General features: G+C 45.7%; 1 protein-coding gene across 4 annotated transcripts; it reads left to right on the top strand.

Annotated features, from left to right (window-relative positions):
* The first annotated feature begins 10,251 nt into the window (after window positions 1-10,251).
* Window positions 10,252-89,073, top strand: ZDHHC8 (zDHHC palmitoyltransferase 8). Of its 4 annotated transcripts, none has more exons than XM_074206532.1 (11): window positions 10,252-10,358; window positions 60,910-61,031; window positions 61,999-62,156; window positions 69,286-69,458; window positions 70,078-70,180; window positions 71,068-71,159; window positions 73,448-73,580; window positions 73,998-74,106; window positions 74,613-74,722; window positions 75,199-76,235; window positions 86,640-89,073. In XM_074206532.1, exons 1-11 carry the CDS (start codon window positions 10,252-10,254, stop codon window positions 86,878-86,880), a joined length of 2,385 nt encoding a protein of 794 aa, XP_074062633.1. In that variant the 3' UTR covers window positions 86,881-89,073. The 4 variants fall into 4 exon arrangements, with proteins under 4 accessions (XP_074062633.1, XP_074062630.1, XP_074062632.1 ...); XM_074206529.1 differs by having other exon boundaries at window positions 81,289-86,685; XM_074206531.1 differs by lacking the exon at window positions 10,252-10,358 and adding an exon at window positions 26,033-27,388 and having other exon boundaries at window positions 81,289-86,685.
* The last annotated feature ends 46,292 nt before the right edge of the window (window positions 89,074-135,365 follow it).

Genomic DNA, 135,365 nt, shown 5'->3' on the forward strand with positions numbered 1-135,365 from the left:
GACTTGCCCAAGGCCACACAGCTAGGTCATTATTAAGTGTCTGAGGCTGGATTTGAACTCAGGTCCTCCTGACTCCAGGGCCGGTGCTCTATCCACTGTGCTACCTAGCCACCCCACCTCATTTTTTATGAATTTTTTTTTTGGTTTTTGTAAGGCAATGGGTTTAAGTGACTTGCCCAAGGTCACACAGTTAAGTATCTGGGGTCAGATTTGAATTCATATCCTGACTCCAGGGCCAGTGCTCTCTCCACTGTGCCATGCGTAACTGCTCTCCCCACCCCCACCCCAATCTTTAGATGAAGAAACTGAAGCCCAAGAAGGTTGTGATTTGCCTAAGGTCACACAGGCTATAAGCATCAGAGGCAAAATTTGAACTCAGGTTCTCTGATGGTCATATTCTTCCTAATAAATGAGAAGGAGATTCCCAACATGTGGGGAAAAGTTAAAAGAAAAAAGACAGAACCCAGGTGGGAAAGAGTCCCCTCTGATGCCCACAAGCCTGTGAGAAATTCTCAGCTGAAGCTAAAAATAAAAAGTTTCAGTTGTTCTAAGGGTCTTGATCTGGGTTCCTGAGATGTGTTCCAAAGCCTTTGGAGCAACGGCATCAGAAGAAAATTGGGTCACGTCAAAAATAAGATGCCAAGGCCTCCGGCTGTAATTAGGTTGAATTCAAACCCACGAAAGGTGGCTTGCTGCTGACAGTCTCAGAAGGGAAGGTTTCAGGTTGTCGGGATCCTAGATTACTGGTGCCAGAGAGAGCCCGGCTCAGAGAGTCTGTGACTCAGCATCTGCCACCCACCCCCTCCCAAGATGAAAAGAATGCCAGGGCATCCCGGCAATGAGGCTAGGAGGACGACTCGGCCTTCCTCCCCATAGCCCTGTGAAGATGGAATGCCAGCCCCATTTTACAGAGGAGGAAACTGAGGTGAGGACAAGTGAAGTCAATTGGTCCAAGATCACCCAAGAATATCAATAAAGGTCTGGCACATGGAGAAGGGATTAGGTGACCCTGTAGGGCAGAACCAGGAGCACTAGGGGAAGCAGACAGCGTTTGGAGCCCACCCAAAGAGGGAATGCCTGTCATCTTCCGAGAGGAAACATGGAGCTAGAGGACTAGCAGGGTGACCTTCGCCTCCTCATTAGAAGCCTCAGTTTCCTTCTCCGTTAAATGGGGATAATCATAGAACCTCATTTGTCTCATGCAATTAAGACCAAGGGGCATCATGAATGTGAAGTAGGGTTTTCGGGAGCTAATTCTGTCTAAGATTGAAACCTGGAGTGGAAAAGGCTGGGGGCTGCAGGCAGTGGGGGGGGGGGACTGAGTTTGAGACCTGCCCCTATTGTTTACTACCAAGATGACCTTGAGAAAGCCCCTTTGCCCAGAACCTCAGTTTCCTCCTCTGTAAAATGAGCAAATTCCACTGGATTATCTCTGAGGCCTCCCCAAGGACCCCTCTCTATTCTAAGAGCCTCCCAGCTCTGAGACGGCCCCTGTTCTAAGCTCCCTCTCAGCTCTGCCATCGCCTGCTCCAAACTTCCTGCCAGATCTGACGCTATTGATCTCAAACCAGGCCCTTCCTTCCTGGGCCTCACTTCCCTGCTCTGTAAAACCAGGGAGGCTTCTGGGGTGCCTTCCTGCCCCAGGCCCTATTCATGGAAAGCAGGCAGGGAGGGAAAGCCATGGCCTCAGCAGTTCCACCTTAAGCCCTCTGCCAGCCTGCGCCGATGGGTGGGATTTCCTGCCTGACTGGTGGGCTCCAGGGCTGATTTCCTCCAGCCAAGTCCCTCACTGCACAGCTGCCTTATAAATGGCCCCAGCAGCCAATGGCAGGCTGCGCCGGGTGGGCCCAGTCCTTTGCTGCAAGTTATAGCTGAGTTGCGACCGGTGAGACCGGGAGTGTCCCCAAAGCCTTCCATCCCCAGGGGGAGGGGAGGCCAGCCCCCCAATTCTGCCTTCCCTGGACTTCGACGTGGGGCTCAGTCTCTCAGAGCTGTGAGAGCCATTTAATCCAACTCATTCACTGCACAGAGTAGGAAACTGAGGCTCGAAGGGAGGAAGGGATTTGCCCAAGGTCACTCAGCTAATTAGTGTTCCAGCCAAGACTCGGATCCGGGTGGCCTGACTTCCTCCCAGCCCTAGCTTTTCCCTTATCCCCAGCACTTGGAAAGAAGGAGGGGCCCAGTGAGGACTCTGGAAAATCACAGAAAAGGTTTCTCTTAGACAAAGCAAGTTGGGAGATGAGCAAATAATTAATGAATATTAACAAATCATTAATAAAATTAGAGGCAGATCTGGTTCTACTCTGACCTCAGTTTCTTCTTCTGTGAAACAAGGGCCATGGGCTGCATGGTCTGGGTCTCTTGTTATGGAAAGCGCCCTGGGCTCAGTCTGGAGCCTGAATCTACCTTCGGCATTTAGGAGCTGTGTGACCATAGCAAACCACTCTTTTTCTGAGCCTCAGTTTCTTCACTTGTAAAACAAAAGCAATGTCCTCTCCTCCTCACCCGGCTGTGAGGAAGAAATCCCCTTGCAAATATGGTGATCAAAGACAATTACCAAAGCCAGGATGGAAAACAGCATCTACGCCCAGAGAAAGGACTATGGAATCTGAATGCAGACCAAAGCCGCCTATTGTCACATTTTTATTTGGGTTTTTGCTTTTTTCTTCTTGTGGTTTTTCCCCTTTGCTCTGTCTTCTTTCACAACATGACTAAGATGGAAATCTGTATAACCTGGGGATACATTATAACTTATATCAGAGTCCTTGCTGTCTTGGGGAGGGAGGGAGAAAAATCCTACAAAAATAAATGTTCAAAACTATCTTTACACGTAATTGGAGAAAATACTATTAACTGGGGGGGGAAAAAGAAAGCCCTTTGCACACTGTAAAGTTCCAAAAATACTCCGGGGATACCTTCATTCAACACAATTCTACATAGGGCTTGCTTGGTCACTCCTCTCCTCAAGAACTCCAGGGGCTCCCTATTACTGCATCTAGGATGAATAGCAACATTCCCTTCTGACATTTTTGCTTTTTATTTTTTAATTCAATTTTTATTTTCAATTCTGAATCTTCTTCCTCAACCATTGTGCAAAAAAGCCCCCAACAAAACAAAAACAAGCAAACAAAACCCAAATTACACAAGAAATATGTATAGCCACATCAAATGAATTCTCCTAAAGGGTGCAATGCTCCAGAAGGTCACTCCAGTCTAACCAGCAGGGTGCAGAGGTGGGTGGCAGTTATAGGAGCAGAGATTTACTGTCTCTACAAAGTACATTAGAAACCATCCAACCCAGAGCAGCTAGGTGGCAGTGGATAAAGCACCAGCCCTGGAGTCAGGAGGACCCGAGTTCAAATCTAACCTCAGACACTTAATAATGACCTAGCCGTGTGGCCTTGGGGAAGTCACTTCACCCCATTGTCTTGCAGAAACAAAACAAAACAAAAGATCACTTGGATGTCCTCTAAACCACGGAGTTGTCCACTGAGGGATAGTACCTTGAGAAAACACTTGTTGGCTAAAATAATAATAATAATAATAGCAGCGACAACACTTGGAGAAAATGAGATCTACTGCCATTTTCAAGGGTCACCCAGATTGCAGCAGGGCTGAGCCCAGGTCTCTGATGATTTCATGTAGCTTTTCCCACGGTACCCATGGCTGCCTACTCAGGAGGATGTTCTTTCTTGGTGCATTGGGAGCTCTCCTCACTGATGGCAAACTTTCCTGTTCAGAGCGCCTTCAGTCACCTCATGGAATCATGGGATCTCAGAGTCTGAAGGTGCCAAGGGGTAGAGGTGGGGAATGGGCAGGTGAGAACTCTCTGCATTATTGAAGTTTGATCTGTCATTTTATTAATCTAGCTAATTAACAATACAAAAGATCAACTCTGATTTGTAGTATTTGTTGATATCTGAGGTGTAACTATTGGAATTATCCTTGGTCTATTAGAATCCAAGACTGATTCAATTTTAGTATTGATTTTCAAGATGGGTCTCCCAGGGCTCTCTCCTGCAGCCAGGGAGATCTCTGTGGCTCAGACAAAATTAGGTGACTTTATCCATTTTCAACACAAATCTGAGTAGCCATCTCTGGCACAATACCTCTCTGCAGAGTTATAAATCAAGACAGAATGTATCCCTAAAGGAACTAGGGAAGTGATTCAAAGACCTGTTTGTGGTGCTGAAACACAAGGGGTATCCCCTCACCTCCAGGAAAATTGAACAGTTGCAAAATCCCTGAACAAACAGCTTTAGATTTCTTGCTTATAGGCTCGGAACATACTTTAGGTTCATTTTGGTCAACATTTCCACTTTCTGCAATCAAGAACAATCATAAACATAAGGCAGGTGAGTCCATCCCCTCACCCTTGAAGATGTAATTCCCTCCTTTTAGGAATTTCGGTCTTTGGCGTGTGCTAGTGAATGTTTAACAACCAGATCTCCAGAAAGCAATGCACACAGGATACTCACTTTTAACTTTAAACCATATTATTATTAGTAGTAGTTTTTTTAATTTAGTTTTTTTTTTTTTTGTAAGGCAAATGGGGTTAAGTGGCTTGCCCAAGGCCACCCAGCTAGGTCATTATTAAGTGTCTGAGATCAGATTTGAACCCGGGTCCTCCTGACTCCAGGGCTGGTGCTTTATCCACTGCGCCGCCTAGCCGCCCCTAAACTATATTATTGATATTTGATCTATCACTTTATAAAATCTAGATAATCAGCAATACAAAAATCAAACTCTGATTTGTAGGTATAACTGTTGGAGTTAGCTCGGGTTCATCCCTGGCTCCAATCCTTTGATTGGTAACTGAGAGAATGAGTGAGAACTAGCCCATTTAGCCCCAAGTATTTGCTTGATATTCCCAGACACTGCTTAGCCAGCCTTCCATCTGGGCCATCTTGCCTTAGGCCTGGCCCCTCGATAAGAAATGCCCATTCCTTCTGGATTAGCTCTTTTGCCTTTAGCTCCATTCACCAGCCCTGTGACTTTCCAAACCAAAACATCCCTCTCAGGACACTACTCTTGGATGGATGATCTTTCCTTATTAGATGGTAAGTTCTTTGAGGATAGGGACTCTCCTGCTTTGGGTATTTGCACTCTCAGTGCTTAGCATTATGGAGTACACAGTAGGGACTTAATCAATGCTTCCTTTGATGAACAACCTCAAGTACATCACCTTGGGCCTTTCTTTCTGGACCCTCTTCAGATGATCAGTGTCTTCCCTAAGTTGTCAGTGAAGACAGAAAATCTTCTTTGGTCCAGGGAAGCAGGTCCAAGAAGGGACATTGGAATTCCTGGGGCTTTCTGGAGCCCAGGGGGCCCGGGGGGGGGGGCTGCTGAGTCCCAACTCTGTGCTCACCCCAGGAGAATGCACCAGATTATTTCCAGATGCTGCCAGAGCCTGGGGTTTTCTCCTCTGTAGCAGCTGGAGGGGAGTTCCTTGAGGGAACCACTTTCCTGGCAAGAGGCCAATGAGGCAGGCAGCTGTCCCTCAGACTCTGCTCCTCCCCTCTGCCTTCTCTGGTGATGGTGAGCGGGCAGGGGCCCCTCAGCCTCAGGAGGAATCACAACAACTGGTCTTTCCATACCACTGACAAGTTTGCGAGCCCTTTCCATGCTTCTTTTAGATCTGCTCCCCTCCCCAAGTTCTGGCCTTTCATGAATCACGGGTAATCTTAGGGTCTTCTCAAAAATCATTTTTTAAAGCTTGTTTTCCCTGAACACACAAGTTTCTCCTTTTCCCTAAAGGAAATAACTCGTTTACATCTTCCATGTGAGGTACCTGTCCCTTCTTTCTCCGCCAGGTCCCAGTTCGGTAAACAACCAAAGAAAGAAAGATATGTGTGAATAAAAAAGAGATTTATACATAAATATGACTATACTTATGAAATATGTATCATGGCTATATAAAAATACAGGACAGCCTTCCCTTTTCCCCAAAGGATGCACACCACAGAAAGAAGTCACAATAAAAGCTCATATTTTATTCCAGTGAGTCTCCCCTCCCCCACCTTGAGTCTATATGATTCTCCAAACTCATAATGCCACATTTGTAGTTGGGACTTCCCCCTGGAGAGAAGCAAACTCCAGTCCCTTTTAACTCTTGATCTTTGATCCCATGAAACCCCACTTTCTAGAGGAAGCCTTCCCCAATCCCTCTTAATTTCTGTCTTCCCTCTTTTTAATTATTTCCTCTTTATTATGAGTTTATGGCTCACTTTGTTGATTTTATTTTTCCCGTTATATGTCATGAAAAGTTTTCCACATTCATCCTCTTGAATATTTATGTGACACAGTGAACAGTCTTATGAACATTGTGTGTGACATTTGTATTTAACATATTTACATAGATAACTCACTTTGTCTAGACTTCTGTATATGTTTTCTCCTCCATTCAGCTGCAAGCTCCTTGAGGACAGGGACTATCTTTTCCATTTCTTTATTCTTAAGCATATGTGCCCGCTACATCATAGAAGACAATGTTCATTTATTTTTTTGTTTTTTGCAAGGCAGTGGGGTTAAGTGACTTACCCAAGGTCTCACAGCTAGGTAATTATTAAGTGTCTGAGTCTGGATTCAAACACAGCTCCTCCTGACTCCAGGGCTGTTGCTCTTTCCACTGCACCACCTAGCTGTCCCCAGGAACTATAGTGCTTATGATCCCCTTTTATTACTCAACTTAGACGTGAAACAATTAAGGTGCAGAATTAGTCCAAAAAGAAAAGATTAAGGTGGTTTTTGTTGTGTCCAACTCTTTATGACTCCATTGTGGTCTTCTTGGCAGAGACACTAGAGTGGCTTGCCATCCTTCCCCAGCTCATTTTACAGAGAAGGAAACTGAGGTCAACAGGATGAAGTGACCTGCCCAGGATCACACAATTAGAAAACATCTGAGGTCAGATTTGAACTCCCTTCCTGATTCCAGGCTAAGCACTCGGTATTTGAATCGTGGTTTCTGTTCTAGTTTCCAAAAACCTGAGGTTGAGGTTCAGCTAGAGGGCAATAGAGAGAGAGGGGGGCTTGGTGAACACAGATGGCAACATTTTCCAGATGAAGAATTACACGGGTAGGGCAGTTATGTGACACAGTGGATAGAGCACCAGCCCTGGAGTCAGGAGGACCTGAGTTCAAATGAAGCCTCAGACACTTGATACTTACTTAGCTGTGTGACCTTGGGCAAGTCACTTAACCCATTGCCTTACAAAATCCCCTTCCCCCCCAAACCCAAAAGAATTCCATAGGAGTATGTCTATAAAGGATATCAGCCCAAAAAAGCATGAATAAAAAGAAAATGACCCATTTTCCTAATGGTCTTGATGGTGATAGGAGTTTCCTCTCTAAAAGGAGACCCTTTACTTCTAGCAGTCAAACTGAACATCCCCAAAACCTGAAGTCACTCAGTTTATTTTTTAAGCTTGACTTCCTGCATATTAAGGCAAGACTGTATCTGACCGAGGTGGAAAGTCTTTGTGAAGTCCAAGTTCCAAACTGCAACTTTCCAGAAACATCTGTGGTGCTTCTTTTTCAACAAATCCCTAGGGGGTTCAGTCTCAAGATTCCTTTTGGACTCCTATATGAATGGATTGGGGGTGGGGTGAGTCAAAAGGAACAAATATCCCTAAATGGAGAATCTTTAAAGCATCAACCTGTGCCTCAATTCTTTGTTTCAAATTCCTGTCTTTATTATGTGTATGTGACCACCCACGGCCATAGAACCTATTTCTGTTTATTTACTTCTCTCTTCTGGTACAACAATAATCACTTACATTATATATGTACTATGTATCTATGTGTGATATGTATACACATACTAGTACAATGATAATCACATCATATATGTCATATGTATCTATGTGATATATACACAATGGTACAATGATAATCAATTGCATTATATGTGTAATATGTATATGTATATGATATATACACTCTGGTACAATAATTAATTACATTATATATGTAATTGATGTATATGAAATATACACAGGTACAAAAATTATCACTTATATATGTAATATGTATCTATGGGATATATACATACTGGTACAATGCTAACCACATCATGTAATATGTATCTATGTGATAAATATTCACACTGGTACAGTAATAAATTGCATTATATATGTAAATGTATATATGATATATATATATACACATTCTGGTACAGTAATAATTACATTTTATTTATATATATATGTAATTGATTATGTGCATATATTTTATATATGCACACCCACTCTGGGGTATTGTCAGTTCTTTAGTTTCACAGAAGTCCTGCTGTGAATACCATGGTATAATGGGAAGCTTGCCCAATGAGATCCTAGTCTTTGGGGCATGTGCAAATGTCCCCTTCTCAGTGGATTATAGAGACAATGCACAATATTGTCTGTCTGCTGCCTATAAAAGAGTGGAGGTGGCTTTGGACCATAATGACTCAGAGTTGGTTCTATCTGGGTGATGAAAAGTCTTCTGGTTGGTGGTTGAACCAAAGGGAAACCGATCCAGAAGTGAGCATACATGGACAAGGTCTTTCCTTTCTTGGCAGGTTTGCAAAAAGGAGGATTGCTATGAGCTTTGGGTTGGTGAGGGGCTCTTGGAAGCTGTATTGCCCCCTCCTTTCCTCCCCCTCCCCAAGAATGCCATCCCGGCTTCTTTTATCCCTCTGATGTCTATTTGTCCTTGGGTGGGTGCAGTTGAGGACTCCCCAAAGGGCAGCAGAGCGTGATGAGGGAGGTAGAAATGAGGAATCCCATGGGGAAGGGGTATACAGAAATGAAGAAGGGAAGAAAGATGACGTGTCTCTCTTCAGAGCTTTGTGTGTACGAGACCTTTTTCTTCTCTCAAGAGAGACTGCAGCTAAGGCCAAGCTTTTTGGAACATGGAACACTAGGGGGTTCAAGGAAGACCCAGATGGCCCAGGTGGCTGCTTTGGGAGCTTGGAAAGACCAGAAGGGTTGGAAGAGGTCTTCTTAGCTACTGAATCGGGAACAGAGCCCACAGGAGCAAGGGACCACTGTAGTCCTGGGAGGGGAGTTAAGGCCTCCTTGACTGAGGCCAACCTCTGGTATCCTCTGATGAAGTGACTGGCGCACCACCGATCCCTCACCCTGCACTAGAGGAAGCTGGTGGGACCTGGTGTAGGAAGAGAAGGCTGCCCCTAGGCAGGAGTGCTGAGGGGTCCCCACCTGCGCCTCCCACCTGGGGCCCCTCTCCCCAAGGACTGGGTGTATGTATGAGGAGGAGGAGGAGAGAACGCCTGTTTGGAAGGGAGCTTTTTTACATCAATATTGCTATGCGTTTGATAAAATGAAATTTTGTTGGGAGCGCACGGCTGAGGGGTCCCAGGGACAGCGGCCTCCCCCTCAGAGTTCCCGGAAGATTGGCCTCTGCCATCCTCTGGAGACCCAACAGGACCGCCGGGGTGGGGTGGGGGGGTTCTGTCCTGCTGATGACGGGACCCAGCTTGGTGTCTTTGCCCAACTCGGGCAGGTTCCCAAGTGGCGCCATCCGACCCAAGGGGATGCCCGCTGACGAACCGACTCCCAGCTCCGCTGCCAGTTAATCTGCCTGGCTGTGTGCAGACTCCATTCTCGATTGGTTCAGTCTTTTCTCCTCTTTGCCAATTGGTGCCAGCCTCCTGTTAAAGGTCCAGCGCAAGGGGCACGAGAGTGACTGCCTGGGCAGTAAGGAATCACGCCTTCTCCATGGTGGGAAGGTGAGCTCCGCCTCGTCCAGGCGGCACCCGCCTTCCCCCTGGGCACCTTGTTCCCAAGGAGTGGCACGCCGCAAGGGAGCCCGTCGCCCGGCCTGCCCTGGCCGGGGGGCGCTGGAAGGGCCCCGGCCCTGCGCCCACGTGGACCGAGGAAACGGAGCCCCCGGAGGCGCGGGGCAAGGACTTGTCCAAGGTCACACGAGGCATCGGAGGCAGAGTCCCGTGCGCCCCCCGCCTGAGGATCGGGGTCCCCCGATGGCTTAGAGCTGGGGGGGCCCGTCCGCTCCACGGCAGCGGCCACCGAGGCCTGGGGCCGGGCTGCGGAGGGCGGCCTGGGGCCGGGCCCGGGCGCAGGAGGACCCCGCCGGCCTCGGTCTACCTTAAGGGGCGCCGGCATCAGCCCGCCCCCGGGGGTGGGGTTTCCTGCGCCGCCGCCGCCGCCGCCGCCGCCGCGGGTCAGCTGGGCCCGGCCCCCGCCCCGCCCGCCCCGAGCCGCCGCGCCGGGCCCGGAGGGATGTGGCGGCCACAGGATGCCCGGCCTCGGCAGCGCCCGGAGCTTCAAGGCCGCCAAGTACGTGCCCGTGGCCACCGCCGCCGCCCTGCTGGTGGGCGCCTCCACGCTCTTCTTCGTCTTCACGTGAGTGGGGCCCGGCCCCCGCCCCCCGCTGCGCCCCGGGCTCCGGGGCCCCTGGGCCCTGGCCGCCCCCCGGACACCCCCGGGCCCCGGGGCCCCTCGGCCCTGCCCGCCCCCCGGACACCCCCGGGCCCCGGGGCCCTGCCCGCCCCCCGGACACCCCCGGGCCCCGTGGCCCTGCCCGCCCCCCGGACACCCCCGGGCTCCGGGGCCCCTCGGCCCTGCCCGTCCCCCGGACACCCCCGGGCTCCGGGGCCCTGCCCACCCCCCGCTGCACCCCCAGGCTCCGGGGCCCCTCGGCCCTGCCCGCCCCCCGGACACCCCCGACCCCCGGGGCCCCTCCCGCCCGGCCGGGCCGAGGAGCTGGCCGGGCCCGGGGCACCGGCGGAGGCTGGGGGCCCGTCTGTCTGTCTGCGGGAGGCCGCGGCCTGTGCGGGATGGGGGGAGGGTGTGGGGGGGCCTGGGGGGGCCCTGGCCCGGCTCGGCTGGGGAGGTGGAGGCTGCCCCCCCAGGCAGCCCCTGGGGTGCCCCGTGGGCGCCTTTGAGGGAAGCGGAGTGCAGCGTTCAGATTTCCTGGGCAATGCCTCCCCTCAGCCATTGGCTCCGGCGCCCCTACGGCCTGCCAGTCAGCAGAACTCAAGACTGTGATGGGGCTGGGGGGCTCACCGGTGCCACACGTGGCGGGAAGGGGCTTGGGGTCCACCCCTGGCGCGTGACCTTGGGGGAGGCCTTTCTCTTGCCAGGACACTCCGCTGACCTAACTGGAAAAGGAGAGGGCACCTAGCTAGCCTCCTGGCCTGCCCTGGCCCTGGCCTGCCCTGGCCCTGGCCTTCTCTGCCCTTCCCTCAGCCTCAGGCAAAGCCTGCTCTTCCCCTGGTAGGGAGGCCTGGGGGAGTCCTGGGTCTGCCCCCTTTGGGCCTGGGGTGGGGGGGTTAGAAGAGGAGGAAGGACAAAGAGACCCTTTCATACTAGAGAAGGACCCACCATCTTTGATGCCTCTGAACAAACTCCTTGGTCACCTCAGACTTACTTGTGTGGCAAAGTGGCATCTGCCCTGTCTGAGGTCATTGGCCAGAGGGCTCAGAGGATCAGGGGTCATATTCCAGCTCAACCACTCACTAAATGGATGACCTTGCGCAAGGCAGGGACTCAGTTTCCTCACCTGTAAACTGGGCAAGAGTTGGCCCTTTCACCTCAATATCTGTGATCCTGGGCATCCGCAATGGTGTCTCAGCTCTCCAACATTCTTCCCTACCCCCTGGCCCTCCAGAGAGTGAGGGAGCTGCCCAAAAGGCTTGGGGGTCAGAAGACCCAGGTTCCCCCATTGGCTCACAATGTGATCCCTGGGCAAGTCACTTCCTTCTCCCTCTGGGCCTCACTTTTCCTTTCTAGAAAATGGCATCAATAGTCCTCTCACTCTACCTCATCTTTGGATCACTGGAGAAATGGGCACAGTGGCATTACTGCACTCTTCCATGCTCTCTGAATGACCTTGGGCCAGGCCTCTCTGGGCCTCAGTTTCCTCCTCTGTAAAAAGAAGAGGATAGGCTTCAATGATCTCCAGAGCTTTTATTCTTCATTATCACCCAAAGCGAGGGCCGTCTCTAGCCTCCCTGATCCCTAGCTGGCCCCTGGGCCCACATGGCTCTGGAGGAGGACAGCCCCCCCCCCATCCAAATCACTTGCCGGCCATGGCATCACTCCCTGATGCCATGGCCCACTTCCAGCCTGAAAGACAGCCAACACCCCAGAGCAGGGGGCTTTCAGAGCGTTAATATGAATTTAGAGAGATGCTGCTGTGGAATACCTCAGTTTCCAAAGAGTAAAGATTGAGGGTCACCTGGAGGATGCCCCGGGTGGGAGCGGACAGACTCTGGACCCTTGCTGTCCAAGAATTATGCAAGAACAATGTTGCAAAGGCTTGTCAGTGAGACCTGTGGGTCTGGAGAAGGAGGTTGGACAGACTGACCAGGGTACCAGAATTAAGGATGCCCACCCACCTGCATCATCGGCCTCATGTCAACTCCTTGGGGGGATGGAAGGGGAGGGGAGGCTAGAGTCCCCTAGGACAGCATGGGCAGGCACTAGCTGAGGGAGAAGTTGCCCTCCTCTGGGAAATAATGGTGCAGGCCATTGCTTCCCAACCTTTGAGTCAGAGGACGCCTTGTAAAAATATCAACATTTCATGGCCTTCGGCCGCCTCTGAATGGAGTTTTACTATGAAGGCCTTTTTACTATTAAAGCCTGAAAAAACTCTACAACCACTAAAAAATGACCATAAATTCAAAAATGAACTCATATCTTCCCGATTGTGACGAAATCCCAGTCTCATCGGGTCCAAGCTCAGCTTGAGCCGGCCAGTGAGCGGACACCCCTAGCTACCTGCTGGCCATCTCTGTGTCTGTTGGAAAAGAAAAATAGTTGATGATGATGATGATGGTGGTGGTGGCTAACTGTTCTATGCTATCTTAAAATTCGCAACTATCTTATTTGATCCTCAGTGCCTAGGAGGTAGGGGCTATTATGATCCTTACGTTACAGCTGAAGAAACTGAGGCAGAGAGAGGTTAATAGACTTGCCCAGCTGGTATTTGTGTGAGGTCACATTTGAACTCAGGTCTTCCTGATTCCAGGCCCAGTGCTCTGCGCACTCCATCATTAACCTCCTTGGCAAGCGGGAGATCTCGAGTCTGATCATAGTCTTGTCACCGATTTGTTGTGTGACCTTAGAAAAGACCCTTGCTTCCTCTGAGCCTCCTCTTTAAAGTGGGAGTCCCAATACCTCCCATCTCCAGACCCAGTGGGTAGCAGAGGGTCCAGCCCATTGTTGGTGCTTACTCCATGCTGCTGATGGGTGTCTTTTGGGTTCCAGAGGGAACCACCTCTGAAACGTAGGTGGGTGTCCTTGGGGAACCTCTACTTCCCTATCTGTGAAAGAAGGGGTTTCAATAGATACCCCATGTAGGACTAGGCTTGATTGTTTTAAAAGCTCTAAATATTAAGTCTAAAACTCTATGCAGATGTGCGGGGGATTAAACCCCTTGGCAGAGGAGACTGAAGCTTCACTGCAGATGGGAGGCCCACTAAGCCTCATTACAATGGCAATTTTAAACCCTATTACCCAAAGATATGATCATCATTAAGTCTCTTTAGGGCAAAACATCTGAAGCTGGGAATCAGGAGACCTGGGTTCTCTGCTGCCCCATTAAATATTGGTATTACCCTGGACAAGGCCTTTGGACCTCAGTTTCTCTATCTGTAAAATGAAAGAGTAAGGAGAGGGCAGTTTCACCCAGAGGTGGGAATCTTTACTTTGGGGCATTTGAGATGAAGGAATCTATTTTGAGGGTGTGCTCTTTGCAGGTAATGTGGAGGGTGGGCAACCAATGTGGAGTTTGGCACCTGGAAGTTCTCAGGGCTCCTTAGACACATCATCTTCTCAGAACCTCGGGTCAGCTCTGTGCAGAAGGGACTCTTAGTATTCTTATCCACATTTGACAGATTGGGAAACTGAGGCTGGGGGCTAAACTGGTTCTGAGTTCAAATTTATCCTCTGACCCTTCCTTCTAGGTGACTTGGGTAAGGGTGATTGATTCCTTCTGAGTAAAATGAGGGTAATTGAACGGCCCTCCCAGGGTTAGGAAGCTATGATGTATCTGAGGTGAGATTAGAACACAGGGCTTCCTCATCCGACCAAGTTCATCCCTCCATTTGATGACACTACCCTCTTTCTGTTATTCGTCGGGTCTCCGCATGGCCCTTGTTTCCTAGATGGGCCCTTGGGTGCAGCCTGGGAGTTCCAAACCAAAGGGTAGACCCCAATGGCTCCCGGTAGGAAACTTAGAAAGGGAAAATTTGGCGATAAAATGAGGCGATAAATCAAAACTGCTCTAGGGGGTGAACCTTCCACAAGGTCTCGCAGCTAGTGAGTAATAATAGTAAGACCCAGCATTTCTATATTTGCAAAATGTTGCATTTATGATTGACTCTCCTCCTCAAACCTGGCAGGGCGGGCTATTCTTATTCTCCTTTCAAAACTGAGGAAACTGAGACAGAGGTTGTTTCTGCCCTAGATCACATGGCTACTGAGTGACTCAAGTTGGGTTTGGACTTCATCCTTTTGACTTCTCCCTTCCTGGGCTCTGGCCACTACACTGGGCCACCTACTGAGAACCTCAGGCCTTCCTGTGATTTCTTGGAGTCTGGGAGGATTTCAGCTCTTCAGCTTGGTTCCCTTCTCTGTGCCTCAGTCCCCCCCCCCAAAAAAAATTAGGGAGTTGGAGCAGAAGCCATATGCCTTACATCTCTTAGGGCTCTGATCATTTATTTATCTAATAAACATATGGCTGAGCTGTGGGGTCCCCTGGGCTTAGCACTGGGAGAACTACAACTTTCAGGTAAGATGGCCTGGCCAGCCCAGTATACTTCCAGGTCTGTGAGTGTGGCCCTGTGGGAATCCCAGCCCAGTTATAATGGAGCAGATGAGTCTGAGGGGGCTGCACCCCACATCTAAGAGCTGGATGTTTTATTTGTTGTCTGCCCCATTAGAATGGAAGCTGCCAGAGGGCAACCCTTGCCAGCGCTTAAGCTCTTAGACCTGGTCTGGTTCTTAGTAGGCTTGTTGATGAAGTCAATAATTGGCCATGCTGGGGAAGCTATAATGTACAGTAGTTCAGTACAGCCCTGGGCCTGGAGTCAGGAGGACCTGAGTTCAAATCCGGCCTCAGACACTTCATAATGACCTCGCTGTGTGGCCTTGGGCAAGCCACTTAACCCCGGTCCCCCACAAAAGCCCCCACTCAGTTCACCTCTGGTTGGTAGGAAGGAAACAATCTTTCATTACAGGCCTACTATGTGACAGACGCCCCTGGAAGTGTATTTGGGATAGGGGTAAGGCTGTTACTGCTTGGAGGGGTCGGGGGCCTTCTTGGAGGAGGCCACAGCCAACTTGGTCTTTAACTGGCGGTAAGGAATGCAGCAAGGAGAGGGATGGGGAAGGCAATCTGGGCTTTGTGCTTCGTTTGAAGATTGGCCCTAGAGTTGGAACCTGGCTTCGGATCCCAGCTGAGCCACTTGCTAGTTTGATTATGGGCAAGCCCCTTGCCTGCTCTGCCTCAGTTTACTCATCTGTAGAACTAAGGCTGTTGAGTGAGTTGACTGCCGAGGCTTTTCCCGTCTCTGAATCTCTAAATTGGGATCCCAAGTCAGCTCTTGTTTTCAAAGTGCTTCTGGCCTAAATGGGGAAAAAATATTGGTCACAAGGAAGCTTGATGAGGAAAGGAAAGAGGCCAAGCAGAAGCCCACATCCTTTCTGGGTAAAGCCCTTCCCCTCTCAGGCCTTAGTTTCTCCATCTGTTAAATGACGTTGGACTGAAGGCTCTCTGAGGTCCCTCCCACCTCTACGTTCTATGGCTCTCCAGGTAGGGAGAACCCCTGCATTTGGGGTTCCCTTGGGCCACATGGAGCAGGCATCCAGGCCTCTTCCAAACCATGTGTCTGTGTATGTGTATGCGTGTGAATCTATGTGTATGGATGCCTGTATTGGTGTGTATGCAGGCACAACTATGTATGTTTGTGGGGATGTCGGAGGGGGACTCCCCCCCCAGTTCAGCCAGTCACTGCCTCTGCTCCAGGGTGTCAAACCTGAGGTTGGTTTTTATTGTTAGCTTTTTCTTTTAAAATTTTATTTAAGGCAAATAGGGTTAAGTGGCTTGCCCAAGGCCACACTGCTAGGTAATCATTAAGTGTCTGAGGCTGGATTTGAACCCAGGTACTCCTGACTCCAGGGCCGGTGCTCTATCCACTACGCCACCTAGCCGCCCCTATTTTTAGCTTCTGATGGACAGTTGAGCTAATTTCAGGGGAGGAGCAGGCTGGGAGGCCCAGTAGGCAGCCTTGGCCTTGCCTCCTGATCAACATTCCTTGAATTAGTAGCAGCCAGCTGGCCCCCCCCCCCCCCAGCCTGGGCCCTGTGGATTCAGCATGAGGCCAATGGCAAGAGAGGAAGCAGAGGGAACTTGGGTTCAAATCTTTACCTTGTTACTTTTGTGACCTCTGGTGAGGCCTCAGTTTCTCCATCTGTAAAGTAAGGGAGCTGGATTGTTTGGTTGTTTCTGGCTCCTTATGACCCCATGGACACCAGTGCTGAAGTGGTTTGTCATTTTTTTCCAAGTGGATTTAGGCAGAGTTACACAGCTAGTAAGGCTCTGAGACTGGACTTGAACTCTGACCTTTCTGATTCCAGGCCCAGCACTCTATTCACTGAGCCACCCAGCTGCCAGGGGGTTTGGGTTAGACAAACCCCAGCTTTGAATCAGTGATAAAACATTTATAGGACACTATTATTAAAATAATAACAGCAACAATAACTTCTACGTGGACATCCTTCTCCAGCTCACATTTCAGTTGTGGAAACAAGGGCACACAAGGTTAAGTGACTTGCCCAGGGTCACACAGCTAGTGTCTGAGTCAAGATTTGAACTCAGATCTTCTGGAGTCCAAACTCAGGGCTCTATCCACTGTACCACCTAGCTGCTCAGGTATGAGATGGACTCAGTAGCCTCTGAAGGGCCTTCTCACCCTGAAATTTTGTGGTTTAAAGTTTTCCAGGAATGAAAGACTCCCTGCAAATGCAGCCTGCTCTGCTTTTGGGCAGACTCGCCCCCAATCCTGTCTCCTGCAGGACTCTTCCTGATCCTTTTCTTTGCTGGCTCCCTCCCTCAACTCCTCCCTTCCCATCCCTGGTAGCGCCTTCTCCTCCAACATCACCTTTCATCTACTCTAAGGATGGACTTGTGTGTGGCATGAGGAGTTATTGATGACAAGTTCCTTAACATGGAGAGCTGTCCCAGAGTGGAATGTTCCCTTTGTAAGGAGGTAGTGAGTTCCCTGTTCCTGAAAGGTAGTGAGTTCCCCATCCCTGAGAGGTAATGAGTCCCCTTTCCCAGGAAGGTAGGGAGTTCCTTATCTCCGCAAGGTAATAAACTCCCCATCCCTGGGAGGTAGTGAACTGCCCTTCCCTGGAAGGTAGTGAGTTCCCCATTCCTGGGAAGTAGTGAGTCCCCCAGGCTTGAGATCTCCACACAAAGGGCCGATGGATGTTTCTTGAGTTTGTCCAAGAAGGGAAGACCCTGCTCAGTGGGCTCTGGCTCTGAGCCAGCCTCTTCCAACTCCACCCTTTGGTAGTTTTGAAATTTGGTTCACACGCTATTCGAATCGGTGAGTGGGTGTCCGCTCAGCCCCCCTCCCCCATCCTCTGGTAAGAGTGGTTACGGTGGTGAGGGGACCCCAGTTTGGGGAACATTGAAAAGTTGGAAATAGTTGGGGATCACTTGGGAGCTGGGGAGGGGTCAGGCCTTCCCCTTAGGAGACGTTTCCAGTTTTATCTTTTTCTTTTGTGGTGCCAGACCTAGAGTTGGAATTTTTATCGGTCGTAGGCTCTCCAGACTTGGACAGTCCCTCCAGTGGAGCCGTCAGCAACTCCCTTGTAGCCAAGAAGCTTTGAGTGGTGCTTGGGACCCAGAGAAAACAAATGACCTGACTCTGGTCACCCACCAAAGCTAGAACCAAAGATTGAGAGTTACAAGGGGACCCTGGAAGCCAGGGAACCCCAGGTCCCTCACTTTACTCAAGAGGAAAATGATGGAAGTTGTAACACCTAAGCTCAGACAGTTAGTACAAGCCCGAGGCAGGATTTGAACCCAGGTCTTTGGGACTTCAAGACCAGCCCTCTCTCCACAGTGCCTTCCATTTTAGTCTTGGCCTACTCCAGAATGTTTCAAATCCTGACATTCTCAGCTGCAAACATTTGTTATGTAGGCTTCCTGGAGACCTGACTCCAAGCTAAGTTCTGGGGCCTCAGAGAGCTTACCGTCAGGGAAGGAGGGGAGATCTGTGACTGAAATACAGAGAACAGGCCAGGGGTTCTAGGAAGTCTGAAGGGAGTCACCTGGGGCATTTGGGAAGAGCTGATTCTCAAAGGAGGAAGATTCCAGTAGTCCACCATCTGGGGAGGTGAAGGATTGAACGCAGTCCAGTCCTTAGAGGAATGCTGGGGAACAGAGGAGGGCTCTGTGAGGATGGGGGAAGGGTACTTTCTGGAGTCCTGGGGTCACCCCATACCCACCACAACCTTCCTGGCTGGAGAAGAACAGTTCACATTTACCTATTGGTTTATGAATTGCAAATTGCTTTGCCTAGAGTGCCTCAGTTTCCCCCCTGTAATATCAAAGTTAGGGCTAGATCAGGGAATTATGTTTTTTTGCCATGCACCCCCCCCCCCCCTTGGCAGACAGGTGAAACCTGGGGACCCTTCCTTTTAAAAAAATTCATCTTCTAAAGAAAGGCTAAATTTCAGTTAGAGGGCAGTGAATACGAGACTGTAATTTTTTTCCCTCAGTCCATGGATCCTTTAATATCTATCCACAGAGCTCTTGAGGGTCCTTGGACTCCAGGTGAAGAAGCTTTGGACTAACTGTTCCCTCAGGCCCTGATTCTGGGGTCTGTTGTGACCCCCGGGGCTTTAGAATGGTTCAACATCTTTGTACCCACCATCTTGGACATTCTCAGCCATCCATTTCCCAGGTAGAAAGGGGACCAGAAAAAGTGAGGTCTGCAGGAAGCAGAAATGAGACTTTGGACCTGGGTCTCCTGACTCCAAACCCAGGATGCTCAGGGTGAGGCCACCCTCCTTCACCTCGATCCCAAGGACTCTCCTTGCTCAGGTAGCTTAGTTCTCCCCCATGTGGCCCCAGTGAGCTTCTTGTTGGGATCCTCAACCTGTGGCCTGGAATTGTTAGTTGTCTAATCTGTGGCCGTGTGGTCTGGGAAAGAGGAGGCCTAGGGAAGGCACCATGGCTATCTTCAGGGATCTGAAGGGCTTCCATGAAGAGGAGGGTTCAACTCTGGAGGGCAGGGTCAGGAATTCATGGACTGGAACTAAGTGGTGGGGACTTACTGAGAGGAAGGTTTAGATTGGATGTCAAGGAAATGTCCTCCCTAAAATGGAAGGGGGTTCCTACAAAGGTGGTGTGGGTGTCCTTTCATCAGATCATATATGACTCCCATTGTACAGATGAAGACACTGTGTCCCAGGGTTTAAATGACTTGCCCAAAGTCACCCAAGTAGTAAATGGAAGGGGCAAGACTCAGAGCTCTTTCTAGAGTACCACATGACCCCCCCCCAATTAGCCTAGAAGGACACCGGACTTAGAACAGATAGAGACCTTAGAAGTCATCCATTCTGATCCCCCAATTTTACAGTTGAGAAAACCAAGGCCCAGTTGGGAAGGAGGCTTACCCAAGTTTGCATCAGAAGTCAGGGTCAGAGCTGTGTCTAGATGAAGTGTTGACTCTTTCCAACCATGTGCACCTCCTCTTCCTCTTTGTTCCTCTTTGACCCCAGCCCTGATAGACTTGCCTAGCCAGGGCTTTTGGGATGGCAGCATCAATGAAACTCGCTCTGAGAGCTACATATCCATGTGTTTGGAGCCCCCAAATTAGGGAAGCAAATGCTTGTTAACTTCTCCAGCCCACACCTTAGTAAGGACTGGGGTGGGGGCAGTTGTGCATGGTTTAACTGGGGCACCCCTCTTAAAGAATAAGGGTGGGGGGTGAAAGCTGCCAAGAAATTTACTCTTTTCTCTCCCACCTCTCCCTGCATGTGTGTGTCCTTCTCCCCCAAAGCCCTGTGCTCCTGGGCAAGCTTCACCCTGCCCCAGTCTGCACTCATCCCGCATTCAAGTCTGCACGCAGCAGGTCTTTTCTTTAGCTCTTCTCTCTCTCCTTCTTTCTTCTTTTTTATTCTCTCTCTCTCTCTCTCTCTCTCTCTCTCTCTCTCTCTCTCTCTCTCTCTCTCTCTCTCTCTCTTTTTTGCAAGGCAATAGGGTTAAGTGGCTTGCCCAAGGCCACACAGCTGGGTGATTATTACGGGTCTGAGGCCAGAGTTGAGCTCAGGTCCTCCTGACTCCAAGGTTGGTGGTCTATCCACTGAGCCACCTAGCTGCCCCTTTTCTTCTCTTTTTTTATCCTTTCTTTGCTTCTTCTTCTTCCTCCTCCTCCTCCTTCTTCTTCTTTTCTTTCTTCTTTCTTATCCTGTCTCTCTTTCAGTCTCTCTCTGTCTCTCTGTCTCTATCTCTCTCTCTTCCTCTCGCCCTTTCTTTGTCTGTTTCTCTCTTTTTTGTCCTTCCCCTCAGCATAAGCCAGTGTAATGAAGACTGCCTCTGGAATCAGAGGTGCCGGGTTCAAATCCTGCCTTCCTGGATAATATGAGTCAAATCATTTTGACTTCCTAGCCTCAGTTTCCTCACCTGTAAAATGAGAGTTGTGAGATTAGATGACCTCTAAGCTCCTTTCCAGCTCTAGATCTCTAATCCTCTCCTCCTTTCTCCTCTCCCATGTCTCTTCTGTCCTCCTCTCCTTTTCCTTTCTCCTCTTAATCTCGTCTTCATTATTTCCTTTTCTTCTTATTCTCCCTCTCCACACCTCTCCCTCCTTTCTCTTCTCTCTCTCTCCCTTTTCCTCTTCTCTCTTTCACCTCCTCTTCTGTACCCTCCTTTCTCTTCTTCCTCCTCTCCCTTCAGTCTCTTCTCCTCTTTCTCTCTTCTTTGTCTTCTCTTTCTCCCTCTCCATCATTGCTTCTCCTGTCTCTTCTCCCTTCCTCCTTTCTCTCTTCTCTCCACTCTTTCCCCCACTTCCTCTTTGTCAAAGTGGGCCATTCCTGTTTCCCCTGCTCTCTGGAAGGTCTCTGCTCTCACATAACCCTCCAAAATCCCTATTTTCAGTTTCAGTGATTGAGTGTGTTCCCATTTTCTAGACTGTTGGTGGCCTCTCCCTTCCTCCAAGGATAAGGAGGGCCCATGGGTACTCAGGGTGAAACTCCTTGCCCAAAGGAATATATTTCTAAAGCAGAAGCCAGAAAGAAATTGAGCCACTCTCACCCCTGGGACAATACTCTAAGAGCCTGAAGCGCCAGTTCCCTCAACAGGTTGGAGAGTTAGCAGGGCAGAACCACAAGATAAGCTATCACTTACTGGCTGTGGGCTGGGCCACTTCAAACTGGGCATCCATCCCGCTGGGCTGTGGAAGGTGGTGGAGCGTGAGGACACGGAGGGAGGCCAGGAGGAGGAGAATGGAGGAATGTGGACAAGCTGGAAGCCCTGGGAGGGAGGAGGCTTAGGGGGGTAAGCCAGGGGGCCAGAACCTTGGGGGTGCCCACCCCTGCCTGATCCAGGAAGCCTCAAGCTAGGCATCCATCCTGTTGGGCTGTGGAAGGTGGTGGAGTATGAGGATGCAGAGGGAGGCCAGGAGGAGGAGAATGGAGAAATGTGGACAAGCTGGAAGCCCTGGGAGGGGGGAGAGTTGGAGGTTAGCAAGGGGGCCAGAACATTGGGGGTGCTCACCCTGCCTTAGCCAGGAAGCCTCTTTGATCCTGTGCTTGCTGCTAGGGTAGGACCTCCCAGAGCAGTGCCAGCCCGGGGCTGGGGGCTGACAGGTGGCCTTACTTAGTGAAGAGTAAGGTGCAGACCAGAATGAAGGGGGGCACTCCTGCCAGACACCAGCTGGGAGGGATGGACACCTGGTAGAGTAGAGACAGGCTTTCTTCACCTGCGCCCCCCATGGCTCCTGGCTCTGCCCCCTAAGACTAGTCAGATCAAAGTTAATTGACCGTGGCCCCCTCATTCTGAACCTTAGTTTCCTTCTTTGTCAGATGACAAAGGCCTCACAAGACCTGGCAGCTCAGGGGTCTGTATCCTGTACTCCAATGAGTAGGGGAATGTGGGACCTGGAGCAGAGGCAGAAATGGCTTCTTTAGGGAGTTGAAGGCAGAGATATTGGGAAAGAGAGACCAGACGCATTCTACAAGGCCCCTGTGGGCAGGACCTGAGGCGGGGGGGGGACAGCGTGGGGAGTCACTGGAAAGCAGATTTGACCTCCATTTTTGTTCCAGCTGGTTCACAAGTTTACAGACTGCTTTAGAAGGTGGTGACCTCTTTCCCTCACACTTGCTGGAGGTCGGCTCATTGATTTTGGGGCTAGAAGAAACTTTAAAGGTCATTGAGTCTGACCCTTTCCCTCCTAATTTTACAGAAGAGGCAACTGAGGCACATAGGTAAAGTGATTCCCAGGATCACCCAGCACAGAGCTAGCAAGTATCTGAGGTGGGATTAAAGCCCAGGTCTTCTAGCTCGGTGGTTAGCACACTGCACCTACAGTCAGAAAGAACTGGGTTCAGCCTCTAAGATCTCCCAGGAGTTGATCCTAAGCAAGTCTCTTTACCTCTGCCTGCCTCAATTTCCCCAACTGCAAAGTAGAGCTAATAATAGCACCTGCCTCCCAAGGTTGTCATGAGGATCACATGAGGTATTTGTAAAGCACTTAGCCCAGGTTATATCACCGTTTAGCTATTATTTTTGTTATTGTTGTTGGTGTTGTGGGGGTGGGAGGGTGATATTATTTCTGGTTCAAAGCTTTTTGCTCCATTAAATGCGCCAGGCTGCCTCAAGATGATCACTGGCTTGCAGGTCCTGATTGATTCTTGTTTGGTTTGGGTCAGATGCCCTGCTCTGAGATGCCAGTGGGCTTTACTTGTCCAGTGGGGGTCCTGCAGGGAGCAGAAGAATAGCTCACGGGGGGATGGAGGAAGCTGAGAGCCAACTTCCAGGATGGCACAGTACTTCGGTGTGTGTTTATAAAAAGGCCTGTGTGGATGGGCTTATTTTTGGCGTCGTAGAGACAGAATGTGTCCTTGGCAGCCACTCTGGTGGGGACTTTTGGAGGTACTGAGGCTGGTGTGGGTAGGGTGGGAGGAGGAGGAGCTTTGAGACTTGTGGGGACAGGCCTGGGCGGGGGGGAACATTGCCGCCATCTCCAGGGATCTAGTCATTAGGAGTCCCCTATGGTGGGAAAGTTGGAAAGCTGCCTCTAAGAGTCACCAAAATGTTGTCTGAATGGACCTTTGGTTTTTATAGAATCTTTTATTGATGCTCATCCAATGAAGAATGAATGTATGTCCTGCCACCCCCCTCATAAAAAATAAAAACCAATCCAACTTTTTTTGTTACAAAGCATTATAGTGAAACTAATCATTTGGCCTTGTATGCCCCATTATACACCTGTGGTCCACCACCTCTCTGCTGAGAGGAGAGCCCTTGTCTATCACCTGACCACACTTTGGAGAGGCTCAGATTTTCTCCTAATGGCCCACCTGGAGGTATTGTGCAAAGAGCATTGGTTTTGAAGTCAGAGGACCCGAATTTGCATCTCTCGCCTGCTGTGAACTTGTTCTGTGGCCTGGATAAAGCCGATCCCTCTTTCCATGCCTCTGTTAGGTTTTAAGGTTCCCCTGCCCCCCACTGAACTGTTCCGGTCCAAGGTCCTGTCCCTCTCTTCCCCCTCCCCCCAACTGTAACGTTCTGGGTTCTTAGACTCCTCCCCGCTCTGGCCTTCTGTGTCTCTGTGGGCTCGCACTGCGCAGTGATGAGGCCGCTCCCCTGCTCCACAGTCCACAGTGGCTCCCCATTGTCTGCCGGACGAGGTCCCGGGCATGGGTCAGCAGGGAGTTCCCCCTGATGGAGACTGTCCAGACTTATTCAGGACGGCTCGGCTTTTAGGGACAGACCAAATAACAGGAAAGCCCTTTGAGCCGCCCCTCCCCCCTTTTACAGAGTGCCACGGGCCAGGCCCCGCAGCAGGCCGCAGCAGGCCCGGGCCCTGTCCATTGTTCCTGGCCTCTCTCTGCCCTTCTCTTCAGGCCCAGCCGCGCAGCGCAGGCCCCAAGGAAGGTTTCTGGTGGTGGGTGGAGGGTGCGGCTGGGGGCGGTCGGTGGCTGAGTCATAGCCATGAGACTGGAGCCATGCCTGGCAGGCTTGGTGCGGAAAGCAGAGACAGCCAGGAGACAGAGGGGCCTGAGGTGAGGAGCGCCCCGTCCCTTCCCCTCCCCGAGCCTCAGTTTCCCCAGTAAGAACATTAGCTATGTTTATTTTACACCATGAAGGGGCTGGGGGCTGCTAGAGCCAGACTATGGACCAGTCCGGACTGGACTGGCTGAGAGAAGATATTGATCACTCAATACCCATTTATTAAGCACCTGCTGTTTACTAGGATAACTCTTTCGGTGTCAATAGCACCTGAACAGATGAGGTTCCTGGGCCCTTCTTTGTGGCTCTGAGCAGGATGGGGAGGGCGAAGGATGGGACTTAGGGTGCTTGTGCTGGGACAACTCCATGGAGCTTGGAGAAGGGGCTTTGTCTTCCTTCCAGCCACCCAGACACAGCCTGAAGTCCCAGAACTCACCATTTTAATAGAATCTGAAAACTCAAAGGCAGATGAGGCCAGGGACTGATTCAAAGAGGGAGGGCCCTCACCTAATCCATGCCAGAGTGCATGGGACATGCAAGGGCAGAGCCTAAGTAAAGGAAGCAGAGGAAGTAGACGGTGTCAGGCACCTGGATGGGGCCAATTCCTTCCAGAAGGTGCCAACTCTGGCTCCAGGTTTCCTGGCTCCAAGGACCCAAAGAAATAATATTGAGCTGTGCCTCTTTGCTTGTCTAACAAGAGAGAGCAGATAGACAGACCTGCAAAGACAAACATTTTTCCTGGAACGCAGCCCAGGGAGGGATTTCTCATGCGGGTCCTTATGTGTGAGACTTTGGAAGGCTAGGAGGACCCATGGATGGTCCATGGAGTCTGGGGAGAGACTCTGAACATCTCTCCTGTGGGGCCCGGGGTGGGAGGGCTGGCCCAGGGTCTGGCCAGCCCCCCAGGGTGTGTCTCATTATCTGAAGTGGGGAGGAGCAGAGGAGGTTGGGAAATTCTCACAGCATTTTGGCTTACAAAGGAGACAGGCCCCAGAATCTTGTTATTAAATGAATTGTTTAGAACTGGGAGAAACTGGGGTGTATTAACCCCTACTGTGCCAGAAATACTGGTGTTTATAATCTGGGCAGAGAAGCTGGGGGCCCCAGAGCTGGGTGGGGCCTCAGAGGCCATCCAGAGAAGTCACTCATTTCTCTGTAACTAGGTTTGCAAAGGCCTTTCCTTGTGACCCTCCTGGGAGGTGCAGGAACACATGCTCCTATCCCATCTGACAATTGGGGAAACTGAGACTCTGAGAGGAAATGTGGCTTGCCCTAAGGCACACATCTACTAAGTGGCAGAGTTAGGATCTGAACCCATGGCCAACTTTAGTATAACACATCTGAAGAGACTTTGTGAGAAAAAGTGTAAACAAAATGTTGGCTATTGGATAATTGATGTCGTGCAAGTACTGCTACTTCAGAGAAAGCGGAGAGCTGTCAGGTAGAAGGAAAAGGTGGAGGAGACCCAGATTTTAGGCACGACAAGATAAAAATGGAAATATGGAAGGAAGGATGTCTCTAGTGGAGTGCCACAGGGATCTATGTTTGATCACCTTTTTATCAACAACCTGGAGAAAGAAACAAACGGAATGCTTATTACTTTTGCCAATGATGCAAAGCAGGGGGTATTAGGTAATGTGTTAGCTCAAGCCATCAGAATCTAGAAACTTCTAGAACATTGGGCTAAATAGTATAAGATGGCCAGACCCTGGGCTAGCCTTCCCACTCTGGGCCCCACAGGAGAGATGTCCAGACTCCATGGACCAAGATGTCCAGACTCCATGGACCATCCATGGGTCCTCCCAGTCTCCCAAAGTCTCACACATAAGGACCCATACAAGAAATCCCTCTCTGGGCTGCCTTCCAGGAAAAATGTTTTGTCTTTTAACTGAAAAAGTTTGTCTGAAAAAGATCCGGAGGCCTTAGTACAGGAGGAATCCTTTTTCTGCCTAGGATCATTTGGACTTTCACTGGCTATATTTGGTCAAACGTTGAATTAATTCCCCCTACTAAATTTATTGAATTTTGAGTCCCACCTGCCAGACCAATATGGTTCAAGGGCTGGAGGCTCCCGCCCCTGGCTTAGTGTCTCCCAAGCTCAAAGTGTGGTTTGACAGTGAAGAAGGTCGGCAAGCTCTTGGGCTTCATAAAAAAAAGCTTGGTATCGAGGATAAGGGTGGCAAGAATCCTGCTCTGCAGAGACTTACCCTCGGGATGTGGGGTGCAGGTCTGGGAGAGGGAGATTGCCACTTAGAGGAAGGTGGCTTAGCTCATGAGGAACTGCCAAACCATGCCATCATTGAAGGAACTCCGGATGACGAGCTTGAAGATGGTGGGATGAGGGTGGTCCAGGGATGGCCAGTAGCTGAAGGCTGTCCCATGGGAGCAGCAGCAGAACATTTTTACTTGGTCCCAGAGGATCGGATATAGACCACTGAGGGGACCTTGGGGGGAGGAAAATTGTAGAATCTGATTTCCAAGGAATTCATTCTAGGACAGGCAGTTCTTCGAGAGGGAGATGTGGGTGTCCCCTCTTTGGCACCCTTCCCACAGAGGGTGGATGTCCACCCTTCAGATCTTAGGCATATTCTGAAGAGATCCTTGAGTATGGCACCATTGCTCCCTCTGCCTCTGAGAGTCAGTTATTCCTGGGACTGGAGATATTGGGCATTTTAGCAGGCAGGCAGGTCTACTTTGGGTTCTGGAAAACAATCTTTGTCCTCACGGAGCTTGTCTTCTGAAGGGCTGGGGATGATGGCTACTTGTTGGTTGTCCCGCCTCTGATGGGAGCCAGATCTTGTGCTGGGGCCATGCTGTGAGCTGGGGGAGGAGGGGATCCTCATCTCCTTCTCCACCAGTGTTTCCATAACAACCTACTGAGACCTGCAGGGGATGTGGGCCCAAGCAGCTAGGCCTCCTCCCCAGCCAGGCATTCTGACCTGGTGTTTGCCTGCTATCTGCCCTAGATCACTGAAGCCTTGCATTCTTATCTTGTCTGAGCTTTGGTCACATGGACTTGGGCAGGGAGACCCCAAAGCCAGTCACGTTTATTCCTGAGGAAGATTCTTACCCCACTGCCATCAGTCTCTCTACTTCTCAAAAATGACAGTTAGGCCCCAGGCCTTGAGTTGGGGTGGAGAAAAAGCATTTTCTTTGGTTTGAGTTGCCCTAAAATGAGGTGAGTTACTTTGTTACATAGCAAGCTCCCCATTCCTGCTGGTATCCAAGCAGAAGGGGGTTCACTGCCTACTTTATACTAACATGCTGCTTCCCCCTCAGACTGTGATCTCCCCAGGGCAGAATCTGTTTTTGCCTTTCTAGGTCTCCCCCTCACTTAGGACAGGCCCTGATGCTTAGTAGGTATTTAATGTTTATTAACTGACTATTAGGGAAGCTGTAAGATGGATTTATTTGATTGGCATCTAAGAGTCTGGCATGAGAAGACCAGGTTCCATCGAGGGTCCTTTTGACTCTGAGATTCTCTGGTTTGGGGGGTGTGTGTGTGTGTGTGTGTGTGTGTGTGTGTGTGTGTGTGTGTATGTGTGTGTGGTGAGGAAGGCAGCTCCTGGTTCATTTTTGTCTTCATATTCTTAGCACCTCACGTAATAGTGGCTCAATATATACTTGGTGATGGATGAATGGATGAAGGGATGAATGGATATCTGCAAGGACATTTGGATAAATGGATAGATGGATGGATGGAGGATGGATGGATGGTGGGAGGATGGATGGAGGATGGATGGATGGTGGATGGATGGAGGATGGATGGATGGCAAACGGATGGATGGAGGATGGATGGATGGCAAACGGATGGATGGAGGATGGATGGATGGCAAACGGATGGATGGAGGATGGATGGATGGCAAACGGATGGATGGAGGATGGATGGATAGAGGATGGATGGATGGATGGATAGATGATGGATGGATGGATGGAGGATGGATGGATGGATGGATGGATAGATGAGTAGATGGATGGATGGATGAGTGGATGGGTGGATGAGTGGGTGGATGGATGAGTGGGTGGATGGATGAATGGGTGATCATTCTTGCCTACCTGAGAGAGTATAACTCACACAGGAACAGCTACAGTTCTGAAGAGCAGGATTAAGTGGTAGATAAGTGTTAGGTTGAGTGGTACAGATTGGCCCCCTGGGAGATAATCCATCCAATCCTGGCAGGGCTGTTGCCTTAAATACCTCTTGACATGATGCCCATGAAGAGACCTTGTCTCTTGGACCATGGCATTATTATTACTCGCAGCTTTTTCTCTTCATTATGAATAGTGGACCATCATTTCAGGACCTCCACAGTTGGAAGGAGTGAGTTAGGCGCAGCAGGATAATTATCCCCAATTTACAAATGAGTACACTGAGGTTCAGAGAAATCATATGTCCACAGAATTTGGAGGCTTTTGTGTTAACTTCTTGGGAAACCTTGGGTTAACGTGTGGCATTAATTTTTTTTCCCCTCAACTTTCTTTGGACCTCACTTTCCTCATTTGGGAAAAAAAATCAGGGTTGGATGAAATGGTCCCTTCTAGCTCTAAACTTAGAAACCTATGATATCAATAAACATTTGATAAGCACCTCCTATCTGCTAGGTTCTGGACTAAGCCCTGAAGATACAGAGTAAAACCAGCCCCTGCCCTCCAGGAGCTCACCTTCTCATGGGGGAAGCAACATTCAAATAACATTTGTGCTTACAAGATATAGGCCAAGTAGAAAAAACCGGACCTGAATCTAGGACCTCCTGACTCCAAATCCAGCACCCTTCCCATCATTGTTAGGTTATGAGCAGAACAGATTGACCCTTGGATTCAGAGTCAGAACACTCAAGTTGACCCCCTGATGATGAATGATGGATGATGTTTGTCCTTCTTTCTCGGAGGAGACCAGGACATCAGGGAGGGGATGCCATGACATGCAAGTGAACTGGATGTAAGTGAGGGGGATTGTGCAAAGTCACTAGCTTCATTTTTTCTTCCAGAGTCATTTGGGTCCAGTGACACCCATGATCAGTGGGTGACCTGGATGAGGATCCAGGAAAGGGAAGCAGAAAAGGAGAGGTCAGACAAGAAGGATGAGAATTTACCAGCAGAGCCCTCCAAGAGAGAAAGGAAGCTGTCCAGTGTTGAGAATGAGTATTCCAACATCTGGGTCTTCAAGTGGAGTCTGAAAAACTCAATTTCCTCACCTGTCAAAAGAAGGGTTATGCTCTGTTTCTGAACCCTTCCATTTTACATTAAAAAGCAAAATATTTTACTTCAGAGATACTCTAAAAGATGGGATTGAAGGTAGCCAGGAAAAGCAGGAGGCAGAAGAGATGGAGGATAACATTTCAGTCATGAGAGACAGCCAAGAAAATGCCCAGAGCCCAGATGGAATATCTTATATATGAGACGGCAAGATCGGCATTGCTGGGGTGAAGAGGAGTTATGGGGGTGGACGGTGGAAGAAGACAGGAAAAGTAGCAGAGTTGAGTTTTAAGGGCCTCTTGTCTTCCCCATTAGAGTGTGGACTCCTTGAGGACAGGGCCTGTCTTTTTTCATATCCCAGGCCTGCCACCCATTATTGATCCAAGATTTCTTTTACAACCCCAACCCCTTGCTTGATCTTCCCAAGCCCTCCATCTATGGTTCTTTGCTTCTCTCCTCAGTCACATTCCTTCCAAAGACTTCTACTTGTTTCCTTCCCTCTCCTAAACTCACTGCAGTCATTCCTGATCTCACTCTTTCTTTTTTCTTTTTTTTGTAAGGCAGTGGAGATAAGTGACTTGCCCAAGGCCACACAGCTAGGCTATTATTAAGTGTCTGAGACCAGATTTGAACTCAGGTCCTCCTGACTCCAGGGCTGGTGCTCTATCCATGATCTCACTCTTTCCAAAGTAACCAATGGTCTCTACACTGCTCCTACCCAACGGCCTCTCAGGCCTCTGCCTCTGACTTCTTGACCCTGCTCATCAGCCTCTCCTCCTGGCTACTCCTGCATCATGGGGTCTGTGACTCTATTCTCTCATCCTTCGTGTCTGACCTCTCCTTTTCTGCTTCCCTTTCCTGGATCCTCATCCAGGTCACCCACTGATCATGGGTGTCCCTCACAGCTCTATCCTTGAGCCATCTTCTCCTTCCTTTCTGGGCTCCCTCAGTGATCTCACTAGCTCCCCTTGGATCAGTTATCGTCTTGAAGCCGACAACTCCCAGATGTCGATTTTGGGGCCCAGTTCTCTGCCGAGTCCTAGTCAGACATCTCGAACCACTTAATCCCATAGGCATCCCAGACTCATGAGCTAATAGTTGTAAATAAATGAGGCAATAAAAATGACTGATGCATAAATGTATGTTCCCTCCTCCAGCATGTCCAGAACAGAAGCCATTTTCTTTCCCCCCAGATCTCTCTGCCTTCCCTGCTATTGTCAAGGACCCCACTATCCTCTTTGAGATCATCTTTGACTCCCCACTATCACTCCTCTCCTAATCCATTCAGTTGCCAAATTCAGAGCATCTCTGTCTGCACCCCCTTCTCTCCACTGATGCAATGCCACCTTTGTCTGGACCATTGTGAGAAGCTCCTAATTGGCCTTTCACCTCACCAGTTCAACCCCAGAACCCAGACACAATGTGATTTCTCTAAAGTCTGATAGATAAATTACTAGATAATGATGATGGTGATGGTGATGTTTGGCCTTTGTTCCTGAAAATCATGATGACATCAAGGAGGTGATGCCATGGCATGCACAATAAATGTCGGTGGCTCCCTATTGCCTCCAGATCAAATTTAGATTTTTTTTGTTTGTCATCTACAGACACGGTCCCTCCTACATTTCTCTCTCTCTCTCTCTCTCTCTCTCTCTCTCTCTCTCTCTCTCTCTCTCTCTTTTCCTTATTTTTGGTTTTTGTGAGGCAATGGGGTTAAGTGCCTTGTCCAAAGTCACACAGCTAGGAAATTAACAAGTGTCTGAGGTCAGATTTGAACTTGGATCCTCCTGAATCCAGGACCGGTACTCTATTCACTGTGCTACTTAGCTGCACCTTCTTCCTACATTTCTTATCTTTTTATATATCACTCATAGGATCATAGATTTCAAACTGGTAGAGACTTAGAAAACCTTTGGGGTTTTTTGGTTTGATGAGGAAATGGGGCAGAGAGAACTGAAATGACTTGCCCAGGGTGGAACAACTAGTGAGAGCCACAGGATGAATTTGCACTTGGGTATCCTGATTCCAAGTCCAGCACTATCCATTGAATCACCTGACTTGTCCACTTTGGGCCAGCCATCTTGCCCTCCCTGCTGTTCCTCCAGCTCCACCTTCATCTCCTCTCTACTCTGTGCCTTTTCCTTCATGGTCACTCCTCACCTCTGTCTCTTGGAGTCCCCCTGTTTCCTTCCACATTCAGCTTCTCCTGATGCTGGAACCCAAGCCCTACCATCTTTTAGAGCCTGCCTGGCCACCATGCTGGTTGTGTTGGCTTTAAATGTATTTCATCTGGGTCTTGGTGTGTCTCCCTTATTTTTTTTTTTTCATTCAAATGTAAGGTCCTGGAAGGCAGAGCCTGCTTCTTTTTGTCTGTATCTTCAGCATCCAGCGGAACTCCATAGATATTATCTGATTACCTGCTCTGGGCCTCAGGGTTCTCCTCTGTAAAATGGACTCAACTGGACTATAAAAAACAGTAGTGTCCAACTAAAATAGAAATGGGTCCCTGTAGGCCACATATTGATTTAGGAGGCCTCAAATTAATATTACTTATGTTTTATTGTATTTTACAATATTGTTGGACATTTCCCAGTGGCATTTTAATCTGATTACATGTGTTTGACATGAGGGCTACAAGACCTTTCATGTCCTTTTCAATTCAAACATTCTATGATCCTACAAGTAGGGAAAGGTGCCTTCCATGGCAGTGGCAGCGGGCAAAGGGATTTTCATCAATTGAAGAGGAGGAAACTGGGAGGCACCCCCCCCCCCACCTGGTCCCTGCTTTGCAGTGTTGTTGACATCCCTACTACCCCCTGCAGAGCAGAGAGACAACACTAATAATTAACCCTTAGCAGAGGGAACTGCCAACATAGGCAGAAAATGCCAGAGCTGGGAGAGGCCTCAGAATATGGGATGTTAGAGCTGGGGGGGGGAGGACTTAGAATAGGGAATGTCAGCACTGGTCAGTTATGTCCAGTTGTGACCCTATATGGGGTTTTCTAGACAAAGACAGCGGAGTGGGTTGCCATTTCTTTCTCTAGCTCATTTTACAGATGAGGAAACTGAGGCAGACAGGACTAAGTGACTTGTCCAGCATCACCCAGTTAGTGTCTGCGGTCAGTTTGGAACTCAGAGCTTCCTGACTCCAGTCCCAATGTACCACCTAACTGGCCTAAGGGAAGTCTTGGAACATAGAAGGTCTGGGCTGGAGGGCTTGGAGAGCACAGTGTTTTTAGAAATGAGAAAGACTTTGAGGTGATCTAGACTCATCTCTTCAGTTTTTGGATGTCTTAAGCCTGAATCTCTTGGGGGCTAGTGGGAGAGCTGGGCCTTAAGCCCAGGTCCAAACCCGTCACTCCCTTAATTACATCATATGTCCCTTCTTCAATCAGTTTTTTTTTTAGGAGGGTTTAAAGAGAAAAAACAAAAAGGCAACCCTCCTGGGCTCTCCAAGGTGCCAAAGGGAACTGGTGCCTGGACAGGGTGGATTTCGGTAAAAGGGAAAGTTCTCCAGATGTTTCCTCTCCCTGCTCAGCCTTGGGCCTCAGACAGGGCTGGGTTCCTTTTTCCGTAAATCCTTGTCTGGGGTGGCTCCCAAACCTGGACCCCTCCCCAGGACCCCACCCCTGCTCCCAGGCCAATTGCTTCTCCTGGCTCTTTTCCCCTTTGCTTCTCTAAGCAATAAATGTCAACAAGTACCCTGGCTTGGGAGGCTGAGGACCCGCCTTCAAATCCTCCTTTAACTGCCTGCTGGGAGGCTAAGGTCCTTCCCACTTCCAGGGCCTTGGGTCCCTCCTTTGGGAGAGGCTGAAGTGGAATCCAATGACTCCAGGGTCCCCTTCAGCTGGGAAAATTTAAGCTCCCTGAAGGCAGGAATGATCCTATTTTTCATTTAGTCAGCAGTGGATGGTGCAGTGAATAGAGCACCAACCCTAGAATCAGGAAGACCTGGGTTCAAATTGGACCTCAGACACTTGACACTAGCTGAGTGACCTTGGTAAGCCCCTTAACCCTGACTGCTTCACATCCAGGTTATCTTCAGTTATCCTGATCCATATCTGGCCACTGGACCCAGATAGCTCTGGAGGGGAAAGTGAGGCTGGGGACTTAGCACAGTCCCCCCTCCCCCAAATCCAATTCATGTGCTTCTCAAGGCATCCCCTCCCTGTCTTTGAGAAGGAAGGACAAACCAGCAGGTTGTTGGTGATATGCAGAAAAACAAAAACCACGTGCCTGCCCTCAAGGATCTTGTCATCTGCTGGGAGACTACGTGTTTTATGTATAAGATATAAGATATACATATATGTATAAGATATAAACAACAGATAGATGTTTGACAGATTGATTGATAAAGCATCCCTATATGCCAGAGAACAAGATAGTTCCTGTCCTTATGGAGCTTATAGTCTATTGAGGGAAGACAACACTCCCATAATAGGGAGTGGGAAAGTTGGGGAAGCTGTCTACTCTACTGAGTGGTTTGCTTTGAAAATGCTTGGAAAGTCAGCTGGAGGCTACTGCTAGGTAACAGGAGGCAGATACAGGGCGGGGTGGGGGTGGGGTCCAAATCGCCTATGGGCTGAGATGGAGACCTTGGGGGGCAGATGGAAAGAGAGCTCAGTGGGGAGGGCTTCACTAGCAATTGGAGGAACTGGTGAAAAAGGTGGGGTTTTAATTGGGACAAAAAGGAAGGGGGGGGTCAGTAATGGGGAGTTGGGTGGAGTTGGGAAGTGTTCCAGGAAAGACAATGAGAAGTGGAGGGTCTTATTTGTACAGCTAGATGGTCCATGCCACTGAATTGAAGTGGTGAAGGGGAAATGTATGGAGAATAATATGAAAGTATGAAAAGTATTGTGGGGGTGGGGAGGTGAAAGGTGTGAAAAGACTGGAAAAGACTGGGTGAAGGTGGGTTATGTAGGACCTTTACCACCTTGATTTTGATCTTGGAAACAATAGGGAGTCACTGGTGGTCACTGAAGAGGATAGTGCCTGCACTTAGTAGATGCTTCATAAATGTTTATTGTGAAATCCTGTGACACTGAGGTCAAACCCCAAGTGAGCCCTAATCTTTTCTCCATATGTCTGCCATCTGTCTCTTTGCTCACATTCTTTCTACCTTCTTTGTCATTCCCATTTCTGCTCCTTTAAAGGTCATGACGTGGAACTGGCCAGCATCGATTCCTCATTGGTTCATATATGGCAACCTTGTCATGAAAGGGCCTGGCCTAGCTAAACTCAGAGAGACCCATCTTGGGAAAGGTCTCTCCCCTCTTGCCCACCTCCCCATGATTTGTTTGGGGGGGGGTCACAGCAGCTCACAAAGATCATTGAATAAGGATGAAAGGATGGGGCTAGAAGGGACCCAGGAGATCCAAGAGGCTCACTGAGGCCCACAAGTGTTAGAGGGCCTAACCAAGACTCCCCAGCAAATCCTGAGCTTCAGTGGGTATGAGAAAAGAGTCACAGAACCTTAGATCTGTAAGCAAAATATCAACTAGAACATTCTAGAATTGTAAGATAATGGAGCTGGGAGGGACCCTAGAAGGTGATTTAGTAAAGGCAAAAAAACCCTAGGGTCTAGGGCTAGAAGGAATTTTAGAGGCCATTGAGTCCCCTCTTCCCAGATGAGAAAACTGAGTCTGGGCAAGGGAAGTGACTTAGCCTAGGAAACTCAGGGAGTAAATGGCAGATCTGGGGGTGGGGATCCAGGTCCTCTAACTCCCAGTTGGGTGTTCTTTTCATTAAATACTCTGCCTGTCCCACCATGACATGGTTTGGCAGAGGCGACTAGGTATCACAGTGGATAGAATCCTGGACGCAAGTTCAAATCCAGCTCATATATACTAACTGTCTCCTGGGGAAATCATTTACCTTTTGTTTGCCTCAAGCACCACCTACTTCCCAGGGTTGTTGCAAGAATCAAATGAGACATTTTCAAAGCACTTAGCACAGTGTCTAGACATAGTAAATAAATTTGTCTTTCCTTCTCTCTCCCTCCCTTTCATCCATCTTTCATATTTCCTTCTTTTTTTTCCTCTCTAAAAATAGTCATAAAGTGGCTTCATAGTACTGGAAGAGATCTTAGCAGCATCTAGTCTAACCCATTTACTTCCCCAAAAGAATCTCTTTCACAAAAATCTCCAAGGGGTGGGTTGGAAGACTTTCAGAGATGGGGAACTCACTACCATTTGGGAACAGGCCTGATTGTTGCTTTCTGAATAGTCCTCCACCACTTGCCCTGCTTTTCCCCTTCAGACACTTACAGTTACAGATTCTATAGGCATCTTCAAAGTCCTAAACCTATTGGGTTGCTTTACTGTGTTGACAGAGAGAAGACCAGCTGGTCCTGAGACCCAGGGGACAGAGTGGGCTTTCCTTATGGTCTTTAGGGATGTCAGAGCTGGGAGGGGCCTTAGGACAGGGGATGTGGGAAAGGAAAGGAACCTTAGATTACCAGAGCTAGGAGGGGTTTGGAAAAGAGAATGTAGAACTGGGAGGTACCTTAGAGATTATATGGTCTGCCCTCCTCCCTCTTTTTACACTTGGGGAAACTGAAGCCACAATAATGTATAGCACCATGCTTAATGAGAAACAGAAAACCTTGATCAACCTCAGTGTGCCATTGGGACAAATCACTTGCTGTGCCTTAGTTTCCCTGATACAATAGTTTAGTGACTCCTTGAGGTCATCAGTGAGCTAGGAGTACAGATTTCATCTTGTGCCAAGTCTTTCTAGTTTGTGGGCCCCCTATCTAGGTCTTCCCAAGAAATGAACAGAGCTGAACAATAGGGGAAGCTAGCGTTGACTTTGTTCTTCTCCAGGGGTTGTTTGAGGCCCATTCTGGAAGGGGTGGGGGATGGCCAGGCAACTGATGGTGGAGGGAAAGGGAGGGTCCTGGGAAGGAGGGGATCAAGGCTTCCTTTTGGAAATAAAAGCTGGGAGCCACCTCCCACCATCTTCAGAGGCTCCCAAAGGCTGGCTGCCCATTAATCTTCTGCCTCTGTCAATGGTCACTATTCAGTTGCTAAGGGAAAGAGAGGAGAGTGACAGAGTGTTAATCATGGACCAGTTGGTTTTTGGGGACTGCCAGAGCCTGGGGACTGAGGGGCTGTTTGAGGCTCAGGATTTGCCAGGGAGTCTTGGGTAGGCCCTCTAACACTTGTGGTCCTCAGTGGTCCTCTTGGGTCTCCAAGATCCCTTCCAGCTGGAAGTCCTCTCATCTCATGAGGTATCTGCTCTCTAAGCTGCTCAGACTGGTCTGGAAGGAGAGACACTTCCTCCCACCGTGTCTGGGGGCTGGGAGGCAAGGGTCACCCTTCCCTGCTTGCTCTTCTTCACTGTGGGCATCATGAGGATGCAAGAAAATTATTTCTCTCCTTAACCCTTCAAGATGGCACCCCTCTGGGAGAACTCCATATGGCCAACAGATTGCACACTTAGAGCCAGAAAGGGGTCCTGAGACCTCCCCTGCCCCCATTTTATGAAGGTCTGGCCAAGTTAAGTGACTTGCTTGGGTAGATTAGTAGGAAGTGACAAAGGTGAGATTTGAACTCAAATCCTTTGAATCACAATTCTCATCATAGGGTGGTGGAACCAGACAAGGGAATGTGAATTCTTTGAGACTCCAGGGTAGACCATTCTATTTTTAGGTGACTCAGTTGTAGGAAAGTTCTTCCTCTAGTCTGCGCTTTTATGAGCCTGGCTGGTACCATGTCTAATCCTTCTTGATAACAGAGAGGAAGAGATGAATCTTGGGACTCTCTCCCCTTCTTTCTCAGTTTTCTGCTCCTTTCAGGCTGAACATCTCCAATCTTGCTTGAGGAGATTCTGAAAGTTTCTCAGGGTCTGTTTGCTTGGGAGGTTGTATGCAGAATCCATTTGCTTTGGGGCTTATATAAAAAATAGAGAGGGCAGGAACATCCTTGTTCTGGATATGTGGGCACAAGGCTCAGTGCAAGTGTGGGCTTGCTGTGTGGGGAAAGATCTGAGAGAGGCCAGCCCACAGGCAGCTGGCACCCTGTGCCCTCCGCCTCCCTGGTCTCTGCCACTCCTGTACCTGATGCCTGCCAGGAACTTTGGCAGAGAAATTCAGCCAGTATTCCCCATCTTCAGGAGGGGTGGATGGGCTCAGATCTCCCAAGTTCCAATTATTGATTATTAACTAGATCGTCAGATCTGGGGAGGCTTCTTAGAATGTCAATTTGAAAAGGACCAAAGAGAAGAGGAATGTTAGAGCTGGGAGGGGCCTCAGAAGAAGGGATATTGGAGCTGGGGAGGGTCCAGAACAGGGGATAGCAGAGCTGGGAAGTACCTTAGAAAAGAGGTTGTCAGCTTTGGGAGACAGCTTCGAATAGGGAATATTGAAGCTAGGAAGGATCTCAAAAAAGGGGATATCTGAGCTGGGAGGGACTGACCTTTTATCCCTATGGTCAACTGACTTGGAGAAGACCAACAGGACTGAACTTGAGTGCTAAGACAGGGAGGTGCTAAGATATCCCACAGTTTTATGTTCTAAGGTACCTTCCAGTGTCCCCAATTCTGCTACCTTCTCTTGGACATCACCTTCTGCTTACACTCGTGTGTGTGTGTGTGTGTGTGTGTGTGTGTGTGTGTGTGTGTGTCTGTGTGTGTTGTTTAAGAAATTAGAGGGGTGAGGGGTGGCTAGGTGGCTTAGTAGATAAAGCACTGGCCCTGGAGTCAGGAGTACCTGGGTTCAAATCCGGTCTCAGACACTTAATAATTACCTGGCTGTGTGGCCTTGGGCAAGCCACTTAACCCCATTGCCTAGCAAAAAAAAAGGAAAAAGAAATTAGAGGGGTGGCTAGGTGGCACAGTAGATAAAGCACCAGCCCTGGAGTCAGGAGTGCCTGGGTTCAAATCCGGTCTCAGACACTTAATAATTACCTAGCTGTGTGGCCTTGGGCAAGCCACTTAACCCTATTTGCCTTGCAAAAACCTAAAACAAAAGAAAAAGAAAAAGAAATTAGAACATTATCTCCTCCTTAGACTGGAAGCTCCTTGAGGGTAGGACTGGACTTCTGCCTTTCTTTGTATCTCCAGTACTGACCGTGTCTGCCATATAGTAGGTGCTTAATGAATAATTTGCCACTGACTAATTGATAAGAAGAGGACTGAAGTATTAGCCCGTCATCCATAGGCCCCTGCCTGCATCTTTGGGGATGACCAGAGCTTTAAGCCAGGACGGTGTGTTCCTACAATGTGCGAATTTCTTTGGCTAATTCTCTAATCTTGAAGCTTTTCTTCCAACCAGATTGGGAGTTTATGAGAATTTGGGATGGTGGCATCTATGAGGGCTGTCTTAAATCCACAGGGGTCAGTGTTATATGTGGGCCTTTGTGCTGTGAGAATTGATTGGTTTTGACCGATTCAGCCCATCAAATAGCTCCTCTCTCCCCAAGAGAAGTGCCAGGAGCCCTCTTCCATTTGTTGGGTGCAGCAGGAGGGGGACATTGTATCAGACAGAGTTACTGTGTTGCTAAACTGTTGCACAAGAGAAGGCTCAGTTCGGGGTGGGGGTGGGGAAGAGTGAGTCTATGTGGAAATCAGTTCAATGTGAAAAATAAAAGGCATTCATTAAATTTACTAAAATAAAATGGACTTAATAATGTGTGCCTCGCCTCTCAGGGCTGTAAAAGCCAAATGAGAAAATGGATTAGCAGAGTGCCTTGAATAGGAAATGCTAGAGGGATTATTTTTATTTCTCCAACCCACAGTCTTTTCCTTGGGGAGTCAAAAAGCACATCTGCAGTCCAGATCCTGCCAGGGTCCTGGGACCTCTGACAGACACACGCTGGAGGGAATAGGGGGAGGGCTCACAGTGGAGATGGAGAGTTATCTCCACCCTTGGGAGACCACTACAGCTGCCTTTAGCAACTTGAGGAGTGCCGTTCTCTAACACCTTCCTGTTTAGCTGGGCTCCTCCTGATTTGAGGGACCTAAGTTAATTAATAATAATGGTAATGATATTAATAACAATAGCAAGCACTTATATATCACTTAAGGTATGGCAAAGTGCTTTATAAATATTATTTTATCCTCACAATAATCCTGGGACATAGGTGCTTTGGTAGTGTCCATTTTATAGATGAGGAAACCGAGGCAGACAAAAGTAAAGTACCTTGTGCAGGGTTATTCAGCTAGTGAGGCTCTGAAATCATATTTGAACTCATCTTTCTGACTCCAGGTCTAACCCTCTGTCCTCTGTGTCCCGAGTTGCCTTGAAAGCAACAGATCCTAACTCTGCCACTTTATGGCTTTGTTTGCCTCTATTGGCCTCAGTTTCCTCTTCTGAAAAATTAAAGCAATGGACTGGATGACCTCTGATCTACTTTCCAACTCTGGACCTATGATCCTGATGATGGCCCAGTTAGATACTGGCAATTTCCCTAGGGAAACACCTACAGCACCAGGAAATAAGGGGAACAGAAAGACATCCAGAACAGCGACATCTCCCCCATGGTTACCCAGCTTGGACCTATCAGAGAGAAGGTTCCTTAGACTTTCTTATAAAGTCTCCTTCCAACATAAACTATCCATTAGCTGAAGAAGAGCTCATGGTCTCAGTGCCCCAGACAACCTTAGAGCAGAAGAGAAGCTGACGGCTTCCTAGCCCAGCCGTCAGTGGACCTGTTGTCATGATTACTTTAATACACATAGAATGTTTACCTGCACCAGATCTTGGGGTCACTTGGAAATTTTTCTATCACCCAGGTCTCCCCACTTTCATGGGATGAGTTGCTCTGATGGGTTAAAGGAAGCAGGTGCCAATGTAGCCGGGCTTACAAGTCACTTCCTCAGGGCCCTCTCACCTCTGGCATCTATGGCTGATGTTCTAAAGTTCCTCCCAACGCTGACATTCTGTGTCCGGTGTTCCAAGGTTCTCTCAGTCTGACATTCTCTTGTTCTCTGTTTTATATTCTAAAGTCTCTCTCAGCTCTGATATCTTGTGTCTGATGTTCTAGAGTTCCTCCCAACTCTGACATTCTGTGTTGGGTGTTCTAAGGTTTTTTCTGTCTTTGACATTCTGTTCTAAGGTTCCTTCCTTCACATTCTGGCTTATATTCTAAGTTACGTCCCAGCTCTGATAACTTATGTCTGAGGCACCAAGGTTCCTCCCAGCTCTGACACTCTGTGTCTGATATTCTAAGTTCCCTCCAGCTCTGATATCTGGTGTTGGATGTTTTAAGGTCTCTCCTAGTGGGGATATTCCTTGTCATCTGTTCTCAGGTCCCTTCCATCCCCTGGGAGATTGTGTTCCTCAGTAAGTCTGGAAGGAATGGGTTCTGAATATATAGATACCAACTCCACTCTGTCCATCTTCTGCTTCAGACTTCCCAGAGCCTTCTTTAGCCTGAAGCAAAGGGAGACCATGGAGGATTGTAAGCCTGGGCATGCCAAGTCCCCACCTCCTCTTGGGTGAAGTGCTGGGCTCTCTGTAGGGATCATCCTGCATTCCTTTGGCTCCACAAACATCTGGAGTGGTGCTGATGTGAGTTAGCAATGAGCCATTCTGTCTCTGGCCAAAAGAGCTGCCAAGAGCTATAAAGGGGGAAGAAGGGAACTGAGAAGCGAGTAGGCAGTGGGCACAACAGAAAGAAGGAGGACCTGGGTTCAAATCCTCCCTTTGATATTTGCTGCCCATATGACTGTGGGCAATTCACTTTCCCTCTGGAGGCCTCGTTTCCTCCTCCATAAATGAGGTCCCCTTGATCTTGAGACCCAGGATCTTGTGATCAAAAGCTTTGCCTTCCTGTATGAATCTAGGGCTGGGGACTAGTCCCTCCCCAGTGGTGATGTTGCTATAATCTCATTGCCCTGCTACTACAGAGGGAGCAGTGGCACGTTATGACGCCTCAGGGCCACTGGACACAAAATCAGAGGACACAGGTTCTTATCCTAACTCCCTTGTTTGGCTTTGGGCAAGAACCCCTTTCTTCTCAGTGCCTCAGTCTCCGGCCTCATAAAATAAGGGGGATGGGCTAGGTGATGTCTCTCAGCTCCAACAGTTTGTGGCATTGCTTCTATGAAGTGAGAGGAACTAGACTAGACAATTCCTAGACTCTCCCAGCTCCAACTTCTTTGATCCTGTCCTGGGGGGCCCTTGCCAATCAAGGGAAAATCTGACACTGGGGAACATTTTCCACTCCACTCCCTAAGGCTTTTTGGAGCAAAGCCGAGGAAATCTGATCCCCCTTGCAGATGACAGCAGCCATTCTGATCCTTGAAGACAGTTAGTGGAGGCCTCCAGTCTTTTCTTCTGATCTGAAGCCCCCTCCCCAGAGTGGACACTCTCCTCTGAGTTTTGTCCTCAAATGTTGCACCTAAGACTCTAAATGTCCCCAGGGGGTAGGACAGCCAAGCCATTTCTTCCTCATTTTCCCCAGCATTTACAGCAGTTTTGAGGACCTTCTTGTCATAGTTCTGACTCCTTTGACCGTGTAGTTTTTTAAGACAGTTTCAATTTTTTTGTCAGACAACCTGCTGTGTAATCACACCGCATGGGCCTGCACTCGCCCATTTTGTACTTGTCAGGTTGATAGTTTTGACCCAAGTGTGCAGTAGACGTATGTGCAGAATAGAACACTTGGTCTTTCTCCCTAAACCCTTCCCCTTCCCCTTTCTGAATCCTGTGGAGGCACCACTCCCTGCCTGGGCCCTCAGGCTGCCACCCCAGGACTCCTCATTATCTCTCATGCCCCTCCCCCATGTTCAAGCTGCCCCCAATGCCTGGTGACTCAGCTCTTCATCGCTTTTAGGTTTCACTTCTGTAGCATCCCTCATGGAGCTCGCCTGTTCTGCCTCCCTCCAAATCCACCCTTTCTCTTCTCTGACACAGCCCTGACCCTAGTCCCAGGCCCTCATCACTCCACACTCAGACCATTGCCCTAGCTGGCTGCTGGGTTTGCTCGACTGCCATCTCTCCCTCCTCCAGACCAGCCTTCATTCAGCCACTACAGTGATTTTCTTCAAAGCTCGGGTCTGACCACATCACTCCCCTGTGCAGTAACCGCCGTGGGTTTCTTATCACCTCTAGGAGCAAACACACAATTCAAAGCCTCCCTCCCTCCTGTCTTTCCAATCTACTTCCTTCCTATCCAGTACCCTTCCATCAATTGATACTAGCTTCCTGGTTATTCCACGAGTAAGACCCTCCATCTCTTGGCTCCATCCTTCCCCCCCCCCCCGCTGCCCCCCACGCCTGGAGAGCTGTTCCTCCTCACCTTCACCCCCTGACCTTCCTGACTTCCTTTAAGTTCCAACTAAAATCCCACCTTCTTTAGCCTCTTAATTCCAGGGCCTTCCCTCTGTTAATTACTTCCTATTTGGGGCGGCTAGGTGGTGCAATGGCTAGAACACTGGCCTTGTAATTCGGAAGAACATGAGTTCAAATCCAGCCTCAGATGCCTGACACGTACTGTGTGACCTTGGGCAAATCACTTAACCCTGATTGCTTCGAACCCAGTGTCATCTCCAGTTGTCCTGATTCCTATCTGGCCTCTGGACCCATATGGTTCTGGAGGAGAGAGTGAGGCTGGTGACAGCACAGCACCCCCTCACTCAAATTCAGATCCTGTGCTTGCATGGCATTACCTCTCTGATGTCATAGTCTTCTTTGATAATGAAGGACAAACACCATTTCCTATTTATCCTAATATAGTTTTGCTGTTGTTCAGTCTTATCTGATTCTTTGCAACCCCATGTGGTGTTTTCTTGGCAAAGATACTGGAGTGGTTTGTCATTTGCTTCTCTAGTTCATTTTACAAAGAGGAAACTAAGGCAAATGGGGTTAAGTGATTTGTCCAGGATCACACAACTAATAAATATCTGAGACTCCAGGCTCAGCATTCTACTGTGCTACCTAGCTGCCCTGGCTATAGCTTGTTTTTACATATTTGTATGTTGTCTCCCCCATTAGATTGTAAGCTCCTTGAGGGTAGGAATTGTATTTGGCCTTTTGTATTCCCCACACTTAAGTGCAGTGCCTCTCAAATAGTAGGCCCTTAATGAATGTTTATTGCTTGATGGATTAAAGTGGATGGATTAAATGGATTAAATCTTTAACTTTATTCTTCTCAAACTCTTTTTCCTAGTTTAAATCTAACATTCTGGCCTGGCCTGTCAAGTTGTTTTGGGGTTTTGTTTTTTTGGGTTTTTTGTTTGCAAGGCAATGGGGTTAAGTGACTTGCCCAAAGTCACACAGCTAGGTCATTATTAAGTGACTGAGGTCAGATTTGAACTCGGGTCCTCCTGACTCCAGGGCTGGTGCTCTATCCACTGTGCCACCTAGCTGCCCTATCAAGTTGTTTTCAATCCTAACTCATGAGGATATGAGGAATAGACTTTGCCCTGGTCCCCCACAGGTATAGGAAATAGTATCATTATTTCCTTTGCCGTACCTCTTTCTGAGGTCAAATTTGGCTCTAATTTGTTTGCCTCCCTCCAGGACCTCCTGGGTGACCAATTAATTACATGGCGCTCTGGTCAGAACTCAGGTGCCTGGTTCTGCATTTCAGTGGGGATGAGATCCTAGCAAGTCCCTTCTTCTCCCTGAGCCTCAGTTTCCTCCTCTATAAAGTAGAAATGATAATCTCTATTTGTGTCTTTTGTGGGTTTTTTCCTGAGAATTAAATGAGATCTTGGATTAATTAGGTAATAGATTAGATGCTTAGAGATACTCCTAAGTGAATGATGATAAGGACCCCCCCACACACCATAGTGGGGGTCATGACTGACTGTTCTCTCTCCCTCCCAAGAAACTGCCCTCAGTCACATGTGGGCTCCTCCAGTGCCTCAACCCAAAGGAAAAAGTTAGGAGGGAATTGGCAGTTCCAAAATGACTGAGGTGATACTTGAGCAGGGTGCCTTTCCTGGAGCTACCACGCACCATCTAATGTAGGTGGCTGCCTATTCTGCCAAGTTATAAAGCCAGCTCACCAGGGAGGGATGTGGGGGTGGACATAATGTCATTTTGACATTGCCAGGACAGCTTTTGAACCAGAGATAGTTTTCCTGGTAGAGGGAGAGATTGGACTCTTAGAGGGATCAGTCCCCAAACTGACCATCCTTTGAATACAAAAGATGGGAAGGAGGCAGGATCAGGATACATGGCTGAATAACAGGTGATATGAAGACATTTCTGAGATAGTAGTGGTTTGGAACCTCCATAAGAGTCAACCCAAGCCCCATTTAGATCTGTGCTTCCATTAGGAGGGGCAATGTCTAGGAATAAGAACATGATGATCTCCCCGCACTCTGCTCTGCTTCAATGTATTGTGGAGTTTGGGACCCAGAGAGAGGCACCCCCCTCCCCAGCACTACAAACAGTCACAGCTGGTGTTTAGAACATCTTGGTGTTTGTAAGGCATGGCCACCTCGGAGATCTCATTGGGAGGCTGGCTAATGACCCGTCATATGTCCACACCTGGACTACATTTACACCATGTCAATGAAGAGTGTTCAGATGAGCCCAGTCAGAAAGGGGAGGATCCTTTCCTCGTAAAGGGATCCATTGTCCCAGAGAGTGGTTAGCCTGGAAGAGTCGGAGAGCTCTCCTTAGCAAGCTATTTAAAGGGCTGCCACGTGAAGGAGGGATTAGCTTTGTTCTTGGCTCCACAGGCCAGAATCAGAGTAGTAGGGGGGAGGGGCAGAGAGGCTGATTGAGACTGGATCCTCAGAAAACCTTCTTCATTGTGGGAGCTGTTCAGAAGGCTACCCAGGGAGAGGGAGTGAGTTTCCTGTAGCTGGAGGTTTTCAAGCAAAGGCTCTGTGACCAACTTTGTGGGAGACGGTATGTCTTTTCTTGTAAATTCTGCCCTGGCTAAATTCAGTATTTTCCCCATCCCTGAGACGGGCATCATGAATCCAGTAGGTGCTTTAATGTGATGGGATCCAGGCCATACTCTTAAATGCTAGAAGCATCTATGGTTGTTGTCCTTTGTTCTCGAAGAAGATCATGAGGTCAGGGAGGGGATGTCATGATAAGCCCATGGATTGGATTTGGGTGAGAGTGGGCTTGCTAAGTCACCAGCCTCACTTTCTCCTCTGGAACCATCTGGGTCCGGTGGCCAGAGATGGATCAGGACCATTGGAGATGGCCCTGGAGGGGAGGCAGTCAGGGTTAAGTGACTCCCCCATGGTTACACAACTAGTAGATCTGAGGCTGGATTTGAATTCAGGTCTTCTTGATTACAAGGTCAGTGCTCTATCCACAGCACCACCTGGCTGCTCATTTATTAAACCCCTATTGAATACAGAGTCCTGTGTTGGCATTATGGAAGACAGGGAATTAAAATATCAGCTCTGGTGTTCTGGGGGGCTTATTCTCTCCCCCCACCCCCAAAGATCACTAAAATGTAGGATCATGGCCACAGAGTTGGAGGGGCCCTTAGAATTCATCAAGTCTGCCCCCTTCTATTTAGGGAGGAGGAAACAGATTCCAAAGAGGGAGGTAACAGTTAGATGATGTAGGGCAGGATTCACACCTACATCTTCCTGACTCCAAGGGCTCTAACCATGACCCTTCCTTGCCTCCATGACAGCCAGTAAGGACTGAACTGTAGAAGCCCTCTTTCAGTCCTCCTAGCTGCTGGCACCTTCTCTGTGTTTATTATCCATTTACACTGTGTTCATCCTGTGTGGACCCCTTGGTTTCCAAGGCCTAGTTCCTGCCCCCACCAGATCAACTTGATTGATTCTGTCCTTTGCTGCTCTGTGGATCCTCCGTACTTAGCACTGTGACTAGTACCCATTAGTGGCCTAATAAATCCTTGCTGACTGATGGATTGACCACATGAGACCTTTCCTTAACTCCCTAGTGATGGGTGCCGCCCCCAATTATCTACTGGTCTTCCTCCAGGAGCATGTAGACTGTTGATCTGTGCTCTCAGTGCCTAGCTAGAAGTCCCTGATGAATGAATGAGTGAATGAATGAATGAATGAATGAAGGAAGGAAGGAAGGAAGGAAGGAAGGAAGGAAGGAAGGAAGGAAGGAAGGAATATTAACATTAGCTTTGTTTCCAAGGTAGGTTCTGGTGCTGGCTGAGGCTTTGCCATTCCCAAGGCCCCCAGGCCCTCCACGGCATTTTCTCAGGATGTCTATCTTCCCCTCCAACACGCATACAGCCCTGTGACTCCCTTATTTCTAGGAGTCGGGGAACATGGTGCAGGTTGGAGTGGGGGGGTACCCATTTTGTAAATGCCTGAATAGCTATAGGCTCAGGATTCTAAGTCCTGAGTCTTGGGGCAATGGCAGTCTCTGCTGTCCCTGGCTGTTTTCAGAATGTTATCTCCAACAAATTTGCAAACGTCAGATGGCAAGGACTATGGGAGGTGCCCATGTACGGGCCTGTTGGGGTGGAAGGGACCCTGGATGCTTTCTGGTCCAGTGGTCCCATTTTGTGGAGGAAGAAGTCAAGATCCCTGACAGGAGGAGTCACTCAACTGGTTAGGGGTATCCAATCCAGATTTTAAAAGAGAGAGGATACTAAATATAGGACTAGAAGAGACCTCAGAAGCCATTAACCTCCTTATTTTACATCTGGGGAAACTGGGACCCAAAGAGATGAGGTGTCCCAAGGTCACATAGGTAGTAAAGGTCACAGATTTTCTTGATTTTAAATCCAAAAATCTACTGTTTTTAAGGACCCTCCCAGCCCTGCTATTCCCCGTGCTGAGGTCTCTCCCAGCTCAGACACCCCCTGTTCTAAGATCTCTTATAGCTCCAGGTTGGAGGAGTGTGGGCTTCTAGGAATAAGACTCCTCCCTGCCTCAGAGGTATGAATGGTTGGCCTTTGACTGAATCTGGATGCTGGACAGCAGCATCCCAATCTGAAGTGCAGGTCCGGGCTTGTCAGACACCCGCTGCTTCCTGGGCTAGAGCCAAGGCTCCAGTGTCCAGGCCCATCCTGTCCTTCGTGGGTGGCTCAGCTCGGAGGCCCTCCAGCTCTGCGGGGGCTGAGCTCTCGAGGTACCTGTCCAAGGCTATTGTTAGCTCCTCCCAAGCCTGTCTCCCTCCCTCTAGGGCCCACTCTTGTTCCATGAGCAAGAAGGGGAGACTCAGAGCAGGTTCTGAGATGCGTGAATGAGCCAGCCCGCCAGTGGTGCCCGCCATTGGCACCCTTAAAATAGCCTCTCACTTCTGTCTAAAAATAACCAAATCCCAAAATGATGGAATCTTACTATTAATAGAGACATTCCCTTGCCCTGCTGGCCAGACTAGCTGATCCTGGATTCTCCTCTAGTCTTTTTTCCTTTATACCAGCTTTTCCATTTGGATGGGCAAGGCGAGGGCTCTGGGAGATCAAAGGCTTGGGTTGGCATCAGACTCTGCCACTGACTCACTGTGACCTTGAGCATCTCAGCCTCAGTTTCCTCATCTGTAAATCAATGAACTTTTAAGGATTCTTAAGGTCCTAAAGAGTTGCTGCCCTGCATGAGTGGGAGGAGTTTCCACACTAGGAGTCCCCTCATTGCAATCACCGGTCGAAACAAAGGATAATACTTCTAGATCACTTTGAGGGCTGTAAAGTGCTCTGCAAATCTTACCTCCTTAAACTCCATAGGAACCCTATAAGGTAGGTATCATCTCCTATTTTCAGAGGAGGAAACAGGCATATGAGATTTGTGACTTACCGTGGCTCATTCAGCTCAGGTCAGAGGAAGGATTTGAACCCTGGTCTTTATTTCAAGGGAAGCTACCTTGCCCCTGGGCCAGGCTGGCTTCCTAGTTAGGTGGCCCTCTGGGTCCAGTCTGGTTGAACAGCCAGACCTTGGTCCTTCTGTAAGCAAGCATTGCAAAGAGGGGGGCAGATTCTCCAGAACTGGCAGCTTGGATCACGCTTGGTGTCTGTACTAGGGAGGACCAGAGTCTCTAGTGTGAGATTTTAGGGGTACATCAAGGGTAGCAAAACTCCCTTGCCAAGTCACAACATTCACTCTCCATTCCCTCCCCACCTTTTCTGGCTATGTTCATCTTCCTTCCACACCAAGATCTGATCTGGTCCCTCCTCTTCTTCAGAACCTTCCATGGCTCCCAAGTGCCTGCCAAGTCCAAAGAACTTGGCCTAATGTTTATGGAATCCCAGAATTCCAGAGCTGAAAAGGACCCCCCCCCAGTTCAACCCCACCCATAGATATCATCCAGCCTTTTCTAGAAGACTTTCAATGAGGTGGCCCTCATAGCCTGCAGGATGGTTCTGCCAAACTCAAACTCCATCTTCTATGGGAAGCCTTTCCTCTTCAATTCCCCTTAAAATGCACCTCCATTTACCCTTGTTCTCCCTTTGTTCTTTGCATATTGTCTTCCCCATTAGACTGCAAGCTCCTTGAGGGCAGGCACTGGCTGTTGCCCTTCCTCCTATCTCCAGTGCTTAGTAGAAGCCAAATACAAATTTATTGACTGTTTTGCCTCTGCAGCTTCCCCTGCCCAACCCCACCCACAAATAGACCAAAATTCATCCTTTTTTCCAGAGGGAAGACCATCTGGGAATAGACAGCTGTTTCCTGGAATTGAGTCTTGAAGGATTGGGAAACTAGAGGCCCATACTTGGAGGAAGAAGATGACTGGGGGGGGGAGGGGAGGTAGAGAATGGACTGAGAGGGAAGAAACCGAACCTGAGGCAAGAAGACCAATGAGGAGGCCAGTCTGGGGTGGAGGGGATGAGGGTCTGAATGTGAGCCATGGCCTTGGTCCCATGAGGCCAAGGGTGTATGTAGTCAAAGGATCTCATCTTAGGTTCCTGGGGAATCTGGGCCCCAGGCATCCTCTTGATCTCTTTTTTAGAACAATTCCATGGCTTTCCCCAGCTCCTTGGCTGAGTCTCCTAAGTTCTCTCTGTCTGCTCCCTATCTGCTTCTTGGATTTTCTCTAATTAGTCAAGTTTAGAGCAGCCAACCTCCATCCTCTCCATAATGCAAGTCGGGACAGGGTTGGAAATAAAGCAAGCTAGGATTACTAAGGGTGCTTTGAGATCCCTGCCCTCTAGTCTCCCCTTGGGCGGTTTAAATTCTGAGAAATCTATCTGCCTTTGGTCCAACCACTGTGATCTTGGCAGAGCCGCCATCTTGTGATGACTGGGCAGGGGAAAAGCGGGGAAGGGCAAAGGAATAAGCATTTATGTAGCTCCTGCATTTGGTCATCATAACCACCCAGAAAGATAAATACTACTACTTTCATTTTAGAATTGAGGAACCTGAGGCTGGCACAGGTTAAGTGACTCACCCAGAATCACTCAACTCAAATTCTAGCCACTGTGCCCAACGTCTGCTTTGATCAGAGTAGTTCTTTTCTTTTTTCTTTTTCTTTTTTAGATTTTTTCAAGGCAATGGGATTAAATGACTTGCCCAAGGCCACACGGCTAGGTAATTATTAAGTGTCTGAGACTGGATTTGAACCCAGGTACTCCTGACTCCAGGGCCAGTGCTCTATCCACTGTGCCACCTAGCCGCCCAGAGTAGTTCTTACTTACTAATATCCACAAGAAGGGGGATGGTTTGGGGGTGGGGGCCATCAGACAGGATCTGTGATTTTCTTGGCAGAAAGGGCTGCCCATGAGGAGTCTTCTTACATTGAGTCCCACCTTTTCTGCACTTTAATATTAGAGAGATAACCTTGAGGTGAGGGTGCCTATCCAGGGTCATACAGTCAGAGCACATTAAAAGGGGCTCCCCAGGCCTTCCCACCAGAGGCCAGTGACCGTCTGCCCAGGAGACAACCCTGCCTCGCCTCTGATTTTCAGTTTGATTGCCGTATTTTGTTTTTCTACATCACTCTCATTTCCAAATAGATTCTTCTTCCACCCCAAAGAGCAGCCAAGGGTTAGCGGCAAAACTCACCCTGTCATTATGTTTGGCCAGAATTTCAAAGAACAGCGCTTGGTGCCTCCAGCTCTCCCTCCTCCCACTGCCAGTTTTCCCAAAGGAATGAGGGTTCTATCACTCAATCCGCTACCAAGCACTTATTAATTACGTACTGTATACTGGGGAAGAAGGCAAATCCACTCTCTGTTCTCAAGGACTCAACATGGAAATAACTAGGTTCAGATACTTGATAAGCATTTATTAAGCGCCTACTGTATGCCAATGCAAGTCTTGGGTGCACAAAGAAAGGCCCTGCCCTCAGGGAACTCATAGTTTTGTGGGGGAGACCACAAGGACTTGAATAGGTAAATATGGGAAAGTTACAAAATGAAGGCAATGAAATGTGGGGGGAACATCAACATTCAAGGGTGACAAAGGTCAGAAGAGGCCTTTGGAAGGATCTAGCCAAGTCAAGCCAGGTAGACACAGACTACCCCAAGAATCTCCCCCAAAGTTGGCACTGGAGCCTGGCCAGGCCTGTTTCACCTCAACCAGGAGGGAGTCCAAGTTCCAGGGGAAGGGAGTTTGCTATTGGAAGTTTCCTTCCCAGGTCTCCCTTATACTCTGGATAATTCTGCCCCTGAAATGCAGCCTTGATTCTCTGACCTTCCTAGGCTATCCTCCTCCTTCGCTCGTACTGTTCCAGGGAGGATTTGAACCTAGGGCTTGCGGACTTGAATTTCTAGTACTTTGTCTGTTGGGTCAGCCTGCCCTTGAGGTAACAAAGTGCAGATCATGGAGTGGGCAGAGTAGGATAGGATAGGAGGGACAATGAGAGGCCACATGGTAGATGAGAGACCCTGCTTAGTGGGGCAGGAGGCCAGAATGCCCAGCCTCTGCCTTTGCTGGAACCTTTCCTGTCACTCTCTAAAGGCACTTCCTCCAAAAGTGTCCCCTCCATTCTGATGCCCACCAAAACCCTGTGTCCAAGGGACTTGTCTGAGTGGGGAGGTGACACAGAAGCAGACCAGGTCCATCGCCCTACCAGGACAGGTTGGAGGCCACTGTCTGGAGGCAGCTGTCCAGGGTGATGGGAGGAGGCTGCTGCTGCTGTCACCCTGTGGGTCCTGGTCAGCAATCACATCAGTTTCCTGGTCTCATTCCCCTCATTGCATCCCTGAACCTTTCTCTTCTCTAGGACAGTCCCACCTAGTGAGTCACTAAAGGGTTGGACGCAGAGTCAGGAAGTCTTGGGTTCAAATCCTACCTCCAACAGTAGCTGTATGACTTTGAGCAAGTCACCTTACCAAGGTTCACAATGCTGAACATCGTACAATTGTAAAAAATTAAATGAAGTAAAAAAAAGAAGGAACAAGCATCTATTAAGCTCCTGCTGTGTGGCTAGGTGCTCTGCCTATTTTAGTTTAGTCATCTTTCAGTTGCATCAGACTCTTTGTCCTGGGAGGTTGGCTGAATGGAGGGTCACACTAGGAGATATGATATCAAAACCAAGGGTCAGATTTTAAAATCCTTGGTGAATTGGCTGCGGAGGTGGGGGAGGAGGTGGTTTAGAGTCTAAGATTCACAGGCGCAGTGAGAGAGGCTCAGAGGTTACTAGGCCTAGAGCTGGATTCTACACCTACCCACTATGCCACACTGCCTCTGGCTAAACAGGCTTTTTCTGTGCTTCTTAGCTGGTTGTCATGGTTACCTAGCCTGGCACTGTGGTCATTCCTTTCCTTTCCTGGGTTCAACAGCCAGTCCATTGGGTTGTTTTTTTTTGTTTTTGTTTTTTTTAGGTTTTTGCAAGGCAAACAGGGTTAAGTGACTTGCCCAAGGCCACACAGCTAGGTAATGATTAAGTGTCTGAGACCGGATTTGAACTCAGGTCCTCCTGACTCCAGGGACAGTGCTTTATCCACTACGCCACCTAGCCGCCATTGGGGGTTTTCTTGGCAGAGATCCTGAAGTGGTTTGCCATTTCTTTTTTTCAGTTCATTTTACAGGTGAGGAAACTGAGGCAAACAGGATGAAGTGACTTTCCCAGGGTCACACAGCTAAGAATTATCTGAGGTAGGATTTGAACTCAGGTCTTCCTGACACCAGACCTGGTGTCACCTGGCATCACCACTGTGATGCCCCAAGCAATTTATAAGAACTATTTTATTTTGTCTTCACAACCACAGTAGTCAGAAGTGATAGGATTGGAATTGGAGGGCAGCTCCTTTGACTCCTGAGCCAGCCCGTTCTGTACTGTTTCCCTTCCTCACATGATTCTGCTTTCTTCTCCTGGGTCTCTCTTTGCACAAAGCTTTATTATTTGACCATTTTTTTTTACCATTATCATAGCTCAAGTCTGCCTGGGGGCATCATCATCTGGATGAGTCCCCCCACATCTTGGGACCCAACTCTAGACCCTGGCAGCCTGGCATTTGGTAAAGGTTACATGCTCTTGGCCTCCCTCACCCTGCTGGGGACACAGGGGCCTTTGTGGGAGCCACAGTCTAGCCTGCCTCATCTCAAAGGGCACAGAAGAGGAGAGAGGAGCTAGCTTGGGGGCAGCGGTGGCCGCCTCCCCCTCTCTGCCCTTTAGCCAGGGAGCCAGTCAGAAGGGGATGCAGGGGAAGGGACAACTGGTCAGAACAAAGGGGAGGCTGGGGGAACAGCCCAGAGTGGAGCTGGCACTCTGTGGAGCCAGGGAAGGAGGGACCACAGTGACAGGCTGGGTACCTATGCCAACCAAATAAGGAGAAAAAACCTGGTTAGCCAGGGACAGTGTGGTCTGGTGGACAGGGTGTCAGATACAGAGTCCAGCTGTAGACCAAGCATCCTATGAAGTCTGTGAATCTCAGACTCTAGACCATTTTCCTTCCCCACCTCCAAAGCCAATTCACCAAGGATTTTAAAATCTGACCCTTGGTTTTGATATTTATCTCCTAGTATAGCCTTCCTTCATTTAGCCAACCTTCCCAGGGAGCAAAGAGTAAAAACTAAAACAAACAAACAAACAAACAAACAAACAAATAAACAAATAAATAAAAGAAAATGAGAAAAGAAAAGAAAAAAGAAAGAAAAAAGGTAAAATAGTGACCAACATATTAACTGAGTGTAGTAATGTGCATCTCTTAACCCCCAGCTAAAGGTTCTCCCTCTTCCAAGATGGGAAGGAGGTACCTTAATCTATCTCTTGATAGGAGATTAGAGATAGTCAGGAGTCAGATTTTCAACATTTAGACCTTATGACCTTAGACATTATGACCTTAGACAAATCACTTGAACTTTATCTGCTTTACTTTCCTCAACTGTAAAATATGATAGTAACAGCACCAATCAGTGTCGTTGTGAAGATCAAATGAAATCATATTTGTAAAATATTTATCACAGTGTCTGGAATGCAGAAGAGCTTAATAAATATTTATTCCCTTCCTTTTTTTTTTATGTAGGTTTTTGCAAGGCAAATGGAGTTAAGTGGCTTCCCCAAGGCCACACAGCTAGATTTGAACCCAGATACTCCTGACTCCAAGGCTGGTGCTTTATCCACTGCACCACCTAGCAGCACCTCCCTTCCTTCTTGATTAAAGGCTAGATTTATGTTTGTTTTTTCTAAATAGACAATGCTCAGTTTTGCTTTCTTTCCATTTACACTGTTGTTGCCCTTCTTGATTTGGTTTTCTTCCCTTTGCATCAGTTCATAAACATCTTTCCACACTTCTCTGAATTCTTCCATCAATAAATTATTTACTAACCATTTATTATGTGCCAGATAAAAAAAAAAAAGGGCAAAACCCAATTCCTGTTCTCATGGAGCTTGGGATCTAGTAGGGTAGACGATATGCAAATATATGTGAAGCAAGCTACAGACCAGATAAATAGGAAAAAAAACCCAGGGAAGGTCCTGGAATTAGGAGGGGTTGGGGAAGGCTTCCAGTAGGAGGTGGAATGTAAGTTGGGACTTAAAAGAATCCAGGGAGTGGGAGCAGGAAGAGCCTTCCAGGCTTATAATATGTCTATTTTGAGAGCTTTGAATTCTGGAGCATTCAAAGTCACACATTCATTATTCATGATAGGTAGGATTTGAACCCAGGTCTTGCTGCTTTCCAGGTTGCCTTTCTACCTCTGACAAGAGCAGGGGAAGAGGAAGATTGCCCTTGAATTAGAGGTGGAGTGCATTCTGGGCATACTAGTTCCTTGGAATTTATCCAGATGGCCACGAACCCAGAGCTTATATCTTTGATCTGGCCTAGGGGAAACTTCACTGGTATTTCATATTAACTTCCATTAGGTCTTTGGAGTTTACAGCAGGTTTCCCTCATAGTCGCCCTATGAGGGAAGGGGGACAATAGCTGTAATTATCACTTTGCAGATGAGGCAACTGAGGCACAAAAAAAGTGACTTCCTTCAGGTCGCAAAGATAGTGGCAGGATTCCAAGCCTGATCTAGGTTCTGGGCTCCTGACTCCTTTTCCTCCTTTATTTGGTTAATGATTATATGAGGAGCTGGGTGGCAGGCCCCCAGGCTGATGATAATCAGGGAGCCTCCTGATTGGCTGGAAGTGAATTTGGCATTGTGGAATGGGTGACTGAGCTTGGTCAGGGCCCCAGGGGGTACCTAGCATACCATCTGGCACAAAAGGGTTGCCTATTAAAAAGCTAGTTGACTGATTGATGGAGACAGATGAATCTGAAATCTGGGGGGATGGGAATGGGTGGAAACCTGGCCCATTTGTTCTGGGGACATTGTTGACTTAGCATAATGTAGACTTGGCAGTTCTACCTCTGACTCACTATGTGACCCTTCACTTCTCTTGGCCTCAGTTTCCCCATCTGTAAAGTTTGCAGGGATTGGGCTCGATGACTGTGAACCTAGCATGTTCTTGGAGTCTCCGGTAAAGCTCCTGAGCCTTGGAAAATCATGATGGGAGCTGTAACTAGCCTAGGGTCAATGTGACTTTGTCCCAGAATACCCCATGAGGGGAAGGCATGCTTTTCCCCCACAGTGACCACCAGTCTTGGATCAGTCCTCTCCTGTGGCAGGTGGCTCTGAGACCCACTTTCCCTTTCTTCAGACTCCCAGCCACGCTCCAACAAAAGTAAGGTTGGTTCTTAGCTGCAGCATGACTCCTTCATCCCCAGAATCTCTGAGGAGGAAGACAAGTCTGGGATCTACTAGGTCAACCCATTCTTGACCAGGAATCCTTCTGCCAGTGCCCAACAAGTGGGCATCTCACCTTCAATTGAAGTTTTCTTGGGAGGTGCCCTTATCCGCCCCCACCGTTCTACAATTCTTATTGTGAGGAGGTTTTCCCTTGAACTCAAATCTGCCTCCCATGTTCTCCCCACTTTGTTGTTCATCAAAACAAGACAAATCTATCTCCCTTAGGACAACCCTGCCAAGTAGATAGCTACAGTTCCTGGATCCCTCCCACGCTTCTCCTTTCCAGACTAAATATCCCCAGGGCCATAATGTCCAAACCCACCACATCCTGATTGCACTTCTTTGGACCTTCTTCTGGCTGATCCCTTTCTAAACTATGGAACTGATGGGATCCAGGCTGATGGGAGCAAAGGAAACTATGGTCCTCTCTCCCAAATCCCCCTCACTAGGTGTTCTGGCAGCTCAGTCACATTATTGACACATGGTGAACTTGCAGTTCACTATTAATGGTGGAGTGAGTAGGGTCTTGGAGTCCCACCTGAGGCCAAATCTTGTTTCAGATCCATGTTACTTACTTGTAACTCTGGCATTTAACTTCTCTGTGCCTCAGTTTTCTCATCTGTAAAATGAGGGAGGTAGATTTAATGATCTTCTTGGCCCCTTCCAGCTCCCAGTCTGGGTTCCTGTGGTTGTGAGTCCTCTGTCCCAGAACGAAGTGGCCTCTTTCAGTCATCTGAGCCCCAAGTCTGTAGTCCTAGCACCCTACTCTTTATTAAATCTCTCTTTTCTGTCTGACCAGGCATATTCCCTTTGGGAGCTAACATCTACTCTCCAAGTTTTATTAGGTAAACTGTGCTCTGGCACCAAATTATCCTGTTTTCTGATGGAAAAAGACTTCCTTTGCTCTCTCTCTCCCTCCCTTCCTCCCTACCTCAAAGGGATGATTCATCTTTCTTACACAACTTCCTGGCTTCCTTGGCCACTGTCCGTCTATTGGTCATCACACAGGTTGGGCACTCTGAGCAACTTGAAAACTCTCACTCTTTTTTAAAAATTTTATTTATTTAAGGCAGTGGCATTAAGAGTGACTTGCCCAAGGTCACACAGCTAGGCGATTATTAAGTATCTGTCAAATTTGAACTCAGGTCCTCCTGACTCTAGGACCAGTGCTCTATCCACTATGCCACCTAGCTGCCCTAAAAGCCCTCACTCTTAAGAACTCCTTCTGCAGAGAAATGGGTCATTTGTGAGCTCCGTGACCTTGGATAAGTCATCATTGCTTGCTCCTTCAGTCTCCTGCTCTGTAAAATGGGGCTAATATTGCGAGCATCTGATGAGATAAAGGATGAAAAACTTGGAGGTGCTAAACACACCTTGGAGCTGGCGGTGTTTTTATTGTTAGTTATCGTAGATGGAAGATTGTGATAGTGGGAAATGAGAAGAGCGGAGGCGATGGGTGGAGATGCTAGACCTTAGATGTTGGAGTTGCAAAGAGTCTTCTGGTCCAAGTGCCTTCACTTTACAGACGAGAAAACTGAGACCCATCAAAATAAAATGACTTACCCAAGACCATTCAGGTACTAAGTGACTTCATATTCAGGTCCTTGACCCAAAGTATAGTATTCTTTCTATTATACCTGGTGTTTTTCTGATGTAGTAGAGTAGATGGTGACAAAGGCAGCCAGTGGGGGTGAAGCCATTCTCCTAAAGCATGGGACGGATTCTGTTACACCTCTGCTTAATAAGCCCTAATGACTCTGTTACTTGTGGGATCAAATACAGACACTTCTCTTTGTATGGAAAAGTCCTTCCAGGTAGGCTTCCACCTACCTTTCTGTTCCTTTTTACACCTGATTCCTTTTTCATACACTTTATGGTCTAGGTTGACTGCCTTTCTTATTGTTTAATTCTTTTCTTTCTTTTCTTTTCTCTTTTCTTTTCTTTTTTCTTGTGAGGCAATCAGGGTTAGTGACTTGCTCAGGGCCACACAGCTAGTAAATATCAAATTAGGGTGGATTTGAACTCAGGTCCTCCTGACTCCAGAAACAGTATTCTATCCACTGCATTATCTAGCTGTCCCCTTTTTTGTTGCTTCTTACATCTCTCATCTCTATGTCTTTGCATTGGTCGTCCCACTGCCTGGAAGGGCTTCTTCCCCTCTCTGCCTCTGAGAATCCGTTTCCTTCAAAGCTCAATCAACCATCACCTTCTATATGAGACCTTTCCTGTATTCCTCTCCTCTCTCCAAAACCAAAAACAGGACTTTATCTGGAATATGTCTCTATAAGGTTTTTTTTTTTTTTGCAAGGCAATGGGGTTAAGTGTCTGTGGCTGGATTTGAACTTAGATCCTCCTGATTCCAGGGCCAATACTCTGGACCACCTAGTCACCCCCTGTAAGCCTCTTGAGGGCAGGGAACTCTTTATGTCCCAGTCCCTGATATATGTTAAATATTTGTTGGTAGATGACACCGTACAGGGGCAGTTGATGGAGAGGACAATGATAGTCAGGATGGTGATCAGAGCAGGAGAATGAAAAGAATGGAGATGGAGGAATGAGGAGCCAGAAAGTGAGCCATGTGTGATAGGAAAGTTGGGGTGGATGCTGTAGGTGGCAGCTGTGATGGCGGCCTCCAGGGTACCATAGCCCAGGGATGGTCAGGCTAGCATCTGGTGGCACAAAGCCTTGAGAGAAGACCTGTCCATTCTGTGGTGTGGGCACTGACAGGGGCTGCCTCACTGAGGTCTTGGTGGACAAGGAAAGGATAGTAAGATAGAATCCAGCTCAATTCCTTGAATTGGAGTCAGAGCCTTGGTTCAGATGCCAGCTCTGCTATCTGCTTTCCAAATAACCTTGAACAGTTTGCATAGCCTCTCTGGGCCTCAGTTTCCCCCTTTGTAAAATGAAAGGGTTGGGCTCGGTGGCCTCTGAGGGTCTTTCCAGCTCTCATTCTCAGATCTCATGATCTTTGTGAGTAGGAAGGGAACAGCTGACTCCCTGTGGCTGCTTGGCCCTGGGGCCCTCCCATCCACCTTCTTCGGACAGCCAGTCCCCAACGGTTCTCTGTAGTGGGGCATGTGATGGTCTTGGCTGCCTGGGGGAGGAGAGGGGGAAGGGTGGGGCAAGGAAAGAGGGGAATCTTTGGGCAGCGCTGATGCTTCAGGAAAAACTCAGGGGATCCCTCTGACATCTCTCTCCCGGGTTGTTGATTGGGGCGTCCTGTAGAATGGAAGGAAGCCAGGAGTCGTTGTTTTCTCCTGGGGCAGACTGACCCTGTTACTCCCTCCCCGAAGGAAACGCTGTCTTTCTGGCTGCCCCACTCTTAATTGAATGACGTTATCATTTCCTGTGTTCCTTGAGTCTAGAGGCCAACCATTCTCCTTAGGCTTCCTCATCTCAGGCCATCTACACCAAGGGCCTCCCAGGTTCTCCGAGTTGGCAGGGATCTGGACACCATCAAGTCCAGTCCCTTTGCTTTCCAGAGGAAAAAAATGGAGGCCAGGGAGGCTGAAAAAGAAACCGAGACTCACAGACCTGAAGGGGTTGACCCACCATCACATAATAAATTCTTCATTTGGAGTCAGAGACCTCTATTCAAGTCCTGCCCCCTCTGAGTAATTTGTGGAGCCTCTCTAGGCTTCTGCTATGTAAAACAAGAGGGGGAAATTTGGGGGTTCATTGGACCAGATGGTCACTGAGGTCCCATTAGCCCTGGTCTTACTGCTCTTGTCATCTTTTATTTTTTTTTTGCTTTTGCAAGGCAATGGGGTTAAGTGACTTGCCCAGGATCACCCAACTAGGTAATTTAGTGTCTGAGGCTGGATTTGAACTCAGGTCCTCCTGACTCTATCCACTGCACCATCTAACTGTCCTCCTTCTCTCATCATCTTATATAACCTGTCTGTAGGGTTTTCTCCGAGCATCCCTGACCAGAGTTTTGGCTGGATCATGGACCTCCTGATGCAGCTCCTTTTACTTTGGGACAATTCTGATTCCAGAAAAGATTTTCTGATTTGTCTTTCCCTTTTCTCCCACTTATGGTCTCTGTGCATGGAGCTAGTCACACAAATAGTGGTAAAATCAGGTCAGAGATTTGAGATCATTCAGTCCAACCTCCTCATTTTACAGAGAAAGACACTGAGGACAGGAGGACCACAAGACAAAGGATGCAGGGAGAGGTTTTTGCTTTGTGCAAGGGAAAGCTTCCCAACTATGAGGTCAGAATGTCACCAGATGGAATGGGCTGTCTGAGGAATAGAGAGGGATCTCTCTGGTGAGCCTCCAGGAGAGGCTGGGATGCCCACTGGAGTAGCTAGAAACAGAAAGAACTGCCTTCTAATCCTGTTCTATGTGACCTGAACAAGTCACTTCACCTCTGTCTGCCTCAGTTTCTTCATCTTCAAAATGAGGGGTTGTTGAGGGTCCAGTGAGATAAAAATTGTAAAGTGTTTGGCACATAAGTAGGTGCTGTATCAGTGTTGTTCTTGTTACTAATGTTTGTCCATTTTTGAAGAGGATCATGACGTCAGGGAGGTAATACCAGGACAAGCATGTGAATTGATTTTGAGTAAGGGAGTACTGTGCTCAGTCCCCAGCCTCACTTTCTCCTCCAGAGCCATCTGGATCTAGTGGCCAGATGTGGATCAGGATGACTGGAGGTGGCTCTGGATGTGAGGCAGTCAGGGTTAAGTGACCTGCCCAAGGTCACACAGCTAGGTGATTATTAAGTGTCTGAGGCTGCATTTGAACTTCAGTCCCCCTAACTCCAGGACCAGTGCTCTCTCCACTGTGCCCCCTAATTGTTCTTGTTTCTAACCCCTGGACTAACCGGACTGCGCCAACCTCAAGGGGCTTACACTCCATTCTGCTTTAACACATCTAAGGGAGCAGTGACTAGGCAGGAAGTCACCAGGATGGTGAGAAACGGCTCATGGCAGTGCATGGATGGAAGCTTTGATCTGATCTGATTGGATTTCCCAGAGAAAGTGGGAGGGAAGAAGGAAGAGCAAGGGGAAATGGTTGTGCCTGGGTCTTGGGCCAGCTGAACATAGGGAAGGCTCCCCAGTCCAGAAGCAGGTGTCCCCAAGATCCTCCAGGGTTGGCAAGGCGGTTGTTGCGTAGATACAGACGAGGTCAGGTATCTTCCGAGGCCCCATCCACCTCTGTCTACGTCATCTTTAGTACCCTACCAAGGATGAGAAGGATGAAGAAAAGCAGTGGGATCCTTGCTTGCCTTGGGGAACACAGGCAACCCTAAAGTCACTCAGTCCAAGATTCCACAGCTTCTGGTCCAGGCTTTGACTCCCACTAACTCTGGGCTTTGGATGAAGTGACTTCCTCTCTGAAGCTGTTTCCTCCTTGGTGAAATGAGTATTTTGGGCCAGATGTCTACCGTGTCCCCCATTACACTTTGCCTTATATTCCCCCCACTTCCTCTGAGGTCCCCCCTAATTATGTCCCTAGACATAACGAGGACTCACTGACTTTTGAAGTCCCATTGATCTCTGAATTTCTGTTGTCCCTCTGCAGGTGCCCCTGGCTGACCAGAGCCATCTCCCCAGCTGTTCCCATCTACAATGGGATCGTTTTCCTCTTTGTGTTGGCCAACTTCAGCATGGCTACCTTCATGGACCCCGGTGTCTTCCCTCGAGGTAAGAGGGGAGGATGAGGCTCAGGGGCCACCCATCTGGGGTGTTCCTGGAGACTGAGATAGAGGGCAGCTATCGACTCAATTACTGCTGTGTCCCATAGGGGAAATGGGAGGGTGCCCAATCACCTGCTAGGCACTGGGGATCAGAGGGGGAACCAAGACTCAAGGAGATAAAAACCAATGATGGCTCCAATAGGTGGCATCTTCAGAGCTAGGGTTTCAAACCAGATCTCCTGGTTCCTGGCTCCTACTAACCCAAGGAGAGACCTCAGGGCTTAGAGTGAGGCAAAGCCTGAGATGGAGCGGAGCTCACTACAACCAGAGGGGGAAAGGAAGGCAGACACAGTCTGCATGTCTAGGACTTTCATGCTGTCCCATACTCTTTGAGGCATCATAGGCAGGTTGGCCCTTCCCCACTTTTCCCATCCTTCTCTCTAGACTGCACTGGCCACCCAGGGCTGGCTGATATGACCTAGTGAAAAAAAGTTTTAGATTTGGAGTCAGAGGGTTGGGTTTGAATTTGGCTGTTGTTCCTTACTTCCCAAGTGACACTGGGCAAGTCCCTTCTCTTCCCTGGTCCTCAATTTCTTTTCCTGTAAAATGAGGGAATTGGACTGGATGATCTTAGATCTCTGACCTGGGTTCAAGTCCTTGCTCTACTACTCCTCATATGATCTGGGACAAGTCTCTCTTCTCTCTTGGCCTCACTTTTGTCCTTGATCAAATGAACAAGGAAGTTGGACTCAGTGCTCTCCAAAATCCCTCCTGGCAATAAAACCTGATTGTCTGGGCTCTGGACTGGGTCAGGCTCTGTGACTGGTGCCAAGATTGGTTGGACCCTCCCTGGGCTTTCTCCTTCCCTGAGTCAAGGTCCTGGGTGGCTGGTCCATTCTTCATCCCCCAGGATGCTAAGAAGTTCCCTTCTCAATAACTCTCTTCCTTGGCTTTACCTCTTGGGGTGTGACCAGCGGATGAGGACGAAGACAAGGAGGATGACTTCCGGGCACCACTCTACAAGAATGTGGAGATCAAGGGAATTCAAGTACGGATGAAATGGTGTGGGACCTGCCATTTTTACAGACCCCCACGCTGTTCTCACTGCAGTGTCTGTGACAACTGTGTCGAGGTACCTGCTGCCGACCCAGGGTGTAGCTGGGCTGAGCTGGGAACCAGGGAGGCTCAAGTGACTGAGCCATCCTGGGGCTGGGTGGGGAGCCTGGGGCTGAGCAGGGAGCTGGGGGGTGAGGAGAGAGAGAGGCCTGAATGCCTGGCGACAATCGAAGGGCCTGGGGCTGGCTGGTGCACCAGGAAAGGCCTGAATCATTCAACTATCCTAGCCACAAACTGGGGAGGGGGTGGTGTCAGGTTGGGCTTGAGCTATGGGACCTGATGTCAAAACTAGGAGTAATGCGGGAATGTGGAAACTGGGGAGGATCGGCTGGTGGGAGGAGGTGAAAGGATCCCCAATATTGGGCTGTGTTAAAGCAAAATCAAAATCAAAATCAGAATCAAAAGACCTGGCTTCAAATCCAACACTGTCTTCTTGGATCCTTCTCCTTTTCTGGGCCTTGGTTTCCTCCTTTGTAAGATGAGGCGGTTGAATCAATGCTATCTCTAATCTCAAGACTCAATTTATAGGGAAGGAAATTCAGACTCATCCAAAGAAAGTGACTTGTCTCTAGTTAACTGGTTTGTTGGGAACACACTCCTTATTCCAAGGACTTTTTCTATTCATTCATTCATTCATTCATTCATTCATTCATTCATTCAACAAAAACCATTTATTAAGTGCCTACTTTATAATTGTCTTTGGCGTTGGTGACAGACTGGGCCCGAGAAGATTAGGGTTGGAAGGTGACCTCCTCAGAGGCATCAGTCAACCTTTTACCCCTTGTAAGACTCGGAGCCCTCGACAACATGTCACCTTGGTCTTTCCTCTATTAGACTGAAAAGTCCTTGAGGGCAGAGACTGATGATGTCTTTTTTTTAGTATCTCCAGAGAGTTAGCAGAGTACTTGATGTCTAATAAATGCCTGCTGGTTGACCAACCAATGGAGCTTCCATTTGAAAACCTCCAGTGAGACCTCTTTGGCCACTTTGTTCCTTCTGTATTACAGGAAATCCTAAATTGTCTTCCTACAACATGCATGAATTGGTCCCAATGTTGCCATCCAATCCCTCTGAGGTAATATTTCAGTCCTTGTGAAGAGAGTTCTCAGGTTCTTCTTGAACCTTTTCTTTACAGAACATCCTCAATTTCTCCAGTCCTTTCCTCAACACCACTGGGAGCCCTCTTAGTTATTAGTGTCTCTCTTAATGTATGGTGCCCATAGCAGATAGAAGGCGGTGGGGCAACCATCTGGTGTATTCTGGCTTCTCTTGGCTTATTTATTCATTATTTTAATGACCAGAATTTGGTCCGAAATGCTTACATTTGCAGACTGAATCTGTGGAAGCTTGGCCATTTCTAGGGTTTTTTTTTTTGCAAGGCAAATGGGGTTAAGTGGCTTGCCCAAGGCCACACAGCTAGGTAATTATTAAGTGTCTGAGGCCAGATTTGAACCCAGGTACTCCTGATTCCAGGGCTGGTGCTTTATCCACTGCACCACCTAGCTGCCCTTGGCCATTTCTTCAAGAGAAGAGTTGCTAACTTCAAGCCAACAGATCTGGGTTCAAATCTCATGGCTTCTACTTTATGTAACCTCACTGGATTTCAGTTTCCTCATGTGTAAAATAAGAGTTGGATTAAATCATTTCAAGTCCAGTTCTAAACTTCTCTGTTCTAAGACTACTCTCTTTCCTCTTGTTCTGACACCCCCTGTTCTCAGATCCCTCCCAGCTCTGACATTCCCTGCACTCAGGTCCTTCCCAGATGTGACATTTTCTGTTCTATCTTTTGACGCCTTTCCAGTTGCAATATCCTGTGATTCTTGATGTTAGAGCTCTAGATCAACTGATGGAACCCTGAGGTTCCCATGCTCTTTAATAGCTGAGGACTAGACTCAATAACTTGCCTCCTGATCCTGGGCCAGGGGAGTCTGAGCCAGCAGGGAGTCCTGTGCCAAGGGACTGGGGTGAGTCCAGGTGACTCTCTCAGGGAACCCTGGACAGTCTTAATGCAGAGGTTGGTTGTGAGAAGAGAGAGGTTTTATTACCTTTCATGTTTATTCTGTTGATCCAACTCTAAATTTCCCAAGATAGAGAGGATGTGGGCCGCCCACAATAGGGTAATGCTCGGATCTTCCTGCCTACTAGACATTTCTTCTGGCTATTCCTTCCTCAACATGTCCCAAATGGAATTCATTATCATTCCCTAAACTGGTCCCTCATGTTGTCAAAGGTACCACCATCCTGCTAGTTAGCCAGGCTGAGAACCTAAGTCCATCCTCGATTCCTCATTCTCACGCCCTATCTTTTCATTTCTACCTTCGTTCATGTCCCCCTCCTTGCTCTATTCACACATATACTGCCTGGCATAGACCCTCATCACTTCTTGCCCAGTCTGTTGTCATTGTTTGGTCACCTCTTGGGCCCATGGACCACAGCACAGGTCCTTCTATCCTCCACTATCTCCCAAAGTCTCTCTAAGCTTATGCTTGTTGCTTCTATGACACCTCTCTATCTCATCCTCTGCCAACCCCTTTTCCTCTTATCTTCAATCTTTCCCAACATCAGGGAGTACTCCAATGAGTCTCATCTTCTCATTCTGTGGTCAGAATATTCGAGCTTCAGCTTTGGTTTTTGATTTTCTGGTGAACAGCCTGAATTAATTTCTTTAAGTATTGATGATTTGACCTCCCTGGTGTCCACAGGACTCTCAAAAAGTTTTCTCCAACATCACAACTGGAAAGTACAATTGATGCTCAGCTTTCTTTATAGTCCAACTCACACAGCCATCCATTGTTACTGGAAAAAACCATAATTTTGACTATATGGACCTTTGTTGGCAAGGTAATATCTCTGCTTTTTACTATGCTGTCCTGGTGTTGCCTCCAAGGAGCAATTTCAAGGCTGCAATTGCCATCTGCAATGAGTTTTGGGTTTTTTTTAGGTTTTTGCAAGGCAAATGGGGTTAAGTGGCTTTCCCAAGGCCACACAGCTAGGTAATTATTAAATGTCTGAGACCGGATTTGAACCCAGGTACTCCTGACTCCAGGGCTGGCACTTTATCCATTGCGCCACCTGGCTATCCCACTACAATGAGTTTTGAGCTCAAGAATAAAAAATCTGACCCTCCTTCCATTTCTTCTCCCTCTGTTTGCCAGCAAGTGATGGGACCAGTTGCCAAGGTCTTGGTTTTTTTGATGTTGTTTCAAGCCAGTTTTTACACTGTCCTCTTTCACCCTTATCAAGAGACTTCTTATTTCCTCTTCACTTTCTGCCATTAGACTCATATCATCTGCCCATCTCAGATTGTTGGTATTTCACCCAGCTATCTTAATTTCAGCTTTTGATTAGTGAATATAGTTTGGCATTTCACACAATCTACTCTGCATGTAAGTTAAATAAGGCAACAATATACAGCTTTGTCTTGCTCCTTTCCCTGTCTTAAACCAATCGATTGTTCCAAGTTCAGTTTTATTGCTTCTTGGCCCACATACAGGTTCCTCAGGAGACAAATAAGATGATCTGATGCTCCCATCTCTATGAGAACTTTGTTGTGATCCATACAGTCAAAGGCTTTAGTATAGTCACGGAAGAAGATATAGGTGTTTTTCCTGGAACTCTCTTGCTTTCTCCAGAATCTAGTGAACTTGGCAATTTGGTCTCTAATTCTTCTACCTCTTTGAAAACAAACTATTCTTCTGGTGATTCATGATTCACATATTGCTGAAACCTAGTTTGCAAGAAGCACAACCTTGAGGTAGAGCCAAGGTGGCAGAGTAAAGACAAGAAGCATAACCTTGGGGTGGAGTGGAGCCAAGATGGCAGAGTAAAGGCAAGAAGCATAATCTTGGGGTGGAGCCAAGATGGCAGAGTAAAGGCAAGAAGCATAATCTTGCTGAAGTGTGAAATGAGCCCTTCATTAAGTTCAGTAAGTTGAACATTCATTGGCATTGCCCTTTTTTTTTTTTTGGATTGGGATGTAAACTGATGTTTTCCAATCTAGTGGCCACTGTTGAATTTTCCATATTTGCTGGCATGTGGAGTACAACACTTTAACAACATCTTCTTTTAGGATTTTAAATAGCTAAACTGGAATTCCATCGTCCCCATTAGCCTTATTGTTAACAATGCTTCCTAAGCTTCACTTGACTCCATTCTCAGTGTGTCTGGCTCTAGATCCATGCCATCAATGGTTATTGGAGATTTGCTATCTTTCTTTTAGTATTTTAGTCAACTCTTCTTAATCTTTTCTACTTTGATTAAGTCCTTACAGAAGGAAACATGACATACAGTCTCACTCCAAAGAAAGAAAGTCTTGACTCTATACAAATCATTGAACTAGGGGGTGATATCTGTGGACTAACTCTTCTTCTGTTGGGCCATCTGACAAAGTAGAAGGAGTCCTGGCTCTGGGGTCAGGAGACATGACTTTGGGTTCCCACTCTGACCCTTCCGGCTCTTTGATTGGGACAAGTCGTGTAAGCCCTACAACCTCAGTTTTCATGTTCTATACATGCAGTTGGTGGAATTCCTCTTAGAGGAAAAAGGACCCAAGAGCAGGGACCATCTCCCTTTTGTCTTGCATAGTCTCACCCAGTCTCCCATGGATTATTTGTGCCCGACCTGTAGTAGATGGTCTGACTAGCCATAGTTGGACACAGTCTTTTGTCTCAAACATAGTGATGTCATTTTGGACAAGAACCAACCAAGTCCCTACCATTTTTTGTCTTTTATCATGCCCATTTTTTGTATAATCTCTTGTTTTTCCAATTCTTTTGTTCTTTTCTATTTCTTTGCATTCCTCATGAAAGAAAACCTTATCTCTCCTTGCTGTTTTGTAGAATTTTGTTTCCTGTTGGGCTTATCCTTCCCTTTTTCCTTTCCCTTTCCCTTTTCTTCCTTTCCCAGCTATTTGTAAAGCTTCACCAAACTTCATCAAAAGTCATTTTTCTTGCTCTTCTTTTGGGGGGGGGGATGTTACGGACCTCTTTCCATAGTTCTTCAGGCACTTTGTGACCCCATTTATGGTTTTCTTGGCAAAGATACTGGAGTGATTTTCTATTTCCTCCTCCAGCTCACTTTACGGATGAAGAAACTGAGGCAAACAGGGTGAAATGACATACCCAGGGTCACCCAGCTAGTAGCTGTTTGAGAGCAGATTTGAACTCAGGAAGATGAGCTTCCTGAATCCAGACCCAACACTTTATACCCTATGGCGCCACCTAGTGGTCCATCAGACGATTGTAATAGGCTCCTAATTGGGCTCTGGTCTCCCCTTTCTCTCATCTCTCTTCCATATGGCCACGCACTTGCTATTCCTAAGAAGAACCATGCTCCTCCCTTCTTTTTTAAAACATCTTATTTATTTGTCCAGTTAAATGCATAGTTTTCAATAGCCATTTTTTCTCCTTTCCTCTTCAAGAAGCTTCAGTGACCCTCTGTTTCCTCTGAGATGAAATACAGGGTCCTAGGTCTGAGCATGTGGAAATGAAGACCTACCACCATCTTTCCAGTCTTCCTGTTCATTCCTCTTCTCCACATAGCCTAGGTCACTTCAGTTGATCCTCTTGCTTTTCCTTCACTCCCAGGCCTTTTTATCACCCATGCCAGTAACGTTCTTCTTTCTCTACCTCTGTCTCTGAATCTCTGGCCTCCTTCAGAGCTGCACTCAGTTTCCTCCTCTTAAGTGAGACCTTTGCTACCTTTCCCTCTCCTCTACTAAAGACCCTCCTTGGATTAATCATCTGTATTTTTTTTGGATTGAGCTTCCTGGGAGGGATGTGAGCCCATTGGAATGTGAAAGGAGTGTTTTGCAAGATGTTCCCATTCCTTTTGGCTTAGCACAGTGTTTGTTGAGCCATTGAGTCTCAGTTGGAAGGGATCTTCGAGGCTATCTGGTATGATTTATTTCCTCACAAAATCTCTCTTCAAGTGGCCTTGCTCCCATAGGATTTCTCAGAGAGGAGAACTACCTCTTAAAGGAGTGTCTCTGGCTTTGGGCAGCTCCTAGTGTTAGGGACTTTTTTGCCTTTTTTTTTTTTTTTTAGTTTTTTGCAAGGCAAATGGGGTTAAGTGGCTTGCCCAAGACCACACAGCTAGGTCATTATTAAGTGTTGGAGGTTGGACTTGAACTCAGGTCCTCCTGACTCCAGGGCCGGTGCTCTTATCCACTGTGCCACCTAGCTGCCCCATTTTCCCTTCTTTTCAACCAAAATCTGCTTCTTCTCCCCATTCCTCCTAGTTCTGCTCTTTGGGGCCAAGCAGAATGAAGCTAATCCCTTTTCCAGATACTTAAGGACGACTAGCATGTTCAGCTTTCCCTCCCACCTGCCCCAAGCCATCTCCAAAGAAAGAAGGTTTTGACTCTCTGGAAATTGTTGAACTAGAGAGTGATAGCTTTGGACTAACTCTTCCTCTCTTGGACTATCTGGCACAGCAGGAGATCAAGAGACACAAGTTTGGGTTCCCACTCTGACCCTTCCTGCTTTTTGATGGGGAGAAGTCATGTAAGCTCTACAACCTCAGTTTCCATGTTCTATAAATGCAGTCGGTGATATTCCTCTTAGAGGAAAAAGGACCTGAGAGCAGGAACCATCTCTCTTTTGTCTTGTGTAGTGGCTCCTCTCAGCTCTATAGCTGATGGTGGATACTCAGGGCTTCACCTCCACTCCCCTCTCTTTCCACATGCTCAGACCTAGGACCTTGGACTTGGTAACCACTCCAAGTCCTTTCCAGTGCTGGGTCTTGGGACTTTATTACTAGTCACATTGTTATTACCACCATCAGACATTGGCATGAAACCACCTTGGAGCCTCCAGTGCCTCTGTTATGGAGGTACTACTCAACTCAATTTTCTGGGTTAAGGCTGAGAGAGGCAGAGCCCACAGAGCTTACAATTGGTAAGCAGAAGAGGAAGGATTCGAATCCAGGTCTTCCTGATTTCAAATTCTGGGTTCTAACTTCTTCCAGGGATGTCTTTCTAACAGAGGCCCCTTCAGCACCCCTAGAGCTTGAGTCCTGTGAGAGGTGGGTTAGTTGAGAAGTCATGTCATGGCACCATATGACCAGCCTCTGACACTCTTTCTCTCTGTCTCTCTCTGTCTCTCTGTCTCTGTCTCTGTCTCTCTCTCTCTCTCTCCCCGCTGCAGGACTTTGATCATCACTGCCCCTGGGTCAACAATTGCATCGGGAGACGCAACTACAGATACTTCTTCCTCTTTCTGCTGTCCCTCAGCGCACACATGGTTGGAGTGTTTGCCTTTGGGATGGTCTTTGTCCTCCACCACCCTGACCAGCTAGGGGCAGCCCACACAGCCATCACGTATCCTGCTTGCCTTCCCATCCCTGCCTGTCTTACTTCTTTCTCCTCTCCCTCCCTCCCTTTCCCCTTCCCTTTCCTTCTTTTCCTTTCCTCTTCTTGTTCTTCCTCCTCTCCTTTGCCAATCTTCCCTTCCTCCTCCTCCTCCTCCTCCCTTCTCTCTCCTCCTCCCTCCCCTCCCCTTTCTCCCTTTCTCCTTTCCCTTCTTCCCTTCTCTCCCCTTCACTTTCTTCCTTCTCCCACTCATTTCATTTGCCTTTTCCCTCCTTTTCCCCTCTCCTTCCTCCTTTTCCTCTTTCAGTTCCCTACTTCCTTACTCCCATTCTTTCCCGCTCCTCCCTTTTCTTCTCCAAAGGGGTGGGGGAATTGGTCAAGGATTATTGTGAGACGTTAGCTTCTGAGCACTCTGAGGAAGACAAGTCTTCCCTCCAGGTCATTGCATCTGGGTAATGGGTTCATTACTTCCCTCCTTGGCTCCAGAGGGTACTAGGAGAAGCTGGCTCCCAGCCCAGGGACAGCAAGGGAAGCTACCTGACCTGGGTCCTTGTTTTTGATGTTTCCCAGAGTTTCCCACCTGTTAGGTTTTCCCTCCCCCACTGGCATTTACCTTAACACCTCCCAGAATGGCCGTCATGTGTGTGGCCGGCCTCTTCTTCATTCCTGTCATTGGCCTCACTGGCTTCCACATTGTCCTGGTGGCCCGGGGACGTACCACCAATGAACAGGTAGGAACTCAGCCTTACAGGAACCAGGGAAGAAGAGGAGGGAGGTATATGGACCTAGGCCACATTAAGGGGGTGGTTGAAAAGCAGCCTGGTCCAGTGAAAATGACCCAGGATTTGGAGGTTCTTAGAAATAGGGTGATCATGGGCAAGTTTCCTCCAGGATATCCCAACCCTACCCCTTAGCCTGTTTTGTAAAATGGGGCTAATAATCTGCACATTTTCCCTCAAGTGATTGTTATAAGGAAAGCAAAAACCTTTCTATGGCACCAGAGTATCAGATAAACAAGCATTATGCTTGTGGGAAGTTCCCTGGTACAGAGCCTTCTTGGATGGTCATGCTAAGGGTCACTCCCTCTCTGAGTCTCAGATTTGCCCTCTTTAAAATGGGTATAAATAATCCCAGTTTGCCACAAGTTTCCTTGAGGACTGGCCCCCACCCCTCCAGTTTGCAAACTTGGCACTCTGGTCTCTGGGGATCCCCAAAGGGGATCCTTGCTCCCTGGTGTCATTCTTCCTCATCAGAAAGGTCCTTGCTCTGGAATCAGGGGAAAGGGGTTGGAATCTCGCCTCTGATGCTCACTTCAGGCATAACCCTCTGTGAAATGAGGGAGTCAGGCCAGTTGAGCTCTGAAGTCTTCTCCACCCCGAGTTCTGGCCTCCTTCTGATGGTGATCATTGTTGCTGCTTGCAATTTTTTGTTACCAAAAACTTCATGTATTCCCTCCTTTGATCTTCCCAAAAGCTCTAGTAGTGAGGTGCCATTTTTATTCCCATTTTACAGGTGAGGAAACAAACTGAGTGTCAGAGAAATGAAGTGACACAGATTCAGGGCTAATGTGTGTGTGTGTGTGTGTGTGTGTGTGTGTGTGTTTTTAATCTTTTTACAGGTGACGGGCAAATTCCGGGGAGGCGTTAACCCATTTACTCGAGGATGTTACGGCAACGTAGAGCATGTGCTGTGTAGTCCACTGGCCCCCAGGTAAGGTGGAGCTTTGTATGTGTTGTGGGGTGGGGAAAACTGGGGGGGTCTGTGTCCTCTGGACCCTCACTATTGGTGACTGTCATTCCCTGCCTTCTAAAGAAGGACTCCGGTTCAAATTAATTGGTCTATGGAGAAAAAGCTTTGACTGAAACCAGGGTTCACATCTTGTGTGTGATGCTTACTACCTGTGTGACCCAAGACAAATCACTTCATCTTCCTTGGCCTCAGTTTTCTCATCTATTTTTTTTTTTTGCAAGGCAATGGGGTTAAGTGGCTTGCCCAAGGCCACACAGCTAGGTCATTATTAAGTGTCTGAGGCCGGATTTGAACTCAGGGACTCCTAACTCCAGGGCTGGTGCTCTATCCACTGTGCTATCTAGCCATCCCCCCTTTTTTTTAAAGTTTTTTCATCTATTAAATAGAGGAATTGGGCTCCATGGATTCAGGCCTCTTTAGCATTATTGTTCTAAGCCTATGAACTTTGTAACTCTTCCCTGCGCTGGGCCTTAGCTCCCCTATCTGTAAAATGAGGATGTTGGAGGAGCTATTCATAGAATCCCATTTTCAAGCTAGAAGGGATCTCAGCGATCAACCCAGATTGAAAAAAATCTCCCCACTGCAACATGACCAGCAAATGGTTCTCTTGCCCCTGGTGGACGAGCTCCATTGAGTGCAAACTTACTGCACTCTTGGGGTTGACACTCACTCTTGGACCCCTCTGATTCTTAGGAAGGCGTTCTGCATTTCCTCCCAGTTCAGAGTCCTAGGACATTGTCTTGCTCTCATCTCTGACAATGGTCAGGGGCCAAGACCCAAGGTCTTGGAGGCCTTCAGTGACTGGCCAGTCTATGATCCAGGATACTGTCTGTGTTCAGTGGTCAAGTGTCTATGGTCTTGGAAATCCTCAGTCTGGGACTGGTTAATCTATGTCCCACGAGTGCTGTCCACGGTTAGTGGTCCACAGCCCATGATCTTGGAGGCCCTCAGTCTGTGACTGGCCAATCTCTGGCCCAGGAGTGCTGTCCACGCTTAGTGATCAGCTCTCCTTGGGGCTTCTGTGGTCACAGTCAGGTGCAGAGATAGTTAAACCGCAACCACATGAAATCACGATACACATTGGAATTGTATTACATGCAGGCTCATACACACATGCTCACATCCTATTGCACAAACACACCTTCCCCCTATGGAATCAGAGACTCCCCCTGTACATACTGTCCACTCAGAGCTTCTTGCATGGACCTGTCCTGGGAGACTTCCTTCCTATGCTTGACCTTGGCCTGGCTGCTGGTCCCCAAATAGAGAGACCTTATCAGACAAGTTAGTGATGACTAATGAGGGGCTCCTGCTCCTGTGGATGCAGGGAGAGCTTGGCTGCCTCTCCCCTAACCCCAACTCCTGTCACATCTCTCTTCTGAACTCCCCCCACCCCCCACTTCTTCCACCTGCTCTGCCCTGGCCTGAGTCTTCTTTCATCGGGCATTAGCTCTGGTATCCGTCACCCCTCCCCTCCTCCTTTAGGCTGGGCTTCAGAGCCCCCAAATCCATCCTCCTGGGACATATATATGGAAGCTTTTCTTCCTCCCCATGAGACTGATCAGAAAATCTCAGCTGATCCAGGCCTCTGCTTACATTCTTTTTTCCTGGTTTTCCCCTCCTATTTCCCCTCTTTCTTTTTCCTCTCTTCTCTCCCTCCCTCTTCCTACTCTTTCCTCTTTCTCATCCCTCTTCCTTCTTTCCTCTTTTCCTTCACTTCTCTCCTACCTCTCCTCTCCATCTTTTCTTTCTTCAACTTTCCTGCCTTTACCCTCTTCTACCTACCCTATAATTCTACCCCATAGGTAGGCTTAGCCAATATATATATTTATATCCCAGCTCCACCTTGGTGGCTTTGGACAAGTCTGGGCCTGAGGTTCTCATCTTTGGAGAGGTAAAGGAAGGCAGATGAGAATCTGAAAAGATCATCTAAGAGCAATCTTTTCATTTTTTCAATAAGAGTAATGGAAAGAACATTGAACTCTCTCAGGTCTTGAGATCTGAATTCAGATCCTGGTTCTCTGTTTACTACCCTGGGCAAGTCCTTGAGCCCTCCTGGTAGAGTGATGGGCTTTCACTAGAAGTGCCCTCTCCAGCTCTGATGTCAGCATTCTAAGGTTCCTGAAGTCCCTGCAAGTGCTAAATCCTAGGACCCCGTCATCCCCTTCCTCCCTTCCCTAGGCACATCTCCACTGAAGATGGGGGTAAGTGGGCACTATTCCCACCAGTCCACTATCTAACTCCTCCAGGTATGTGGCGGAGCCCAGGTTGAAGCTGGCCGTGAGTGTGAAGCCCCCATTCCTGCGACCTGATCTCTCTGATAGGCAGGTCTCAGTGAAGGTCAGTGACAATGGGATCCAGGCCAGCTTGAGTCGCAGCAAGGTGAGGCAGGGTCTAAGCCTGTTCCCCTGGACCTGTGTGTGGGAGCTCTGGGACAGGACCTGGGCTTCAGTCTTGTGTGACCCTGGGCAGGGGACTTAAGCTTACTTTCATTGTGAGCATCCCTTGGGTAATGGTGTCCATCTAACCCTCTTCTTTTGAGACCAGGATGCAAGGAGGGTCCTGGGGAGTGGATGCCAGAGAAGCTGGGGGTAGAGCCCATATTGGGGAGGGGTGGTAGAAGATGGCAGCACTCATACCCAAAGCCCAAGGGATGTCAGGTGAGGCTGGGGTAGGGGGGAATTAATACCCAAGGAGAGGTGGCCTTCCCAGGGGACCCCAGCCCCTGGTACTTTTATGTGGGGAGGCAAAGGGCTGAGCAGTCTGGCTGGGCCTCTGACCACTAACTCTCTGATTCAGTCCAAGATTAGCCTGGGAGGGCTGGATGAAAAATCCTTGGACCTGCAGCCTCCTCTGCCCCCCAAGGGAGAGCCTGGCAAGTACACTGAGCTTCAGGGGAGCAGTGATGGTGAGTAAGGTTGGGCTCCCCGTCCCAGAGCAGCCAAAGCAACTCTTTGGGGAACCTGATAGGTACCAAGGAAGTGAAAGGGAAGAACAAAGGAGGAGAGAAGATGTAGGAAGAGAGAAGGAAAGGAAAAAGAGGAGAGTAAGGGAGGAGAAGGAAAAGGAAGAGGTGATGAGGGACATGAGACCAGGGAAAGGGAGAAGAGGTGAAGAGGGAAGGTGAAGAAGTAGGAGACAGGAAGGAAAGGAAGGGATGGAGAGGGATGAGACAGGAAGGGGAAAAAGAGAAACTAAAGGGTGGGGGAGGAAGGGGTCATTTGGGGAGAGAGCTCACAGAGCAATGGGATTGGTATTTGAGAAGTGGGGACGGGGAAGGGGGAGTGGACTGTGCTTCATTTCGGCATCTCCTATAGAATGCCAGCCTCGAGGCGGGTGTGACCTCTGCCCTGCAGAACCTGTCACCTCCTCGAGGTTCACCTTAGTGGCTGAGTTGTTTGTCTTTTTCCCCAGAGGGTGGCCTGTCCCCTAAACTGACCAGTCCCCCAACACCTGCCATGTACAAGTATCGGCCTGGCTTCACCAATAATTCCAAGATCCACTACCATGCCACGGCTGACCAGGTGAGGAATTGCTCGACTTTTCTGAATTGCCTTCTTTGGACTAATGGATCTGTTGCAGTGGGGCCCGGGGAATCGTCTCTGGGGTCTCCTCAGAGTACTCTGCCTGGATCTTTCAGGATCATGGAACATCAGAGTTAAGAAACCTTTCAGAATAGGTGTCAGAGCTGGGAGGGTCCTCAGAACAAGGGATGTCAGAGTTGGGAGGGGGCCTTAGAACAGGGGATGTCAGGGCTGGGACGGTCTCAGAATAGGGTATATCAGAGCTGGAGGGGCCTTAGAACAGCATATGGAATATCAGAGTCAAGAGGATGCTCCAAGATTATCTGGTCCACTGATTCATCTTTAGAGAGGAGAGGAGAGCTAAGCTGCCTGGGGTCCCACGTCTCTGAGATCTCAGATCTGAGCTCTTTCCTCCAATGCTGGACCCCTTTCACTGGCTCATGGGCTCTGAGCACCCTCTTGCTGTCTTACTGTAGATCACTCTTCAGGATGGCAGTCTTGGGGAGGATGATGGTGGGACCCTTGACTACCAGTCGGAGCCCAATCTGGATCTTCCTGACTACCACCGGAGTGCCCTTCACAAGACATATCAGTCGTCCCCACTCCACATGGATTCCTACGCTGCCAACTCGCGCTCCCTGAGCCTGAAGTCTGCCAGCAGGCAGGGGACAGACCAAGTGGCCCTCCACCCTCTGAAACCCGAAGGAGCCCCCCCAACCCCCTACAAGACCATCTTTTCTCCCAATTCCTTGTCTAACCGCAATAGCAGCCTATCCTATGACAGCCTGTTGAACCCAATGTCTCCTGCGGGTCGGAAATTTCCGGCTCATTCGGTGGTCGGCTCGGCGGGCTACCACTCTCCCTACCTGTCGGCCAAAATGTGCCACTTGCGTGGGGGGGAGCTGCAGCGGCCAGGGCCTCGCAGCTTCAGCCCGGTTCTAGGTGGGGGCACCCCCAGCTCACACCCCCGGGACCCTTCACCGGTGCGCTATGACAACCTCTCCAAGACCATCATGGCCTCCATCCAGGAGCGCAAAGAGATGGAGGAGAGAGAAAAGTTGCTTCACTCACACCCGGACTCCGTGTTTGGGGACTCTGGTGTCTATGACACCCCCAGCTCTTATAGCCTCCAGCAGGTCAGCACACTGTCGTCGGACGACCCCCGCAGCCTGGCACTGCCCTGCGGCTCTCGGGAGAACCTGACCTCAGCCAGTGGCGGCTTTGGGGCCAGGAGCCCCTTGCTCCAATCATCTCTGTCCTCCCTCTCGGGGGTCATGGCGCGGGCCCCGAGGACTTCCACCACCTCCCTCCAGGCTGACTTGGCCAATAATAATGTTCAGAGCCACCAGACGCTGCAGGGCCGGGGGACCGGGGGTCCCTACATGTCCCCGGGCCATCAGGTCCCACCTTCCCCCTCTGGGATGCCAAGGTCGCCTTCCTATGGAGGCCCCAAGGCGGTCTCATTTATTAATACTGTGGAAATCACAGAGCCACCCCCTCTAGGAGTTCAAAGGTAAGTGCTGGCTGGGGTCCTTCCTGAAGGGCTCCCCGCTTCTCTGCTGCCTTGTCTAGCAACCCTATTTCCCCAGGACCCGGCTTTGGTTTTGTAGAGGATTATTCCCAGGAGGATCCTCAGCTCCTTGGAGTAGGGTGTGAGTCGATGCTGAGGACCCAGGCCCTCCGAAACCATCCTGGGGAACCCTGGCCCCCCTGGCTGCCCAGTGCCTTGGTCTCATCAATCTGTGCCTCCTCTTCTGCTGCCACTGCTACTGCTGCCCCACCTGCCTTGGGACTCACTGCTTCCCTTCCTTTTCTTTACTTACCTCAGCATCCTCTCTAGATCACCTAAGTGCTGGGTCTGGGATCTCTTCACAAGGGAAAGGGAAACTACCAACTCAGAAATAAGACCTAAGAGTGAGGCCAACAGGATTGGTAAAAGATGCCCCCTGGCCAGGCTGGCCAGCTCAGTAAACTCCCACAATGATCTAAGTCTCCGGTCCCATTCTCAGATACTACCATTATCATTGGTCCTTGACCAAGTCCAGACAGGGCTTTCTCTTGTCATCTGCTGCCTCTTCTCTTTAGAGAGAGGAAGATGCATAGTTAGAAAGCTCTGGGTTCCAATCCCACACATGCTGACTGTGACCTTGGGCACGTCACTTCACACCTCAGTGTTGTAGGAAACTCTCAGGTGCAGAGCAGCCATCTACCAGCATTGGTACAGGGGCTAGCCCCAAGGAGAATGAAAGAACATCCTTTTGCTGATGAAATCACAAATTGGTTCTCTGCCTTCACAAATATAATAATGGAACCCCATCACCCCTAATCTGATCACTCACCCATGTACACTCTCTCCCTTTCTCTCCTCTCTCTCCCTCCCTCCCCCCCTCTCTGTTTCTTTTTTTCTCTCTCTTCCTCTTCCCCTCTCTGCCTGTCTTTTTCTCTATATCTTGTCTCTGTTGTCTCTGTCTCACTCACTCTTGCTCTACATCTATCTCAGGTCTATCTCTGTCTCTCTGTCTCCCCTCCCTTTCTTCCTCTTTCTCTCTCTCTCTCTCTCTTTCCAGGAAGGGACTTTCCCTCCCCTTTCTGTCCTGCCTTACCCAATTTTGGAAAGACCCAAAGTCTACTCAGACTCTGAGAATTGATCCTTTGGGAGCACTCAGAGGGTGAACATGCCACAGCACTTACCTTTTACTCTGCCTTCCCATCCCTCATTTCCATTCATCAAGACCTACTCTATGGCAGATACCATAATAAAGGCTGGGCACAAAAGAAGCAAAATATAGTCACTGCCCTCAAGGAGCTTGTGATCGAATGGAGGAGGCAACATGGAAACAAATATTTACAAAGCAAATTAAAGGCAGGATAAATAAGTAATTAGCAGAGGAAAGACACAGGAATTAAGAGGGGCTGGGGAGGACTTCCTTTAGGAAGCAGGATTTTAGTTGGGACTCAAAGTCAAAGAGGTCAGTGGTCAGAGAGAGGAATGAGAGCATTCCAGTCTGAGAAAATGCTCAGAGCCAAGAGATGGGGGGTTCTGTTGGTGGAGCAACCAAGAGGCTGGTATCTCTGGATCAAAGAGTTTTGCATTGGGGGGAATAAGGTGTAAGAAGACAGGGAAGATAGAACTTTGAAGCCCTACCAAAAGATTTTGAATTTGCCCTTGGAGTTTATTGAGTAGGGGTGACAGGATCAGATCTTTGCTTTAGGGAGGCTCAATGGAGGATGAACTGGAGGGGGAAAGATTTGAGGCAATCAGACCCCCTGCCCAGCAGCTATTGCAGTATTCCAGGGGAGACATGATGAGGGTCTGCATCTGGATGGGACAGTATCAGAAGCCAAAAGGGGAGAGATCGGGGGTGGTGGTGGTGCCTGTTACCCCCAACAACAATGGGGAAGGTGGAGTTTAGAGGGAAAGATGATGAATTCTGTTTTGAACATAATGAATGTAAGTCTACCAGCCATCCAGTTCAAGATGTCTAAAAGGCAGTTGGAGATGGGAGACTGAAGGTCAACAGAGGGAAAGATGGATTTGAGAAGCAGCAGTATAGAGATGGTAAATGATTCCACTAGTTGCTGATGAGATCACCAAGTGAAGCAATATAGAGGTTCAAGAGCTCAGGATAGAACCCTGAGAGACCTCTTCAGAGCTGTTGGAGGAGACAGAAGGACTGGTCAGAGAGAAAGGGGTGAAAACCAGGAGAGATGGTCTCTTGACAACATAGAATCTAGAGAGGACCAAGGAGTGAGGAGTGATGAGCAGGGTCAAAGACTGCAGAAGTCATAGAGACTGAGGTTGGAGAAAAGGCAGCAAGATCACTGGTTAACTTTGGAGAGATCAGTTTTGGTGGAGAGAGATCAAAAGCTGTATCATAAGGGGTTAATGAGAGAGGAGAGAAAATGGAGGTACTTATCATAGATGGCCTTTTCAAATTTAGCTATGGCTGTCAAGAGATATAGGACAATCATGGAGATGGAAGGACCAAGTGAATTTTTTTCCAAGATGGTGGAGACATGGACATGTTTGTTGACTGTAGGAGATGAGCCAATAGAGACAGAGAGGATGAGGGGGCGTCAGTTGGAGATGGAATGAAATGGGATTACTTATCCTCTCCTCAGACTCTTCAACAAAATGATAAAAGGGGATGGACTATATGACATTCATCAAAGATGATTCTCTTATCAATGTTGACCATTCCCAGCTCCTTCCCTTCTCTATCTTCTTTTGGACAGGGTCTAGTTCATAGTAGACAATAAATGAATGCCAGTTGACTGATTTTCTTTGGACATATCCAGCTCACCCGTGATTGGCCAAGATGATGAGGAGACTCCTCATTCAGTGATCATTTGGAGGAGTGGAGAGGATAATGCCTCATGAGGGTCTGCAGCATCAAAAGGGAAGGATTGTCATAGAGAAGAGAGATCCAACTCATTCTCTTAGACTCTTGAGGCCAAAACCAAGAGCCTTGGGGGGAAACTCTGGGTTTAATCAAAAGAAAACTCCCTAACTGGAGCCCTCTTGCCAGAAAATGGACAGCTAGGTCATTCTGGGAGTCAAAGAAGCCTTGAGTTCAAGTTCCACCATTGACAATTACTAGCTCTTTGAAACTGCAGTGGGGAAGACACTTGGCTCTTTCAACCTCAGTTTCCTCTATTTGTCCAATGGTGGCAATAAAATAATAATAGTGTCTCCCTTCTGCCACGGTTGTTAGGAACAAATTAGATAATGTATATTAAGTGCTAGGCAGCGGATGGATAGTAGAATTATTAGTCATTTGTTACTAGAGCGAAATGAGTTCCTACCTCGTATTATGGAAGTGATCTCAGAGATTCTTCATTGTTGCTGTTTCATCATATCTAACTCTTCATGACTGCATTTAGGGTTTTCTTGGCAGAGATACTGGAGTGATTTGCTATTTCCTTTTATATTTTACAGATGAGGAAACGGAGGCAATTAAAGTGACTTGAGTGACAGGGCTGAGGGTCACACAGTTAGTAAGTGTCTGAGACCGTATTTGAACTCAAGAAGATGAACCTGGAACTTTTAGAACCCTAGAGAGTCTTAACTCTAAACCTAATCCAACCCCTCCACCCATTTTGCAGAGGAGGGATCTGAGGTCAAGGGCAGATATGAGACTTTCCCAAGATCACAAAGTAAGTGACTGAGGCAAGATTTGCATTTAGGCCTGACACCCAAGGCAGCTCTCCCTTCTGTTGTCCTGAAGTCTCTCTTTAAGAAGAGTCTCATCATTCATTATAGAGGAGACTGAAACTAGGGAAGTGGGGGAGCCCGAGCCTCTCCTCAGGGCTGGAAGAAGTAATGGGATATCCTGGGGGACATCTGACCTTGAGTGGATGATGAGACCGGGTTTCCAGTTGCTGCCCAGCCCTTGGGGCTGCTACCTGAGCTTGGGGCTCACCTGACTGGCCCAGTGCCAGGACTTCCCCAAGGCAATTGGCTTGCGTGTCCATAGCGCCCTCTAGTGTGTGAGAGGAGAGCAGGGTTAGGCTTGAGCAGAAGGGATGCTGACTTGGGATAGGCTATCCTAGCACCAGGGGCAGGGAGAGACCTGGACCACCCCCATGGTTTACAGACACTTCATTGTGTAAATAGTTTCAACTCACCCAAGACTACTCAGAGAGGTAGTATCCAAGGTGAGATTGGAACCAGGGCTTCTCCCTCCCAGGTCCCATGTTCTCTCCCCTGAATCATAATTCTCCTCTTGCCATACCCCATCCTTTCATTTTGTAGGTAGGGAAGGAGAGGCAAGGAGAGAGAGTATCAGGGTCTGAAAGCAACTCAATAGCAAAGTCGGGATTCAGAAGTGGACAGAATCTTGGAGATCACCTAATCCCACTCTTTCATTTAATAGACCCAGAGAGGGGAAAGAAATTACTCAAGATGCCCAGCTCTTAGGCAGTAGAGTCTGACTGCAAATCCAGGGTTCTTCTCCTCTCTCTCTGGGGCCTTGGCCTTCCTTTCCAGGCTTCCTTTCATCTCATGACATCTTTTCCACTAAAGTTCAACAAAACTCTTCTTCCATTGCTGGCTTTCCTTTGCAGCAGGCACTGGGGCTCAGCAGGAAATGAATGGTCTGTGGTCATGGTGATGGCTTCTCCCTCCACCCACTCTGGGATTCCTAGGTCCTGGAAAGAAAAGTGCCTTCCTTAAACTTCCCAGGATTCTCGTCCAAAGGGAAGGTAGAGGAGAGCAGAAGCTTCTCAAAAGGAAAAAGAGTCTGGGCTTTGGGAATGGGAGAGGAGTTGACCATTTTTGCCCACAGGCGTTTGGACCTGGATCCTGGCAGTGTGTGGTCTTTGTCAGTGTGGTTCCCCTGCCCCATCTGGTCCCCTTGGTTGTCCGTGTGGCTCCTGACCATGTTAGCTGAGGCGTCCTGACCCAGAGCCCTAGGGGAGAGGAGGGGGAAGGAGGTGAGGGGAAAGGAGGTGGGGCAGACTTTGAGTCTGTCCCTGTGGCCTTGGCTGCTAAAATGTTGTGTCAAGCCTCTGTGTGTTCATGTGTATGTATGTGTGTGTGTGTGTATGTGTTTCTTTTCTCACAGGGAGCATGTGCTGCTGAAGACCCCTCAGAGTATTCTAAATGGACAGTCTAAAGGCCTTCCCAGATTGGGGCCTGTGGCCAGCACCCAGGGGGTCCCTGGAAGCCCTAACAGGCACACAAATGTTAAGAAGGTATCTGGAGTAGGTGGGACCACATATGAAATTTCAGTGTGAAGAGGACACCTCACTCTATCCTGGCCTTGTGACCTATGGCACCCTGAAGATGAAAAACCAAGGAGATGCCACTTGGGGGTTGCCTGCTGTTTTTCCTGTTTTTCTTCTTCCCTACAAGCCCACCTTCTTCAACCCCTTCCCCTTCTGAACATCCCCAAGGGAATGGAATGAACAGTCTTGAGAAATGACTGGCTTGGGAGTGTCACCAGAGTAGACATACCTGTATGGTGTGTTCCTTGGTCCATTCCAGATGCTCTGATGTGGACACCATTTTGAAATCCTGCGCCAGATTTATCTTGTTTCTCAGACTGCACAGCAGGCCTGGACATCACACATCTGTGCCTGGGAGAGCCGATGGGCCTCTCAGCCAACGTGAGTTTGTGGTGGAGAGTGGAGACCCATATTGATCATGCTTCTTCAAAGATGGGTCCAAAAAGGTTTCTCATCCAACAACTGGATATCTGTGTTCTTGGGTTCTGCAGCCCTTTCCCTACCAATCTTGTGGGATGACCATGGCTGTGGGGAGGTGTGGATCAGAGAAGGATGGGCCACAGGAAGACCCCCAGTCTAAGAAGTCAGCTTATTCAGATGTATTAACTCTGGGAGACACGGGGCCTCCTGGAAGGACCAGCCTCCATTGAAGGCCCAGCCCAGCACCTACACTTGATCTGAGGAGTGTAAAGAGGTGGGGCATCTGACTGGGTAGTTCCAGTGGTTTGGGGTACCACACATCCAAAGAGTCGACTTTCCAACATGGCTGATACTCCTCTCTTTCTTTCTCTGTTCACACAAGACTTTTTTTCCACTTCGGACCGAGTTCATCAACTTTACTCTGAATTTTTCCAGGCAGAGCACACATACCTCATTAGGCTTGACCACAAAGAAGGGGACAGGGTGATTCCATTAAGGATCCAAAGGAAATCTCTTTTGTTCCCATCAATTCTCTTGGAGAGAGAGGAACAGTCACTCAGTTGACCAATGTGTAAGAAAGAAGGCGTATCCCTCACTGAAACTATGCAGAGACTGCTTGCCAAGTATGTGCCCAGTTGAGTGTGTGCCCCCCCAGTCCTGCTGGCACCCCCATTTAGCTCTTTGCACCAGGTCATTCTAGGAGCCAAAGTTTCTATGTGGAAAGCTGAGGGGACAGTGGTACCCACCTACCTTCTACTGAAGACTTTTCCTGTACCTTTCTAAGACCCTGTCCCCTTGCCATGACAATGAGCAGGGAAGAGCTAAAGATGGGAAGGATGCCACCCTATGTCTACTACTCTTGCCTCTGGGGTAAACAGTGGTCTGAAGAGGGTAGGCAGGTTCAACTTGAATGAAGTTCCACCAGGGCCATGTCTCAACCTCTGAGGGTCCTAGAATTCTTTGTGGTCTGACTGGCACGAAGATGCCAACCAATTATCTCAATCTTCCTGGAGCTGGTAGCCTTGGTGAACACATGCCTGATACCAACATCTACAAAAGGACTAAAAGTTGAAGCATCTAAACCTTTGGCCAGGCACCATTAGGAGGCTCCAGTGAATTCCCCTGACTTGGCACATGAAAATGCCCCCCAGCTTCCTGTTGCTATTAACGAGTTGCCTTGTTCATTATTATATTTAGCTTCACAAGCTTTTCCTCCCCCTCCCTCTCTCTTTTTCCCTCTAAGACTTCCAGATGCCTCCATTTCTCAACTTTGAGAAGGGAGAGAATAATGTTCCCCGCTGTATTTGCCGAATCCTTCTGTATCATGTGTGACAAGAGGGGTGTGTGTGGTTCCCAGGATGAGTAGAAATAGTTTGGATCTCAAATTCCTCTGTGTGTGGGTTCCCCACACATCTCCCCCCCCCCCACCAAGCAAATGGTTCTGTTGTGTCTGTTCTCTGGTCTTCTAGAATCTGTCATTTGTCCATACCTTGTATTACCTGTATAATGTGGTGGGGGGAACCTGTGCTTTTGGCTGTGGGGACATGTTGTACTTGAAGCCTTAATTCTTCATGTTTCTCTTGTTGGATGGGTTGATATAAATGGAGAACATTAGTTAATTAACTTTGGGAAATCAGACCTATATGGATAAAGTAGGCTGGTTTCACCCCCTTATCTCCACTATGACCTCTCTAGGCCTCTATCAGAAATGATAACCCCAGGGCCCACTTTTTGCCATCAAAAATTGTGAGGTGACAAATAGGCTGGGTCAATAGGAGACTGGGCCAAGGAGGTACTCAGATTTACCCCAATGAGAAGCACATTTTCATCGTTCACCTCTGTGTGAGTGGCTTTATTTTTTTATTTTTTAAATTTTATATAATTTTGTTAAAAAAGAGAGAGAGAGAAATCACATTGAATTCATACACTGTATGAATGAACCTTTAGGGTGCCCCCATCAAGGCTTTTGTCTAACCAAAGGACCCAAAGTTGCAGTACCTAGAACCCTTGGCCATGAACCATTGGCAGGCACCCAGATGCTCCAGTGATTCCTCCTGGGCTTGGCACATGAAAACGTCCCCAACTTTCTGTCAGTATTAATGAGTTACTTTCCCCCCAACCTACTTCATTATATTTAGCTTTAGAGGTTTTCCTTCTTTCCTTCCCTCCTCCATCCCAACCCCTTTCTCCACTCCCACTCCCCAAGACCTCAGTTGAACAATATATGAAGCATCATACACTTGTATTTCTATAACAGGGGCTAATGAGAGGGAAACTCATCCCTATTCAAGATGGCAGCCAGGTGTGTGGACTTTCCCCTTCTCCCACTTATGGAACAGATGGGTCCCAGTCCAGTGTACTGTGGATGCCAAAGAGGCCAATTTTCTGGCTTGAGGAATCATTTAGTGTCAGGACTTGAAGGGCCAGACCCTAGAGATCAACTAATCTAACCCTTTAAACATTTGGCTATTTTTGTGGTATAATTCCCCTCTCTGGGCCTTAGTTTCCTTCTCTGTCAAATGAGGATTTGAATTAGATTATCTTGGAAGTCTCTTCAAATGCTCAGTCTTATAATCTTTCAAAACCCTTCTTTCTTTTCAAATAAAAACAAAACCAGAAACCAAGAGAGGCTAGGTCTAGTGTGTAGTTAAGAGTTCAGAGGGCAGGAGATGGTGGGATGAGCCCTCCCTGCTTGTGGAGCCAGGAGACCTGCTACTGGTAAATGATATGTCTTGGATCAAGTCCCTTCTCCTTGGTAAGCCTCAGTTTCCCAAGCTATAAAATGAAGAGATTAGATGAGACGGTCTTTGATATCCCCATTCATTCTAAAGTTCTATTCTCCTTGAGCTGCCCAAGTGACCTGCTTCTTGTTCCAGCCCATAAAATCTGAGATAGAAATGTTTCAGTCCACACCTGGGTCTCCTTGACAGAGTTCCAGGATCTGGGCCACACTCTGCCAAGACAGAATCTCCTTTTGGTAGGTCTGTTTAGAAAAAGAAAAACAGGACTTCATCAAATCCTGTGTGTTCCCTGGGGAAGGAAATGTTGACAAACTCTATTCAGATCAGAGGTCCTAGCTGTATAGTTGGAGCAGACCTTGGAGGTGCTAGATCCCTCTTTTTACAAGTGGGAAAACTGAGGTCTAGAAAACTGATTTGCCCAAGGCCACAGAGCTAGACTTTGAACCCAGGTCCTTTGACTCCCAATGTGGAAACTCTTTTTCTCCTCCACTAGCTACTTCATGAAGAGACTGTTGGGGATGGAGGACTGAGTAGAGACCACAGGAATAAGATAAGACTAGTGGAGGACCTCATAGCATGAGGGAGGGTCAGGGCTAAAGAGACATGAAGAGGGTGTGTGTGTGTGTGTGTGTGTGTGTGTGTGTGTGTGTGTGTGTGTGTGTGACAGACATAGAAGGAAGAAGGGATAGCAATGAAAGATAGAGACAGGGAGAGACAAAATCCCCTTGTCCCAAATTGTCCTCCAAACACTGTGTGTGAGTGTGTGTGTGTGTGGTGACAGACAAAGGAGGAAGAGATAGGAATAAAAGATAGAGACAGGGAGAAAAAAGAAGACCCTTGTGGCCCCAAATTGTCCTCTGAACATGCTTGAGAGAGTGTGTGTGTGTGTGTGTGTGTGTGTGTGTTTGCAAAAAAGAGAAACAGAGAATCCTCTGGGGCTCCCAATTGTTCTTCAAACACCAGAGATCACTGACCACCAAAGACCACAGATTGTGCCCAGGTAGGGCTTGATGGGTTGGTGGTCCCCATTTGGTCCTTAAGAAGAGCCAGGGCAGAGAGGTGAGTGACCCCATGGAAAAAGTCAGCTAGAGGTACCTATCCAGGAAGAAGGAAGGAAGGGATCATTCTAGTAACCAAGGAAATGGAGACTCCTTTCCTTCCCACATGGCCTTGACTAAAAATTCTCCCAAGGGTTTACAATTCTCCTTTATCCCATGATCATGGATCTCCTTGGCAGGCTGGTCTCGTCAGCTTCACAGAGGAGGTCACAAGACATAGAGAAGACTCCTGATTTAGAACTGCAAGGGACCTTAGATAGCATCTGCTGTGGTAGAGAAGGGCAAAATGAAGGTCTGAGAGGGGAAGGGACTCCCCAGCAAAGTTGACATTAGGAGGTAGATGGACTCATTTTTCTCAATGAGATCTCAAAGCACTGAGCTTGGAATTGTGGCACAGATGTCTTATAGGAATGGTGGCCCAAAGCAGGACCTTACTGGGGAATGAAATAGGAACTGTCCCTTCCTGCCAGGCTCGTGTGCTGTGAGGGGGATCCAGCCTGCTGTCTGAGGGTTGAGCCTAGAAGGGACCAGAAGACTGGGCAATTGTAGATTATAGTATTTTGGGACCTAGATCCAGTAGGACAAAGTGTTATCACTGGAGAGACCTTAGAACATAGACCATGAGAACTGGAAAGGACCTTCGAACAGGGGATGTCAGAGCTGGGGGGAGGAGGGGCCTTCGAACAGGGGATGTCAGGGCTGGGAACCACCTTAGTACAGGGGATATCAGAGCTGAGAGGGGCCTTAGATATTATTTAGTCCAATCCTTTCATTTTAAGAGAACCTAGGAAATTAAATGACTTGTCTTAGGTGGCAAAGGCTGTGACAGTGGGCATTCAAAGCCCCCTCCACATTCAGGGCCCTCCCCGCTGCCTCTGGACAGTGGTGGCCGGCCCCCTGGTCCCTCGCCTGACTTGCCTCTCCTCCGTTTCTGTCTCCGTTTCTCTTCCTGCTGCGGCCTCCCCTCAGGGGGCGGATCGGAGCCTGCAGCCGAGGATGTGGGAACAGCGGGCGGCTGAACCCCAGGACCAGCCTCCACCTTTGCCGGTACCACTGCGCTAGCTCGGCCCTCCGTCCCCCGTGGAGCCCCACGGCCTCTGGCTACTGCCCCCCTGTCGGGGTGCCCCAGCTGGCTGCCGTGTGTCGCTTGCACTCAGCCGCATCCACCCTCTTCCCGAGCCTCTCTTGGCCGGAGCGGGATGCCAAGTAGAGACCGCCGGTGCCCCTCGTCCAGAAGGCCAAGCTCCTTTCACAGGACTCACTCAGGATGAGGCCCCCTGCGGACTTTGGGGGGCCAGGGAGAAAGAATTCAAATTCCAGGGGCATCTGCCCCTACGTAATATGTGGTGGTGGTGGGGTTATAGAATATTGACTGGAACAGTTGGAAAAATTTGGCCCTAGCTCATGCTGCCATAGCTGTGATGGCTATCAGATAACAGTGTGTTTCCTTTCCCTGCCCCCTAATGAGAGCCAAGTGTTAGCCCCTCTTTAAAAAGAAGCCCAGATCCTCACAATCAGTGTCCACTTGCTCTAGGAGGCTGCCCAGAGGTCAATAAAGGGTGTGGCATTGCCCTCCTGTTAGAATGGGACTGGACCTCCTGCCCTCTGGGGAAGAAGCCAGGATAGTCACAGTGCCCCCCACCCCGAGGTCTGCAAGGTTTTCTGACTTGAACAAGAGCCCCAAGTTATTTCTTTTGGGTCTTAAGGAAGTCTTCTCCAAGGTGGTCAGTAGCTCTGAGGGATGGGATGGGATGGGGTGGAAGATGGGGAGAGATATGAGATGGAAGGTTTATGAATCCCCTCTCAGGCAAATGATGGGATCTCCAAGCCCTGGGTTCAGGTCCTTGGATGCCGAGGAACTGTTTTGTGGTAGCTGTGGTTCATACCAAGGCCTGAGTCCTTCCTCTCAAATAGACCTGGCCCAGTTCTGGCTCGGAGATAATGAGGAGCCAAGGAGAAAGGTGGCTGTTCAGAAGCTGTACTCCCCTCCTCTCTGCTCCTTGATTCCTAGCTCTGCTTCCCTAATGGTGTTTGTTCTTAGATGCCACGGTGCTCAGAAGTGACAGCGTGAGAATTTCCCCAATTCTCCCCACTGATAGGAGTCACCAAATTCACAGCTCCCACCACCAGGGGTGCATCTGGGTGAGGGCTCCACCCCCTCCCCTCACCACATAAATCAAACCATAGCACTTTAAATATCCTTTCCCTTATACTAGGTTTTTGGCTTCAGGTAATTTAAAAGGTTTCAGGTTGCATGGGGATGGAGGGGGGTGGAGTTGATCCTGAGCAGGAACTGCACTGAGGGTCCACCAGCCTGAAGGATGGCCCTGCTTGCCAGTGGCTGCCCCCTCATCCCCAACCCCCCCAGACCATGGCTGCCCCCATCTTCCCTCCCCACCAGGGCGTACTCGCATGTTGCCTTAACCCCCTCACCATCCCTGCTGCCTACTTCTCACTGAAGAGCCTGGCTGTTCATTTGGCCCACTGTCCTGTCTTGCGTCTGTATGGAGCCAAACCCCAGCAGGCCTTGTAATGTCTACGTTAAGCCAACATCTCGGGCCCAGATGAATCTGGACCCGGGGTGGGGAGGCTCGAGGTCCTCCCCAGAGCCAGACTCAGCCAGGCTGGGGCTCTCCTATCTCCACAGAGAGCACCACCACAGCTTCCCCGCTCCCCCACACCCCACGCTGCTATGTTTCCACTGAAGAAACAACCCTGACTTTCTTCCTTTCTCATGCTGATTTCAATGTTGTACAAAGCATACCCTATAGATGCCTAGAGAAATCAATGTTTTTATCTGCTCCCCAGGATCATGGGCACGGTAGGAAGGAACATTTGCCTCAGTCCTTCCTTGGTTAAGGTATTCTCTCTCCTGAGCCATCTGGGGTCCTGGAGAGCATCCTGGACCAAGTTTGATGGAGGGGGATGAGGGTCCCAGGCGTTCCCAGAGGGATTGGAGGGAAGAGTCAACCTTGGGCACATGTAGCTAGCTAGATGCCCTTTGCCAAGCCTGGGGGTGAGAGGATGCAATTTGAGTTGTTCCCAGAATGCCAAGCAAGGGACCAACCTTAGCAAGTGGGGGCACATTGGGTTTGCATGAGTTTATTTAACTGCCTTGAGGAAGAATGAGCAACAAAATCTATTTATTTTCAATTGTACTGAAGCACAGAATGACATTTTCAGACCCTGTAACCCCAACTATGGAATATAAAGTATATATTATGGTCGCCTAACTGTATTTCTTCAAGTTTTTGAAAAACAAAACAAAATTACGATAGATTGTTCTACAAGGGTATTTTTTCCATTTAATTCCCTGAATAAATTTTTGGTGTTTTATCTCCATGACTCCTGTCTTTATATTTGGCCTTCACTCCCTAGTCCCTGATTGACCCTGAAGGAGAGAAATCACGGGATCAAAGAGTTTAGGAAGAATCTGTCAGAGGTTGGCGTCCTGAGCTCTTGGAGGTGGGTATTGGAAGGCCTGAAATACAGTTCTTCTTTAGAAGAAGGAAGGAAGGGAGGGAGGGGAGGGAGGGAGGGAGGGAGGGAAAAAAAGGAAGGAAGGAAATAAGCATTTACCTACTTTGTGTTAAACACTGATCTAAGTGTTTTACTTATATGTCAATTAATCTTCCTAACAACCCTGGAAGGTAGGTGAGATTATGTTTCCTTTTTATGGTTAAAAAAATGATAAATATCAGAGGTTGGATTTGAACTCAGATCTTCCTGACCCCAAGCTTAGCACTTTTCATATGGGATCAGGCTCTTGAGATAGGTGAGGATTGATACCCTCTTCTTTTTTTTTTCTTTTTTAGTTTTTGCAAGGCAGTGGGGTTAAGTGACTTGTCCAAGGCCACACAGCTAGGTCATTATTAAGTGTCTGAGGCTCGATTTGAACTCAGGTCCCCCTGACTCCAGGGCTAGTGCTCTATCCACTGTGCCACCTAACTGGCCCCCATATCCTTTCTTTCTTTCTTTCTTTCTTTTTTTGGAATTGTCTCTTCTCCTTATTATTTCTTTTGTTGTTGTTGTTGTTTGTAAGATTTTATTTATTTTGAGTTTTACAATTTTTCCCCTAATCTTGCTTCCCTTCCCCATCCCCCACAGAAGGCAATTTGCTGGTCTTTCCATTGTTTCCATGTTGTACATTGATCCAAATAGAACATGATGAGAGTGAAATATCCTTAGGGAAGAAACGTAAAGTATAAGAGAGAGTAAGAGCAGACAATAAGTTATCAGTTTTTTTCCCCTAAATTAAAGGGAATAGGGGCAGCTAGGTGGCATAGTGGATAAAGCACCGGCCTTGGAGTCAGAAGTACCTGGGTTCAAATCCCGTCTCAGACACTTAATGATTACCTAGCTGTGTGGCAAGCCACGTAACCCCATTTGCCTTGCAAAAAACCTAAAAAAAATAAATTAAAGGGAATAGTCCTTGGTCTTTCTTCAAACTCCACAGTTGTTTCTCTGGACACAGATGGTATTCTCCATTGCAGACAGCTAGCTCCAAATTGTCCCTGATTGTTGCCCTGATGGAATGAGTGAGTCCATCAAGGTTGCTCATCACCCCATGTTAGGAGTGTACAGTGTTTTTCTGGTTCTGCTCATCTCACTCAGCATCAGTTCATGCAAATCCCTCCAGGCTTCCCTGAATTCCCATCCCTCCTCCTCATATATTTTCTTAAGTGAATTAGTTAAGTCTCCCTTCTGGGCTGATATTTTGGAGGTAATGAGAACTACTTTTTTGTGGCCTCTGTTCTCTATTCATGAATTAATAGGCCAGCCCAGGCCAACACTCTATCCACCTTCTGGACCCCAAGTCACATTTGTGGCCCACTGCAAACTTTATAATTCCAGTTTCTTCCTCCATTAACTGAGGAAGATAATAATTAAAACTAAAAGTCTAATGAGTGGTATAAGACATGAAGGGGGAGAGGTTTGATGCAATTAGAAAGTAAGGGAGTGATAACTGGGATGATTTTCTGCAGAGACATTGTGTGTTCTGAGACCACTATGGTAAGTTGAAAAGGTTTGCCAGGAACTAGGAAACATTAACCAGAAGGGCTCTGGCAAGGATAAAAGGGAGTTGATGCCATGCCAAGTACATTAATTGGTAGCACCCCCCCCCCCCAGTATGAATACAAGAAATAAACCTAGTGGCGTCAGCTTTCAGGTTGGCCTTACTCAGAATCCTTAGGATAGTCAGCTTTATATGGAGGACAGCGGACAAGGGATGCTCTTTTCCCCAAGACATTGTCCAGTCTTTTCAGTGGTGTCCAGTTCTTCATGACTCCATTGGATTTTCTTGGTAGAGATATTAAAGTAGGTTGCTATTTCCTTCTCTAGCTCATTTCATAGATGAGGAAACTGAGCCCAACAAGATGAAGCCCAGGGTCACTCGTAAGTGTCTGAGGCCAGATTTGAACTCAGGTGTTCCTGACTCCAAGACCAGTCCCATCCACTGCACCACCCAGTTGCCCAAGTCAAGATACCTTGGAACAATCAGAAATGCCATCAGCCCACCTCCTGGAAATGCTTCTGAAATGCTTCTGAAAATGAGCAAACCACTAATGTGGACCAACCATGGGAAGGCATGAAATGAGATGAAGATATAGATATTCTACTACAAAATAACCAAACTTGAATCAAACTGTAAACTTACCAATTAAGACAAGGACCCAATGATAAGTTTTTTTGTCAATGATAACCTTCCTCCTAGGCCCATAATAACATGCTGGGGACAGTGTATGGCAGTCATAAGAACTAACTTCATTCCTGAATCCAAATGAGAGGGAAGAGAAATAGAAATTGAGTAGTGACTTAAATCTGAAAAGGGGGGAACTGGTGGACTAGGAAGTATTCGAATCTGCTCTTAAAATTCCAGAAATGTCACTTTATGATGAAATAGATGACAATAGGAAAAGAGATAGGCATACTGAGAAAGGAATTTTTAAAACCCTTTCTGATTTTGATGGAAAAAAAATCCAACTACTAGATCAAATATCCCCAAATAGCAATTTTTATAAAAATTACAAATTTTATATTTTTATCTGTTCTGAGAGAGTGTAATCTAGTAGATACAGAACCAGCTTTGAAGCCTGGATTTAAGTCTGCCTTCTACGTATACTAACTCTGGGGCCCTATGTAAGTCACTTACCCTCCTGGTATTCCAGGTAATTCTGCAAAACTATAAATTGTAGAGAAAGTGCTAATTTACAAAGGCAGAGAGAGTTTCATCACTCTATAATCCTCCAAACCAGTGAAATCTCCATCCCTATCCTGATGAAGATGTCTGTCCTTCAATCTTGAAAAAAGGAAGTTGATGCCATGACAAGCACATCAGTTGGATTTGAGTGAGGGGGTGCTGTGCCAAGTCACCAGCCTCACTTTCTCCTCTGGAGCCATCTGGGTCTAGTGTCCAGATTGGAATTAGGACAACTGGAGATGACCCAGGATGTGAGGCAGGCAATAAGGGTTAAGTGACTTGCCCAAGGCCACACAGCTCAGGTACTACTGACTCCAGGGCTGGTGCTCTATCCACTGTGCCACCTAGCTTCCCCGAAAACTTCTCTTTTTAAAATATGCTGCTAGCACAATTCTGTCTAAAATAATTCATAAAAATATGGCATCTTCCAAGAAGATGGTTGAAAGCCTGCTACAGTTCTTTCTCACTTTAAATTCATCATCAGTCCTGAAAAGTACTGTTTGGTTTTAAAATAAGAAAAGGAACTCTACTAAAGCATCATGTTAATTGTTAGATGGATAGAGATAGCACCACGCTATGTCTCCACTGGAAGAAATAAACCCACTCTAAATAGTATTTCCATCCCAAATAACTTTTCTGTAATGATATCAAAATGTCTTTTGGGCTCAGCAAGGGTAAACATCTTAATGCATATCAAGGAAAGACAGATGCTGAAAGCTAAGACCTTGGACTAAAAGATTGAATTGAACTAGTGGGCAAAGTGGATACTTACAAATGCTTTGGTTTCATCCAGAAAAGACCTGATAAAACATAAACAGATCAAGGATCCATGTAGATAGATTTACTGGCATCCTAAATTCATTCGTTAATGAGAAAAATACATTTAAAACAATTAACAACCATGCAAAACCTACCTCAAAGCATAGTTTCAGAACATTAAAATGTTCCTTAACAGATTGTAAAAGGACCCAAACAAAAATCCCATACAGTGTTACCAAAATAAAGGATCCTTTATCTATAGCAACTATAAAAGGACTAATGCTTCTTCAGTAAGAGGGAGGAAGAATATAGATGGACATTTGCAAAGAACGTGAAAACAGGCTAAAAACTTTGAGACTTTTAGAGCAAACAGACAATGATCACATGTGGCAGTGGGGAAAACTCGTAGTCCTTGGTTGCCAGAAGTTCTTTTCTTGCCCCTTCATGGGGTCCTTGACAAGCTTCCTCTTTGATAGGCACTTTAGGAAGTCCTGAGGTTTCTTCTGTGTATCTGGGATCTTGCTAGGATGCTGGTGAAAACTCCAAATCCTTTTACTGTCAGAAACTACAAGGTTGTCTTCTGGTTGAGTGTGGGAAGGAGACAGAGGTTTACTTCTGCCCCCCATCCCCAAATCAATAACCTCTCTAGACTTCTCACCCCTCTAAATTGTCAAATACTTCTAAACTGGCTTGCTATTTTATGGAAGACTTATAGACTTAATGCCTTTAATTGATTGATTAATTAATTCAATTGAAATATTCTCACTTGATGAAAGTAACTCGATTAAATTTTTTTTAATTACTTTATCTGGAGTGGGAAAGTAGAAAGAGCCTGGGAGACGCGATCATATCCTCTTCTCTCCTTCCTAGAAGAACAGGGCATCTTTGCTTCTCTCTGGTACAGAGGCCTACTCATCCTCACTAACAATCTCCCAGGTCACTCTGGGCTTTGCCAGCCTGAAGCACCTTCACTTCCACGCACCCAGAAAGACAGAGAAAGGGAGAAGAACCCAGCCAGAACCACTCTGGTGATACTGGGATGAGTGAGCTGTTTATAGATTTATAGGCTTTAAAACTGGAAGGGGCCTTGAAGATTCTTAGCTCAACCCTTTCAATTTATAGATGATAAAACTGAGATCAATATTTGTACAAATATTTGTATAATTTATATGTGTATTATATATACATATAAATTATGAGTATATATATTATGAAAATATAATATATAAAACTGACATTTGAACTCAAGTTATTTAATTCAGAATCCAGAACTGTGTCCTCTAATAACAATCATAATAATGAGGAATGATCTTAACATCCAGTGTCAAGATAACAGAATGAGGCAGGAATTCCCTGAAGCCCTCCCAAATTCCCTTGCAAACAACCTTATAATAATGTTGTTGCCTCACAACAAAGTTTATCAGCACCAGATAGCTCAGAGGCTCATCAGGAAAGGTCTGACTCAATGGGGCGAGAGGGAAGCATGGTTAGTGAGCAGCAACTGCGGCAGGCGTTGCCCCAAGGGACCAGCAACAAGGCCTTTCTAAATTTATGCTTCAGCTGAGCCCCAGGCAAACAGGCAACCTCAACAGGTTAGACTGGCTGGTGCTTCAATGTAGCTCTGGGGAAATGAAGCAACACTCCACTGCCTCAGCACATGCCCAGCTCTAGGACCCCACTCAGAACCAACTATCAGATCCTCATGGTTCCCAGAAGCTCCAGCCACCCCCAGCTTACCTTTTAGCATAGTACCCGACACAGAGTCCTCAGTGGGCCTCAGGACAACACCAGTGCAGCATCAGGTAAACAACCAGCACCTGAAGCCCCTAACAAAAGATGCCTTCTACTCTGGGAGCAGAGTTCAAATTTAAAAGAAAAGCGAAAGATCAAAAAAGATGAGCAGAAAACAATAATCAAAAAAGGAATATAATCATAGAAAGTTATTATGGTGATAGGGAAGATCAGAGTACAAACTAAGAAGAGGGCAACAATGTCAAAATATCTATGGGAAAAGCCCCAAACTAAAATTGGAAGTAGTCTCAGGTCCAGAATGAACTCATGGAAGAGCTCAAAAAGGAGCTTAAAAATCATTTGAGGGGTAGAAAAAAATTCAAAAAAGAAATGAGTGATGCAAAAAACATAAAAAAAAGAGGCAATAGCTTGACAAAAGAAAACAACTGCTTAAAGAGTAGAATTGGTCAAATGGAAATGGAGATATAAAAATTCACTGAAGAAAATAACTCCTTAAAAGTCTGAACTGGGTAAGTGGAAGTCAATGATTCTATGAAACATCAAGAATCAATCAAACAGATTCAAAAGAATAAATTTTTTTTTAAAAAATAAAATGCCTCATTGGAAAGTAACTGATTTGGAAAATAGATCCAGGACAGACAATATCAGAATTATTGAACTACCTGAAAACCATAATCAAAAGGAGGACCTGGAAGCATCTTTCAAGAAATTATTAAGGATTACCTAGCTGTCTGGCCTTGGGCAAGCCACTTAACCCCATTTGCCTTGCAAAAACCTAAAAAAAAAAAAAAAATTATTAAGGAAAAGTATCCTGATATCCTGGAACCAAAGGGCAAAATACACTTCAAAAGAATCCAATTACATCAGGAAAGAGATCCCAGCTAGGTAGTGTAGTGGATAGAGCACCAACCCTGGAGTCAGGAGGTCCCAAGTTCAAATCTGACCTCAGATACTTAATGATTACCTAGCTGTGTAACCTTGGGCAAGTCACTTAACCCCATTGCCTTGTCAAAAAAAAAAAGTGAAAGAGATCCCAAAATAAGAATTCCAAGCCAAATTTCAGAACTATCAGATCAAGGGAAAAAAAAGCTGCAAGTGATCTGAAAGAAACAATTGAAATATGGGGGAACCTCAGGATTACATAGAATTTAGCAGTTGCAACATTAAAACATTGGAGATCATAGAACAGTATTTCCAGAAGGTAAAGGAGCTAGGACTACAACCAAGAATTACCTAACTGGCAAAATTAAACATAATGCTTCAAGGGGAAAAAAATGGTCATTCATTGGTGTCGGGAAGTCTTCCTTTCCAGAGCCAAGGTGACCACCCACTACAGTGCCCAATTCAAACCTTGGCAATGTTGACTCCTTCCTTTCACTTGACCTTCACTATAGATACCTTATCTGCATTGTGGTTTTGATAAAATATTCAGGGGGGACTCCTCTTTTTGTACAGGTTTTTGTTTGAAAATAAATAAAGGTTGGGGCGGCTAGGTGGCGTAGTGGATAAAGCACTGCCCCTGGAGTCAGGAGTACCTGGGTTCAAATCTGGTCTCAGATTTGATAATTACCTAGTTGTGTGGCCTTGGGCAAGCCACTTAACCCCATTTGTCTTGCAAAAAACTAAAAAACTAAAATAAAATAAATGAAGGTGAATATCATGCTTTCTACTGAGAAAAAAATAAAAAAATAAGGGATTCAATAAAGCTAAACTATTTATATCCTTATATGGGAAGATGATACTTATAATTCTTAAAAACTATGCAATTAGTAGTTGATTGAGTGGTTGGTTGGTTAGTTGGTTCTTGTCCCTCGTTATTGAAAAAGACCAAAACGACATCACTATGTTTGATACAAATTGCAGTGTGTCCCACTGTGATTGATTAGGCCAATATGAACTCAGAATGCTCTACCCCAGGTCAGGTACAAATAGTCCACATGAACACTTGGAGTGGGTACTCTAAACTTACATATATCATGTTTCCTTTGAGCTACTTCAATTCTGCCCTTCTTATGGAGCCCAGCCCCCTCACTGATGAGGGCACGCCATGCTGGGTGGTCCTGTGCCAGTATCTCCCAGGCTGTACAATCAGTTCTAAAGTTCTTCAGTGAGATGTTTAGAGTATCTTGGTATCACTTCTTCTGACCCCCTTGTGAGTGCTTGCCCTGGGTGAGTTCTCTATAAAATATTTAGCATATGACTGGCATTCTATGTTGGAATGCTAGGCAGTTTAGTTTGAGAAAGGACCTCAGTTTCTGGTATCTTCTCCTACCAGGAAATCTTCAGAATCTTCCTGAGCAATTTATCTATCATCTATCTATCTATTTTTTTTGTTTGTTTTGCAAGGTAATGGCATTAAGTGACTTGCCCAAGGTCACACAGCTAGGTAATTATTAAGTGTCTGAGGTCAGATTTGAACTCAGGTCCTCCTGACTCCAGGGCAGTGCTCTATTCACTGTTTCATCTAGTTGCCCCTCTGCACCACCTAGCCACCCCTTCCTGAGACAATTTAAATGGAAGCATTTCAGTTTTCTGACACGGATTGTCCAGGTTTCACAGAAATATAACCAAGAGGTCAGCACAATGACTCTGTAGTTTGAGAATCAGTCTGATACTTCTCTCCCATACTTTCTTTCGGAACCTCCCAAATACTGAGCTGGCTCTGGCAATGTAAGTGTCAATCTCATTGTCAATGTGAACCTCCCTGGAAAGGACACTGCCAAGTGTCCACAGCACTCAAACTTTCTCCATTTGTGGTCATCAATGGTTCCACATATGACTGGTGTGGTGCTGGCTGATGGAGCACCTGGGTTTTCTTGGTGTTCATTGTTAGACCAAAATGAGCACAAGCAGCAGAGAATCGACCCATACTTCGTTGCATCTCAGCTTCAGAGACTGCACTGAGGCAAAATCATCTGCAAACAGAAGGTCCTGCATCAACATTCCCTCTTGACTTGTAGCCTTTTCAAGTTGAAGAATTTGCCTTCAATGCAGTAGCTGAACTTGAGGCCGTGTTCATCCTCATTGAAGGCATTTGATAACATAACTGAAAATATCATGTTAAAAAGTATGGGAGCAAGGAGAAGTCCTTGTTTCATTCCATTGGTGACTGGGAAATATCCAGAGCATCATCCACTATCCAGAACCCAGGAACACACATCATGGAACCAATGTAAAATACTGATGAACTTCTCTGGGTAACCAAATTTTGACATAATTTTCCATAAGCCCTCATGATTGACAGTATCAAAGGTCATGGTCAGATCTTCAAATGTTGTATACAGACCTCTATTCTGTTCCTGGCATCCTGGAGTTGGGCAGCAAACACCATATTGACTGTTCCTCTACCCTTTCTGAAGCCACATTGGCTCTCAGGGAGGTGACCATCTCCCAGGGGAAGGATCAACCTATTGAGAAGGACTCTGGCAAGAATCTTGCCAGCAATGACTAAAAGAGAAATATCCTTGTGAGTGTAACAGGACAATCTATTCCCTTTCCCTTTATAGAGATGGATGATGAAGGCATCCTTGAATTCTTGGGGTATAACCTCTTCATGTCATATAACTTGGAAAACTTCAGTCAGTTTTTGGATGAGTAATAGACCCCTTATCTTGTAGATCTCATCTGGAATAGAATCAGCACCAAGTGCTTTGCCACTTGAAAGGAGTCTAATGGCATTCAAAACCTCTTCTTCAGTTGGAACTTCAGCTAAGGACTGATTGACTTCAACTTGAGGTAAATAATCGATGGCTTTTGCATTGATTGATGATGGTCTATTAAGAAAACTATGGAAGTATTCAGCCCATCTCTCTAGGAACATGTCCTTGTCGTTAATCAATGTGGATCCATCAGTACCATATGTCTTTGGCCCATAAATAGCCTTCAGAGTGTCATAAAAGCATTTTGGTTTGCTACTGTCTGCATAAAATTGAATTTCATCTGCCTTCTTACTGAGCGAAAAGTCCTGCATCTCTCTAAGCTTTGCTTGGACCTTACTTTTGAAGGGATTAAATGCTGCCCTCTAAGAAATGGATGAACTATCCTTCTGTTAAACCCTGTGGAGTTCTCGTTTTGTCATTTAGCAGCTTCTGTATTTCCCCATCATTTTCACCAAACCAGTCTTGATGTTTCTGAGTGCTCTGGCTCAGATGAGCAGGGGCAGTGCTGTCCACTCTTTTTCTGCTCCACTGTTGCCAACTGTGTGTTGGCTCAGCTTTTCCTCCAAATGAGCAGCAAACTGTTTCCACTCAGAGAGACACTCTAATTTCTTGACATTCATTCTTCTAGTGTTCATTTTGCCTTGGGGGTCACCACTTTGAATTTACAACTAATAGTACAGCAAGAAGGAATATACATAGGCAGAGGATATAGATATAAGGTGGATTTGCAGGAATGGCATAAAAAATTAAGAGGTGAGAAAGAGAAGAACACTGGGTACAGAGAGAAGTAGAATGGAGTAAATTATTTCACATGAAGAGAAAAAAAAAACATTACAGTGGAGGGAACAATGGAAGGATGGTCCATGGGCACCACTTGAATCTTACTCTCATCAGTATTCAAAGAGGGAATAATATATACACAATTAATTGAATATAGAAATCTATCTTACCCAACAGGGGAGTGGGGGGATGACAGATTAAGTGAGCGGGGCAGGAGAGTGACAGAAGGAAGGGAAGATAGGGGTACAAAACGTTGTAGAGGAGGGAAAGGGTGAAAGGAGAGACAGGACAAACAGGAGGGAAAACAGGATAAAGGAAAATACAGTTAGTAATCACAACTGTGAAGGTGAATGGGATAAATTCTCCCATAAAACAGAAACAGATAGCAGAGTGGATCAAAACCTAGAACCCTACAATATGTTGTTTACAAGAGACCCACTTGAAGTAAAGAGACACATAGAGTAAAGATTAGGGGCTGGAGCAGAATCTGCTATGCTTTAACTGAAGTAAATAAAGTAGGAGTTGCATTCCTGATCTCAGAAAAAGCAAAAAGCAAAACCACATCTGATTAAAAGAGATAAGGAAGGAAACCATATCTTACGAAAAGCTACCATACAAATGCAGTAATATCAATATCAACATCATGGGCCAAGTGATATGGCATCCAAATTCTTTTTTTTTTTAATTTTATTTTTTAAGGCAATGGGGTTAAGTAGCTTGCCCAAGGCCACCCACTAGGTAATTATTAAGTGTCTGAGATCAAATTTGAACTCAGGTCCTCCTGACTCCAAGGCCAGTGTTCCATCTGCTGTACCAATCAGCTTCCCATATTTTTTTTTAAAGAAAAGCTCATTCATTTACCCTCCATAAATGTCCAATTGAACTCAGTCCAAACAGTAAGTCTGAGTCCAAAACAGATAGGACCCTGATTAGAAAAGAGATTTAGTCCATTGTTTCAACTCTTTTGGCCCTAGTGGTACCTTAGTGTTCCAATGCAAAGAACATGGGATTTGACATTTTGGATTTGAACCCAGGTACTCCTGACTCCAAGGCTGGTGCTCTATCTACTGCGCCACCTAGCCGCCCCAACATTTTGGAATTCAATACAGATTCTGGTACTTAATCAGATGGGTGACCTTGGGCCAACAATTGCCCTTCTTGGTATCTCAGTTTTCTCTTATTTAAAATGAAGTATTGGGGAGTGGCTAGGTGGCACAGTGGATAGAGCACCGGCCCTGGAGTCAGGAGTCTCTGAGTTCAAATCCAGCCTCAGATACTTAACAATTACCTAGCTGTGTGGTCTTGGGCAAGCCACTTAACTCCATTTGCCTTTCAAAAACCTAAAAATCAATGAAGTATTGGACCCAATGAATTCTAAGATCCTTTTCATTTTCATTTCTTTTAAAGTTGTATTACTTTCATTGATTTTGGGTTTTTTGAAATATTCTTTTTATTTCCAAATATATTCTTCTCCTCTCCCCTAGTCACTGAGTTTGCCCTTAGAAGAAATATTTTGAAAGATGAGGGAAAAGCAATGTAGCAAAACTAGCCAACTTATTAATAACATCTGACAGCATATTCAATATTCTACCTTCATAGTTCCCACTCCTGTAATGAAGGGGAGGAGGTTCAGGAGAAATGATATTCTATGAAAATAGTGAGCTCCATGGTTTCAATATATTTCTGGGAAGCTGATGTTTTTGATGTCTGTCCATTTTTTTTTTTTTAGATTTTTGCAGGGCAGATGGGGTTAAGTGACTTGCCCAAGGCCACAGTTAGGTAATTATTAAGTGTCTGAGGCTGGATTTGAACTCAGGCCCTCCTGACTCTCCAGGGCCAGTACTCTACCCACTGCGCCACCTAGCCACCCCCTTGTCCTTCATTCTTGAAGACCATGACATGAGGAGAAGTGATGCCCTGACAAGCACATGAATTAGGTTTGAGCAAGGGAGCTATACTAACTCACTAGCCTCACTTTCTCCTCTAGAGTTATCTGGGTCCAGTGGCCAGATATGGATCAGGATAACTGGAGATGGATATTTCTGGTAATCCGAGAAGAGTACTAGACCTGGAGTCAGGAAAATCTGAGTTCAAATTCAGGCCTCAGATAACTAAGTACCTGTGTGACCCTGGACAAGTCACTTAGCCTCTCTGTTTGCCTCAGTTTCCTCAACTGTAAAATGAGGATTATAATAGCTTAATAGCACCACAAAATTATTGCCCTATCTCACAGGTTTTGTTTTTTTTGTGAGGATCAAATGAGATAATACCAATACAGGGCCTGGTACATTTTTCTCCCTCTCACTTTTCCTTCCTGCTGGAAGGAAAGACCAAGGATCCTTCTCCAAACTCTGCAGTTTCTTCAAGACATATACCCCAACCCTGCCAAACTGCACTGAAGATTCAAAAACTGTTAGAGCTGAAAGAGACTTCAGAGGCCTTCAGTCTGAGGCCTCCCTGAAATGGGAAACTCCTCAACACCAGCCTTCAAAATGACCAGTGTCTAAATATGCTCAGGAACCGGGAGCTCATCAACTATGATCCCAGGCAGACCATTTCACACTGGATTGCTATACTTTATCAGAAATTCTTTGTCATATCAAACAAAAATTCTCTTTCCCTAATAGTTCTCTACCCGTTTCCTCCTAGGAAGGAGGACTATCTAGGACTAAGGAGAACATTTTTTTAACTGTCTTTTTAAGGGTAAAAAATACCCAACCTCTGCATTCATTTCCTACTCTCCCACACTACCACCCCCAAGACTTTTCTCCTCCAGGCTTAATATTCCTAATCCCTTCAAACGTGGACAAGAAGGGTCATCAAAACCTTGGTGATCCCAATGGAACTGGCCCAGATTGTATCTAAAACATGTCTATTTTGAAACATACCTTTTGTTTTATGAACACATTCAATCCCTAATTTCCCATCCTCCACTCAGAGGACTATACCTTATGTAAGATATATGTGTGGTTGCTGGCTAAATATAAAGACAACTTGGCAGGCACATATAGCATGAGTAGCTATTTGATCTGGAACGTGGCCCACACTTCTCCAAGAAAGACTGCTTTCTTTCCTTAAAGGGAAAAATAGGAAAGTTGTGGGTGGGTGCTTACTCCTTCCCTCAGCTACCTCCAAGAGGAGGATTGAGCTAGAATAAAACAAATACTTTTTACCACACCTTGAATGTTGATTGTCTAGGGATATAAATTTTGTTCAGTCTTTTTTCAGTCCTATCTGACTCTTTGTAACCCCTTTTGGGGTTTCTTGGCAAAGATCATTTTACAGTTGAAGAAACCAAGGCAAATAGATTAAGTGACTTGCCCAGAGTCACATAGCTAGTGAATATCTGAGGCCAGATTTGAACCCAGGAAGTTGAGACTCTGTCCACTGTACCACCGAGGCTGTCCTAGATATATAATCAGTTCAGAATAAACTGTACTATTCCTATTCTATATCTATATCTATATCTATATCTATATCTATATCTATATCTATATCTATATCTATATCTCTATCTCTATATCTATATCTATATCTATATCTATATCTATCTCTATCTCTATCTCTATCTCTATATCTATATCTATATCTATATCTATATCTATATCTATCTATCTATCTCTGTCTCTGTCTCTATCTCTATCTATCTATCTATCTATCTATCTATCTATCTATCCAGTGTACAAGAATATTCATAGTAGCCCTTTTTGTATGGCAAAGAACTGGAAATGGGAGGGATGCCTATCAGTTAGGAATGGCTGAACAAATTGTGGAATATGAATGAAATAGAATATTATTGTTCTCTAAGAACTGAGGAGCAGCCACATTTCAGAAAAACCTGCAAAGACTTATGTGAACTGATGCTGAGCAAAGTGAGCAGAACCAGGAGGGCATTGTATCCAGTAACAGCAATGTTGTAGGACGATCAACTATGGTCCGTTCAACTCTTCTCAGCAATACAGTGATCAAAGATAATTCTAAAAGACTCATGATGGAAAATGTCATCCTCTTTCAGAGAAAAAAAACTACAGAGTCTGAATGCAGACCAAAGCAGCCTAGTTTCACTTTTTAAAATATGCTTTTTTTTTCTTTCTCATGGTTTTCTGCTTTTGTTCTGATTCTCCTTTCATAGCATGACTAATATGGAAATGTGTATAACATGATTGTGTGTGCATAGCCTATATCAGATTACTTGCTATCTTGGGTACGAAGAAAACTTTATAAAAATGTATGTTGAAAACTCTCTTTACATCTAATTGGAAAAATAAATCTAAAAATAAAATAACATGGAGGAAACAAATTAGTCTAGCTCATTTGTTAGCTCCCTCTAAATAAACTCCCAGAGCCCGTCATGAATAATGAAAAGCAAATAAATCCATTTTTCCAAGTAAAATAGTAAACAGAGACTTGAGAAAGTATTCACAGTAGAATAGATCAAGAATATGCAATATTGTAATTGGAAAAATAAAATAAAATAACAATAAAAACCCAACAAAACAAAAAAAAGAAAAAAGAAACCGGATCTTTATTAAACTCTTACTATGTGCCAGACACCATGATACCCATTAGGAATACCATCAGAAAATCTCTGCCTTCAAGGAGCTTACCTTCTAATGGGAGAGGGAGGGGGAAGGATGAGGAGAAGGTACTGTCTTTGAGACCTAATGCATAAGGAGCAGTGAGTTAGGATAGAAGCCTGAAGATGAAAGGAACAAGCTGAGTATGCGACAAAACACCCCAATCTTAACCGGGGAGTCCACCATCATCAGGCTTTAGGACTCTAAGCAATGTTGAGAATGGGGCAACTGCTCCTACAAGTCAAGCAACTCCATTAATATCGTTCAGTTGTATCGGACTCTTTGTGGCTCCATTTGGAATTGTCTTGGCAAAGATACCAAATTAGTTTGTCATTTTCTTCTCCGGTTTGTTTGACAGATGAGGAAACTGAGGCAAAGAGGGTGAAGTGACTTGCTCAAGGTCACACACATTTAAGGAGTCTTCCTAAATCCAGACCAGATTCTCTATATCCGCTGCACCACCTAGTGGTAGCCCTTCCAGAGTTCACCCATGGCTTATAAGGATGCTTTGCCTTGACCTTGATCATCTGCACTGGTGCAAAAGATGGAGGAAGAAATGGAAGAGGAGGAGGAAGGCCTTACAACAGAAGCTCCAAAGCAAGAAGATGAAGAAGCTGGAAAGATACACAGGAAGATGAAGAAACAAAGGAAAACTCACAGCAAAGGTGAATTGGAAATAACTCTTACCATTAGAATTCTTTGTGTTCAGAATAGAGAAGAAATGTGAGTTCTGATTGTTCTCTTTGAGGGAGCCTGGGATTTTGTTTTTGTTTTTGTTTTTTCACACCATCCTCCTCACTGTAGAAATTGTAAGGATTGTGAGTCATAGGAAGAAGCAGGTTTTATTTGTCTTTGTTTGGGTTTTTATTTTATTGAATTAAAAAAACCCACTTCTCATAAATATAAATGTGTACTTTTAACTATTTGGTGTGACATTGTGTCATACATACAAAAATTTTTAAAAATTCCCTCCCCCTTACATTCCATGTCTCCCCTCTTTGAACCCTCTGACTCACAGGACAGTTAGGTGGTGCAGTGGGTAGAGTAGATTCCTAGAATCAGGAAGACCTGAGTTCATATCCAACCTCTGACACTTACTGTGTGACCCTGGCCAAGTCACTTAACCCTGATTAACCAAGATCCTCTCCAGTCATCCTGATTCATATCTGACCACTGGACCCAGATAACTCCAGAAGAGAAAATGAGGCGGGTGACTTAGCCCAGTACCCCCTCACTCAAATCCAACTCACACCCATGTCTTAGAATCAGCTCCCTGGTGTCATGGTCTTCTTGGAAAATGAAGGACATCATTGTCCCAATGTAAGATCGTTTCTTTTTTCTTTTTTTTTGTTGGTTTTTTTTTCATTATGTTATTTTATTTTATTTTTCCAATTTGCAAAGTAAATTTTCAATCTTTTTTAAGCTTTTGAGTTTCACATTTTTCTACCCTCCCTTCCCTCCCCCCTCCCTGTAGCAGCAAGTAATTTGATACAGGGTGTGTGTGTGTGTGTGTGTGTGTGTGTGTGTGTGTGTGTGTGTGTATGTGTAAAATCATGTTTCCATATTAGCCATATTGTGAAAGAAGAATTAGAACTAAAGGGGGGGGGGGGACCATAATAGAAGTTTTAAAAAGTAAGCAGAGTCTGCTTTGCTCTGCATTCAGCCTCCACAGTTTTATCTCTGAATGTAGATGGCATTTCCCATACCATGTCTCTCAGGATTGTCCCTGATCATTGAACTGCTGAGAGGAGCTGCCTCCATGCTAGGTGATCATCTAATAATGCTCTCTCTCTCTCTCTCTCTCTCTCTCTCTCTCTTTTTAGGTTTTTGCAAGACAATGGGGTTAAGTGACTAGCTCAAGGCCACACAACTAGGTAATTATTAATTGTCTGAGGCCACATTTGAACTCAGGTCCTCCTGACTCCAGGGAGGGTGCTCTATCCACTGCACTGCCTAGCCGCCCCATGGTTCTGCTCTCTTAACTCAGCATCAATTCATACAAGGCAAGCCCAAGTTTCAAGGAGTTGTCTCTCAGACAAACTGCTCCAGGTTGGGGCAAAAGTGGGGCCACACTTCTAATAAAGAATTAAAAAGAGGGAAAAAAAAGTTTGCAAAAAACGAATCATTGAATAACAAAAGTAAGTATTCCACAATCAAGTCCACAACCTCTGCAAACAGGGGAGGGAAGAATGCTCTCAAATCTCCTCTTCTGGGTTTGCAAACCAAACTTTTCATTCTCTGTGCCCCCAGGCCCCAGGGAGGGAGCTCTGTTAAGCACTCACTGCTTTCCCCTTGGAAACTTTCTGTTGATATGATAATGTTAAAAATAAAACAAAAAAAAACCCCTCTAATTTGGGGAGAACTCTTTGAGATCCATAAGGTAGGAGTGACAGAATGCCTCTTCCTTCTTCTTTTCGAAATACTTCATAATTACCCAGCTGTGTGGCCTTGGGCAAGCCACTTAACCCCATTGCCTTGCAAAAACCTAAATATATATATATATATATATATACATATATGTATGTATGTATATAAATATATACATATATGTATGCCACATGATTTTATTTTATGTTTAAGACTGGTTTATATGTTAATCTAATTAATAGAATTAAGATATTTGAAAATTAATGTTTTAAATATATTTGTTCTATTAAACAAAACCTAAAACTACAAATAAAGTGAATTTGGTCCATTTTATAATAAATATTGTTGAGTGATTGTGGTCACAACTAGTGAATGAGGTAGGTTTTGAACTCAGGCCTTGCTCACTCCTTCAAGTTGAGATCCTTGAGGTCACCTAGATGCCTACCTTAAAAGGCCTCACACTGCCAAGCTTAAGGATTTACTGCATTCAGACTGCCTTCTTCTTAGGAGCCTATTATCTGAGCCACCCTCCCCCAGAACAATCAGCAGGTGTCACCATCTGGCAAAGTTGGAAGGTTTGAGGATGGAAAGGGCAAACGAAACACTTGTGTTTTTCTCGCCTCCCTCCCTTAGGAATGGGGCAGGACAAATTCTTTCCAGATTACCCTCTCTGGCATCCAACTGGCCAACCCAAGAGGTCCAGACTTCCCTTGCTCCACAGCTCAGACCCTCACTCACTGAGTCCCTTGCCAGCATCAGTCACTTGAATTTCAATCACAGTCCATTGTTCATTCATGGTCCTAAGTCATTTAACTCATCTATCTCTGCTACTTGGGTCAGACTCTTAGAACTGAAATGACTTGAAATTTTATCTTCGAATCCTTTTCATTCATTTTCAGTTATGTCTGATTCTTCATGGCCTCAGTGGGGGTTTTCTTGACAAAGATAGCCGGAGTAGTTTACCATTTCCTTCTCCAGCTCATTTTTCAGGTGAGGAAAGAGAGACAAATAGTCTTAAGTGACTTGCCCAGGGTCAGTCACAGAGCTAGTCAGTGTCTGAGGCCAGAATGGAACTCCTAAAGATGAGTTCCTCATGCCACTTTTCCACCTAACTACCCCATCTTCAAATTCTATAAATGGAAAGTTTTAGAGACAAAGCATTTGTCTCTTAGAGACAAAGTATTTGAGCCTCTTCGAAGCAAAGTTTCAGATTCTTAGTGGTCAAAGCTCTTAGATTGTTAAAAAGGAGATTGAAATAGTACTTTTAAGGAATAGTGTTTTTAGACTCCAAGAAATACTGAATCAGGAATTAGGCAATCCCAGATTTCTCTGAACCTCAATGTCCTGATCTGCAAAATGGGCAGAAAAATCCTTATCATCTTCACAGATAATTCTTCTTAGGACTTAAAGCTAGAAGAGACCTTAGTTCATAGTCCAACTCCTCATTTTAGTTGTTTTGTTTTTTTTTGCAAGGCATATGAGGTTAAGTGACTTGCCCAAGGCCACACAGCTAGGTCATTATTAAGTGTCTGAGGCCGGATTTGAACTCAGGGACTCCTGACTCCAGGGCCGGTGCTCTATCCACTGCGCCACCTAGCCACCCCTAACTGCCTCATTTTAAAGAGTGGAAAACAGAGATACAGACCTGAGTTTAAATAATTAGATAGTGACAAAATTTGAAGCCATCTAGCCTGGGGACTCTTTCCAGACCATTCACTCTCTCATACAGTTGGAAAGGAAAACCCTGGAGAGACAGGTGTTGTAAGGGATAGAGAATTAGCTTTGGAATGAAGAGGACCTGAACTGAAGTCCTACTTTTGACATGTCCTGGCTGTATGACCCTGGCCAAATCACTTACCTTCTTTTATTCATAGATCGATCCAAATCACTCTTTTCAACCCAGAGGAGGCCTGGCCCTGACATCCTAGCCCTGGCATTACCTCCCCATCTCATTGGAGAGATCCTTTAGGAGCATGGGATGCAGCACTGGTAGAGTCATCCTCAGCCTGGGAAGGGGAGATGATTTGTCCAAAGTCACAGGGATACGAATTTAAACTTCCCAGGCCAGGGCTCTTCTCCTTCAGCTTATGTATATCTGTGTCTCACTAGCAGAAGTTTTCCAAGGGAAAGGGCTAATGTCTCAATAACTATACTTAACTCCTCCAATCTCGGGATAATCCCTGTCTTGGAAACCCCCAAATCTTAGATTTCATTCCCCTCTTACTCTGTCTGCCAATCTACATTCATGGAATGTTTTGGTTTTTGTTTTAAGAGTGAGAATAGGGGCAGCTACCAGCCCTGGAGTGAGGAGGACCTGAATTCAAATTTGATCTCAGATACTTAATTAATTGCCTAGCTGTGCGACCTTGGGCAAGTCACTTAACCCCACTACCTTGTAAAGAAAAACTAAAAGAGAATGGAAAGATGGGAAAGAGGTTTCTCTGTCTAAAGATCTCAAAACAAGAGAACCAGGAGCCTCTAGGGAGGCAACACATTCCCTTTGCCAGAGCAGGGGCCCAGTATCTGATCTGGTACAATGGATGACTCAGCCTGAGGATTAGAATCAATTTTTTTTTCTTTAGAAAAACATCTCAAATATCCCAGGTAAAAGCAGTCTCCAAGGTAATTAGAATCAGTCCAGGAAAATAAAATCTACTGGCAGGGCAACTGAAAATGAGAATCTTCCCTGTTGTCTCTGCATTCATGGACAGCCACCCAAATGGCACGCACCTGGAACTCCAGATCCATATTTATTGCTGGTCAGTTGCTCAATAATGGCCAACTTTTCAAAACCCTATGAATTCCACACACTAGGTCCTTCTATCCTCCACTATCTTTCCATGCCTGTCCAAACTCATGTTCATTTTTCCATGATATTCTCTAACTATCTCATCCTCTGCTGTCCCCTTTTCCTTTCAAGCTTTCCTAACACCAGGGTCTTTCCCAACAAATCCCATTTTCTCATTTTGTGGCCAAAGAATTTAAACTTCAGTATTTGACTTTCCAGTGAAGAAACAGTATTTCTTTAAGTATTGTACTGGCTAAGTCTATCATAATGATCATCATACCATGCTGCTGTTACTGTATACAGTGTTCTCCTGGTTCTGCTCACTTCACTCAGCATCAGTTCACGTCTTCCCAGGTTTTTCTTTTAAGTGTTGATTGATCTGATCTCCCTGCTATCCAATGGATTCTCAAAAGCCTTCTCCAGCACCTGGAAGCAAAATTAGCTCATGTTGCCTCAGGTATATTTTTATAGCTTCTTTGTTCATCACAGTCCCTGATGGCAATGTGGAAGACAGGGGAGGAAACCTTCACAGTTCCACCAGTACCCTGGCCTCTAGTAGGATGATTGCTGGCTTCAAGCCCGATATTCCTAAATGAACAGACTAGTTTCAGAAGCATTTAGAAGTACCCTCCATTGGCTGGACACCACAGGATAAAGCAACACCATTCTAAATTCCCAAGTCTTAGCAGATCCTGAGCCCACGCTCATGGTTCTGGAGGTCTCCCAGTCTGAGTTTCTGAGTTTTCGTCTAAAGACTGGCCCTGCTAGAGCCTTAAATTGAACATCAGTTGTTTAACTCTTCTATGTTATCTACAGAGGCCCACGACAGAACCAGATTAAGATGTGATAGGGGAAGTATCTCTGATAAAGACCTCATTTCTAAAATATGGAGAGAACAGTCTTAATTATAAGAATACAAGTCATTCCCCAATTGATAAATGGTTAAAGGATATGAATAGGCAGTTTTCCAGTGAAGAAATTAAACCTATCTATAGCCATATGAAAAAAATGCTCTAAATCATGAATGATTAGAGAAATGCAAATTGAAACAGCTCTTAGGTCCCACCTCACTCTTATCAAATTGTCCAATATGTCAGAAGAGGAGAATGCTAAATGTTAGAGAGGATATGGGAAAACTGGGACACTATGCATAGTTAGTAGAGTTGTGAACTGATCCAACCATTCTGGAGAGAAATTTGAAATTATGCTCATGGTCCATGGGATCACAAAGAATCAGACATGACTGAAAAACAAACACCCCAGGTCTACACCCCTTTGTGGTTTCCCAGGGTAAGTAGCCATGGGGAGGGCTCCCCCCACAGATTTAAAGCTTGGGGTCTTCCTTCCCCTCATTTAGTGAAACAGTGATCAGACATTAGACTGGGGTCAGCTAGGTGGCACAGTGGATGAAGCACAGGCCCTGAAGACAGGAAGATCTGAGTTCAAATCTATCTTAGATACTTAATTATCTGGCTGTGTGATCTTGGGCAAGTCACTTAACCCCATTGCCTTGCAAACCCCCCCCCCAAAAAAAGTTAGACTGAACTCGATCAAATCCCCTAGACTAATAATTTCTAAAATGAAGATATAGATTGATTCTAACCTGGTGCTAGAATTTATATTTTATTTCCTGGGTTCAGGGTCAGCCTCAATTCTGACTGAAAACCACTCAGTTCTGGGAAAGCTTGAATGACTGTGGCCAAGCTACAAAAGTTGGAGAATGAAGTTACTTGTTGCAGTGGGGTTAAGTATCTTGCCCAAGGCCACACAGCTAGGTCATTATTAAATGTCCGAGGCCGGATTTGAACTCAGGTCCTTCCTGACTCCAGGGCCGGTGTTCTATTCACTGCACCACCTAGCTGCCCCTGTTTGTTGCTTTTATTGATCCAGTGCTAAGAGTAAAGAAGCGCATACCACTAAGCATTCATTCTTTGTCAATTCATGTAGAGAAATGACAATCCTATAGAGGAATGACAATCAGATGACAAGGGTAAACTGAGGGAAGATGTAGTGTTTGTGGGCAGAATGTGGGCTGAGAGAAGATTCTGATGCGAATCCCAGGTCCAGATGTGGGCAGAGCAGAGTAGGGAGGTAGAGGAAGGCATCCACTCTTGGAGGGTCCCATTGTTTGTGGAGTGACCTGCCCTGGCTTTGGGGCTGAATAGGACCAGGTTAGGGCCCTCCGCGCCACCTGGTGGTGGCATGTAGATTTCTCTGTTTCCAGGCTCATTTCATTCTCTCCTCATAGGATTTCTATTCAATCACCCAGACTCCTAGAGTTACCATATCTCACATGCCCATGACCATTTCTGAGTCTCTGCACCAAATGGCACATCTAGATTTAGCACCAGAAGGGACATTAGAGATCATCAGATGAATCCCAATCATCCCCAGTTTACAGATGGGGAGCCTGAGGTCCTGTGTGTTATGAGGTATATAGCATGGGGGTGTTGCTGTGTGTGGATTAGAGAAGGGCAGAATATATATCTGTAACCCTTCTCCCCACCCCATTTTTTCTCACTCTCCCTTCTCCAAGGGACATATTCATTCCTGCCAAGAAGGGGGAACAAGAAGTTGGGACCAGAGGCCACCCTGCTCTCCTCACAGAGAGAGGGCACCTGGTTAGAATTCAATCCATCTGCTCACTTAGATATTATTAGTTCAGGAGATCTGATCAGGTTGAATCTAACTAAATGGGGGGGAAGGAGGACCCCAAGCTTTATATTCAAGATTTGACCTCTTTCCCACCAAATACAATGAATACATGTAGCAAGTAGCAAAAAACAAATCAAAACAAAAACCCCATTTATCCAAATCATAGCAAAGCAAAAATCAGAGAAAGTGTCTATGGAGAATATGTGCCAGATAATACAGAATGAAGAAGCTCTCCCATTGGAGGCCAGATCACTCAGTTCAAAACAAGAGAGAGTATCCTAGATCTCACCCAAGGGGAAGCTTCCTGAAATCTCTAGGGTAGGATGCTGGAGATGGAAACATGGTGGATACTGAACTCCTCTCAATCTTCTTGGAGTTTTTTTATTCAGTAGCCTAAAGAGGGATTGCACGTTTCCATTTTCTTTCTCAAAACTGGAAGCCAGAAACACCTGAAAAGCCTGAATGAGAATGGAACTGAAATGTTCTTACTCTCACCAATTCTGCCCTGCCCACCTGCAAGACAGAGTATCTCTACCAATAAGGAGAAAGTTTCATGCCAATGGGCAACTTTAGTAATGGGTAGAGTCCAGATATAGTAGATAGAACCTTGGGCTTGAAATCTGGAAGACGCGTCTTCAAGAGTTCAAATCTAGCCTCAGATACTAACTAGTTGTGAGACCCCGGGCCAATCACACCCTATTTGCTTCAGTTTTCTCATCTGTAAAATGAGCTGGAGTAGGAAATGGCAAACTACTTTAGTATCTTTTCCAAGAAAATTCGAAATGGGGTCATGAAGAGTTGGACTCAACTGAACCACAGCAACCTATACCAATGGCTCACCCATTGAATACATGGTGGGGAATGGCAATGGAAATTCACAATAGAAAATATAAAGGCTTTTCAAAAATAAAATTAATGTATTTAGAATAAAAATATTAAAAACTGGGATTTTGAATGAGTGAATGAAAAAGCATTTATTAAGTGCCAACTCTATCTATGAGATACAAATAGAAAAAGCCAAAACAGTACCTGCTCTCAAGGAACACCGACTTTCACTTTGAATCATTGATCAGTTCAGTTGGAGCTTAGACAGAAAGATCCAGAAAGCCAAAAGATTTGACTGAAGGATAGATGATGAGGCCCTAGGGTCTTTTGGATGCATTGTAGGTCAGAGGACAGTATCCAGGGATCTGAAGGACCAAGCATCTGAGCACATGATAAGGCTCAGAAAGTCTTAGGATGCACACCCAGGAGGATGGGAAGGCCTTGTGAACCTTCATCTTAAAGTTCTTAGTTGATAGCTACCAGCTCAGCTAAGTGGTGTGAGCAGCCATATCCATGCTTTAGGGCATGGGGTTGGTTTACTACCATTTAGAGTCATAGAACTGAGGAACTGACCTCTGGGACTGACTGAGTGGTATATAGATTCTGCATTCTCTCCATATAGGTGGGAATTGGAAGATAGAAGATAGATTGGAAGATAAATAGAGGGAGAGGAAATTGGAGGGAAAGTTGAGGAAAAAGGGATCACCTAGATGAAATCTGGGTGACCTGAGCTAAGAATGTTGGAAGGAGATAGAGAAATGGATAGAGTGCTTCTGCTGGCACTTAAAAAGGGCTGGATAGGTTTAGGATAGATAAGGTCAGAAGGAATGAAGAAAAGTTGAAACATTTTTGTACCTCATTTTCAGATAAAACTCTGATACCTCACATCTATAGGGAATTGGTCACAAATATCTAAAATTAAGAACCATTCCCAAGTGGACAAGAGGTCAAAGACTCATAATTTTTCAAAAGAAGACTTTCAAAGTATCAATAACCACCTGAAAAGGATGTTCAAATTCACCAGTTATAACAGAAATGCAACCTTTAAATCCCCTAGGCATCACCTCATAGGCATTTAGCAAGCAAAAAATATTGAACACCTTACACCTATAAAATAATAAATGCTGGAGAGGATGGGGGAAAATAGGCATATTAATGAATTGTTATTGGAGTAGTGAACTACTCCAACCATTTTGGAGCAGAATTTGGAACTATGCTCAAAGTATTATAAAACTGAGCATACTCTTTGATTCAACAATACCACTTTTAAGTCTATACCCCAAAAAAAATGAAAGGAAAAGGACAAGGATTTATAAGTACAGAAATTACTAATGTAAATGTAAAAGCTTTCCAAAAATAAAATTAATTTATTTGGAATCAAAGGATGAAAAGCTGGGATTTTGAATAAATGAAGGATAAAGCATTTATTATTTATAACAGCTCTTTTTGTGATGGCAAAGAATTTGAAATTGAGATGCTTATCAATTGGGGAAGGCTTGAACAAGTTGCACTATGTGATTGTGATGGGATACTACTTGGCATAAGAAATGACAAGGAGAGGTGGTTTCAGAAAAATCTCTATGAACTGATGCAAAGTGAAGTGAGAAGAACCAGGAGATCAGTAACAGCAGTGTTGTAATAATGATCAACTGTGATCAATGCAATGGTCCAAGACAATTCTAGAGGATGAAAAAATGGTATCCACTTCGAGAGAGAGAACTGATGAACTCTGAGTGCAAATTGAAGTATAATTTTCACACTCTTTTTCTTTTTCTTTCTTGGGATATGGGTAATATGGGAATGTTTTGCATGATTTCACATGAATAATTGATATATCATATTGATTCCTTCTCAATGAGTGGGGGGAAGGTTGGGAGGGATGAAGAGAATCTGAAACTCAAAATTGAAAAAGAAAAGAAAGTTAAAAATAAATGAATAAAAATAAAAGAAGAGAGAAAAGAAAAAAGATCTTCAATAAAGAAGAATTAATTAGTTCCCTTAATAAGGCCTGGGGAAAGACCGCTGAAGAAAAACAAGCAAAGATGTTCATCAAAGAAGGAGAGAAGATAGATAAGATGGTAGTTGGACAGAAGGGCCAAAGGAAGATTTTCTTAGAATTGAGAAACCTGAGGATGTTAGGAAATGATGGAAAAGAGCTGGGGGTGGGGGGCAGATAAATGGTATAATGGACAGACTCCTGGCCCTGGAGTTAGGAAACCTCAACTTTGTGAGTTCAAATTTGACCTCAGATACTGGAGCAGCTAGGTGGCGCAGTGGATAGAGCACCAGCCCTGGAGTCAGGAGTACCTGGGTTCAAATCTAGCCTCAGACACTTAATAATGACTTAGCTGTGTGGCCTTGGGCAAGCCATTTAACCCCGTTGCCTTGCAAAAAAAACCCAAACAAACCTAAAAATAATCAAACTGCTCACCTCCTGGTGTGAGGAAGGGGCTAGAAAAGGTACCCAAAAGTTTGTGATTCTTCTCTCATGGTTCTCTTCCTGCCTCTTTACCTGCTGTTCCTCCTCAGTCTCCTTTACTGGATCATCACTCAGATCATATTTCCTTAATTGTTGGTATATTCCAAGGTTCTATCCTTGGCCCTCCTCTCTCTCTCTCTCTCTCTCTCTCTCTCTCTCTCTCTCTCTCTCTCTCTCTCTCTCTCTCTCTCTCTCTCTCTCCCTCTCTCTCATGCAGCCCTAGTCTTTCTCCCGAGCCCACTGCACATCACTAACTGGATGTCTCAATCCATCCCAAACATATCTTTCCAGTCTTATTACACCTTTCACTTCCACTACAATCCAACCAAAGCTTTCTTCTTTCTGTCCCTCACAAATGGCACACTTCATTCCAAAGGAATCGTGATGAAAAATGCTGTCCAGATCCAGAGAAAGAACTAATGGCTTTTGAATGCAGATCCGAGCATCCTGTTTTCACTTCCCTTTTTTTGTGAGCTTTTTTCCTTTTGGTCTGTTTTTTCTTTGTGTGGTGCAGGGATTAGAGCACTGGCCTTGGAGCCAGGAAGATGGGAGTTTGAATTCCACCTCAGACACTTACTGGCTGTGTGATCTTTAACCCTGCCTGCCTCACCTCCAGGGCCATCTCCAGTTGTCCTGACCCATATCTGGCCCCTGGACCCAGACGGCTCCGGAGAAGACAGTGAGGCTGTAACGTAGCACAGGCCCCCCACCCACTTGTCATGGCATCCCCTGCCTGATGTCAGGATCTTCTAGAATGTAGCACCAACATCAATGTAGAAATACTTTGCATGCTGGTACACGTATCAACCTATATCAAATTGCTCACCATCTCTGGGAGGTGGGAGATAGGGGAGGGAGAAACTATGCAACTCAAAAGTTTTAAAAAATGAATGTTAGGTGGCGTAGTGGATAAAGCACCAGCTCTGGAGTCAGGAGTACCTGGGTTCAAATCCGGTCTCAGACACTTCATAATGACCTAGCTGTGTGTGGCCTTGGGCAAGCCGCTTAACCCTGTTTGCCTTGCAAAAACCTAAAAAAAAAAAAAATTGTGCAAGGACATTAAGGTAGGAGATGTCATTTGTTTGTTTTAAATAATATTATGTTACTTTCCCCCATTTGAATGAAAAGACAATTTAACATTCACTTTTTGGGGGGGTGCGGTTTGCAAGGCAATGGGGTTAAATGGCTTGCTCCTGGTTGTTCCAAACCAATGATCAGACCTAAATTGTGTTTTTGTTATGTAACCTAAACTACCAAGGGGTAAATTCCACCATTAAATCGTAACACTCATTTGGAGAGATAAAGTGAGCAGAACCTACCAAAGTAGAAAAAGTAAGAATGATTGGGGGATATTGTTTCCAGATATTTAATCATATTATAAAATGATAACCATCAAACTATTGGTAGTGGTAAAAAATGGAAAGGTAGATCAGTGGACTAGACGAAATCTCCAAGAATCAGAAACAACTAATCCAATAACCCCATGTGTGATAAACTCAAGGATACCACCTTCATGGAGGGGAACTCCCTATTTGAACCACTGATAAAACTATAGAGACCAAAATTGTGGTTAACTCAGCATCTTATACCTTATACCCCAATAAGCTCAAAAAGGATTCTCAGGGGGAAAAAAAGGTATACCATAAAAAATAATTTAAATCAGAAAGAGATCAGTGACCTTTTGCAACTGTGACTAGAAAGCTCTTAAGCAAGCAGAGAAAGAGAGGATTACACAAGATCAACCAATCAATATTTATCAAATTCCTGTTATGTGTTAGTTGAAGAGGGGAAGGGTGGTCGAGACAACATATGAGCAAATAGAGAGTAAGCTATATACAAGATAATAGGAGATAATTTTTGGAGGGAAGGTGTCGAAATTAAGAGAGGTTAGGAAGGTTTTCTGTAGAAGGTGGGAGTTGAGACTTGAAGGAAACCAGTAGGTGAAGATGAGAAGGAACAGCATCCCAGGCTTGGGGGACAGCTGGAGAGAATGCCTGCAGCCAAAGAGACAGAATGTTTGAAAAATAGCTAGGAGGCCATTGATTGAAGGGTAAAGTGAGGCATAAGAAGACTGGAAATGTAGTAGCGAGTTGGGAGATAAGGACTTAGAATGCTAAATAGAGGCTTTTGTATTTGAACCTGGAGGTGATAGGGAGCCCTTGCAGTTTGTTGAATAGGGAAGTGACACAGTCAGACCTGCATTTTAGGGAAATCATTTTGGTAGCTGAATAGAGGATGGATTGGAGTGGGCAGATACTCAAGGTGGGCAGACCCACCTTCAGCTACTGCAATAGTTCAGGACTGTGGGCTTTGCACTGGGTGGCGGCAGTCGGATGAGAAAAGGGAGTATACTAGAAGGGTTGATAAAAAGATAAAAATAGATTGTTTCACTTAAATGAAAATAAATACCTCTTGCAAAAACAAAATCAATGCAGCAAGAAAAAAACATAGATTTAGGGATAGAAGAGATCATTTGTCCTTTTTTTTTTAATATCCCAGTGAGAGCTTAGCACAGTGTCTATGACCAAATATGGGCTTAATCAATGTTTACTGACTGGCTAGAGGTTATCTAGGCCAACTTCCCTATTCTACAGATGAGGAAACTGAGTCACAAGACTCTTAATCTAGTGTATTTTGACTGTAATATGCTTCTCTGTTTATTCATTCCTTTCCTGCCACCTAATCTCTACAATTTCTACTATCATTAAAAAGTTCTTGCTGTGGAGGCAGCTAGGTGGTACTGGACATAAAGTGCTAGGCCTGGAGTCAGGAAGACCTGAATTCAAATTTGACTTCAAACACTTCTGAACTGCATGACTCTGAGCAAGTCACTTTAGCAAGTTGCCTCTGTTTCCTCAACTGTAAAATAGAGGTAATAATAGCATCTTACCTTCTCAGGATTATTGTGAAGAAAAGAGAGATAATATTTGCAAAGTGCCTGGCTTCTTTATAACCTGATATCTTCATATCTTTGTAGAATTTTACCACACAATACCCTGAACTCTGTTTCTCACACACACATCACCTTGTCTTTATACTGGTGGATTCCCAATGCTCTCTCTCCTCGTCCTCACCTTTTTGATTCCCTGGCTCCCTTTCAGAACCAGTTCAAGCACCAACTCAACCAGAAACCTTTGCCAGTCCCAAGACTTACTTCTAGTGTCTTCCCTTTTTTTTTTCTTTTTGAGTCAATTGGGGTTAAGTGACTTGCCCAGGGACACACAACTAGTAAACATCTGAGTTGGAATTTGAACTCAGGTCTCCCAACTCCAGGACCAGTGTCCTATCAACTGAGCTACTCAGCTGTCCCCTAGTGCCTTCCCTTCTAGACTACTTTCTATTCATCATGGATCTATTTAGGCATGTTTTCCTTCCCTTTCAACTGGAAACTCCTCTTTTCTTGAACCTCTAGCACCCAGTATATGTTTAATACTAAAATGCTTAATGATGGATATTTTTAAAGCTCATGTCTACTTATGTTTGTTCCCCTGCTCAATATGATGAAGGGAGCCTGGGAGGTGGGGAACTGCTGAGGGAGGGGGGCTTTCAAAGATAGCTGTGGGTTCATTTATAAGTGAAGAAATCAGGAATGTAAGAAGGGTCATACATTTTAATTCACAGGTTACTGCAAAAAGGGTACTAATAAACTCACAGAGTTCTTTAAGGAGGCTGTAGGTAAAGAAAATGAATTTTCTAAAAAGATAGTGAAGTTAAAAAAAGGTAGGACAATTGGACTGAGGAGAACTGTAGCGGGACAGTCAGAGAGTTAAGATAGAGAGGAAGAAAATAAGGTAGGAACAGCTGTCAGAGGCTGACCACCGGGATGAGATTAGCAACCGGGCAGATTTTTAAGAAAGCCTAACACTCCAATGCAGGGAGGAGCCAGAGGTGGACGTCAAGGAGTGGCCAATACCTGAAAGTGTCTGGGGTTAAACATACACCTGGTTTGGGCATGTGGTGCCTGCAAAGAAGGCCAAGGGAAGAGTTAAGGGCAGTACCAGGGAGGAACTAAGGCGTGGTTTAAAGAATGCTATAAAGAGTCCCTGCCCATATCTGGAGAGGTTATCTTTAGATTCAAGTTGTATTTTAACCTTAAGGAATTTATAGTACCCTAACTTGGAGGTGCCAGTCTCAGAGTCTGGTAGCTTTATGGATCCTAATTTGGAGGTGCCAGTTGAGGCACTCCACAAGGTAGAGTGGAGAAGAATTAGCAGCTTTAAAGATTACCTTTTTAACAGAGTTCCTGTTTGGTTTGGGGCTTGTTAATTGAGGAGGGGGTCTTGTTAGGTACATTCCTTGCTAATATGGAGTTTGCCTTGTCAGTTCAAGGCCAATACAGAAGAGGATTCTAAGAAAATAGAAAAGGAAAGGATTGTAATATTTGTCTAGATAATATTCATCTCTAATACAGAAAAAAGGAGAAAAAGAATTACAATTTTTTCTTTCTCTGCCCCAAATTCCAATTAGGATCAGGGCAGCTAGGTGGTACAGTAGATAGAGCTCTGAAATCAGAAGGACCTGAGTTCAAATCCTATCTTGCTAGTGACCTCAGACAAATCACTTAATCCTGATTGCTTCACATCCAGGACCATCTCCATTCATCCTGATTCCTATCTGGCCATTGGACCCAGATGGTTCCAGAGGAGAAAGTGAGACTGGTGACTTAGCACAGCCCACCTCACTCAAATCCAAACCATGTGCTTGTCTTGGCATTACCTACCTTTTTCAAGAATGAAGGATAATTCAACCTCAGACACTTAATATTTATCTGTGTGACCTTAGGCAAGTCACTTAACCCCATTGCTTTGCGAAAAAAAGAGAAGACGACTCCAAATAGGGTAATGAAGAGCCTGACGCTACTGAAACAACTGAACAACAACAAATTATTATTAGTTATTATTATCTTTCTGAATTTATGTTCCCTCTTTTGGAAAATATAATAACTGATTTGTTTTACTTCCCAGAGTTGTTTTGAGGATCAATTACTTTTTTTTTTTTTTAGGTTTTTGCAAGGCAAATGTGGCTTGCCCAAGGCCACACAGCTAGGTCATTATTAAGTGTCTGAGATCAGATTTGAACTCAGGTACTCCTGATTCCAGGGCCAGTGCTCTATCCACTGTGCCACCTAGCCTCCCCTTGAGGATCAATTTCAAAAATTTTTTTTTAAATTAACTTTAGTGGTATAAACGTAAGATTCTTTTACGATTTATTCTATCTTTTAAAGTTTGACAATCATTTTTTCATTATGAAGGAGAAAGCAGATAAGACTAAAAATAACACTGGGGAGAATGGAAAGTGTATATTTCTTGCCTTGCATGTTGGAAGAAACTGCTTGAAAATCAGGGAGCCAGCACCAAAGCTATGCATTTTTATGAAAAAGTCTTCCCAGGAAATACTGATAAGGATGATTTCTATGTCTTCAGGTTGTGAAAAACCTGGGGAGGCAGTGCCAGGAGAATAGAGAAAGAGCAGCAGATCAATGACGAGGAACATTTCAGGCAAATAAAAAAATCACTGAAAGGGACACTCCCAATCAAGTGAGAGGCCATGAACATGATAAATGTGAAAGAAGGTACAGCCCAAGGCCAGTGCTCCTTCCTGAACAGATAACGTTAGTAGGAAATAGTCCTCAAAATTGTCAGACACACAAAAATTGGTCTCAGCTATATTCAAAATCAAATAAATGTGATATCTAATTGTGATGAACCCCAAAAACCCTTCTATTAGTCAGATCTCATTGAAAATCAAAGAATAAGAATAAGTATTGGTGAGAAAACTTATGATAGAAGAATGTGGCAAAGCCTCCAGCAAGAAGAAAAACCTTACTAAAAATTAGAGAGAAATAATAATAATAGATTTTGCATAAAGTTTAATGTTTGCAAAATGTTTTACGTATATTATCTCATTTAATTTTTGCAACAACCTGAGAGGAAGGTGCTATTATGATTCCCAATTTACAATTGAGGAAACTGAGGCAGATAGAGGGTGAGACTTGTTAAAGGGTTACACAACTAGAAAGTTCCCAGGGCTGGATTTGAACTTAGGTCTTCTCAATCTGAGGTCTAGCACCAGAGGCACCATCTAGCTGAATGGGGGAGGACTTGGGAGGACTGAATTTTCCCATCATCAGAGACTTCATATTGGAGAGAGACCAGATAGACGGGAATATGGGAAAGCCTTCCTTCTAATATGCCTGCAGGATCATTTATCCAGTGTGAATCAACCAACCAATCAATCAATCAATTCATAAGCATTTATTAGGCACCTACTATTTGTTCCACTCTATGCTAAGCTCTCATGAGAAAGTTCATGCTGGAGAAAGACCTTATGAAGGTAACCAGCATAGGAAAATGTGCCGTCTGAACATACGATTTATTCAAAATCAGAAACCTTAAATATAAAATGAACATGAGAAACCCTTTTGATGAAGTTTTGTTGTTGCTTAACTGTTTTCAGTTATGTCTGACTCCCCACGACCCCCATTTGGCAGAAATACTAGAGAGATTTGCCATTTCCTTCTCCAGCTCATTTTACAGATGAGGAAATGGAGGCAAACAGGGTGAAAGGATTTGCCCAGGGTCACACAACTAGAAAGTGTCTGAGACTGGATTTGAATACAGGAAAATGAATCTTGTTGACTCCAGGCTCAGCACTGTATATTTTGGCACCACCTAACTGCCCCTTCTTAGGAAGTATACAGCTTGGTTTATATGAGAGAACTCTTATGAATGTAATGTCATGAATATGGAAAAAACTTCCATCATAGGACAGTGTTTAATTATCACCTAAGAAGTCATAATGGAGAATGACTTTATGAATTACTAAATACATATGGGCAAACCTGCTGAGATCCTTGTCTTCCAGAATATCAGAGATTTTCACACTGGTGAGAAACCTTATAAAAGCAGCAAATCTGGTTGGTTGCCAACAGATACAACTTCTTATGCATAGGAGAATTCATACTGACTAAAGAAATGATTATTTCAAACATGGGAAGGCCTTTCTCAAAATAAAGTACCTTATTCAACACTAGAAAATTCTTTCTTACGAGATCTTAATTATCAAAACTATCTGGTGATAATGATGTTTATGTTTTTGTCCTTTGTTCTTGAAGAAGACCATAACATCAGGGAAGTGATGCCATGACAAGTCCATGAATTAGATTTGGCAATCTTTTTTTAATTTAAGCTTTTGTTTTTGCTTGCCCAAGGCCACACAGCTAGGTCATTATTAAGTGTCTGAGGCTGGATTTGAACTCAGGTCCTCCTGAGTTCAGGGCCAGTGCTCTATCCACCAACCCACCTAGCTGCCCCTTTGAATTGGATTTGAATGAGGGGGGGAGCTATGCTAATATTTATTTATCTGTGTGACCTTGGGCAAGTCACTTAACCCCATTGCTTTGCAAAAAAAAAAAAGAAGAACCCCACTTTCTGTTCCAGAGTCTTATGGGTCCAGTGGCCAGATAGGAATCAGGATGACTGGGGATGGCCCTGGATGTGAGGCAGTCAGGGTGAAGTGTCTTGACCAGTCTAAGAAACAGAAAGGTGGATCAGTGGGGGAAAAAACCCAGACACACAGTACAAGGAAGTAAGTGGTTACAGCAACCTTCTTTTTCACAAAAAGAAAGATTTAAGCTTTGGGGATAAAAATACAATATTTGTTAAAAAAAAGGTTGGGAAAACTGGATAGCAGTCGACTTCCCATCAATATCTAGCATCATTTTCCAAGAAAAGGTCAAAATGGATCTACATCCCTAGATGTGACGGAAACCAGCACAAGCAGACAAGAACATGGAACACGTTGCCTAGCATACTTACCAAGAGAAGTAAATTTGTGACTAAACAAGTGATACCAAGTATTGAGATGAAATAATCTTGATTACATTAAGTTAAAGAAGCTTGGTACCAATAAAACCAAGCTAGTCAAGATTAGAGGGAAAGCAGAAAATGGGGGGGGGGGATTTTCCAATTTTTAAGAATATGAATGTTTTCCCAATTGATTGATGGACAAAGGATATGAACAGTTTTTCTTTTTTTCCCTTTTTTAAAACATTTATTTTTATTAAAGATATTGAGTTTTACACTTTTTCCCCCAATCTTACTTCCCCCCCCGCCAGAAAGCACTCTGTCAGTCTTTACTTTGTTTCCATGTTGTACCTTGATCCAAATTGGGTGTGATGAGAGAGAAATCATATCCTTAAAGAAGAGAAGTCTAAGAGGTAACAAGATCAGACAATAAGATATCTGTTTTTTTCTAAATTAAAGGGAATAGTCTTTGCACTTTGTTCAAACCCCACAGCTCCTTATCTGGCTACAGATGGCACTCTCCTTTGCAGACAGCCCCAAATTGTTCCTGATTGTTGCACTGATGGAATGAGCAAGTCCTTCAAGGTTGATCCTCACCCCCATGTTGCTGTTAGGGTGGACAGTGTTTTTCTGATTCTGCTCATCTCACTCAGCATCAGTTCATGCAAATCCCTCCAGGCTTCCCTGAAATCCCGTCCCTCCTGGTTTCTAATAGAATAATAGTGTTCCATGACATACATATACCACAGTTTGCTAAACCATTCCCCAATTGAAGGACATTTACTTAATTTCCAATTCTTTGCCACCACAAACAGGGCTGCTATGAATATTTTTGTACAAGTGATGTTTTTACCCTTTTTCATCATCTCTTCAGGATATAGACCCAGTACTAGTATTGCTGGGTCAAAGGGTATGCACATTTTTGTTGCCCTTTGGGCATAGTATGAACAGTTTTTCAATGAAGAAATTAAAACTATATGAATATATATATATATATATATATATATATATACAGTCATATGAAAAAAATGCCTTAAATCATTGTTGACTAGAAAAATACAAATTTTTGAGATATCATCTCACACCAATCAGTTTGGTAAAAATGATAAGAAGGGGAAAATGGCAACCATTGGAAGGGATGTGGAAAAATTGGGACTTTAGTATACTGTTGGTGGACCTGCAAACTGATCTCACTATTCTGAAATGAACTGGAATTACGCACAAAGAATTTATAAAACTGGGTATAACCTTTGACCTAGCAATGTCACCATTAGGTCTATTTTCCAAGTGATCAGGGACTCTAAAGTATTGTTATTCTCTAAAATATTGATAACAACTCTGTTTGTGGTGGCCAAAAACTGGAAATTGCAAGGACACCCTTCAATTGGGGAATGGTGAATAAGTTGTGATAGATGTTTGTGGTAGAAAACCACTTTGCAAGATGGAATGAGCACGTTGATTTTTAGAAAAGCACGAAAAGACTTATATAATACATTGAAGAATGAAGTGAGCAGAGCCAAGAGAATGTTGTATACAATAATATATTGTTTGAAGAATAATTGTGATCAGTCCAGTTATTCTGAGTAATATATTCAAACAGATTATAAAATTATGAATATACTATTTACCTCCATAGAAAGAATTGATAAATAGAAGTATGCACAGTATGATTTCACATATATGTATAAATCTGCACTAAATGATGGCTTCTAGTGTGGGTTGGGGAGGGATGGAAGGAAGAAAGTGTGGGAAAAATAAAATTATAAAAAAAAGGAAATTGATTTTTAGAATCAATTGAGTAGAAAGCCTTTTACTATCAACAAATGTGAGAAAGATTTCACACTTTACTGAAAATTAGAGGTTTCAAAGTAAAGGGGAAATCTTTGTAAATAAATTTGATCCCTACCTAACTTCCCATGGTGGGGGATGGGGGGCAATACCAATCCCTTTGTTCATCCTCAAGGCCTCAGCCAACTAGGTGGCACAGTGGATAGAGCACCAGCCCTGGCGTCAGAAGGACCTGAGTTCAAATTAGACCTCAGACACTTTATAATTATCTAGCTGTGTGATCTTGGGCAAGTCACTTAACCCCATTGCCTTGCAAAAAATCAAAACAAAACCAACCACCATAAACAATTGCTGAAGGAAGAGAGTAAAGCCAGGAAAATAATTTCTATAATGATTTCTTCCTTGACGAAAAATGAATGAAATACTTCAGATCCTTGGTCCATAGATATTCAAACAAATAAATACATAGTTGGATTCTGGTCCATAGGTAGGTCTGCTATCCACCTACCCACCTCCTGATAGGGGTGATAGATGTTTGGTTTTTTTCTTTTTTTTAGGTTTTTGCTAGGCAATGGGGTTAAGTGGCTTGCCCAAGGCCACACAGCTAGGGAATTATTAAGTGTCTGAGACCAGATTTGAACCCAGGTACTCCAAGGCCAGTGGGGTGCTTTTATCCACTATACCACCTAGCTGCCCCAAGGGGTGATAGATGGATAGAATAGAATAAGACAAACCTTTTCATATATAACCAATTTGGGAACTTGTTTAGCTGGATTATGTTGATTTGATACCAAAAAAGAAGACTTTGGGGGCATGGGTTGGGATTCAAAGAAGGAAAAGGAGGCTAGTCATGCAAAAAAGAAAGGAAAAAAAAGAAAGAACATTAGCTAAACTTTTGTTTAATGCACAAAAAAAGAACAAAAGCAAAAAAAACCCCAGAAAGTAAGCAGGCCAGCTTTGTAATGCTAAACATAATTTCTTTAGGCTAAAAATGAAATAAAAAAAAGTTAGTTTTATTCAAGAAGTTTTATTTTCTAGGATCTTACCATGTAAGACCCTGAGTCTTGAAATCTGTGAACTTTAGCCTGAATGCCTGTAAGATCCTGAATGTCGAAACCTATGAACTGTTGCCTAAATTCTGCCCCTAAGTTCCTGCTTGGTCAGCTAGCTGAGTTTCTGCCAGATCAGCTCCTGAGGATTCTGCCTGGTCAGCCCTCGGACCATGCAGCAAGGGGGCTTCTCCGAGAGCCTGCATCCAATAAGACCATGCCACACCATCTCAAGACAATCTGCAGGTAGATGCTTGAAACTTCCCTACCAAACCATATATAAGGTCTCTCCCCACTTTACTCGGGGTTCCAGGATCCTAGCCCTGACCTAGGATGGAACCCTAGCTCGAGCTAGTTTAATAAACCCTTGCTATTGCATCTCCATTGTGTCAAGTGCCTCTGTTCTGTAATTAGGGACATTTCTTGGACCTTAACAACCGAACCCTGATATCATTAAAGATACCAACACTGATACAAAATTTTGGGGGCATTTTATACAGAAAGGACTAAGCATCATAAAACTGAATTAGGCGACCAATGAAATTTCATATAGATGACATAGTTCTTCATTATGATCCTCTCATAAGTTATAAATTTGCTTCAAATTCCTATTGATAAGAATCCCACTTGGGCTGGAGACGAAATGTTTACAAACAACCATAGGATTGTTTTCTCCTCACCAAGACATCTCTAATCTTGTTATTTTATTGACCAGGCCACATCAACATTCAGATATAGGAGACAGGTCTTGACATGGCCTGTTGAAGGTTTCAAGGATGTGTGTCTAATGCTTTGAGGCTGGAATTCAACTAGATTAGATTCTCATTACATTTTAATCAAAAATAAACTCTTGCAATTGAGTGGGGTTCCACCCAAGATTAAAGAACACTCCAGTTTGAGGGCTTATGGAGCACTTTTCAAGGCTACTTATCTACCTTTGGTGTCTACCGAATTTCACCCAACTTTCACTTGTGGTTCCAAGAAGATGTAAGATGTGTGGTGGCCCATACCCAGTAAAACCATCTTGGCAGATGAGCCAAAGATTGTGTTAAAGGAGACCCAGAAAGATTCTGGAAATCCTGGTTCAGAGGTGATTGTGAGAGAACTCACACTGATCAGAATCTCTTTTAATAAAAGTTTTTTATTGTCACGAAAAAACCAGAGGATCAAAAAGCAGAATTAAGCTTATTGACAGAATATGGGAGGGAAGGGAGAGGGTAAATAGGAAAATTTGGGAACTCAGCCAGATAGTCATATATTAAGGAAATTTCCATTCACTAGATTCTTAAAATGGAGGTGGGGTCTTGGGGTTTCCTGTGCTCAGTGTTTTGGATAAGGAGCAAGGACTTGTTCTGTTTACTGTTTCCTGTGTTTGGGTCTATTTGTAAAACATGCCTATGTCAGTAATTATCTATCTGGGGCCTCTTTTCACACAAAGCTAAACACTATAATATCATAGTTGACTCTCTCAGTTGAGGGTAACCAAAAGGACTCAAACTTGTCAGTGATGTCTACCCCAAGTATATGAAGATTTCCCCCAATGGACTGAGTGGATGAGAACAATTTGTTCCAATGACCATATCTATCTATCTATCTATCTATCTATCTATCTATCTATCTATCTATCTATGTATCTATCTATCTATTTATTCCTTTCCTCCCCATTAAAATGTGGACTATTAGCATATAGTCCCTTCCAATTACTTAAATTTATCTTTCTGAATTTTTTTTTTACTTTTGATTGTATTTCAAAGTTCCTACTATGCTCTTTTTCATCAGAAATACTTGAAAGTCAGGGTGGTTAGGTGGATAGAGCACCAACCCTGGAGTTAGGAGGACCTGAGTTCAAATCTGACCTCAGACACTTAATAATGACCTAGCTGTGTGGCCTTGGGCAAGCCACTTAACCCCATTTGACTTGCAAAAAGCTAAAAAAAAATTTTTAAAAATTAAAAAAAAGAAATACTTGAAAGTCTTCTATTCATTAAAGATTTATAATCATACTTAGCTTTTCAGGGTAAATTACTTTTGGTAATAAGTCTCTATCTTTTGCCTTTAGAATATCATTTACCAAGATCTCCTCTAATATCTAGTAGAAACTGCCAACTCTCATGTAATCCTAACTGGTTCCTTGGCACTTGTACTAGTGCTTTTTGAATGTTTGCAATACTTTTTTTTTTCCTTTGAAATGGGACTCTGGATTTTGACTTACCCATTCCTAAGACTTTTCCTTTCAGGAACTTTAGGAAGTGATCAGTAGATTCTTTTTGTCATTATTTTGCTCTCCTTTTCTAATATATCAGGATAGTTTTCAAGGTCACACAGCTAGGTCATTATTAAGTGTCTGAGGCTGGATTTGAACTCAGCTACTCCTGACTCCAGGGCCGGTGCTTTATCCACTGTGTCACCTAGCCGCCTCCAAACCATTATAATTTAACAAAATACCAGTAGATTACTTTTGTGAACTGAATTTTAACTGAGCCAGTCTCTATCCTGGTCATAACGGAGTGCCAGTAACCAAGCAGCGGTTTAATTGCTTTCACTGAAAGAAAGGAACCAATCTGCAAATCATGGGATTTCTCCTGATTAGAGCTTCATCTTGCTCTAATGGAAGCAGATATATACATAAGGGGAAGGGAGGGGAAAGATGGATCATAGGACAATCCGTTTGGGGGCTTGAGTGCTCTTCCCAAGACAAGATTTACAGGATAATACAATTACAACAGTCATGACCATCCAAATAGAACAACACAGGTGTCCTCGAGTCCTATTGGAATCACTAAGTGGATGGTATAGTCAGTTCTCTGATTTACTTCATTTAACACAAAAATAAATGCAAGATTTATCATAATTGACTGCTTTATTCTATTTCTCAAGTCAAAGTCTACTTATAGGATCTCTAGAAACTAAATTTTTATTATTAAATTCATTTTGCATATCATATTAGTAAATATAAAAATCATAATTATCTTGACACTGTCTATCATGTTCCTTGCAAAAATGACCTTCCTCATCCCCAACCAAGAAAAAGAAAAGAAAATCCAACCTCCTTTTGCAAAGAGAGAACCTACTCCCATCCTGGAGTCTACCAGAATTCACCTCTTCACCCTTAGGACAGAAAGAAAACCATCCTGGGTGAAAACTCTTCTGATTCCCTCAGTGCATAGGGTCATCCTAACTGGACTGGCAAAAATTCTAGGTGCCCCTTTATACACAATATGCATGAAAATTTTTCTAGGGATTCCTATTCCGCAGGAAGTTCTCCTGAAGTTCCAAGATTTCCTTTGGGTCCTTTTATCAAAGGGCACCTGAAATTCTGCTTGACTTTTCTCCCCATCAGCTCACCCCCCCTTGTGAATTCATGCCAGTTTTACAGCACTTGTCCTGAAGTTCCAACAATAGGGCAATCCAAATGCTATTAGAGACTTAAAGAAAACAAGATCAGAAAATCTCTGAACAAATGAATTGAGTGCTTGGAGTTGGTTATTCAGGGTTTCTACCAACAGGTAAATTAACCATTAGACCTACAGCACTTAAACATCTGAAAAAAAAGTAAGAAGTCTTCGTCTGTTTAAATCCAAAAGAATAAAAATAGGAACCTTTAAACATTCAACAAATCAACATGTAAAAGTCTGCAAAAGGTCTGACTTTTAAGTAAACATGTTGGAAAAACTGGCTGTTATAAATTAAAATGAGTGTGATAGGACAGAGATGTCAAACTCAAATAGACATGGAGACACTGAGATCCCTGTTGGGAACATATTGACCACATGTTCACATTATCTTTGATCTGTTGAAATTTTAGTTTATTTTGTTGATTATTTTTGAGTTACATTTTAATCTGATTTGGGTCCATTTGGGAGTGTTGAAGGCCCCATTGCTGTGCGATTGACACCTGTGATCTAGGTAGGGTATCTCAAAACAAAATTCCTTGGTGAAAGATCTCTCTATTCAGTCCTTGAAAATGTGAAGGGCCCATTACCTTTTTCTGAATATGACTTTACATGCTGTCTGTATAAATTCTGGATCATTTCCCTCTACAAGTATATTATAAATTGAGAATCGATTTATTCTTTTTTTTAGGTTTTTTTTTTTTTGGCAAGACAATGGCTAAGTGGCTTGCCCAAGGCCACACATTTAGGTCATTATTAAGTGTCTGAGGCTGAATTTGAACTCAGGTCCTCCTGACTCCAAGGCCGGTGCTCTGTCCATTGCACCACCTAGTTGCCCCCGAGAATCGATTTTTTCTTAAGTAGTTCTTAGCAAGGGACATTTACTGAAGTGATATAAAGAGAAGATTTGGAAAAAAATATTCTCATAAACGTCTGGGTCACTCATCCTTTTATATGGAGAGTCCAGGGAAAAGTGGACTTGAGCTTAGAGAACTCACACAGCACAGAAGGAACTTGTAGCTCTTGGCAGCTTTGCTTCCACTTGTTGGTTCTACAATGGAAGAATGGTCAATTCTGCATTCATTGAAGGGGTAGCTAGGATAGAGCACCGGCCCTGGAGTCAGGAGGACCTGAGTTCAAATCAACCTCAGACACTTAATAATGACCTAGCTGTGTGACCTTGGGCAAGTCACTTAACCCCATTGTCTTAAATAAAAATTTTTTAAAAATTCTGTATTCATTGAGGAAATCCAGTGTGTGTGTGTGTGTGTGTGTGTGTGTGTGTGTGTATGTCCAAGACATACCCAGTATGTTCTTAGCTCCCATTGCTAATGACTACTAAGAATGTGATGTTGGGCTGCTGATGAGAAAATGGGAGGTTCCAAATCCTCCAGAGTCTTTGAAGTTTAAAATTTACCTTGATCAAAATAGGGTAGGGCCGGAAGGAGACCCAAGGCTGAACTTGGAGCCCTCTTCTTCCTCTTTCCTTGCCCTCTCTCTCCCTCGCAGGTCATTCTTTTTGGGCGATTTTAGCTTGTTTCAGTTTCTGAATCCCTCCCTCCAGTCTAGCTAACGATGCCTTCAAATAGGGCCCAGGGGGTGTCCTTGATCACCTAGAGCAGATTTCCTATATGGTGTTATTTCACATAGTCTAAAGCCTATGAGAGCTGTTAAGAGATGTAGTTATTAAAGGATATGATGTACTGTGGTTTTGACCATCTTTACTCTGTCCATGCTTTCTTCAACTGCTTAACCCCTCTCAAACTGGCTTCTGACCCAAGGCTTGCCTTAAATTGCTTTCCCCACCATTTCTTATAGTCACTTAATTGTTAATCCAACACCCTTTTCTGAGCTCTCATCTTTCTCTACCTCCTTGCCCCTTTGTGCGCCTGGGGAGGCTCAGGATTTCATCATGGGTCCTTTTGTCTCAGGCCCTGTTGATCTTGCCAACTCTTTGACTTCAAGTACCCCTCTTCCTGCATATCCGGTCCCCTATCTCTTCTGAACTAAAGTTCTGCATTACTAATTGCAGATTGGACATCTCCACCAGGATGTTTGATGGGTATCTCAACTCAACTTATCTAGAACAAAACTCATTGTTTTTCTCTCTAAACCCACTGCTGCTACTCCTGCTCACTTCCCTAATTTGCAGACCCAGGTATCTTGGATTCTTCACTGGATTCACTCTTCCCTTCTCTCCACTCATACATTTTAGTTACCTGGGCTATTTCAGTAGCTTCCTCATTGGTCTCTGTACATCCAGTCCTCCCTGGACAACTTCCAAACTGGGACTCCTAAGATTTGATCTTGTCATTCCCCTGATCCATAAACCCCATGGTCAAATACAAACATCTCACAATCTAACTTCCAGGTGATTTCCTCTCACACGCTCCAAGCTCCAGCCAATTTCATCTGTCCTTCCAAATGCACATAGGTAAGCAGAGATATTATGTGGTTATTTTAGGAATTGCTGACATTCGAGGATGTGGCTGTGGACTTCACCACGGAGGAGTTGGGGCAGCTGGTCCCTTCTCAGAAGGAGCTGTACAGAGATATGATGCTGGAGAACTACTAGAACTGGTCTTCCTGGATAAGGATGCTCCCCTGGGTCTTTGAATCTGTCTGCTTCCTTCCCTTATACATGTTGTATGCGAGGATTTATTAGTTATTGTTTACATTTGGGATAGCCAAGATTGCTACTCCCTTTGTGGCCATGGGACAAAGTTCTTGTTCCTTTTCCCAGAAAAAAAAAAGCTTTGCTCTGTAGAATGGGAAAGTGGTCCCTTGATTCTGGGTTTCCTCAAGTTGATCCTCTCTCCCTCTGATCCTTTAAATAAGAGATTCTCCCCTAAATCCCCATTCACCGTGTCTTTAGCAGGCCCTGGCTCACATGAAGTAATTTTTTGTCTTAGTTTTAATCACTCTATGATCCATTTCCTCAAATTTTCAGGAACCTAATACTGAGTCCTTCAGGGATCTGTTGTCCTTCCCTCTGGGTCTACCCAGCATGATCATTTGTTCCCAAACAGAAAAGGAGTGGGATTGGATTCTGACAAGTCTCTCTCAAGACAATATTTTCCCATTTACAGGACTTATAAATGTTGAACCAGATGTGATTCACCAGATGGAGTGAGGGCAAGTACTATGGATGCCAGAGAGAGAGATGGCCCAAGAAGCATTTACCCAGGTAATTGAATAAAAGTCAAATTAATAGGCTTTGACCAGTATATCCTGGCTTGGTATTTGGAAGTAAAACTAAGACTATGGAAGGGGGAGCTCCCCTCCAAGCCCCTCAGAACTATGGTGAAGAGCTGAGGCTATCTGGGATGAGCCCCTTCACAGGATCTGATGTTCACCTTCTTTAGACATTTCTGATTCTCTCTATATAAACTGATCCCATGAGATGAGTTTACATTTAGCAGTCATGGTCTTGCTTAACCTCCTTGACCTTATTCTTTTCATTTTTTAAAATAATTTTTTCAAGTTAATATTAGCCATCACACTTCTTTTTTTAATTTTTAATTTTTTTAGGTTTTTGCAAGGCAAATGGGGTGAAGTGGCTTGCCCAAGGTCACACAGCTAGGTCATTATTAAGTGTCTGAGACTGGATTGGAACCCAGGTACTCCTGACTCCAGGGCCAGTGCTTTATTCACTACGCCACCTAGCCGCCCCAACCATCACACTTCTTAAACCTGTTTTATAATTATTTATCAGTCAAAAGACTTTTAAGAACTGATAGTATCAATCACTGCGCTAAATACTGGACATACAAAGAAAAATAAAGACAGGAGGAGTGCACAGCCTAAGGGGGAGGATGACATGCAAACAGTGATAGACACACAAACTATAGACAAGGAGCATGAGACAGACATCAGCAGAGAGAGGGCCTGAGAATTGAAGGGTGATTAAGAAAGGCTTTCTCTAGTGGATGAGACTTGAAGGAAGGCCAAGATGAGGAAGGAGAGCTATGGAGACAGGCATGGGGACAGCCAAGGAAAAATGCTGTATGACTGAATAGCCAGGAGGGGGGAAAAAACCAGCCCCTGCCCTCAAGGAGCTCTTATTTTATTCAGGGAGATAATGTGCAAGCAAAGTAATCTCCTCTGCAGGCCACAATATAAACACCAAGGGAAGGTGTGAGCAGTGATGGGGGTGTAGCTGGACAGAAGTGGCCTTTGACTGAAGCTCCAATCAGAGTAATCACTCCCTCTAAGTCCTCCCCAGGATGTTTGTCTTGTAATGCTCATCTGATGCTTCTGGTTTCCCCCCTTTTCCCTTGCCATTCTTGTTCTATTGCAGATTTCTTTGTGGTACTCATAGTGGGATCCATTTTAATTTTATTATAGCGTTCTATGTCCTGAATATCACAATGTCCCATCTCATTATATATTTAGATCACTTCCAGTTTCTTCCAGATAGCAATAAGGTTGTCATGAAAGTCATTGTATAGAGAGCTAGCTTTTCTGTGTGCTTTGTTTTGGGGTGTAAGAGTAATCTCTTTGGGGGTAGCTAGGTGGTGCAGTGGATAGAACACCGACCCTCGAGTCAGGAGTACCTGGGCTCCAATCCGACCTCAGACACTTAATAATGACCTAGCTGTGTGGCCTTGGGCAAAGCACTTAACCCCATTGCCTTGCAAAATCTTAAGGAAAAAAAAAGAGTAATCTCTTTGACGGTAGGGAAGATTTCCCTTTTATCCTTTAGCACCCAGGACAGTTCCTGGCCCCTTTAATAAATGCATGTGTTTTGATGGATAATTCTCTCAGCACATAGCACCATAATCCCTGAGAACCAGTGTGACTTCAGAAAGGGTCGAGGATCAGTGGTGTTTACTGCTCAACAACTCCAGGAAAAAAATGCCATGAACAGAACAGAGGTTTGTATACAACATTTGTAGATTTAACCAAGGCCTTTGAAACTATCAGTCATGAGGACTTATGGAAAATTATGTCCAGATTTGGTTGCCCAGAGAAGTTCATCAGTATTGTACGTCACTTCCATGATGGCATGCTTGCTTGGGTTCTGGATAGTGGATGATGCTCTTGAGATTTCCTGATTATTTCAGTCATGTTATCAAACTCCTTCACTGAAGATGAACATAGCTTCAAGGTTAGCTCCCACACTGATGGCAAATTCTTCAACTTGAAAAGGCTGCAAGGCAATGCCAAAGGGTTGGTGCAGGATCTTCTGTTTGCAGATGATTATGCCCTCAGTACAGCCCCTGAAGCTGAGCTACAACAAGGTATGGATCAATTCTCTGTTGCTTGTGCTAATATTGGTCTAACAATGAACATCAAGAAAACCCAGTTGTTCCATCAACCAGCACCCACCATCCCTGTGTGGAACCATCGATTATAGCAAATGGAAAAGTTTTGATTACTGTGGATAAATTCACTTACCTTCGCAGTGTCCCAGGGAGGTCCATATTGACCCTGAGCAAGCCATCTGACCCCTATTTGCTTTAGAAAGTTCCTAATCTGAAAAATGGGGGCATCCTAGAGAAGGAAATGGCAAACTACTCCAGTATCTTTGCCCCCCCCCAAAACCTCATGGATATAGTCCATGGACGGAATTGGACAAAACTGAAAGCCAGAACCGACAATAACATTCATACATACACATAGTAGGTGGTATTATTATTTTTCCTATATTTTTCTTGATGGATAGGTCAGAAAATAGGATTCAGTATAATGCGGGGGAAATGAAGGACACATATGATACTTCTTCCTTCAGACTGGGAGCTTAGCCCCCAGACCGAGTTGTCAACTGTTAAGACAATTATTTCTATGGAAGTATCATCCAGGAAAGATTCACAAACCATGCTGATTTTTTTGCCAAACTGGGAGAAACCTAGGTAGTGAGTGACAACTTAGATACCCCCAAGAGTGAAGAGAAACCTTATGAATGTAATCATTGTGAGAAGGCCTTCTGTCACAGGACAGGACCTACTAATCAGCAAAAAATTCATATAGGAGATAAATGTTTTGAATACAATGTCTGTGGGAAAATCTTCTGCTGAAGCACACACTACACGACATCAGAAAATCCACACTGGTGAGAAGCCTTAAGAATGCAACAAGTGCAGAAAGGCCTTTCATAGGAGAATAGGACTGAATGAATATCAAAAAATTCACACTAGAGAAAAACTTTAAGAATGTAATGCATGTGGAACAGCCTCTTGTTGGAACATGGGACTTCAGGCTGTTCATAGCAGAGAGAAATCTTATGAATGTGGGTTGGCTTTCTTTGAGTAAAAAATCACTTGCTCAACATCAAAGGATTCATTCTGGAGAGAAATGTAATGCATGTTGTATGGCCTTTTCCAAGAGCAAAGCCCTTACTCAGCATCATCAAATTCATACTGGAAAGAAACCCTATGAATGTAATGAATGTGGGAAAGCCTTCTTCTAGAAGACAAGTTTTATTTGCCATCTAATAGTTCATACAGGAAAGAAATCTAAAAATATTTTGAGATGTGGTTAAGGCTTTCTCTTGAAAGGCAGAACTTATTCAACATGAGACAATGCATACTGGAGAGAAGCCCTACAAACATAATAAATGTGGGAAAGCCTTATGTCAGAACACACATCTTGGTCAACATCAAAGTGTTTATACTGGACAGAAGATTTTTTTGCAAGGCAATGGGATTAAGTGACTTGCCCAGGGTCACACAGCTAGGTAATTATAAGTGTTTGAGTCTGATTTGAACTCAGGTCCTCCTGACTCCAGGGCTGGTGCTCTATCCACTGTGCCACCTAGCCACTGCAGTGTTTTCTGACCTGTGGTTCATCCAAGGCTGCTTGGATGCTGTTTTATC

This window comes from Macrotis lagotis, chromosome X (assembly GCF_037893015.1).
Source record: "Macrotis lagotis isolate mMagLag1 chromosome X, bilby.v1.9.chrom.fasta, whole genome shotgun sequence".
NCBI classification, from domain to species: Eukaryota; Metazoa; Chordata; class Mammalia; order Peramelemorphia; family Peramelidae; genus Macrotis; species Macrotis lagotis.

Bases quoted from the DNA above. Each gene is read 5' to 3' on its own strand.
- ZDHHC8 (XM_074206532.1), top strand. From the start codon at position 10,252: ATGCCCGGCCTCGGCAGCGCCCGGAGCTTCAAGGCCGCCAAGTACGTG. The intron at 62,157-69,285 runs GTACCTGCTGCC...TCCCCGCTGCAG, and splicing joins TCTGTGACAACTGTGTCGAG to GACTTTGATCATCACTGCCC. The intron at 69,459-70,077 runs GTATCCTGCTTG...AACACCTCCCAG, and splicing joins GCAGCCCACACAGCCATCAC to AATGGCCGTCATGTGTGTGG.